The 126,955-nt window shown below is 45.1% G+C and overlaps 2 protein-coding genes across 2 annotated transcripts; both read left to right on the top strand.

The window, feature by feature from the left end:
* Nucleotides 1-6,662: 6,662 nt before the first annotated feature.
* Nucleotides 6,663-69,825, top strand: LOC309970627 (O-acyltransferase like protein-like; the record flags this gene model as incomplete). The annotated part of the gene is given in 22 exon segments (XM_082853065.1): nucleotides 6,663-6,684; nucleotides 6,687-6,713; nucleotides 6,716-6,814; nucleotides 23,003-23,142; nucleotides 24,660-24,738; nucleotides 34,522-34,663; nucleotides 35,957-36,183; nucleotides 40,216-40,326; nucleotides 40,329-40,340; nucleotides 40,343-40,393; nucleotides 41,282-41,384; nucleotides 48,919-48,953; nucleotides 48,956-49,016; nucleotides 54,904-55,069; nucleotides 56,498-56,577; nucleotides 61,002-61,115; nucleotides 64,061-64,112; nucleotides 64,750-64,858; nucleotides 64,861-64,905; nucleotides 69,067-69,327; nucleotides 69,330-69,391; nucleotides 69,700-69,825. Coding segments are annotated over 22 exon segments (2,124 nt in total).
* A 22,527-nt stretch (nucleotides 69,826-92,352) lies between these two features.
* On the top strand, nucleotides 92,353-107,482 carry SEC11C (SEC11 homolog C, signal peptidase complex subunit). Its single transcript, XM_082853627.1, has 6 exons — nucleotides 92,353-92,511; nucleotides 99,594-99,703; nucleotides 101,737-101,886; nucleotides 104,061-104,180; nucleotides 106,154-106,211; nucleotides 107,054-107,482. The coding sequence occupies exons 1-6, from the start codon at nucleotides 92,425-92,427 to the stop codon at nucleotides 107,105-107,107; spliced, it is 579 nt and encodes a 192-aa protein (XP_082709753.1). The 5' UTR covers nucleotides 92,353-92,424; the 3' UTR covers nucleotides 107,108-107,482.
* Nucleotides 107,483-126,955: the final 19,473 nt, after the last annotated feature.

Below are 126,955 nucleotides of genomic sequence, written 5' to 3'. Positions count from 1 at the left end.
CTCAGGGTGGGGGAAGTAATCTTGGAAAGAGGCTGCAGTTGTAGGTAGCCTTTCAGGAGTATCAAGGAAAATTTCATGCTGTGGGATACAGAGAAAGAAGAGAAGCCTGAAAGTTCAAACCTAGGTGATTTTGTGAACAGATTTTTTTTCAACGTTTAGATTACTTAAATAGAAATATGGAAGTCAAAATTAAGAGCTGTTCATGGGACAGATGAACTTTAGATATTCATTCAAGGTTAGTTTTTGTTTGAATGTGTGTGGTTGGGTGATTTTGTTACCAATAATTGAGTAACAGTAATGCATAAAGAAGAATACCATCAAGGTGGTAAGACATGAAATGAAGACAAGGACAGTGCAGGCTTAGCATCCCTGGCATAGACAACTGCTTCCTCCCAAACACATTTTCTGCAAATTCCTGACTCCTACTCCAGTAAGTATTCCAAAGAACAACTGTTCCACCCCAAAGCTCTGATGGGTGCCTCTCTTCACGGTCGGTGGGCTAGTGAGTTCCGTCCCAGGATCTTTGACCAACGGAAGTTTCCTGTTGAAAACTTTGGCCGAGATTAATATATTATTTCATAATATATTCATCATGCCATGAGCACTGTTATTCTTTTTTTTTTTTTTTGATGCCTACTTGGAAGGGGAAAAAAGAAATGTGTTTAAAGAACTTCATAAATAAAATATGACTTAAAGGAACCATTCATCTGTCCCAGAGAATTGTCTGAAAATAGAGGGGAGTGCCAAATGCAGGATGACATTTATGCCATTTAGTTTCTCTCTCTCCCTCCCTTTCTCTCTCTCTCTCTCTGCAAATCAGATGCTGTAAGGATCCCAGATTGTAGCTCTTACTTTTAAGCATACATCTTTTAAATAAAGAACCTGGAGTTCGTTTCCTTAAAAACTTGGCTTCTGCTTTTGCACAATGCAGTCTTTGCTTAAATGGATCCTTGAACCTTCTTGTTTGACTTTCTTTTTGCAGTGAGGAACCTCACATCCCTACAGAGTTAAATCATAAACCTTTGGGATATGACAATGTGAACTTATTTCTCTGCAAAGAGCCTCTTCTCCTGCTGCTAGAAGCCTCTGGACTAGCCAGTTGTAATTTTGTAGTCACCATTACTCCCAAAGCACTGATTCTGAACAGCCCAGTCTCGGTCCACATGTTTTGGGTGTAAGGCCGAATTTGAGACTTGGCTACTGTCAGTCTTCCCTAGCTAGTTTCCAAATTAAATTTATGAGGTTAGTTTTGACTCAGAAAGCAACACTATTTATACTGTTTCACAGTATTTAAAGGAACTGATTATTTAATTTGCTTTGCTTTTTATCATAAGCTGCTATCCTTGAGCTTTTCTTATAAGTGTAAATTACACTACCACGGCAAGTCTGTTTCTAAGCGCACTCCTTTGCAAGATGATATTTTTATCTAGAGGCAGTCTATAATTAGAGTTCACCCTATCACACTTCCAACTCAGTTCCAGAAGGTGTGGGTTTAGCCTAAGAGTAATTGTCTGACCTTCAGGTCGAGTCAAGTTTAATTGGATCGGTTATTTCTGGAGAAGAAACATCATCTATTTTTTGAAAAAAACAAGGAAGGCAGAGATCTACTGACTGGAGAGAATGGTGTGAGGTTGACGTGAGTCAGAAAAAAGCAGAGTCGTATGTGTCATAGGGAATGACCCTGTCTTGGAAAGGGTAGAAGACACATCTCTAAGCAGGGGTGATGGACATTTATCTTGACTTTGTTAGTTCAGTATCTGATCCCTTTCTGGGGTTGGGAATCTACCATTGTATGAATCTCTGAGGGACGGATCTTGCCTCCTACTCCCGAAACCAGAAGGTCACTCTCCCTGACCCCCAGCAGCCTAACCTTAGGCATGGGATGACCAATACTTGGTCCAAATGCTGCTCCTGCTTTGACTCTCGAGCGGGTGATACAACAAAGTAGGGACAGTTTAAATGTACTCATTCTGGTGGCACGGGGGCGATGGTCATGGTGATTGCAGATGGAGAATTACACAGAGCATTGCTTTTGTTGGTCGGTCAGGGCAAAGGAAGAACCAAGATCTGGAAGAAAAGAATGTAGACATTCCTCGGAATCTCTGCCAGTTGGGAACCAGTCTGCCTTCCGGGAACCACTGACCATCTTGGACCCAGGGGTGCCATTGTGGTGGGACATTTTGAAGCTTAATCCTTTCCTTCCCTCTTAATAAGACACCATCCAAGCAACATGACGATATCAATTATTTTATTAATATTTTATTGAAGTATAGTTGATTTACAGTGTTGTGTTAATTTCTGCTGTAGAGCAAAGTGATTCAGTTATACATATATACCTTCTTTTCATATTATTTTCCTTTATGGTTTAGCACAGGATATTGATATTGAGTATAGTTCCCTGTGCTATAGGGACAAGTAGCACCTTGCTGTTTATGCATCCTATGTCTACTAGTTTGCATCTGCTAATCCCAAACTCCCAGTCCTTCCCTCCCCCACCCCCCTCCTCCCATCACAGGACATGGTACTTGCTGATCCCTCTGCCTGGACTGCCTGCCCCTGTGGTTATTCCCACGGGGGCCTTTCCCCTTCCTTCAGCTTGGCTCTGAAGTCACCTGCTCAGAGGGATCTCCGGGTCACCTCCCTCAAAGTGCCCACGCCCACCAACAGCACACACCCACATCGACACTCTCCGTTTCTTTACCCGCGTTATTATTTTTCTTCCCAGCGCTAATCCCTCCTGCCACTGTGTGCTGATTTGTTAACCCTGTGCCATCCTCTGGATGAAACATTCCAAGCTGCTCCGTGAACTCTTGCCTGCTTTCTCGTCCGCGTTCACCATCTCCTCTCATGACAAGAGGCGTTTTTTGAAAATTTTGCAACCTGGGAGCAGCAGATATTAGTTTTCCCATCAGGTTGACCCTTACTCTTGTCAGCAAAGACAAATCCTTGTTTTCTCAAGTCCATTGCCAAATGATGAGAGGCCAAATGCTCTTTCCTTTTCTGTGGAGCTAGTTACTTGAATAAAATGACTGTGGCATCAATAACAGCGTCAGCCAGTGATTGCCACTGCCTCAGGAAATGATAGAGGCTTGCTTTCAGGAAAGGAAGGCGTTACTTATTTTCATGTCCTATTTTTATGCCCAGCTCATTGCCTTGTGGAAAACAGGTGCTTAAAATGTCTTCATAAAACAGCTGAATCTCTTTGAAACTTGATTAGTCATAATTTTATTCCTTAGGTGTTGGGACAAACATTACAAGGATCTTGAAAAGTAGGATTCTCTTTTTCCTTTTTATTTAGGTGGAATTTAAAAAATCATTTAGGTGGTTTTTATTACTAATGATTAAAATGAGGATATGTGTTCCGCTCATTATATTTTGCCCCCAGTTGACAAAAGCCGGAGTACTTCATACTGAATTCTAACAGCAATTTCATATTTTCAATAACTACACAATATCAACAACTGACTTGGAAATCAATCTAGGTTTCAGGGATTTTTCTGTTTAAGCATTCTTAAATATTCAAAGTACCTAAACCTCCGGTACTTTCACCCCTCCCCCTTCTTCACCTTTTTTTAACTTTGAAAGAGAGTTAAGCACAGGAGATACATACGGAATGGAGACCTTAAACACTGACTAATGTTTGTCTATCGCTCTAACGTAATAGTAGGAAACAACTGAGGTAGGCTGATTATGTGTTTTTATGAATTTACAAATGGGGAAAGTGAAAAGCTTAAACCCTGGTTTCTGGGGCCAAATTAGGTCCCTTTTTTAATCCAAGTTGTTGCTTTCTCTGTGTAGTTCCAGATTGGATGTTATGCTTCATTTTTTGCACTGAAATTTCAGCTTCTACTTCAATTTAAGAACAGTCTCCCTGGTGCACAGTAACAACCAATGTATTCATGGCAGAAAATAATTTTGAAGGTAGACTCAGAGGGTTTCAAGGTCAGAGAAGACCTTAAAGGTAATTTTTATAAAGACCCTTTGATGCTGAATCTTGTCTTCAACACTCTCAGCCAGTGCTCAGCCACTATTTGGATACCTCCAAGGTTGGAGACCTCTATACCCCTGGAAAGAGCCCAGTTCATCTTTGGGTAGTTTTGAAGAGAAAGCTCTTTATTGTTTCAAAACTGTCCCTTTGTACCGTGGATCTAATGATCTGTCTTTTTCAAGGAGCTATTCACCAGTAGCACTGTAACTATTTCAGCTTGTGTGCCTGCATCTTTTTCTTTAGGTCAATAGCAATAACAAAGGGTAATAATAAATCGCCAATGTTTGTTACGGGTCTGCTATAGGTCAGACCCTGCAAGGCCCCCTGGTATATACACTATCTGGGTGTCTGGTATATATATTATCATCTGCCATGTGTGTAGTAGGCATTTTGAATATAAGGAGAATAACAGCTAATTGTTTCGAGTATTTATGGTAAGCCAGATACTGGCAGTACTTTAAATATGTTAATTAAATCACACAGCAATTCCAAGAGGTAGAGGCTACTTGTTTTCCTAATTTTCCAGATACAGTAACTGAGGCAGTGAGATTTCCCTGGGTCACACAGGAAGTGTCAGCTTTGGGTCTTAGCTATTATATGAACTGCCTCTCAGAAAAGCACAAAAGGTTAAAAAGGGCACACTGCCTGCCCAGATGGAGCATCTAGGCTGTAGGAGAGAGGGAAACAGAAAACAGATGCCTTCAGTGTGAGGAGATAAAGAGAATATGCCAGGCGAGTGGGGAGTACAGAGAACAGACACCTATTCTGACCCAAGGGGCAGTCCAGGAGGGCTTCCTGGACGAGAGGGCTTAGAAGAATAAGTAGGCTAGTAATGCTCAGGAGGAGGTGAGCTGGGTGAAGAGCACTGGGGCAGAGGGCACAGCAGGAACGAAAGAACAGAGGTGAGAGACAGTGGAGTGTGTACAAGGAAGTGTGCTCTTGTCTGAATATTTGTGTCCCCCTAAAATCCAGATGTTGAAATCCTAACCCCTAAAGATGATAATAGGAGGTGGGGCCTTGGGGAAGTGATTAGGTCTTAAGGGTGGACCCCTCATGAATGGGACGGTGCTCTTTTAAAAGAGATCCCACAGAGCTCCCTCGCCACTTCCATCCTGTGAGTGTTCCAGGAAAATTGGACGCGAGGGGATGGTCACGTCCCAGGTCTTGGGTGAGTCCCTGGGACGGGCCGCCAAGTGAGAGTTCTTGGAAAGAATCCAAGAGAGTGAGCCATAGTAAAGAAAGCAGTTTACTGAGAGAGATACACTCTCATAGGCAGAAGTGGTCTGTCTCAGAAGGAGAGTGGTCCCAGGGTGTCGGGTATCTGGAAAGGGGTGGTCAGTGTTTATGGGCTGGGTAATTCACAGGCTAAGTGGGAGGATTATTCCAACTATTCCAGAGCAGGGTAGGGATTTCCAGGAACTGGGCCACCACCCACATTTTGACCTTTTATGGTCAGCCTCGGAACTGTCATGGCGACTGTGTGTCACTTAGCATATGCAAATATATTACAATGAGCGTATAATGAGGCTCAAGGTCTCCTGGAAGTCGAATCTTCCACCTTCTTGGGCCTAATTGGTTCTAACCAGTTCATGTCCTGTACTCCACGGCTGAAGGTTGTGCCCTGCCCCCTTCCCTGCTGTCGCATGAGGACACAGAAGGTGCTGGCTAAGACAGCAGGAGGAACTTTACCAGAACAGCAACTTCATCTTGACTTCCCAGTCTCCAGAACTGTGAGCCCTAAGTTTCTGTTGTTTATAAGACACCCAGTCTGTGGTATTTTGTGATAGCAGCCCCAATGGACTCAGACAAAGGGTAGGGGTCTGGGAGGCTAGAGGCTGCTGTGAAGCCAGGAAGTACAACTGAGTCACAGTGGATGTTTTCCATCAGTGTAAACAAAATTTGCATCACATTTTAAATGTAATTAGCGAGGTTATTATTTAAGGACAGGCTTTCTGGAAAGAAAATATTTACACCATGAGAAATCCAGATCCACACATTTTGTTTTTTTAAAGTAGATGAACGCAGTTGCCACCGTCTTTTGTCAGCACCATTTGCTTCCCAGGACATGTGTCCTAAGCTCCCACAAGAGGACGGGTGTGTTTATTTGTCCTACTGCAATGCCGTCTCTTTCCATGGGGGAGTTCATCACTCCCACGTGTGGCTTCCAAGTCCGGCAAACACATTAACAGATGAATACCAAGCCCAGGTGATGACGTAGAAGTCCTTCTTTGCTTATCATTTATCTGAATGTTATATAGGTTGGATTCACACTCATTCTCAGATAAAAACCAAATATTGCCACTTAACATCCTCGGTATATTTATTTTTTAAACCCAGAGGTATATACAAGACATCTAACTAGAGAAAATCTAGTTTTATCCATGTTAGCTGGAAACGTTAATCTGCATAACTAAAGGAAGCCAGGTGGTCAGCGGCCCTCACATCCACAGCACGATTTTGCTCAACAATAACAAGTTGTATACGAATCCGTTTCCATGGCTTGTTCATTGCAGCCGCTTTGCAGGTGGCGGAGGAGTCGCAGCTTGTCTCTGCATGTTAGGGGGTGAGAATGTCACATTTCCCCACAACACGTTATAGACTAGTGTTTCATACGCATGAGGCTCTTTGTCCAGGAGGGCAGTTTCATCCTGGCAGGTTAAGATCCTGACCAAAGATGGTCCTGACCTTACTATTTTGCTTCTCTCTTTTCAGTTTCAACTGCCTTTTGTTTTCCTGCAGGAAACATTTCTCTCAAGCGCCTGCAGGACACTGATGAATTCCTTTCTGATCTGAATTCAGTGGAACCCAAAGAATATGCTCAAAGAAGTAAGTAGGTTTCCCCTAACCCGTTGGGTAGGTGGACACAGGGCAGACAGGTTTGGGCTGGGGGCTAGAAAAACTCCTGAGAATTAAAAAACCCAGAACCAAATAGGAAAGAGAAGATTATCCTCAATTTATAAATTGCTCCAGGAATCAAGGAGGGAGGAGGCATTTTTATTGCAGAAGGCAATAGAGGGGGTGGTATTCTAGCCAGAAGGAATCTCGTGAGGACCCATCTCTTAATAAGACGAGGATTACTTGTAAACTGTATGATTTACTATGTCTACTATTCTGAAGTTGATAACATTTCGCTGTCATAGGGGATGGCTTGGTTTATTTCTTTTTCTAGACATTTAGTCTGCTTTTGGTAAAGAATGCTTCATTATTCAGGAAACAGGTCTTGCCCATTATATGTTGGATAGTAGATTCTGAGGAGTATCCTGGTGACGGCATTGGCTCAAGCTGGAAGAAGTTCAATGGTAGCCAGGCCTCTTTGCGCGTGGTATGGGTGGACATCAGGCTGCTGTAATTATTTTTGTTAGTTTCCCAAAATTATTTTCACAAATAAAGGGACATATATTGGTATCTTCCTGAAGGAAAGGGGCAGGCAATCAGATTCATTTTCAGTGGGATAACCTCTCCAGGAGAATGATTCACTGTTGATGCTGATGTAAACCACTAACAAGGAAAAATGTAAAAACTCGCTCTTTCCAAAGCCAGAAACACTATCATAGCAATTTCCATTTCTGTTTTGTACGCATGACTAGTTTATTTTGTATTGGAAAACATTTAGTAGCATAATATATATTATAGAGAGAAAACAAAAGTTTTGATCTAATATTGAGTCATTCAAAATGGCACATGGTTTGAAGCGAGTGCCGTTCTACACTGAATTATATGTGCTGATAGTTAATGAAACGGTGGGAGATATGAATCCAGTGGATTCAATAACCACCTTCAAGTTGTATTTTGGAATTGATTACGTTTTGCTACAGCATCTGGTGTTGTTTGACAGGGAACATTCTGACAAACCCAGGCCAAATAAGCTGGCCAAGAAAATCCAGAAGGGTGCAACGATTTCTGGTGATGCGGTGGTGGTACCTACTGTCATCATTAGTCACAGCCTTGTTGATGTTTTATTTGTCTTATAAGTTACTCTAGTCATGTACCAACGATGTTTCATCTGTAGGCATCTGAAAGTTGAAATTCTTTTTTTTTTTCAGTTAAAAATATTTCCCTGTGTTGAATGGTCCAAGAAAGAATTGAATGATGTACATAAGTGGATAGATGACAATAACTTAATTTAACAGATGAATACTACTGTCTAGTGTTTTAACTGATTTTCTTTCTAACGCACCCCAAAAACACTTGACATCGTTGCTTTGACATTTTGCCTAAGACTTTTGAGCGCAGAACGTAGTTCTGACCTTTGCTCTCAGCATGGTTTTCCTGGCAGTCATGTGGATGCAAAACTATGAGTCGTTATTTAGAGAGTACTTTTACATGGCAGGTACTGCCCCCAGCCCTATGCAAGAGTTGTCTCCCTTAGGCCTAATGCACCCCACCACCATGGGGAGGGTGTTATTATCACCTCTATTTTATAAATGAACCACGAAGTTGTAAAGTATCTTGCCGAAATAAGTGGTGCAGATAGGATTTCAACCCAGATCATCTGATGCCCGAGCCTGCATTTTCAATCACTGCCTAAAGAAGCAGCCACCAGAGAAACAAGACCAAAACAATAGTCATCAGCAAAAAAAGGAACGAAGCAGAGATACATGTATCAATATGGAGGGAATATACTTAAGTAACATCAAGAAAAAAAAGTTGTAGAAGAATATATATAGTATGTAAAGTTTAAAAGATGCAAATTAAGGTGCTCTACTTCTTTGGGAGACGTATGTATGTAGTACAAATGGAAAGAAATTCATGAGAATGATAACCTCCAAATTCAGTTAGAGGTTGCCTTGCAGTGGGCATGGTGAGGGTGCAGATGTAATTGGGGACCCACCAGATCTCAAACGATGGGTCAAGTTGTGTTTTTTTTAAACTGGGTGATTGAAACATAGGTGTTTCTTACTGTTTCTCTTTATGCCTTTTTAAGATATGAAATGTTGCATCATAATGTTTCAAAACTCCATCCCCAATCCAAAACACAGAGATGACAATAGGAGAACCTCTGAATATGGGTGGGGTCTGAGGAATAAAGTGGAGAGAAAGTGTTCTTGAAATTCAGGCTGACATGTTTTTACACAAGGGAATTGGCATCGTTGCAGCTCAGGAGCAGGGAGAGAGCCTGATATTAGAGCCTGAGACAGACACTCAGTCTGGCAGTGGGAGGACGGATTAAGCAGCATAGAGCTTATGAGAAGGAAGAGTATAGTAATACACCTCCAAAGTGAAGTTTCCGTGCATCCTTCCCACCATCCTTCTGCATTCACTGTCACGCCCACCATCTTAACGGGAACAGAATCCATCAAACAGTATTTGTGTGCTTTAATCTTGCCACGCTCTTGGGTCCCTGTCTGATTTTATCCCTTCTTTCATTGCTGAAGTCCTCAGGCCAGTGTTCTGGCCCCTCTGCTTCTTTTTATTTTATTTTTTTGCGGTACGTGGGCCTCTCACTGTTGTGGCCTCTCCCGTTGCGGAGCACAGGCTCCGGACGCGCAGGCTCAGCGGCCATGGCTCACGGGCCCAGCCGCTCCGCGGCATGTGGGATCTTCCCGGACTGGGGCACGAACCAATGTCCCCTGCATCGACAGGCGGACTCTCAACCACTGCGCCACCAGGGAAGCCCTGGCGCCTCTGCTTCTGATTTTGTTTTTGTTTTGTTTTTACACTCCATAATCCACAGAAATCTACACTGAATCCCTTATTACATATAAAAATTGCAGCCTAAAAGATCTCTGTAACCAAGTAGATACAACTTACATTATCAAGAAGAGAAAAATTAGATTGAAAACTATTGAGCGTCTAGAAAATAAAATATTATGAACTAAAAATAATGCCTTTGAAAAATATTTAATGGTATGGAAGATAATCTTAGTATATTATTAAGGAAAACAATCAGGATACAAAACAATATGTATAATATAATACCTTTTTTGGAAAACATATAGAGATAACTCTGTGTATATGTGTGTGTATATATGTAATATATATATTTATACATTAACATATATTTATAGAGACAGAGAGAGAGAGAGGTGCTATGTCTCTTTTGTAGAGAGAGATTGTCTATCTTGTTTTCCTTTGCAAACTCAAAACCTAGCACGGTGCCTGGAACTCAGAGTGTATATTAGGTGTATACCACATCAATCACATATATATAAATGAATGATTAATAAAAGACTATGAAAACATTCAAAAAAAATCTCTGGCATCCTCCCTCCTGATTAATCATTTTTTTCTCTCAATTTTCTTTCTCCTTGACCACTGTGGTATTCACTTCCTTCTTAAAACTCATCTGTTTCTGATGCAGGGATGGTCCTTCCTGATGGGAATCCTTCTCCCTCCTGCCCTTTCTCTCTCTACCTGATTGCCTGCACCTTCCCACCTGTTCCTTTCCTCATTGTACATTTCTTGTAAACAAATCACATTTTAGAGACAAGGTGTTGGCCCACAGGCGTTGTGTGGGGCTGGCAGTCCTGATGCCTGGGCTCTCATCCTGTTGAGGCCGATAGTCAGCTGTGCGGTTGGCTCTACCCAAGCCATGTCACTTTGCTGAACAAGTTTCCTCACCTATGAAGTGGAGAGGCTGTGTTTCCCAAAGTCTGAAAATCTACAGCAGCTTAAAACATGTTCTAATTCCTGCACCCACCAATCTGCTCCAGCCGGGGTTAAATGTTCGATCTGGTTGTCCAACACAGTGACTTTTAAGGGTTAACAATTGAGTAAATTGAGTAAACAATTGAGTAAATTATGTTAAGAGCAAAAGGAATGAATACCCCAAATTCACCACTTCCTAACTGTTGTATGCACTTGACCATCATCTGTACTCTTGAACTGAGTCTGTGTGGTGGAAATGTATTGCTGTGCTACCGCACATCATCCTTTAAGCTCAAGTTCAGGGATCAGGCTGGGAGCTTGAAGTCTGCTGTGGTAGAAGTATATTCACCACACAAGTCAGCAGTCACTGTAGGTCAGGGCTTGATGTTTTGTTGACTGTCTAGGCTTCAGAAGTTGATGGAGAAAATGTTACAAATTAAAATAAAACTTAAACATGTTATGTCTACAGCCTTTGCATTATAAATAACACCCAAAAACTGTTATTCAGCAAAAACATTGCTCACATCATGGACAAATGAGTGAAGTTCTGACATATATCTTTCTGGCTTCACATCCGTATTACTCATTAAGGTGGACAAAAAATATCACCCAACATTTATGTGGGGATGACACTCACTGGTGTCATAGGTAAAATCATAGGTTGGCTACAGATATGAGAGTTTGGCAAAAATTAGTGAACGCATTCTGTGAGAATCAGTTGGCTATATATGGAATTTATAACAAGGAATATTATTGATTTAATTATTATTTGTAATCTGTGCGTGTTATGGGCTGAATTGCATTCCTCCCAAATTCATATGTTGAGGACTTAATCCCAGTACTTCAGAATGTGACTGTACTTGGAGACAGGGTCGTTAAGGAGATAAGTAATGTGAAATGAGGTCATTGGGATGGGCCCTAATCTAATATGACAGGTGCTTTTATAAGAAGAGATTAGGACACAGACATACTCAGAGGGAAGGCCAAGTGAAGGTGCAGAGAAGGTGTCCGTCTATAAGCCAAGGAGAGAGGCCTCAGTAGAAACCAACCCTGCCAACACCTTGATCTTGAACTTTTAGCCTCCATGACTGTGAGGAAATATATTTCTGTTGTTTAAGCCACCCAGTCTGTGGTATTTTGTAACGGTAGCCTGAGCAAAGTAATACACTATGCTATACATTCTTTATATCAGTATAATTTATGGTGTATGTGTGTGTGTATATATGTATATATATATTTTTCCCTCAATTTGGGGAGAGAGCAGATTATTAAACATTTATCTTCACTGCCCGGCTCCACCCCACTGCTAGCAAAACCTATAGGAGCTGGACTTTTTTTTTTTTTGGCTGCATTGGGTCTTCGTTGCTGTGCACGGGCTTCCTCTAGTTGCAGCGAATGGGGGCTACTCTTTGTTGTGGTGCAGGGGCTTCTCATTGTGGTGGCTTCTCTTGTTGCAGAGCACAGGCTCTAGGCATGTGGGCTTCAGTAGTTGTGGCATGTGGGCTCAGTAGTTGCAGTGCGAGGGCTCTAGGGCACATGGGCTTCAGTAGTTGTGGTGCACGGGCTCAGTAGTTGTGGCACGCAGGCTTAGTTGCTCCGTGGCATGTGGGATCTTCCCCGACCAGGGCTCGAACCCATGTCCCCTGCATTGGCAGGCGGATTCTTAAGCACTGCGCCACCAGGGAAGTCCCTAGGAGCTGGACTTAAGAATCTGAATTTTAAGGAAGCTTCTTACCTGATTCTGATCATTGTGATGGTTAGCTGAAAATAGGGATGTCAGTTTTACTGGTAATTACTGGTGAAAACATACGTCAGACAAGATTCCAAAAGTAGACAAAAAACCCAACCCCCTGTATTAATTTGCTAGGGTTGCTATAACAAAGTACCACAGACTGAGGGGCTTAAACAAGGGAAATTTATTTTCTCACAGCTCTGGAGGCTGGAAGTTCAAGATCAGGATGCTGGTAGGGTTGGTTTCCTCTGTGACCTCTCTCCTTGGCTTGCAGATGGCCAATGACCACCTTCTCCCTGGTGTCTCTCTGTGTGTCCAAATATCCTTTTATACAGACACCAGTCAGATTGGATCAGGGCCCACTCTAACAGCCTCATTTTAACCTAAAAACCCCTTTTCGGGACTTCCCTGGTGGTCCAGCGGGTAAGACTCCAAGCTCCCAATGCAGGGGGCCTGGGTTCGATCCCTGGTTGGGGAACTCGATCCCACACGCATGCCGCAGCTAAGAGTCCACATGCCACAACTAAGGAGTCCACATGCCACAACTAAGAAGACTGCATGTCACAACTAAAAAGATCCTGCATGCTGCAACTAAGACCCGGTGCAGCCAAAATAAATAAACAAATAAACAAACAAATAAATAAATATTAACCTAATCACCTCCTTTTAAAGGCCCTATCTCCAAATGTAGTCACATTCTGAGGTACTGGGGGTTAGGGCTTCAACGTATGAATATCGGGATGCGGGGAGGTGGGTGTGGGGAGCTCAGGTCAGCCCATGCACCCTGTAAAAGCCCATTTGGATTTCTAACCTCTAGAACTGTACGATAAATAACATATGTTGTTTTAAGCCACAGAGTTACAACAATCAAAGTTACATTTTTTTACAGCAGCCACAGGAAACCCATAGACTTGCAGGAAGCTCACTTTGACTAGTGTGGCCACACATCCCGGTGACCCCATTTCTTACAGTTTTTCCTACCCTTTTGTTCTATCTCCACTTTTGGTTCTCCACTTCCAACATCTACTTGTTTTCCTTGCTATGTTTTTAATATTGGACTCCAGTATAAAATGGTGAATTTATTTAGTAAATATGTGATCCTTATTAAATATATGTGGAGGTAGGAGTATATCTATATATCCATATATCCTTTTCAGTTATTCTAATCTGGGAACTGACTGCCTTTGGCTTTATCATATGTGTTCTAGGATAATGATTTCACGTCTCTTGTCTGAATATCTTGTCTCGTTCCATCTTTTCTCTGGAGGAAGAGCACCTGGAAACTAAGAAGGGTGTATGCCCTTCTATGTTGGCAGTTGGTATAAATGTATATAATTTAAAAAGCAGATGACCAGACCACACAATAGAAAAACTATTGAAAGGGGGCTCTGAAGCCATGTTGTGTGTCTTTGGTCCCATCAGGCATCCGATCAGTTATTTCTTCAGGTCTTTCCATGGCCTACTGTGTTCTCCAATTTCCACCCTCCTGGCATCCTGTCTCTCCATAAACTTGTCATACCTTCCCCAAGCACATGGCTGCTGCTTCTCTCTAGGCTCGTAGCTTCCCCAGCCACACCTCACAAGCTAGTTAGTAGCATCCTTGGCTTGGATTAGAATCCCCACTCTGAGAGCGTTGCGGGTTGAACTGTGTCCTCCAAAAAGATATGTTGAATCCCGAGCCCCTGGTACCATGGATTTGTGATCCTATTTGGAAATAGGCTCTTTATAGATGTAATCAAGTTAAGATGAGGTCATGCTGGATTTGGAAGAGTCCTAACCCAGTGACTGGTGTCCTTATGAGGGAACTACACACGCAGACACAGAGACACACAGGGAGGACTGATGCGTAATGACTGAGGCAGAGATTGAAGTGATGTGTCTAGAAGCCAAGGAACGCCAAGGACTGCCCGCGACCACCAGGAGCGCGGAGAGAGGAGTGGGCAGACTCTCCTCCAGCGCCTCCAGAAGGAACCAACCCCACTGACCCCTTGATTTCAGACGTCTAGTCTCCAGAACTGTGGGACAAAAATTTCTGTTGTTTCAAGCCACCCAGTTGGTGGAAATTTGTTAAGACAGCCCTAGGAAACAAATGCAGGGAGCTGTGGCCTCTCAAAACCACCATCCAGAAGAAAAAAGCGTGTGTTTATTATCTGAGACAAAAATTAAAAAGCAAAACAAGCAGTCTCAGGTAGGTCCTGGAATCCATTTTCCTTGCGATGCACCAGGCCCACCCATAGTCATTTCATCAAGTCCAAGCATACCCATTTGTAGCACTGTCTGCAGTGGAGGCCTTTCAGAGGGAATCTACTTATATGGAATTAAAACTTTGCTTAGCATATCGAGGGCCTGATGGTTTCACGTGATGTCTGCATTTTCCTGTACTTTGTTCCTGGGAAGGAGGCGGGTGGAGGGAGGCTTCTGGTTCCCAAGCAGCCTGCAGGGTTTTTCATTTCCTGTTTTCTCTAATCTCCTCACAGCCTTGAAATCTTCCCCAAGCAGCTACTTTTGCTATGAAACTTTCTTAACCCTTCAAGTCCCTTCTCCCTGGTGCTCATGCCTCAGCCCACCCTGACGGCTGGGTTGCCGAACTTCCTACTCTGATCACTTACTCCCTTGGTTTCATCGTTTATCTCTTGAGGTGATTATTTCATGTCGCCTATCTGTGTGTCTCATCCTCTCCCCTGGAAGCCAAGGCCTGTGGTTACACTCCTGGCATAGGAGGTAATCCATAGGTGGCACTCACTGGGCGAGCCAATCACTGGCCCCAGCCCTGCCTTTGTTCTGTGGTCATCAGTGGAGGACTGACCATCTACATGAGTTGCGTTCTCAGAATGTCGCCTCTTTTCCCATCTGGCTGCCAGTCTAGAGGGCATTTTACTCAAGCCCAGCCTCTCCATTGGTGCTGGAGCTAGGGGAATCAAAGATGCTGAAACCAAGAAAATCTCAGAATAGAGAAAGGGTGACACAAGGGGCTTCACTGAAATTTCTGGGTTAGCTGGATTTCAAATATCCATGTTGTGGTAGGCTGAAACATGGATCCCCAAAGATATCTCATTCTAATCCCTGGGACCTGTGAATATTACCTTATATGGAAGCAAGAGCTATGCAGATATGTTTAAGTTAAAGATTTTGAGATGAGGAGTTTACCCTGGCTTACCCAGATGGGCCCTAAATGCAATCACATGTATCCTTAGAAGACGGAGGCAGAGGTGGAGGGAGATTTGACATACAGAGGAGAAGGTGACGTGACCACAGAGGCAGAGATCGGAGCGATGCGGCCACAAGCCAAGGGATGCAGGCAGCCACCAGAAGCTGGAAGAGGCAAAGGACGGACTTTCCCCTGAAGCCTCCAGAGGGAGCACAGCCCTGCTCACACCTTGATTTTGACTGACTCAGTGCTACTGATTTTGGACTTCTGGCCTCCAAAACTGTGAGAGAGTAAATTTCTGTGCCACCAAGTTTGTGGTAATTTGTAATAGCAGTCACAGGAAACTAATACACATACTGTTCTCGTTCTTGAAGTCCAAGATTAATAGTTGGTCAGATGCAAGGGGGACTGCCAAGAGGTGTTTGTGAAGAGCCTGCTTCAGGAACCTGGATATCAAATTGACAGCACATTCAGATCTTTTATCCACAAGGAGATCACTGACAACTGATGCTTAGCATTTAATGTGTATCCAACGCAGGGCAAGGACTGTTCAATTCTAGTTTTAAAAAATCTGCAGTGTAACACAGCCATCTGCTAGGTGCTTAATAAATATTTGCTGTCAATGCTGAAGATGATCGCTGCTTGCAGGATTTGTTTGTGGCTCAGCATTCTAGAAGCTTCTGGTGCCTTCACCTTCCTGATGTAAGTGCATCCATATTTTAAAATTTAAGACCATTGACCAAAGCCTCTCTTTCGTTCATTTAAACCCAGAAATTAATCAATTCTGCATTTTAATATCCGCATATCGTTGCCAAGAAAGAAAATGTGTCTGCTAATTAGCTCGGCAGAATTGAAACAAATTGTTTTTAATCTTTTGGAAATGAAAACTGGGAACAACTGCCATGCAATTTGAAGTAACAGGTGGGCTTAATCATTAGCCTATTCTATCCTTCCCTCCCGTGACAATCACAATGTATTTAGATTTGGACAGTGCCCATGGCCTGGCATCTCAGGTTCTTGACAGAAACTAATTAAGGATAAGGCAGGAAAAGAACAACCTGTCCATTCGATTTCATAACCAGAAAGGAAGCAAATGCAACTGAAAGTCTGCACAGCATACAGAATAACCTCAGGTAGAAAACCCTAAATCCAATCCATTTACAAAGCAAAACACCAATTGGAAAGAGAACTAGAGTTTAATCTTCTCAAGTGAAGAATTAGGTGTCTCTCTACATTTGTCCTTCAGGGATTTATCCAAGGGTCAAGAAAGGCTCTTATAGTTCCAGATCCTTAAACTTTAGGCTATCAAGTTTGGAATACTCAGTGATGGAGAAGGGAATTTGGAAATCATGCAGTCTATTTATAATAAATACATCCAGTTTTGTTTCTGACACACAGAGGACCTTACAATACATTTGTGGAGCTGGATTTGGGGCATTTGTACTTAGTTTTTTCAAAATTTAATTCAGTTAACTCAGCAAATGTTTATTGACCTCCTCCTCTGAAATATCCACTGATGAAGACACAGCCCCTCCCTCGCAGGGGAGACAGGCCAACAGCTACAGGCCTTCTAGTCTGATACACTAAGCTGGAGTCTGGGCTGCTTCCTGGGCAGACCATCTTTCAGCCCAGACTCAAAGGATGATTCAGCATTTGCCAGGCAGACAGGAAGGAGGGACATTCCAGGCAGAAAGACAGACAAGTGCGGGCCTGGTGCGTTCTGTATAATGGAGCAGAGGAAATGGGCGTGGGTGTGGGACGATGAAACTACAGGCAGGTCTGGTCACGAAAGGCCTTTTAAACCGAGCTTGGAGTCTGGAATTAATCTGAAAGAGCACAGCAGTCAAGGCTATAGGCACATAGCATCTCCTGGGAACATTTCAAAAACAATTAATGCCCAGGCCTCACCCCTGACCAATTAAGTCATTCTTTGTGAGGGTGGAGCCTGGGCTTTAGTGTTTTTTAAAAATTGCCCCAGGTGATTCTAATGTCTGCCCAGGATTGAAAATCCCCTCTCTAGATAAGAGATCTGCAAAGGTTTCCTCTAAAGAACCAGATAGTAAATATTTTCAGTTTTGTGGGCCGTACAGCCTCTGTTGCAACTACTCAACCTTGCCTGTATTAGTAAAGCAGCATTGACAATATGTAAACAAATGAGATGGCTGTATTCCAATAAAACTACTTACAAAAATAGCAGGGCCGTAGTTTGCCAACTCCTACTCTAGAGGATGGAACGAGTATCTTTGAAGAATTTTTGAAAATAGTGATTTAAAAATTCTGTTCATATTTTATTGTTTATACACTATATTTGTTAAATATGTGATTCTGTTCTCATTGTAAAAGAATGGAAACAGGGCTTCCCTGGTGGCGCAGTGGTTGAGAGTCCGCCTGCCGATGCAGGGGACACGGGTTCGTGCCCCGGTCCGGGAGGATCCCACATGCCGCGGGGCGGCTGGGCCCGTGAGCCATGGCCGCTGAGCCTGCGCATCCACAGCCTGTGCTCCGCAACGGGAGAGGCCACAACAGTGAGAGGCCCGTGTACCGCAAAAAAAAAAAAAAAAAAAAGAATGGAAACAATACAGACAAAGCTCAAGTCTTTCTTGTTCACTCATTCAATTCTTAGTCCCCTTTCTGGATAACAGCTGTTTAGCAATAGGTGTATATCCTTCTAGAACTTTCTCCGTGCATTTTTGTTCATCTGTCTCTACCAGAAAGATATTGTTTTGTTTTGTAAAATTGAAAAATATATTTATTGTTCTTAATCTTTTTTTTTTTCCATGTTACAGTGTCTTGGAGCATTTCCCACAGCAGCAAATATAGATCTATCTCATTTTAGTTGTTGCCTATGAACATTTAACTTTTTCCTGCTGAACGATTTGAAACTACTGACATTAAACTGTTTTTGTCCCATAAAATGGATCTTTCATGTGGTTCAACCTAACAGTTTGTGTCCATTTTTCTGCTTTTACAAGCATTAATGCCACAAGCATCTGGCAGTTCTCTGCTCATATGTGTTTCCCTGGAGCAGATTCTGAGATGGTGAATTGCTGGGCCACTGGGGATACGGTTAGAAAGGAACCTTCGGGTAAACCACAGACAACAACCCTGACAACCTTCAGCAAAAAGGGGAGTTTATCGGCAGACGATGGGCAGCTCACAGAAGGGAGAGTAAGGCCTGCTAGGCTTGAAACCGGTCACTGGACCAGTGAGGTCCAAACAGCCTCCACAGTGGTGCACATTCTACAGCCGCTGAGGAAACCACCTGTGGATGAATGAAGCCCAAGCTTCTCTTCAGGCCTTGACTCACTCCACACTAGTCCTGGGACCTCATGTCACAGGGACAGGAGGGCAGCGCAGGAGTGGCCTCCAGGGCTCCCATCAGCTTCCATAATGAGAGGACACAGCACCTTGATATTTTTTCAAGACTCCATGGAGTTGGAAAGTGACAATTTTCTAAAAGAAAATTTAGTTGCTATTAGGAAGGAGATTAGCTCCCAGGAGGCCGGATTGAGAGAACTATTTCTTCATATTCTTACCAACATTCAATTTTATCAACCTTCTAAATTTTTACCAATCAGATGGCTAGAAAAACTTGGTGTCTAATTGTGGTTTCTTGGTGAGACTGAACAACTTTCTCATATTTATTGGTCACTTGGATTTCCTTCTCCAAGAGTTGCCTGTTCATATCCTTAGCAGGTTTCAAATCAGTTTCTTTGACTTTTTAAAAATTACTGATTCGTGTTTGTTTTGGGTTTTTCTTCTTTTGGCCACACCGCACAGCTTGTGGGATCTTAGTTGCCCGACCAGAGATCGAACCTGGGCCCACAGCAGTAAAAGTGCCAAGTCTTAAACACTGGACCGCTAGAGAAGTCCCCCCAAATTACTGATTTGTAAATCAACCATACTCCAATATAAATGCAAAAAAATAATGAAAAAAAATAAAAATTACTGATTTGTAAGGGCTTTTTATATGATCAGAATACAATTCTTTATCCGAGTTATTAATACAGTAAATATGACCTCTCCCTTAAGAGTTACGTTTTAACTTTGTTCATGGTGCCTTGGAAGTGTTGTAAGGAGAGGAGGGATGTGGTCAGTCTTGTGACTCAGGCAGTTTAGCTTAAAAGTTGAGCGCTGGCTACAAGTCACTGTGGATACCAGCTCTAAGGTTCTGGGTGTGGTCAGAGCCAAGGAGGGTCACATTCACGGGAGGGAAAAGGGGAAAGTAAGTTTCGCTCATCACAGCAATAACCTGGAGTACTTGGAAGCATAAAAATGAGGCCAGTGATAACAGATACCCACTGGATGAGCCCAAGTGCCCAGAGCAGCAGAACTTGCCAGAAGAGGAGAGGGTTCATGGTGAAAGTCAGTTTACCCTGGGCAGCTCAGCAAGGACCATTTGCCCAATTATGGCCAGAAGGTTTCAAAATAACATACTACTTTCTTTTCGTTTTTTTTTTCTTTTTTGCGGTACGCGGGCCTCTCACTGTTGTGGCCTCTCCCGTTGCGGAGCACAGGCTCCGGATGCGCAGGCTCAGCGGCCATGGCTCACGCGCCCAGCTGCTCCGCGGCATGTGGGATCCTCCCGGACTGGGGCACGAACCTGTGTCCCCTGCATCGGCAGGCAGACTCTCAACCACTGCGCCACCAGGGAAGCCCAACATATCACTTTCTTAAAGAGCACTCATGTAAGCAACATGCAGTTCCTTCAACCTGATTTCTACATTACACCTTGGGAACTCAATTATTAGTAAAGACAGAGACAGAAAGGCAAGAGGAGCTGTATAATTTTCCCAGCTGTATTTGGGGTTTCCTCCCCACTCACTCTAAGGAAGATCATTATCTTTAGCTATACATAAGAACCGACATACCAAACTGACAAACAAAAACAGGGTCTTTCTGTATATCTTAGAGGGCAAGAAGTTATGGGTTCAGATTAAAATGGGTTTGAACACACAGCTCTGATCCTTATTAGCTGCTTTGAATACTCAGCTCTGATTCTTGCTAGCAATTAAAAAGAGGTAGATTTGTATTGCTGTGTATATTACTTATCATCTCTGTGCTTCGGTTTTCTTACTTGTTCTATCACTTAACAATGATGTGACCCTGGGCGAGTGACTTGACCTCCGTATGCCTCAGAAATTAACATTGGTACGTGTGTGTGTATAGCTCTATGTCGTTTTAGCACATGTATAGATTTGTGTAACTCATACCACAATCAAGGCCATAACTATCCATCACCACATCCCTCTTGTTCCTGCTTTATAGACGTATGCAGCCCCTTCCCCCCACCATCACTAATCCTTGGCAAACAGTTATAATTACAGTAAATTTGACTATAACTTTGATTCCAAAACTAGAAAAGGAAAAAAAAATAGTGGTCTAAAGATTAGAAAGAAAGAAATAAGAAGGTAGAACTATTAAGAAAGTTCAGCAAATTCTCCAGATACCAGAACAAATTACAAAAATTGATAGCATTTTTCCACACCAGCAACAGTCAGTTGGAAAATAAAATTGAAAATAAAACACTGAGGAAAATAGCCAACTCTACACTACCTAGGAATTGTTTACATAATCTGTCTTAAGATTATCAAGGAAAAATATAAAGTTATAAATAAGGACACAAAAGAAGATTTTAGTAAATTGCATGACATCCAACGACAGCTTGATACAACAATGATGTCAATTTCCCCCATATAACCTAAAAATAAATTTGAAGCGATTTCAATCAGTATTCTAGTTGGATGTTTTGAGGAACTCAATAAATTTTTTCTGAGATTTTCTGCAATTTCTAAAAATTTTCTGAATATGAATTTTCTGAAAGTTTCTGGATATGAATTTTCTGAAATTTGAATGATTAACACTCCACAAATATTAACTAGCTCAACTTTGAAAAGATGACTAAAGGCTGAATACTTAATATACCTCAAATCCGTAATAATAAAAACCATATGGTTCTGGTATTAGAATCAGACTGGCTTCGTAGGCATGTGACCTTTGCAGTCACACTGTGCCCCACACATAAGAGGGCCCCATGCTTCCTTTAGCGTGATTTGGTGTCACCATCTTGAAATGCTTAATTAATTTTTAAACAAGAGGTCCTGCATTTTCATTCTGTATTAGCCCTGCAAATTATGTAGTCAGTCTTGACTAGAACAAAGATTGTTCAAGACTAGAACAAAAATTACAGGCTCAAAAGAACAGATTTCTATCCAATAAGGAAACCAATAGATAAAGAACTGACAGATAACTGACTGAGAGTAAGTGTTTTCGATAACTCAGGTAGAATAGGACCAATATATAGAATGATAAGGAGCTCTTGCAAATCAAGAAAAGAAAATTCATTAAGAAGTGGGCAAAGGATACAAACAGGTACTTTACAAGAAGAGAAAATTTAAATGGCTTAGCTATTTTAAACAAAAATATCCTGACTTATTTGTAATTTGATAGACAAAAATCCAAACAATTGGATATCATTTTATATCCATTAACCACCAAAAATGGGAAAGCTGGACGATGCAAAGAAGAGATAGGAGTCAGCATCCCTGGGGATGTAGATTGGGGCAGTCACTGTGGAGCACAATCCGGTGGGATTTACACAGTATCTGTGTACCTTCTGATCCAGCAAGCCCACTCACAGGTGTGTATATCTGAGCTGAAGCCTCACGTAGGTTTATACAGGGATACGTATGAGGAGTTTGTCCCTGTGTGTTTTTGTGTGTTAGAGGCCATCTATGGGTCCATCACCCGGGGAATAGCTAAGTCTAAGATGATGATGAGTTATTATACAGAAATCAGAAGCTCTGGACTCGATGAGCACAGTAACACCAGCTCTGAGTTACATATGTGGAAACAGGAGATCTGAAGCACAAGCCCATTCCTATAAATTACAAATACATAAAATAAAAACACCTACAAATGAGACGATATCTATCAAACATGGGGGTGGGTGGAATTGGGGGAAGGGAAAGAGAAAGGGAGAGATGAAGAAAGAGGAAAGGAAATGAATTATTTAAAATGAAGGGGAAGAGGACATATGCGAGCACAAACATAAAATAGGAGCTTTACGGGACCAGGGCTAGAGAGGCGTTAACCGTGGAACTTGATGACGGCCCGCTTTTACTCCCAAGATTAAAAAACAAACAAACAATCAAAGACCTCTCTCCAAAATAAGGTCCTGCAAAATTGGATTCAAAAATTTTAAGACACGAGTATTTTCTCCTGGCTGTATGGAGGAGAAAGAAAAGTTACCAAATTTCAGTTACATCTTTTTTACTCCCCCAAAGCATTTATTTTTTAAACGATTTCAAACTCTTCATTTTTTCAGCAACAGGTCATGTGTGAGAACATACATCATGGTTCTCCTCAGTGAAGAGATGGGCTGTGCGTGCAGAATGCGGGCCCAAGAGTGCCATCTGAATACTTGCCTCTTCTTTTTTCGATCATTTAAATTTTAGAGGTTTAGAAGGTGGAGCTGAATGCCAATAAATTCATTTGAAAGCGACACAAGGAAGCTAAATTTGCCCACTTTTGCTTTGAAATTCAGTGTATGACCCTTTCGGGAAGCTGGGAAGCAATATTTTTAATGGAAATGCGGACAGGCTGGGATCTTCCAGTGAGTGTCTCTCCACCCACGCTCCATCGGGGCGTTTCCAAGGGCAGTCCTGCAAGCTTCACGTCCTGCATGTGAGCGTGGGATCTACACACACACTCTTAAAAGACTGGTGAACGTGGGACTCATGATATGAAACCTGATACAACTCCACTGGTTGCTTATCTTCATTGAAAAAACAACAAACTATTAAGATGTTTTGCAAAAAGTTAAATTTTAAACAGTTGGTGGAAACTTGCTTGCATGTCCTGAGTTTGGGACATTACAGGAGGTAGTTGTCCACAAACCAAACAGGTCTTCAGATGTTCCTCCTACCACATTGCATGGGACAAGACCTTTGGATGACCTTTGTGGGGAATCCAAGGTCAAGTTCCAGCCAATATTCCTGAGCATTAACTCCTGACTCACCATCAGTGTTTGGAATACCAAAGGAAATGGACTTCCCATTACCCATAATCCTTTCCCAGAAACAGAGCTCTGAGACGTGAATCTGAGGTTATCCTAGCAGATGGGTTGGAACTTTTACAAATACATCACTAAATAGGTTGACTGAGGTCACAGGGCTCACTGTCTTCAAAGCATGTTAATTCTTTTACTTTTGGGGGGAAAAAGCTAGGAACAGCACAGCCTCCTATTAAATACAAAGATATACTTTATGCCTGGCACACAACACTAAGAGAAAATACATTCCTAGTTGGCTAATAACAGTTGTATAAAATAACAATAAGAAAACCAAGCTCTTTGATGTTAATGCTATAAAATGGTCTTACAATTGTTAACCAATGAAGATAGGGAGATTATCACCCAGCTCCATCTGTCACGCTGAGAATTTGACAATGATTGCTTGAGGGTTCATATCCTATTTTCAAAGCAGACTAATGATTTTGATATCAGAGCAAAAGGTGAAATGTACGCAATCATGTAAATTATATGCTTAGAAGAAGCATCCCAGCAATTTTTATTTATAACTTGATCTTTGCTTTATTGGGACCGACATTCTCATTTTTGGCTTTTTTATTAATAAAATCTTTACTTGGTACGTTGTGTCCTGCTACAAAGAAATGACAGCTTGGCAAATTTGTTGAAAATTGCATGAGTTGTTAACTCTTAATGACCTGTAATATAGGAGAGAGATGAACTGGGGCAGACTACCCCACACTAGAGGCTACTTTTTTTTTTTTCTTTTAATTTTTAAAAATTTTTGGCCACACCGTGGGGCATGAGAGATCTTAGTTCCCCAGCCAGGGATCGAACCTGTGCCCCCTGCATTGGGAGCACAGAGTCTTGACCACTGGACTGCCAGGGAAGTCCCGAGGCTGCTTTCTAAATAAGCAGTTACGTTAACCCTTGGAGCATATTTTTATTTAAATATGGGTGCATGTGATGTTCTGTAAGTTGACTTGAAATACTCTGTAATGGAAAAACCATCTCCAAAGAAGTCAGCAAACTTTTCTTCTTTCAATAACTTCTCTTTTCCTTCTCCCAATCTGCTGGATTCATGGGTAGTACAGCAGCAGCCTTACTTAGGAACGACCGTGCATATATTCTATGAATACTAACATTAAAGAACATTGTGGCATTGTGTTCCCAGGATGGAGCTGACTACAGCGTGGGCGTGTGTGTCCCCAGTCCTTGTGCTGAAGAAGATGTGAGTGAGATGTCTCGGCTGGGTAGGTGCAATAGAATACCCAGTGAACCTGTTGTCTCAGCATCAAGTTTGAAAACCCCCAGCCCCTTGGAGCCTCTTGGCCATTCTCTTGGGATTGAACCAAACTTTCATCCTGCTAAATCCAATAAACCGAGACTAATAGAGTTTGGGGGTCTTGGGAGTGGGTGGAGAGGAGGAGAAAGACATTAACGAGAAGGTAGGAGCTGAATCTTTATGTAATAACTTTTTTTTTTTTTTTTTTTTTACGGTACGCGGGCCTCTCACTGTTGTGGCCTCTCCCGTTGCGGAGCACAGGCTCCGGACGCGCAGGCTCAGCGGCCATGGCTCACGGGCCCAGCCGCTCCGCGGCATGTGGGATCTTCCCGGACCGGGGCACGAACCCGCGTCCCCTGCATCGGCAGGCGGACTCTCAACCGCTGCGCCACCACGGAAGCCCGATGTAATAACATTTTAAACTTAATCTTCCCTTACCGCCTTAATCAGCCTCAGCTGCCTGGTTAGGTCTGACGGAAGGAGCTGGATGGTATCTGGTTTCCATATTGTGAGGGTTCTCTGCTATGGCCCATGTGTGGAAATCAGTCAGGTGCCAAATCCGGAAAGACGTTCTAAACTGGGATCGTGTGAAGCCAATGTGTTGTGGTGGATTAATGCTAAGCGGCCAGCATTTGGTCCTGGTTTGCACCTCCCAGCTGTGTGATCCTGGGAAAATCACTTAATCTCTCCCTGCTCCAGCCTCTTCCTCTGTACAAAGAGGGGTAGACCATGTTGTTCAGTCTGGCCCCAACTCTCTGCAGGCTTACAGTCCCCTTCTGACTTTAGCCAAGTGGAATGAAAACATTTTAGTCCACATGGAAACTGGTTAGATTTCCTCGAAGTCTTTCAAAATTTTCAAAGGAAGAGCTTTAAAGCCTAAAATTTTTACTGCGAGTGTCTTCTGTACTTATTCTTGTCATCCATCCAAATAAGAACTAATGTGACACATTAAAAGGAAGACATTGTTTCTCTACATACAGAAACTTCCAACACCAAATGTGTGGGTTTCCTCCTCATATTATGAAATTGTGACACCAAGTATCTGGAGGTGGTGCTGACCCCACAAATGAAGGGCTCAGTTTCACATCACTGCTCCCCACTTCAGACACCAATTGTGTAAGTATTGGGTCCTGAGGTTACCCACTACTTCTGTCCGACTTGGCTACAAATCAGGGGCTCCCATGACTCTGATCCTGATTCCCAGGATCCTCTCCTCAGGTTTGATAATTTGCTGTAATGGCTCACAGAACTCAGGCAAACACATGACTTACTATTACTGGCTTATTATAACGAATAAAACTCAGGAATAGCCAAGTGGAAGAGGTGCAGAGGGCAAGGTATGATGAAAGGGGCAAGAGATTCCACGCCCTCTCAGTGTGTACCACCCTCCCAACACCCCAGTGTGTTCACCAGCCTGGAAGCTCTCTGAACCCCTTTGTTAAGGGTTTTTATGAAGGGTCCATTATGTAGGCATGATTGATTAAATCACCGCCTATTGGTGAGTAACTCAGTCCCCAGCCCCTCTCTTCTCCCCAGAGGTTGGGGATGGGTCTGAAACTCCCGACCCTCTGATCACATGGTTGGTTCCTCTGACAACTAGCCCCTCTCCTCCAAGAGCCACGTTATTAGCTTAAACTCAAGTGTGGTTGAAAGGGGCTTATAATGAATAGTAACAGATGCTCCTCTCGGCCCTTCACTTGGGAAATCCCAAGGCTTTAGGAGTTCTGTACCAGGAACTGGGGATGAAGACCGATATATATTTCTTATTATATCACAATATCACACACGGTATTAAAAGCCTCTTTTAAGTGTTGATATTGCAGTTAGTTTTCTTTTTCTTTTTTAATACATTTTTATTTATTTATTTTTGGCTGCGTTGGGTCTTTGTTGCTGCGCGCGGGCTTTCTCTAGATGCGGCGAACGGGGGCTACTCTTTGTTGCGGTGCGCAGGCTTCTCATTGCGGTGGCTTCTCTTGTTGCAGAGCACGGGCTCTAGGCGTGTGGTCTTCAGTAGTTGTGGCGTGTGGGCTCAGTAGTTGGGGCACATGGGCTCAGTAGTTGTGGTGCTCGGGCTTAGTTGCTCCACCACATGTGGGATCTTCCTGGCCTAGGGCTCGAACCCATGTCCCCTGCATTGGCAGGCGGATTCTTAACCTCTGCGCCACCAGGGAAGCCTGCAGTTAGTTTTCAAGAACCTTAAATTGTCCTCTGAATTTATGATTATCCCAACAGCTTCAGGTACATTACCTCTCTATCTAAACCAAATATTTCAGGTGGTATTAAAAAGAAAACAAAACAAAACAAAAAAAGAGAAAGCCAGTTGTTATATATCAAACTTAAATTTCAGTTCTTGTTGAATAAGCCATAAATATCCTAGAAACAAAGAAAAACTTGCAGAGTTGTTATTATATTAGCATAGCAAGTGAATAAATGACTCTCTAATGAGTTAACGGTCATTATTATTTAAGAGATTCATCTGTTAGTCTAGTTTTTCTGCCTAATGCTAAGCTTATTAGCTAGAGTTGATATTAGAATAAAATGGAAGGTTGGAAATTATTATCAATACAAAGATATTTTGATGATTTCTCTCTGAGGAATTAGAAAAATAAAGGGCCCTGATTAAGGTGAGCAGAGTTGACTTGGGTGAATGTATTAGTGGAATTTAGTCCTCACTGCCAAGGTGTTTATCCAGCTTCTACACAGAGGCAGCAGATAGCAATGGGAGCATCTGTGCCCAGGGGAAGAGGTCTCCATCTGGAAAGGATTTGTCAGCTAGCCCTTAAAGTTTTTTGATGGGTTGCCAATATTTCCATTACAGATGTGGAGGCAACCAGCTCAGCAGTAGCTGTTTGTGCGGATTTTTTCATCTACATCACGAGGGTAGGAGTCAACATGAGGGGAAGACTGGCAGAGAAGCCAAGAAGAAATGAGCCTGGTGTAGCAGAGAGAAGGACTATTCTGGGCAGGTCAGAACATACTGCTTTTAGGCAAAAAACTGCATAGCGTGGCTGCCATAGGATGTTATAAAATTTCAACCAACAGACTTTGAGTTCCTGATAATGAAAATATGGAGCACCAGAGGGTCTAGATAAGATTTGGGTGTGATGATCCCAAACCTAGTTATAGGCTAGTTCCCTAACAATTCACGTCTGCGCATTTTAGCACCACTTACTGTGTTCTGTTTCCTAGGGTTCTTGTAACAAAGTACCACCAACTGGGTGGCTTACAGGCATCACTCCCATCTGGCCTCCATCATCAGGTAGTGTTCTTCCCTGTGTGTCTCTCTGTGTCCAAATTTCCCTCGTTGTGTAAAGACACCGGTCACACTGGACTTAGGACCTACCCTCACCTAGTAATCAAACCATGGACCTCAGATTGGGACTTGAATACAAGTGCTGGGACTCAAGCCCGGCCAGAACCCAGATTGGGATTTGAACCCATGGTCTTTTAATTTAGATCACACACCTGGTCGCAGGACTTAATGAAGCTCAGGTTCTTGATGTCTCCTCTCAGAAAGAATTCAGTGAGAGACAAAGTGATAGGTAAGAAGTGGGTTTATTTAGAGAGAAACACACTCCACAGACAGAGTGTGGCCCATCGTGGCCCATCTCAGAGGGTGAGAGGCCCCGAAATATGGGATCGTTAGTTTTTATGGGCTGGGTAGTTTCATAGGCTAATGAGTGGGAAGATTTTTCCAAGTATTTTGGGGAAGGGGTGGAGATTTCCAGGAATTGGGCCCCTGCCCACTTTTTGATCTTTGATGGTCGGTTTCGGAACTGTCGTGGCGCTGGTGGGTGTGTCACTTAGATTATGCTAATGTATTACAATATTGTATAATGAGGCTTAAGGTCCACTGGAAGTCAAATCTTCTACCACCTTGGACCTAGTTGGTTCTAACCAGTTTTTGTCATGTCCTATGCCTGTGTCATGTTTTTAAAGGTTGTGCCCTGCCCCCTTCCCTCCTGTTTCATTATGACCTCTTCTTAAGTTGATTACCTCCGCAAAGACCCTATTTCCAAATAAGGTCACATTGGCAGTGTTACCAAACTCAAGAGTTCCCAGGGTGGCAGCGGGGGTGGAGGAGTGTTAGGGTTTGAAATTTTTGGAGTGGATACAATTCAATCCAGAACACTACCTAATACCTAGCTGCTCATTTGGCTCGGTTATCCGAGGTCCTTTAACCATGACAGGGAGTTGGGAAGGTGGTGACTTAGAGACAGATTAACAGGAGAAAATCAAATTTGATTACGGACATTCCGGGGCTCCAGGAGACTATGGGACAAGTTAGGCCATTGAGACTTCTGTGCCCTCTGAGAGGAGGAGAATCAGGGAGGGGTTTGGGGCTTCAAAGGGAAGGAAGGCAATTTACAGGAAGGTGAAAAAGGACAGGTGTTTGGTAAACAAATGCTTGCTAGGCCCTGCAGAGACAACTGACACAGAGAGGAATTTTAACAGACTTTGCTGGGTTTCTTCCTGTCCACACCCCTAGTTCCTATTATACTATAGTTATCTACGGTGATGATCCCTCTCTGGAACATGTCCCCTATCTACATTCTTCTTGGCAGTTAGGACAGAGGTCAAAGGCTCTTCCTGAGACTTTTGCACCTTGATTGTCTTTAGCTTGAAATAATCTGCGTTTTTGGGGTGGCATGTTTCGCTCCTCTGCGCTGTTCTCTTTCCTATGCTCTGTGAGGCCGATTGCATCTCACTTTGTCTACTATAATTAGAATTAGGAGGCCTAGATAGTGGAACAATGGTGTTAGCACTGCAAGGGCTGATTTCTTGCCCCACTGCTATCTCTCATGGATTTCCCTGAGCACTGATTGAGAAAATGGACCTTTTTTATTAAGAATAACTTGAATCACCCCCAGAAGTGCCTTTCCAACTAAGGACTCAAAAGGAATCCAAAACATTTCACAGAATACCATTTTCTGTTCTCAGTTTAATTCCGGAAATATTTATTGAGCACTTTAATATCTGGCCTTTGTGTGAGACATCACGCGTGTGTGCTGGGGGAGGATCAAAAGGATTGGGAGTTACTCATTTTGGGAAACCTACAATTAGTTAGGAAGAAGCGTCTGTGTGCCTGAGCTGTTGGGAAACACTGTCAGGAAAGAGATGCTCAGGTCTCCCATTGAGCGCTGGGGGCAGGCACACTTGGAGAGGAGCTTTGGGGTGAGGGGCAATGGGGGCAGGGAGAGCCATGCTGGGTAGAAAGGAAACATTTATAAGGAGGGCTTGAGCTGGCCTATGGTTTTTTTTTTTTTTTTTTTTGCGGTACGCAGGCCTCTCACTGTTGTGGCCTCCTCTCCCGCTGCGGAGCACAGGCTCCGGATGCGCAGGCTCAGTGGCTGTGGCTCACGGGCCCAGCCGCTCGGCGGCATGTGGGATCTTCCCGGACCGGGACACGAACCCGTGTCCCCTGCATCGGCAGGCGGACTCTCAACCACTGCGCACCAGGGAAGCCTGAGCTGGCCTATGTTAGTGCAGAGGGTGGGGTGTGCTGAAATCTTGGAAACAGATCATTTATTTGGTTTCAAGCAAAGGTTTCATATTCCCCTGTGTAGACCTGGACTCTGGCGCACTTAAGAGTGATTGAATGTGCAGGGGCTGCCACTCGGTTTTATTTACTATGGCAGGACAGAGACTCAGGTATGGGTGCTTCCTCTCAGTGCTCCTGGGACCTGAGGACATTGACTTGGGTCACTTGGTGACATTGGACAAGCCCAGGGAGCCCAACCGTCCATGTGCAGTCCAATTCTGAGAGTCTTGGCCTGGTTCCCAGCCCAAGTGCTGCCCCACTGAGAGTAGCGTTTGGTGAGTCTCTGGGTTAGTTTGCTGGGGCTGCTTTAACAAAGTACCACAGGCTGGGTGGCTTAGACAACAGAAATTTATTTCTCAGATTTTTTGGCAGCTGGAAGTCCTAGATCGAGGTGTCACAGGGCTGGTCTCTCCCGAGGCCTCTCTCCTTGGTGTGCAGACAGCCACCTTCTCGCTGTTTCCTCACGTGGTCTTTCCTCTGCGTGCACACAAGGGTGTGTCCAAATTTCCTCTTCACATAAGGACACCAGTCAGATTGGATTAGGGCCCACGTCAATGGAATATTTAACTTTATCACCCCTCTAAAAGAGTCACATTCGGAGGTACTAGGGGGATAGTGTTTCAACATATGAATTTGGGGTGGGAGATTCAATTCAGTCCATAACAGTTTCTTCTCCAAGTCCCTTTGAACTTGATTTTGGACCTCTAGGGTTCAATTATGTTCTATTCATTGTCCTGCTCTTCTGACCCTTAGGCTCCCTGGAGTCTTGTGATCAACATGAGAGGCACTTTGCAGGAAGGGGGAGCGATGCTTGCAATGCAGCCCTCAGACCTAGCCAAGCAGGGTCCTATCCTGGACTCCATATTTAAGGGACACCACACTTCTCTGGCCTTCCTCTGGCTGTGTCCTCCCCATGGGATGAGATGCTGCAGGGCCAATGGGACATTGCCCCCCTGGAGCCTGCCCCTTGTCTTCCAGTCCGCACTCTTGAGTGTCTAGGACCTGGGAATTGCAGTGGGGGTGGGCCTAGGGGGTGGAGCTTAGGTTGTCCATACTCCTGCCCATAAGGCAGTTGGTGGTATAGGAACAGAGCATCTGAGGGGAAAATGGGTGGGACCAGAGCTGGAGGGGAGGGGGTGGGATCCTGCAGAAGCCCCCATGTACTCCCGACCCAGGACCAAGGTAGAAGGGATGAGCCTGAGTGTCTGGGGGACCTAAGCTGATGACGCCTTCAGTGTAACCATGCTTAACCCTTTCTGTGACCTCCCCCCAACACATGTACACACACACACACACACACACACACACACTTCCAGCACTATTCTGGGTTTTTGGTTGGGTCAGAGCTATTTAGAGGTTTAAAAGTCACTGCCAAACTACAGGGTGGTATGGTGATGGAGTGGGGCAGAGCCAGGAATGTCATTTAGTTAGTACACTGCCTGGAATATCTTTGGGGTTAGGGGGGCAGTGTTCACCCCATGGATGAAGAAGTTATCACCTTCCAGGTTTGCCCGCTTAGCAGTGAGGACCTGGGTCTCCCATGTCCTTCAGAGTCTGGACACTGTTGCCCAACGCTTCAGGTTTCATCCACAGACAAACTGCTGACTGTGCGGACAGGGAATCCTCCGGGATAGCTGAGGTGATGTCTTTTCTCACTTGCTTTCATCGGCTTCGGGGCCAGTGAGGCAGTTCCTCTATGATTTAGACGCAGAAAGAGTATGATTTGGGACAACTGGGGTACATTTTCCAGCTGCTGCGAAACCTGTGCTTCTTGAAAAGGGAGGCTTCAGATCTAACAAAAAACACACTTTTAAAAACAAAGGGAGGTGAAGAAAATGGAATCTCGAAGCCCAGAAGTATAGTTTATCATTTTATTCCTAATTCTGTTGTTTTGGACACTTTGTGGCATAGAGGGCCCTTAATTAAAGTAAAAAAAAAAAGTTTTTTTCAATAGTGTAGATAAACTACAAAGCTTTTACATCTTGATTTGGGATCTTCCCATGACCTCCAATATGTGTTGTGCAGTTAAAGGTGACAAGGAAGGTTATGGTGGCTGTGGCTTTGCAGGATGTCCGCAGAAGGTCACCACAGGCAAGGGCTGGGCTTTGCTTTGCAGGCCAGAGAAGCTGGTTTTCTCAGTTCATCCGGAGTCCGCAGGCTGGGGTCCTGATCAACCAGCCAGAGGCTCTTGAGTGGTTCACTGAAAAAACAAAACTCCAGTTGATTCTTTTAAAATTAGAATAGAACTTCAAAGGGGAACAGACTTGTCAGCTTGTCAGTACACTTTTGTTTCAGGGTGAGAGTTTATTGGGGAAATTAAAATATTGAATACTACCAGGAAGTAGCTCGGGGAGCAATTCAAAGTGATTGGAATTGGATAAAGGAATTCTGCGCTGTGTCCCCCGTAGGGATCCCCTGATGGAGCTCCCTTACTCTTGGCCAGCGCTGAGGACCCCCCAACATCTCCTGCTTCTTGTCTCCACCCTTAACAGGTGACAATAAGACTCACAAGGAATCACACATTGTTAACCTTTTAGTGCCCTATTTGGACATTTCAGAAACCCTCTGGTCACACTCATGGGAACAGTGGGTGCTGGAGGTGGAAGGGACATGAGAATATATTGTGTCCAACCCACCCTTCCTCATTACATACATGAGAAAATGAGACCCAGAGGGCTGAAGTGACTTGCCCAGAGTCACACAGCAAGGTGGCTTGAACCCAAAACTCCTGAATGCGAGTCTAGTGGTGTGGTGAGATGAGGTAGCTTGAGGGGATAAAAAGACCACGTCCTTCAAGTTCATACAGACCTGGGGTGAGCTCTGGCCCTGCGACTCAGCAGCAATCATAATAAAGACAACCAACGTTTACTGAGCTCTCACTCAAGGCCGGGTACTTTCTGAGTGCTTTAGAGTTCTTGTCACATTTCATTTTTATAACAACCCTGTGAAGTAGGCATCTCCATTTTACCAAGGGGGAAACTGAGGCACAGGGCAATTAAACTAACTCACCCATGGTCAGATTGTCAAGGGTGGATGCAGGCTCCCAGACTGCAGATCCTGTATTCTTTTTTTTTTTTTTTTGCGGTACGCGGGCCTCTCACTGTTGTGGCCTCTTCTGTTGTGGAGCACAGGCTCCAGACGTGCAGGCTCAGCGGCCATGGCTCATGGGCCCAGCCACTCCGCGGCATGTGGGATCTTCCCGGACCGGGACACGAACCCGCGTCCCCTGCATCGGCAGGCGGACTCTCAACCACTGCGCCACCAGGGAAGCCCCGATCCTGTATTCTTAACCACTACGTTCAAATTCATAAACTTATCTGAGGAGAATTTTCCTTGTCTGTAAAATAAGGTACACAATAGCTCCTTATAGGGATGTTGACAAAGTAGAAATAATGAACAAGACCTGCCTCATAGCAAGTGGGCATTTAATAAACAGCAGTGTTTTTTGTTATTTATAACCAGTGTTGCTATTTTATTAGGCCACGCTGTGCCCCCCATCCTTTGCTGAGATTTTGGAAGTCCCCTGGTCTGGTAAAGTGTGCACCCCAATTAGCAGCAGAGCACCTGGAAACGTGTTAGAAAGGCAAATTCTCTGGCCCCACCCCAGATCTACCGGCTCAGAGCTTGCGGGGGGGAGGCGGGAAGCGGTCCGTTTACCAGGCCCTTCAAGTAATTCTGAGGCGCGCTAAATCTTGAGGCCTCTGCTGCCTAGTCTCACCACTTGTATCTCTACGAACTATTTCTTGTGGTGACTAATTAACTGTGTCCTAAGTTGGTGCATCTTATCTTCAATATCAGGCAGCACCTTCCCCAGTTTGTGCCTTCCACCCTATTTTTCCATCTCATGTCGCATATATCTCTCTTGTGGAGACCTGCTCACAGAAAGATTTGAGCCAGCAATGAGGCTTTTGTGGATTGCCATTCCCAGTTCTGAGTGCTGGGAAAAGATGCAGAGCCCGGGCAGGTTGAGGATTCAGGAGACCCGTGGTCCACCTCCAGCTGGGCTAAGAGTTCCTAATTCTGTGAGTTTCTGCACCTTTGAGCTCTAATTTCCCCATGTGTAAATCAGATATGTTAAAAGCTAGCTGCCCTTTTTAATGTCAAAGTTTGATTTTGAAATAATAAATATGAAAGCTCTTGGAAAAGCATCAAGTATTTATTGCGAAGTAAAGTGTTGCTAATGCAATCTTTTTTTTTTCTTCTTGGTAGATATTTTAAGATTCAGAAATGCTTCATTTCTGGCTCCTTCTCTCCCTGTCTCTACAATAAATTCTTTCTCCTCATCTGGTGGGGGTGTGGCTAGATGTGCTACTGGATTATTCCCCCTGGACATGTCTGTTGCCATGTGTCTGTGAGTATAGGCATCTCAGGTACCGGGCTGGGATGTGCACGTTGGACTGTTTTATCAACTTTTGCTCACTAGCTACACTTGGCCATTTCATTTTCATTCATTGAATGATGTCTGATCACCATTTACTTTATTATTTTAAAGGTGAATTTTAATTTAATTAATTAATTTATTTATTTTGGTTGAGTTGGGTCTTCATTGCTGTGCATGGGCTTTCTCTAGTTGCGGCCAGCGGGGGCTACTCTTCGTTGCGGTGCGTGGGCTTCTCATTGCAGTGGCTTCTTTTGTTGCAGAGCATGGGCTCTAGGTGCACGGGCTTCAGTAGTTGTGGCTCACGGGCTTAGTTCCTCCACGGCATGTGGGATCATCCCCGAGCAGGGTTCGAACCCGTATCCCCTGCATTGGCAGACAGATGGCGCCTCCAGGGAAGTCCACCATTTACTTTAAACAAGAAAATTCAAACGTGTTCCAGAGGGAGCCAGCCACACCCAAATGTGATGGGCTTTGGGGATCACTGAGAAATGTATTCCATCCCCAGATATTCCTGTTCCTATCATGTGACACTGAAGATGAATTTCTTTTATTTGAGGCATCGCTTCTTCCCCAAACACCTCAGCAAACTTGCCTGTTAAGTCTTAGCTGCATCTGACATTGTTTCTTAGGACAAACTAATGGCAGTAGGCTTGCTGGCCCAGAGGTCGGATCTTTTATAAGGTGGTTTCCTGAAAACCTCATTATTCTGCCCCCAGTAGGAGATGCCCATGTCTGTTTCGTTACCCTGCCACCAGCATCAGAAGCTCCCTTTATGAAAACTGGTGCCAATTTGATAGATTCATAAATCGGTTTACTTTACATTTAAAAAAAATTGGTAATAAGGGTTTTTCTTTCTAAGTCTACCTGCTATTCATACTCTTCACTCCCTTTTCTATGTCTGTGTTAGTTGGGTTCTTACTGATTTTTTAAAGTTCATTCTACAGATGAAGGATGTGACTCAGTCATATCAGCTGCAAATCTCTTCCTCAATGTGTTGGTTGCTTTTTGTTTGTTATGATTTTTTTTTTTACAATTATAATAAGGACTTTAGTGAAATCCATTCATCTTTGACTTTGTAATTTCTTTCATTATCTTTTCTTAGAAAGCCACTCCTAACCCTTAAGCCTCTTAACGTTTGCCTACATTTCAGTAGGGGGCTGGAGAGGGCTTTTTTCCCCTGGGTTCTTTTCTCTGCATCTTACTGTGGTACTGTGGTGCGGGGGTGAGGTCAGGCTTGGTCACATGTGTGTCATCTCCCTGCAGGTTCCTCACCTTGCTGGGCCTCACCCTTCCTCTGGCTGGAACTGTCTACGTGGCAGCTACCGGGTGGAGGTCAGACCGCAAGGCATCACCCACACACGGAGCGCATTCGGCCACTTACGGGAGTCTGCCTTTGAGAGAGCGGGTGAGGAGTGAGCAAAGAAACACAATCCAACGGACTGATTGCCTTGCCCATCCCTCACTGTCAGGAACCCCGAGCAGAGGGAAAAGTAGGTATTTATTATTTCAAGACCGCTCATGAGAGGTGACTTAGATGACGACACTATTAGAAAATAATCCCTGCAGAGCTGGGGTCTAGTGATGCCCGAGAGCTTCTAAAAGCTGGAGTGAAGGTTGGGTCTCTACTCTTCACAGTTCAGTCTTTGTTTAGCATCAGCGTGTTCAGGCGAGGTCGCTGAAAATGCTGCTTTCTTTCTTAGCTACAATTATCCAGTGTGTTTTTGTGCAACTCAGAGTCTAGGTCAGAACAGAGATTGGGTTGCACTATGGTAATCCTCTAAGGGACCATCCCATGAGCACGATGTCTATTTTCAGTGTCACAGCTACACAGATGACTCACAGAACCTTCCTGGCATTCCTGAGGTAAATGATTTACATATAAGCTGAAGCCAGGGGAGTGACTGTGCAAAAAACAGGAGGGGATTACAATGGAAATAGACAACCTGGCACGGCGTAGTGACAGGCTGGGTAGGGACAAGTCACAGCGGGTTGTGATTTAGTTAAAAATCAAGAGCGTTACCTTTATTTCCACCTGTGCATATGGCAAGGCAAATACACACACACATTCTGAAACAACAATAGCCTCACATGCAAGTAATTTTAGAAGATGTGGAATAATTTTTGTCAGAGCCTCTGAGGTCCACGCGATTGTCCTTCCTTTACTCCAACGGGAGGGAAAGAAACAAAACAAAATTTCAGTGACTGGACCAGAAGAATAGGAATATGTGCTCAGGTAGCTGCAGGGAACACATCCAGTGGGGAAGGCACAGTGACGACTTTATCAGATCCTATTTGGATCTTCAGGCAAAAACAAAGACAGCAGCAACATCAACAAAAAACCCCAACAATGAGAAAAACAGCAAAAGCATGTTTGTATAAAGATGATATAATATAAGCGCTGAGAAGGCTTAGAGGTCCCTGTGCAACCTCCTTCCCAAATCGGAAGCCCTCGGAACCCATCGTGATGGGAAGTTTCATCGTCAGGCTTCTGCACGGCGGCAATCCCTGCTGCCCTATAATTTCTACTCTTGGGCCCTGTTTTTTGCCCTCTGGGGGGGTCTCAGAAAATAAATCTACTTACTCTCTTGTTTCTATTACGACCCTGTCAGATGTTGAGGACAGTTTTGATGGGCTCCCCCAAGCCTCAGATCTCTCCATTATTTCTCACCTCACGTGGTTCAAGAACTCTCTATGCTCCCTGGCAGCCATCTAGAAGGTTCCAGGGTGGGCTTGGCAGAAAGAGCATATGCTTAACAAACCCCAGGCAAACCTGCCTTGGTTTCTAACTCTGCCCTTGGTCGGGTTGTTTGACCTCTAGGAACCTCAGTTTCCACATGTGTAAAATGGGGACATTTCATGGGATTTGTTGAAGGAATTCAATAAGATAATGTGTCCTCACCTCCTCCTAATTCGTTCCTCTTTTCCTTGTTCTTCCAGTTAAACCAGGAGAGGGAGGAATGGATAGGGGCTTTAATTGGTCAAGACCTCTTTCTACACTGACCTTGACCTTGACTGCTGAGGTCAACTGGGTTCCGGGGTCCTGCCACATGCTTCTAACTGTCAGCTTGAGGGTGAGCCTACAGTCACCAAAATTCACCATTGCTTATCATCGGGTGAAAGGCTAACCCACAGAGCCTGCATTTTAAGACAAGCTCACAGGCAGACACCTGCTATGGTTCTAGGAATCAGCCCCTGAAACTTTAGGCTCTTCACCCAAAATAAGACTCTCCCTGATCGGGACACTAAGGTTGTGTTAACTTTTTCAGCAGCTACATTTAACTGTGGTCTCAAAATGGGGGGTTTCTGTGTTCCATTGCCGTAACAATTTTTTTTTTGTATTTAATACCATCAGAGTAAAATACCACATTCCTGAATGTTTGGAAATAATCAAGATGGAGAGACCCTTAGGTTCAGCATTTTTTTCTCTCTACTTTTACACTCACCAGGAAGTCAAATCAACATAAGACCACTGTGTCTTCTAGATGTTTAGAGCCAAATAGGGTATTTCAGATTCCTAGTTCTTTATACTCCAAATAATCATTGCATTTGCTTAGAATGGTTTCCTGTTACGTGAGCCTGTTGTTTACTATTTAGATGAGAAAAATACCAGTGAACTTTGAGGGCGTCTTCATGAAGTAAATAGCTATGGATTTCGGCCCCAGGGCTCTTACTCTGTGGTCTGTTGCTTAAAGTGGGCTCACAGTAATAATCACTGAGAAAATTCAGAAATTCGAAGCACTGTCACACCCATGTTTCTCAAACTTAGGTGAACACTAAAATCACCTGGAGGGCTTGTCACCACACAGATTCCCAGGCCCTGTCCCCTAAGACTCTGATTCTGTAGGTCTGGGGTGGAGCCTGGGACTGTGCATTTCTAACAAGTTCCCAGGTGATGCTGAAGCTTCCGGTCCAGACACCCCCACGCAGGTAACCACATGCATGGCTTCACCTGACCCTCCCTGTGCTCCTGTGGTTTGCGATACTTTCCATTTACACATGAGGGAAATGGAACTCAGAAAGGCTGTCTTCTCTATAGGTCGGTTATTTTCAGACGATCTGATAGCTACTGCTAGTTAAGTTCACCCGCAAGTAGAATTTAGATGAAAAAAAAAAAATAATGACAGCAAAATGTATTCAGTTCTTGCTTGCCAAGTTAGGCATTGGGCCAGATATTGGACAAATATTGTTCTTGAATCCTTACAACAGCCCTGCCAAAAATGTGCTCGGTTTAAAAGTGAGGGAAGAGGTTCAGAGAGGTAAAGGAATGGGCAGAACTGGGCAAAGCCAGGCCCCGTGACTCTGCTTTGCACTTTGTGGCTTCTCGGGGAACCGAGGGGAGCCAGCATACGAGGTGTAGGACACTGCCGGTTGTGCTGTGACAATGCCAATTCCTGGGGAGGGAAAATTCTTCTAAATGGAAGGGTGCGCTTCGTGCCTTCAGGCAGACACATCTGAGAGCGACGCCAATGGAAGAACTCATCTTTACAGCTGGAACCTCAAAATGCTAGTTAATTATGCTCTGCCATTTAAGAAACTGATTTAGATTTCCAGAGCTTGGTTATAAGCCAGATCTCGATTGTGAATAAGTTTCAATTCTGCAAGGACGTCTTCTGCCCACAATGTTTAAGGCACCCGGCTACGTCCTGGAGAAGAAATGAGTCTCTTGGAGCCGGCTTGAGTTTTGGAGGCTCCCGTTGCACAATTCCAGATACTTAATTGGCTCTCAGGACGAGCCAACTCAAATTTGTTTTAAATTAAAGGGAATAAATTAAGCAGAAGGGATTCACCCTTCTTAAAGCAATAGGGCTTAAAAGAGTGAGTGGTAGTAGCTGTGACACTATCTTATTTGTTTTTCACAATAATCCCATGATTATAAGATCTACTTTGATTCCCATTTTGCAGATGTGGAAATTTAGGCCAGAGAAGTTAATTCGCTTGCCAGAGGTCACAGAGCTAATACGTGACAGCTAGATTCAGAGCCAGGCGTGTCCAACTAACGATAAGGTCTGCACCCTTACCTTCCGCTCCACCTGCCGCTCTGTTTTCATACCGTGACAGGTAGAGATGTTGTTGGCAAGAGATCCATTCTTGGGAAAGCACTGGGGATGCCATTTCAAGTGACACGCTGGCCTTATGGAGCATGTCATTTCTTAACGATGTCTAAATCTCCCTTGCCTCAACCCTTTGTAAAACAGGACTGGGTCGGGGGGTGGCAGGCGTTGGCATTTTGGGGACCGAGCTCGGGGAGCGTATTCTGTACGGGACACTGGGGTCACCAACCTCAGGTCAAGACTGTTAGGGAAAGTCAAGTTTCGTAGGGGAGGGAGACGAAGTCCAAAGGTCCACAGATAGATCAAGAGGGGACCACGGAGAACTGAGTTGAGCTTTCCAGGGTCGCAGGGAGGGAGCGTCCGTGTGGCGGCCAGGATCACTCGTTTGTGTCTTTTGCCTCTTGTCTGTGGGGCAGCGTGTGGACTGGTCTGGCTTTCAGGGTGGACAGTGACACCTTTGCTCCCGCCCAGGATTTCTAGGAGCCATGGACCGTGCTCTGAAATGCTTTTCTTGGCGGAAGAATGTGCCGGCCCTCTGGACCACAGAGATGCCAGGAAGCACGTGCTCTGCCCTGAACGGCCTCTGATAATTGAGCTTCCTCTGTTGTGTCTGGGCACGCCGGTCAGATGACCGCATGGCTGTCTTTGGGTGTGGAATGCTGAGGAATCTTTACACGAGCCGTCGAGGAAGAGAGGAGCTTTTGTGTAGGGGGATCACGTTGGGCCCTAGGGCGGGAGGCCGCAGCCTTCCACTCGAGCAGCCTTCCTTCTGTTTTAGAGACAGAGCCACGACTTCCCATAAATGAGTTTTCCAGGCCAGTGTCCAGTGGTTGTTTTATCTCCTCTTGGGTGTAAATCAGGCACCTGATTACCAGGTGAATAGTGATCGCTGAGTATTGTATTTTCATCGTCCAAAGAGCTGGGTTCCCTCTCATCATGATGAATAAATCCAGAAACTTTTTTCTTCTCTCCTGGAAAAATGGGCAAATATAAATAAATATTGGGCACTAGTGTGAAATCAGTGTTTTCTCGACTTTCTTTCTGCTGCTATACTCCTGACGCACTCCCATCAACAGAGTGGAACTCTCTAAGTGGGTACCAAACACACACATCAGAATTGAGGGGAGGGGCTGCCCGGCGTGGTTTGAAGATCCTCCCACGAGATCTGAACCATAAGAAACAGGTGATGCTGCTATAGCCCCAGGGGCGCTGCTGGCCCTGTAGAGGCCCAAAGGAGCGCAAAGCCCCGGTTACGATTAGCTACCTCAGACAGCATCTCTCTCTCTTTTCTTTTTAACTTTTTATTTTATATTGGAGTATAGCTGATTGAAGTATTTGTTGTTGTTGTTTGTTTGTTTGTTTTTCACCATCTCTTATTCCCAATCCAAGTTCTCCTCTTAAGTGAATTACGGGGATGCATAAAACCCTCTCAATACAACTGGAAGCTAAAGGTGTTCTTCTTGCTTCTTCTGAAAAGATAAATCACATGATTTTCTTCTGTTAGATAAAAAGATATTGCTTTTTATGTCTGTTACAGATAATGTGCTTGAATGGAAGGCCAGAGTCCTTAAAACTCCATTGTACCTTGATTCTCGGAGTGGCCCATTCTATCTCGGCGTCGACACATTTTTCCTGATCAAGTAAAATGGTGTTTTCTCTGCTGTAGTGCTTGTGGCTGCTTGTTTGGGGATGTGTGGATGTGGAGGTGTGGCTGTTCTCACTTTAGTGAGAAAAATTGAATGGCTCACGTTGACTCACCTTGGCCTTTGCTTCTGTGCATCTCTGGATAGCACTGTTGTCACCGGTTCCTCTCTTTCATATCTTCAGTTTATTAAATGATTTAGGATGGCTCTCTAAAATGGGCCTTTTACAAAAGGTGATTTTATTTATCAAAATTGTTTATTTCAGTGGTTCTCAAATTCTGGCTCACGGTATGATGCAAATTCATGATCAAGTTGTCAGTTCTCACTACGGTGAAATGTGAAGAAATAAGAAAATGATGTGATATTACATAAAGCTATATTTATTTAAATTAACTACTAAGAGGTAGATTTTCTTAAATGTTTGATAAATGTAAGGCACTGTGTTAAGTCCTTTGCAGCATTACCTCATTCAATCCTCATAATGTTCCTATACAGTAGGGACAACTGTTATAATAAAATCCCCAGTTTTTTCACTCTTTTTCTGGTTGAAGTGAAATTCACGTCACATAAAATTAACCACTTAAAAGTGAATGATTCAGTGGCATTTAGTATGTTTACAGTGTTGTACAACCACCACTTCTATCTCTTTTCATCATCCCCAAGGAAACCTTATACCCATTAAGCAGTTTCTCCCCAGTGCCCCCTACCTCCAGTTTTTGGAAATCTGCTGTCTGTGTCTGAGGATTTACCTGTTCTAGATATTTCATATCAATGGATCCCACGATATGTAGCCTTTTGTGCCTGGCTTCTTTCACTTCGCATGATGTTTTTGAAGTTCACCTATGTTGTAGCACAAGTGTAGTACTTCGCTGCTTTTTAATGGGTGAGTCATATTCCTTGTATGGCTAGACCACAAAATCTCCTTTTCTTTTCTTTTCTTTTTTTTTTTTTTTTTGCGGTACGCGGGCCTCTCACTGTTGTGGCCTCTCCCGCTGCGGAGCACAGGCTCCGGACGCGCAGGCTCAGCGGCCATGGCTCACGGACCCAGCCGCTCCGCGGCACGTGGGATCCTCCCGGACCGGGGCACGAACCCGTGTCCCCTGCATCGGCAGGCGGACCCTCAACCACTGCGCCACCGGGGAAGCCCCAAATCTCCATTTTAAAGATAAGAAAATTGAGACTAAAGAGGATAGTCCTGGTGGACCCATCGTCTAAACCCAGGCAGTCCGACTCCAGAGTCTGTGTTCTAGCCACTGTGCTGGCCTGCCTCTACCTCCTTTGGGTTAAATACCCCTTCCTTCGTAGGGAGATGGTGCTGGCAGATGGAAGCTATTTTTATTAAATGCTAAGCATTCATCCATCCAACCGTGCTCTATTGAATGCCTATTTGCCAGGCATTGTTCTAGGTCCTGAGGATACATCAATGGGTAAAACAAACAAGGGCTTCTCACGGGGCCTCCGTTTATGTCTGTGTGTGTGTGTGTGTGTGTGTGTGTGTGTGCGCGTGCACGCGCATGATTGACAATAAACAAATAAATAAACAAGAAACAATCTATAGTAATAAACATCAGGAAAGAAAGAGAACAGGGGGTTGTAGCTGTTTAGACTAGGTCAGACAAGGCTTGTCTGATGAGAGGCTATTTGATCTGAGACCCAAATGGCAAGAAAGAGCCGGCCATGGGAAAATCAGGATGAGACAGTGTCAGGCAGAGGGAGCAACTGGTACCAAAGTCTACGGCAAGAGAGGGAGAGCCTTGTCAAAGGAGCAGCAGGAAGGCTGAAGCATGGTGAAGGTGGAAGGGATGAAGACAGGAGAGACAGGCAGGGCTGGACTGTGTAGGACCTTGCAGCAGCGCTAAGGAGCTTGAACATGGGTCCTGGCGGACTGGGGAGTTGCTGGATTGCTTTAATTTGGAAAGTGATATGATCTGGCGTTTTAAGAACAATCACGCTGGCTCCTGTGTTAATAATAGACCTAAGAAGGTCAAGAACAGAAGCAGGGAGGTCGATCAGGCGACTTTTGTCGTATTTCAGATGAAAAATGATAAGGCTTGGACTGCAGTAGTGGTGGTTAGAATAGAGAGACAAGGTCATGTTCAAGAAATGTCTTAGAAGTGGAAATGTTAGGACCTGCTGATGGATTGGATGTGAAGTGTGAGAAAAAGAGAAGCGTTGAGGACCATTTCTGCTTTCTGCTTTGGTAACTGAGTAGGTGGTGATGGTATTCATTGAGACAGAGAACACTGGAGAAGCAGGGTTTGGAGGGGAAAATGAAGCTTTCTTTTGGACAAGTTAAGATAAAGGGACCTTTTAGACATCCATGTAGAGATGGTAAGTAGGCAGTTCGCTGTGTAAGTCTGGAGATCAGTGGAAATGTCAAGGTTGGAGATGGAAATCTTGGAGTTCTTGGGATCCATGCAGAATTTAAAGCCTTGGTACTGAATCCTAGGACCTCTGGTGTCCCAATCTGTAGAAGCTGGGAAAAAGGGGAGGAGCCCCAGAGGAGTCTGAGAATGAGGGACCTGTGAAATGGGAGGACAAGGAAGACACCTCAGGGACCAGGAAACCAAGAGGAGAGAGCAGTTCAAGAAGGAAGGGTGTGGTCTACGGGGCTCACGCTGGGGGAGATGAATATGCCAAGAAGTGATCTTTGCCTTTGGCAACATGAAGGTCTCCTGGTGACCTTGTCCACAGTGCCTCCGTGGAACGATGGAAGAGGAAGCCTGGCTGGATTGGGGCAAGGATGGAAGGATGTGGAGTTGCTGACTGGGGAGTGGGGCCAGATGGTTAGTGGGGATCAGAGAGGTCATTAAAGAGAGGCGATTCAAGGACATGTCTATGTAGGATGCTGGGAACGGCCGAAAAGGAAGGCACGTACTGATGGGTGCTGGAGAGCTTGGTGTTGGCCAAACAACAGAGCCATCTTCTGATCGTGCCTCATTAAAAAAATTTTTTTACAAGTCCATGACATTAAAAAGTGTATGAGCAGGGCTTCCCTGGTGGCGCAGTGGTTGGGAGTCCGCCTGCCGATGCAGGGGACACGGGTTCGTGCCCCGGTCCTGGAAGATCCCACATGCCGCGGAGCACCTGGGCCCGTGAGCCATGGCCGCTGAGCCTGCGCGTCCGGAGCCTGTGCTCCGCAACGGGAGAGGCCACAGCAGTGAGAGGCCCGTGTACCGCAGGCCTCTCAAAAAAAAAAAAAAAAATGTGTATGAGCCACTGGCTTAGGTAAGAAGTAGCTCCCAAACAGGAATTACAAATAACCGTCCATTTTCTGCAGCACTTACTTTTCTGCTCTCCTGATGTCTTGCTCCCTCTCCTCCTTCAGTTTTTTACTCAGATGTCACCTTCACAGCAGGCCTTCCTTGTCCTCTCTATTTATTTTATTTTATATATATTTTTAATTTTAAAAAATGTTTATAGAATTTTTAAAATAAATTTATTTCTTTATTTAATTTATTTTTGGCTGCGTTGGGTCTTTGTCGTGGTGTGCGGGCTTCTCATCGCGGTGGCTTCTCTTGTTGCAGAGTACGGGCTCTAGGTGCGCAGGTTTCAGTAGTTGTGGCGCACGGGCTTAGTTGCTCCTCAGCATGTGGGATCTTCCCGGACCAGGGCTCGAACCTGTGTACCCTGCATTGGCAGGCGGATTCTTAACCACTGCACCACCAGGGAAGTCCCAAAAACATTTATACAGTTTTTAAAGGTAACTTTCCATTTGCAGTTATTACAAAATATTGGCTATATTCCTCGTGTTGTATAGGACATCCTTGAGCCTGTCTTATACCCAGTAGTTTGTACCACCCTTCCCCACCCCATTTTGCCCCTCCCCTCTCTCCCCACTGGTAACCAATAGTTTGTTTTCTCTATCTGTGAGTCTGCTTCTTTTCTGTTATATTCACCAGTTTGTTGCATTTTTTTAGATTCCACATATAAGACTTCATGTGTCCTGATTTATCGTTTTTCTTTATCTAACAGACTATAGATGCCACTTTATTTATATATTTATATATTTATTTTCTGTCTCTCTCCACTGGACTAGAAGGCAGGATATTTCTCTGCTTTGGGTACTGCTGTTATCAGCGCCTAAAGCAGTGCTAGGCTTTTAGTACTGCTCAATAAGTAGTTGTCGAAATGGCTTCTTAATTGTTTAATGACTGGCGCGGTAGGTTCTTGGGGGTAATGCAGAGGAAGTAGGGCACAGAATGAGCTGAGACCTGACCACTAGGGCAGCAGTTCGTGCTCGGAGGTGGCCAGAGTGACAACAGAGAGTAACCCAGACGGGCAAGGGTCAGAGTCCACCGTCTGCACTGAACAAGGCCATGATATGGGAACCATTGGGCACCAGACATTCCAAGAGGGCATAGCTGGGTCTAACCAGGCAGTTGAAGTTCAAGTGCAGGGTGGGAGGCTCTGGAGAGGGTGGGAAGGTCCGCCCAGGGGACAGCAGTTCAAAGACCAGAGCTCTGTTCCCTGCAAGGAGACTAGTAAGAACAAGAAAAAGACGCCTTAGGCTGGCTAGGACTGGTTGGCAGAGCTCCAAGTCCGCGGAGGGGAGCTGGCGAGGACAGATCAGGATGGCTGGAACCAAAGCAAAACTCAAGCTGGAGACTTGCCACTAGGAGGGAAGAATGAAGGGCACGAAAGGCCACTGGTCATCCCAGGGCCATCAGTGGGAATCAGAGACAACAGAGAGCCATTGGGTCAGCCCTGAGTTATCCACAACACAGGCCAAGGCCACAGAGATTTCAGATATCCAAGAAAACTACAAAAAAGCACCATTTTTATTATAAAGATAACCTACCTGACCCTGGGCTCAGTCTGGGGCCCAGGGAGTGCTTGCTTTTATCAGTGCTCCTCAGAATATGGTCTCTTCCAGCATCATCTGGAAGCTTGTCAGAAATGCAGATTCTTGGGCCCCACCCCAGGTCCACTGAATCAGGCACTCTGACTGTAACAAGCCCTCCAGGTGATGCTGTTGCCCGCTAACATCTGAGAACCACCGTGCCAGCCCTGGCGTGAAAAGCTGAGAGTGGGAGCCAACAGATCCTGACACAGTGCAAGAGACGACATACGTTTCTTTTTTCTTTGTTCCTATTTGCTTGTGTTTCTCATTGTCAGTCTCAGTAACTGCTTTTTCTTTTCCCCTTCCAATTTTCATTTTATTACTTTAGAAAGTGCACATCGTCTTTTAAATAAAACTTTCATTCGAACAATGGAAATATTACTAACAGTGATACGTAGTATTGCCATTGTGCTAAGAGATTAAAGTCTTTTATCTCATACAAATCTCACAATGAACCTATAAAGTTGGAAGCAATATCGGGCCCATTTTTACAGATAAGGAAGTTGATGTTTAGAGATGAAATCACTTGCCCAAGTCCTCCCAACTAGGGAAGTTAGAATCAGAACTGAAACATAATGTTTTTTCATGGCAAATCTATGTCTTAATCACTGTCACTAATATATTTACATAGTAATACTAAACACTTCTGATGATCACTGGTGATGGTGTTGGAATCCTTTTCTATCTCTCAGGCTGACTTCATACATCTGTGTTGCAGGATTTTATTCTTTCCCGGTCTGTTTAGGTCACTGGGTCTTTTTAGCCTCCTGGAACGAGTTCTCTTGTTCAGAGTGTGTTTTCCTGCCAGGCTTTCTCTTTGTTCTGTCTTTGTGAACTTAGGATGGTGCATGCCCGCACACAGAGTGAGACCCTGATTCATTCTTTCCGGAAATTAAGAGGAGGCTGGAATCAGAATTGGCTGTGCTGCTTCCTCAACTCAGCGCTCTCTTTTACATGTCTCTATAAATTTTGTTCCTATTATAGTGAATCCAATTTGCGGCATCTCTAAAGAAACTCTTGCTGGAAGAGAATAAAGGCATTCTCCAACCCTCCCTGATCCCTTCCAAATCCTGCCCAACACATACACAGCCTTATTTTGCAAGAGGAAACACATTTGTTCTTTTTTTTAAAAAAATTATTATTTATTTTTGGCTGTACTGGGTCTTCGTTGCTGCACGTGGGCTTTCTCTAGTTGCGGTGAGCGAGGGCTACTCTTCGTCGTGGTGCACGGGCTTCTCATTGTGGTGGTTTTTCTTGCTGTGGAGCACGGGCTCTAGGCATGCGGGCTTCAGTAGTTGTGGCTCACAGGCTCAGTAGTTGTGGTGCACAGGCTTAGTTGCTCCGCGGCATGTGGGATCTTCCTGGACCAGGGCGCGAACCCGTGTCGCCTGCACTGGCAGGTGGATTCTTAACCACTGCGCCACCAGGGAAGTCCAACACGTTTGTTCTTTAGTGAAACACCCACAACGGTCATCGGTATAAGTGTCAAAAGATTGGGAAACTCAAAAGGTACAAACTCGCAGTGATGAGACCAATAAGTACCAGGGATGTAATGTACAACATGGTAAGCATAATGAGCACGGCTGTGTGTTTTATATGAAAGTTGTTCAGAGAGGAAATCCTAAGAGTTCTCATCGCAAGGAAAACAATTTTTTTCCTATTTCTTTAATTTTGTGTCTCTATGAGATGATGGGTTTGCTGAACTTATTGTGATCATTGCTCCATGACATGTGTAAATCAAATCCTTATGCTGTACACCTTAAATTTATACTGTGCTGTATGTCAATAATAACTCAACAAAACTGGGGAAAAAATGGTTGGGAAGCTCACTCACATACTTGCTTACCATCAAGTTATAACCCAAAGGCATCGCCTCGGTTTCTTTAGCTGAACGTTCTGGGTAATGAATTTGTCATCAGGATACGTTGGTTAAGAAGAATTCTAACTGGGATCTTGGGCAGCCCACGTAGTCTTTGAGTCTCAATTTCCTGACTAGGTAAGCAGGGATGGTAATATTTTCCCTTTTGCCTAGCAGGGCTGTTTATTCATCTATTCAGTCATTCACTCAACAAACATTTACTGCAGAGTTGTTTGGTATGGCTGGAGAAGCAAAACCAACACCATTAGTGAAAGTGCTTTGAAAATGATGTGACACTACAGAAATGGAAAGCCTTGATGTTGTTACTTCAAAAGACCAATGTGGTAGTTATTAGTGTCAATCACCAAGTATTTCTGGCTCTCCTCCCTCCAGGTACTTGGTAACATTCCACCTCCTGGCCCCATGATGGTTGGGTGGGCTCCATCACTAGGTTTGACGCATGAGTAGTACCTGGTCTTACTATTATGCTAACAACTTTAAGCATGTCACGTCTGGGCTAGAACGTTTACTTATTAACTTGAGGCCCTCCAGAACGCTCTTGTCCTATGTCCTCTGCCATGGTCACTGCTGAACTAGCAGTTAGTGGCCGCTCCATCAGCCTGCCTCCCATAGTGAGGAAGTTGCTGAGCCCAAGGTGACTGGCCATGGACGTGTACCATGAACAAGAAAAAAAAATAATGGTTTTAAGACTTGAAGATGTTTTATTACTGCAGCGTAACTTACTGTGTCCTGAGAGAGACAACCAAATTAACCCATGAACTGTATCACTGATAAATCATTCCTGTGGTCTATTCTTCTCTTTCTTTCAGTGGCTGGTTAAGTGCAAGGTCCTTTTTAAAGATGCATTGGAATTCAAAGGAATAACCCCTAAAGCCATACTCAGATACTTTCTCAGTTGCCTTACAAAGTAGGTTATTTATATAACTTCTTAATTCATTATTGCTATGTAATCATTTATTAATTTTTAGTCTTTAACCCTCTTTTGAAAGAATTTTCCAAGAAAAATAAACTGAGAAAAATAATTCTCTTCCTTAAATACGGTTGCTCTTGCTGGTATAATGGCTTTTGCCGGTGGAAGATACCAGTATTCATGGTACATTTTTTTTTTTTAGATTTTATTTTAGTTTATTTTAAATTTATTTATTTTATTGATTTATTTTTGACTGCATTGGGTCTTCATTGCTGCACCTGGGCTTTTCTCCATTTGCGGCGAGTGGGGACTACTCTTCGTTGCGGTGCGCGGGCTTCTCGTTGTGGTGGATTCTCTTGCTGCGGAGCACAGGCTCTAGGCACGCAGGCTTCAGTAGTTGTGGCTCGCGGGCTCAGTAGTTGTGGCTCGTGGGCTCTAGAGTGCAGGCTCAGTAGTTGTGGCGCACGGGCTTAGCTGCTCCGTGGCATGTGGGATCTTCTCAGACCAGGGCTGTGGTGTTCCCTGCATTGGCAGGCAGATTCTTAACCACTGTGCCACCAGGGAAGCCTTATTCATGGTATTTGTCCTAATAGAACTTGAACTATATTAAACCAGCAAAAACACCCTTATTCCTCAGCTGATGGACAGCAGGTTTCAATAAACATACAGTCAGATTCTCATGGAATCTATGTTCGACAGAATTTGTATGGCTCATATAAATTAATAGCAATTGGATCCTGTAAATAAGAGACTAATGGTAATGATAAAAATAGAAGAAGATACAACTGGGAGAGGGGCTGTTTGAAGCTTGGGACGATAGTCATTCCACTGTCAGGCAGAACTAATGTGTGGTTGGTCGGAGCAGAAAGGAATACAATATTGGGACAGAATATGGAACCAGTGGGATAGCAGAGTGGCAGTGATGTAATGAGACAGCAGAAGTTTGAGGAGAAAAGGGAACTTCAACTCATGTAACCCAAACCCTTCATTTATACACTTTCTAAATCATGGTTTGTTGCTGAGCCCAGCTCTCATTACTTAGGGGCCATGGCTCTCTTGTTACACTGCACTGTCACAAAACAGGAAGGGAAGCTTTGAAACAATCTTCTGGGTTCGTCAGATGGACTAGGTAGGGTCTGACTGTGGTCTGCCTGGGCTTGCATTCTGGCTCAGTCATTTACCAGCTGTGTGACCTTGAGTAAGTGTCTCAACCTTTCTGTGCTTGAGTTTTCTCATCTCAAAAATGAAAATAGGGACTTCCCTGGTGGTCTGGTGGTAAAGAATCTGCCTTCCAATGCAGGGGACACGGGCTCGATCCCTGGTCGGGGAACTAAGATCCCACATGCTGAGGGGCAACTAAGCCCGCATGCCACGACTACTGAGCCCGCACGGCTCAATGAGAGAGCCTGAGTGCCACAAACTACAGAGCCCACGCGCTCTGGAGCCCGCACGCCACAACTATAGAGAGAAAAAATTTTAAAAACCTGCATGCCACTACTTGAGAGAACCCGCGCGCCACAACAAAGAGCCCGCATGCCGCGGCAGAAGATCCCACGTGCCCCAAGCTCTATTAAATCTAGTCCTCGTTCTGAACGCTTGACGGAATGCTTACTCTTTCAATATCTTTTGGGCACGTGGCACTGGGTTGAGTAGCCTGTCCTGCCCTGTGATCTTCTGGAGGAGAGGGACTGGCATGCCGGCCAAGGGTTCTTAGTGATAAATGCCAAGATGGGTTGTTAGGGGTTGGGGTGTGGGATCCAATGGCCTGGTGGGTTCTGCTTGGGACTCTTGCTTCAGAAGAAAACTCCTGGAGCTGCGGATTGAAGAGCAAGACGTGTTTTACTAGGCAGATAAAGCAGTCGTGGGGGGCAGAGGGAGCACAGGGTGGGCGGGGGGGTGAGGTGGTGAGGCCTCAGGGAGCAAAGATGGCAGCGAGGATCCCAGCAAGTAACTTGTTGCAGGACGTGCACTGGCGATGGGCAGTGGGAATGGAGAGGTGGCCGATCAAGGACACTCCGATTTTCCAGCTCAAGCGACATGGAGGATGGTAATGAATTCTTGAGATGGGGAGCGCTGGAAGAGTGCCAGATGGGAGCCAGGAAGAGAGTGAGTCCTACCCGGGACGAAACTTTGTCACTGCCGAGGGCCCGGGTTCAATCCCTGGTTGGGAAGCTAAGATCCCACGAGCCAAGTGGTGTGGCTAAAAAAACAAACAAACACACCAAAAATAAAACAAAATGAACACACACACAAAAGAAAAATAAGGGAAGCGTCCCCAACCTTAAAACACCCTCTTTAAGGTAAACCCAGTGAACAAGCAGCCCTGCTCCTAGCTATTCTGATGTTCTCATTCATGATGGCAAGACTCACTGTTCTTACTCAATTATGATTTATTACTTGCCTTTTTAACTCCAACAAGAGTGGAAGTAAGATCATTTGCTCACTCGCTCTTTCTGTATTTATTGAGGGTCCACTATGTACCAGGCACCGTTCTAGGCTCTGAGGATTCAGCAGTTGAGAAGCCATGCAAGTGCCTCTGGCATGGGGGTTACAGTCTAGTGACTAGAGATAGACAATAGATAAATAAACAAATATGCAACACTAAGTTGCAATATGCAAATCCATTTATAATAGGTCGGTGATGATAAGAGCCACCAAGTGATAATTTGGAGAAGGAAGAAAGACAGAGGGTCTTCCTCCGGAAAGGTAGTCAGGGAAGGTGACATTTATCGAGGACCCTGAAGGAATTAAAGGAATGTTCTCAGCAAAAAAAATTCCGTGAGCAAAGAAGGATCCATGGAAGGGAACCAAGAGCAAATGTCCTGAGGTGGGAGCCGTGGTTGATGTGTTTGCAGAATCTCAAAGAGCCCAGAGGTGCCAGAGTGGAGCAAGTGTCTTGGAGAACAGAAGGAATGAGGGCAGAGAGGTGGAGGGGAGGGGAGGGGAGGGGAGCAGATGGCCCAGGTCTGTAGGGCCCGTGGGCTGTCTTTAGGACTTTCCATTTATTCTGAGAGCAGAAGCCTTCGGAGGATTCCTGTAGGGGAGTGGCATGGTCAGATTTACATTTTGCAAGCATCACTCTGGCTGCAGGGCAGAGAATAGACTGGGGAGAGGGCAGAAGAGGGGGGCCCACGTGCGGGCTACTGCCAGTTATAGAAAAGGCAAAAACCCAGTTTCTAGGCGTAAGCCCTTACAGATGTTATCTCACGGGAACGAGGAGAGTAGAGGCTCCCGGCCCTTACAGCTGTGTGATTATTCCAACTAGGAGCCACATGTTAAAAATTAGTTCAGTAGATTGAAAAAATTGTTGATAATAATGTCTAACTAAAACAGAGGTCACGTACTAAAAATAAAGGCACCCCTTCCAGTCTTACCTCCCACAGGACACCTGTGTTAACAGCTTCTTATGAATTCATTCTTGCAGGGATTTCCCACGTATTGTTTACGCGTACTTTCCCCACCCGGTACCCTGTCCCCATGAATAGGATTACACTGAATGCAGCATTAGCTTGCGCATAGCTTTTTTTATTTAATGATTTAGTGCTGGCATATTTGCATGAAAGGGCTCACCTCACTGATCTTAAGGTTGCCTGGGATGACGCCATGTGGGTGGCCCATCCACCACGTATTTAACCGGTCCCCATGAATGGGCATGAAGGTAATTTCCAAGGTTTTTGCAATCTTAGACGATGATGCAAAGTCTATACATTTTTGCGCAGTTGTCTGGGCACGTCTGCAGGGTAAATTCCTACAAGTGGAATCCATGATTTGGTGCACCTAACGTTCTGATGGATATCTTCCAATGGACTTTCCCACCAGCCAGGTACGAGAAGGCCTGCTTCTCACACCCCCATGACACTGGCTGGTGTCACACTTTTTAGTCTTTGAAAACCCACTTTGACTTTAAAACTTCAAGGTCGGACAAAAATGAAGCGCATGTACATTTATATGACGCTTCCCACATTTCAGTTTTCTTATCGATCTCCTTTGATTCTCAGAAAATCTTAGGAGGCAGGAACCATTCTCCTTCTTAGAAGAATTTAAGGAACCATCGGCCCCCTTTTCCACAGAAGAGCAAAGGGAGAAATTATATGATTTTCTCAGTGTGAAAAACTTAGACAAAACTAGAAATCATGTTTCACGTTCATGTTTCACGTTCCTTCCCCTGTACCTCCCCAGGCACAGTCCACCCAGCAACCTCCACCCACCCCCACTGGCCCCAGCTCGGAGGCTGCCTGGGGCTGGACACTGGCCTCTACCCTGCCCTCTCCTGAGGACATCTGACCTGAACTCTGGTTCAGAGGGGAGCAGGGGGCTGACTTCCTCTCCCTGGGGAGATGGAGGGGACAGATGGTGGGAAGGGAGGCCGGGAGGTGAGAGCCCGAGGGCTGTGGGAGCAGCTGCAAAGCAGCGTGGTCAGATGCCTCATCTGGCAGGACCCAGGACCCAGTGAGGACTCTGTGGCTGTCGCCTGAGCTGATCTGGGAAGTTGCATCTTGGCATAGCTGGCGTCCAGAGAGAATCTGAATCAGATCAGCAATTTCAGCTCTGTTCCCCAATACCCACCACTCCCCCGCCCACCTGGCGCTCTCTGTGAAGGATGTCATCACTGTGGGGAGGAGAAGAGTCCCACAGGTCCGGGTCTAGGTGCAGACCAGAGGCAGGGTGCTGACCCCTATCTCTGCGGGGGGTTGCTCCTCCAGCAGCCCTGCCCTGCCCTCCCTGTCTGTCATACCCCAGCCCAGGCCCTGACGCCCCTTCCGAGATGTTCAGAGGTGCTGCTGGGCCACGTGCTCTATCCTTGTTGCACAGACCTGCAGTCTTACATATGTTCTTTAAAAAAAGAGGGCTCTGATGGAGGCCCACCCAGAATCCACGCCAGAATTGCACATGCCTCCCACGGTGTCCAATAGGGGCCACCAGACACGGGTGGACCAGTGAGATGTACTACAAATGTGTAATACACACCGGCTTTTAAAGACTTGGTAAGGGAGTTCCCTGGTGGTCTAGTGGTTAGGACTCTGCACTCTCACTGCCGTGGTCTGGGTTCAGTCCCTGGCCCGGGAACTGAGATCCCGCAAGCCGCATGGTGCGGCTAAACAAAGACTCAGTAAAAGAAAAATAATGTAAAATAGCTCAATATTTTTTTATATCGGTTATCTGTTGAAATGATAATATTTTGAATATATTGGCTAAAAAAGTATGTTATTAAAATGAATTGTACTTTTGACTTTTTAAAATGTGGCCACTAGAAGATGTTAACCAAGTGGCCGACCTGTCTCCAATTATATTCTATTGAACAGCTCCGGTCTAGACATCTAGTGCCTTATTCATCATCATTGTAGCTGCTGCAAATCCTGCTTGGAAGCAGGTAGTGTATGAGGGAGGAAGGAAGAAATAAAGTGAGGAAGGGAGGGAGGAGAAGAGGGAGACTGGAAAGTGATTTTCATCTAGGGAGGCCTCGTGGAAGGAGCACGCCACAATGTCAGATCTCAGTACTGCTACGTGGTTGGACCATCTGGGGCAAGTGACTCAAACTTCTCTGAGCTATAATTTCCCCATTAGTAGAATCGAGGTCATAGTTACCTGACAGGAGTATTTTGAGGTTTAGGAAGCTCCTAGCACAGTGGCTGACACGTACGACTTGCTCCGTGAATAACAGTAGTTTTGCATAAGTAGCACCTGCGCCAGCACATGACGGGTGCTCAAGAAAAGCTTTTGAACCCACAAACGTATGCAGGTTTGGGGGGGGTGTGGGGAGGTGGTCGCCCACGCAGTACAATCTGTTTTCGAACATCTTATCTGTCACCGCTATGTGCCCACCCGGGGGACCGAATGGAACCTCTGTGGAGAGTCACCCTCTCGCCCAGCTTTTTCCTGCCAGGTTGCAGCCTCTTCACCTGTATTCAGCATGCTTTTCGGTTAGATTGTTCTCCCTTGTGCCCTGGACACCCGTCTGGAAAGTGCCCGAGTTCCACCTGGAGAACGGCCAGCAAGCGTGGTGGCCGAATTTGCTGTTGCTATATAACTTCCTGTCGGTCCAGGATGCGGTGAGTTTTAAGTCATTGGCCGTGAAAGGGCAGAGAGGTGCAATCCGGTGTCTCCCTTCACATGGTTTGGTGAACGTTCCCAGAGCCAACCTGAGTGTGATCCGCTTTCTTCTGGCATATTCTCTGGAGTAATAGTGATGCTGTGGGTGGGAAGACTAGCCTCTGGTGATGGGGTGGGAGTTACGGCACCATCCCTGACGGGGCACTTGCTGTGAAAGCGGAGCGGGGGCAGGGGAGTGGGTCTGGGGGGACAGCCATCTCGGTGCCTGCCCCGGACGCAGCCGCCCGCTGCTCAGTCACGGTCCGTGTCGCCCCAGGGGGAAGGACACTTTCTTCACCTCTGCCCAGAGAACCAGCAATGAGATGGAACGCGGCACCACCCCCTCCCCAGAATGAATTCTATCCCATGCCCAGCAGGATCTGACAGAGCAACAACATCTGTATATGTTGGTCATGGCTTCCTTAAAGCCCTAGTTGCCTCCTAATGAGCCTGGAGCAACTGGAAGTGAAATAGCTGTAATTAAACCATGTCACTGCTTTCGCCTTGAAAGCACAGCTGAAAGGAGCATCGCTATAGCGCGGCTGCATAACCGCTGGCCAACCAGACGGCTGCCTCTAGTTCACAAGTGCCCAGCAGCTTCGACGGGGTGTACATCACTGTCTAACTGCCTTCCTGTGGACCCACGTCTGTGACGGGGTCCAGGAGGAGAGGCTGGGCTGTTTTCCCAGAGTCAGACTGGCTTGGGCCATACGTGGGACAAGGAAAGCTGTCACTTGTCTTGGATAAGTCTGGTCTCCCTGGGGCCGAGGGCGTGGGAGGGGAGGCCAAGGCGCCTTTTATCTCTGAAGCCCTGGAGAGAACTGCCCGCAGGAATTGCCTCACATTGAGTTAGAAATACAGGTAACCGCCTGGTGGCTTTGGCCGGCCGATCTCCTGTCAATCATGCGTGGGACCTCTGGGGTTTCCCACAAAAGCTCGCCTGCAGCCAGGCCTCCGTTCTAAATGAACACATTCTCTCCCCCTGGAGTTGCGGGAGGGCAGGAAGGCAAGGAAGAGAGAACAACATCGACCCTCTGACTCCAGCACACCGTAAGGATAATTAATCCTTACATCCGTGAAACGTGATGGAATTTAGTTCCCACCACTGTCCTGGGAGATTAGCCATTGTTGTTGTTTTCAACAAGAGAGAAAAGTTGTCTGAATTTCCAGTTTGTAAAATGGTAATAATATCTACTCCCCCGGGATTGTTATAACGATTAGCTGAGATGAGGTATGTGAAATGTCTGTAACTCAAAGTCCTTTCTATTCCCATGGAAATTTTGCCCACCCGCCTGCTGAGTTCCTCCTCCTGGTCCGGGAAGGTGAACCGATGCGGAGCAGAGCTGGTACATGAAGGAGAGAAGTGACCTTTGCTGGTTTCTTTCCAGTGCAACGGCTGGACGTGGTATCTTGCCAATGACTTTCAGTTCCATCTCGTGACCCCGGTGATCCTCTTCATCCGCGGAAAAGGAGTCTAATTGGAGCAAGTGTTTCTCCCCGTGTGGCCTCTTACATAAAACTGTTCAGAGAGTCTCCAGTTCTGGGCAAAGCAGCTTTTACGATTTAGGAAACGAACTTTCCAGAAGAGCGAGGACACCAAACCCGCCACTGTTTACTTCTTCTGAGTTCTCCTCTAATCTTTGTCCTACACAATCAGTCTGTATTTTTGCAGAGTTATAATCAGTGTGTCTGTCATATCCGGTCTCAGTTTTTTCCATTTCACTGTTCTTAGAAACATTTCCGCATCTGGACATGACCTGCTTACTTGTTAGTTTCAGGATTTATATACCATTTTTTATGGTGGGCACCTAGATTGTTTCCAATTTTTTTTTAATTATTATATATTTATTTATTTATTTTTGGCTGCGTCAGGTCTTCGTTGCTGCACGCGGACTTTCTCTAGTTGCGGGGAGTGGGGGCTACTCTTCGTTGCGGTGCATGGGCTCCCACTGCAGTGGCTTCTCTTGTTGTGGAGCATGGGCTCTAGGTGCGCGGGCTTCAGTAGTTGTGGCTTGCGGGCTCTAGAGCGCAGGCTCAGTAGTTGTGGCGCATGGGCTTAGTTGCTCCGCGGCATGTGGGATCTTCCTGGACCAGGGCTCGAACCCGTGTCCCCTGCATTGGCAGGCGGATTCTTAACCACTGCGCCACCAGGGAAGTCCCTGTTTCCAGTTTTTTATGATTATGAATGGCACCTCAACGAATGTCTTTGAACATATGCTACTTTTTCCTCTTCTGTACTTATTTCCTCGGGGGGTTATTTCCAAGTGGAATTACTAGGTCAAAGGGTAGGAACAATTTTGCGGTGCTTGTTACATATTGTGAGATTACTCTTCAGAAAGGTGGAGTAATTTATAGTGTCCCAAGCAATGCATCAGTGTACCTGCTTCCCCACGTTGGATGTTTATCACCTTAATTTTTGTTAGTTTTAGAAAAACTCTTAAGGCCTCAGTAATTCACGAGAGAATTATAGTTTGTGGACTGCGCATGCCATATTTTAAAAGATTTATTATTCTTTTTGTTAAAATACATGTTCAATTTAAGAAACATTGGAAAATATTAGGATAAAAAAGGAAAAAACAATCACGTTAGACCTGTTTCCTCACTTAAGGAGAGGTGATTTTGCTATCCATATTTTGATGTTTATTCTTCTGATCTTTTATTTTGCACAGTTTTTTATACACGAAAGGATTCTGCATAAATACTTTAGATCTTTCTTCTAATAGTTTTACGATATAAGCATTTTCCCATATTATTTTATTTTTTAAGTTAACATACTTTTAATGTCTGTATAACATTCCATTTCATGCATGAACTATGGTTTACCTATCTCTTCCCCTAGTGTTAAATACTTAGATTATTTCCAATTTTGTAAATAACAGTCTCATAAACATTTTTGTGGTAACCATTTGTCTCCAACGCTGATATTTCTAGAATGCATATCCTTAAGAAGAATTACTGGGTCAAAGGGCATGAGTCTTTTGGGCTTTTGAAGTATGATGACAAATTGCTTTCCTTAAAGGCTGTATCAATATTCAGTCCTCTGGCCATCTAATTACACCATTGCCAATATGGACTATTAATAATTTAAAAAAACCCCAAATGAAAACCTTGTTATTTTAAGATATGTAAGAAAAATTCATTTTTCACATCTAATTTGTAAGTCTTTGATTACTAGCAGTGGAGCTGAATTCCAAATATGTGTTGACCAGCTCTGTTTCACGATTACCTGTTAATGCTCTTTGCAAGGAGACATTTAAATCACAGGCTGACCCATGATGTTGCCCACTCCAGCCACATGCAAGGACTCAAGTATCCTGGGCAAGGAAAATGCATCCAGTTTTTTTTTTTGTTTTGCTTTTTGTTTTTTTTTTTGGTGACGCTGCACGGCATGCGGGATCTTAGTTCCCCAACCAGGGATCAAACCCATGCCCCCTGCACTGGGAGTGTGGAGTCTTAACCACTGGACTGCCAGGGAAGTCCTTCCAAATTTTAATGTATCCTAAGAATTGAATACTTTTTAAAAAGGCAGATCTGTCTATTTACATGCATATCTGAAGCACGTGAAGCTTCCTAACTTCAAATGTAGAAGAGGTTTTGGCTGACCACTTATAAAACATTGTTCCATGCTTCCACTAGGTACAGAGGTAGTTTGCTGGTATAGTGAGCTTGAGTCAGAAGATGTGGTTCAAATCATGACTGATAAATTACCAGCTGGGGGACCCAGTGTAAGTCGCTGGACTCTCATCTTCATTGTTCATGTCTATGAGATGGAGACGATGCACTTCACATCAGGGCCAGAGGAGAAAGCGAGATCATACATATGGGAGCTAGCACAGTGCCCTCTGTGATGGGCTGTGGCTGCTGGAAGGGCTCTGGAGACATGGCGGAGGCCTGCAGGTACAGGTGGGCAGGTGCGTGGCTCGGCCAGCCCTGAAGCCCCAGCCAAGGAGAAAGGGCGAGCCTCTCCTGGCTCCCTCTGAGGTGCACTGGCAGCAGGATGCCCTGACTGCTGGTCAGGTGTTTAGTGGAGAAAGGGTTGGTTTCTTCTGAGGCCTCTCTCCTTGGCTTGTAGATGGCTGTCTTCTCCCTGGGTCATCACACGGTCTTCCCTCTGGGGTATCTGTGTCCGAATCTCCTCTTCTTATAAGGACACCAGTCATATTGGATTAGGGTCCACCCCAATGACCTCATTTCACCTTAATTATCTCTTAAAGACCCCATCTCCAAATAGAGTCACACTCTGAGGTCCCGGGGTTTAGAATGTGGTTGGGTGGGTGCGGGACGGGGGGGACACAATCCAGCCCATAATAGTCTGTATTAGGAAGCTTTTATTAGAGTCTTTGTAGCGGTGGTAGGTAGTGGAGACCTGTCTGACTCCTGAGAAGAGGTACCATGGTTTGGGCTCCAGTCCTTCAGGGAGCTAAACAAATATTTCCTTGGGTGGATGTGGGTTTTTACTGGATGGCCTGACTGAATGGTTTACCACCCACAGAGGACAGTGAGTTCTTAGTATCTCCCCACTCTAGACCTGGTGGGAACCTACTTGAGTGTCCTTATGACTGAGGCATCCTGGCCCCAAGGTCAGCATCTTTCCGAGAGGCTGTCATGGAAGGTAGATTTCAATTCCTCAGCTAAAAACCAGCATTACCCAAACTTGTGACTATGCTACTACATTTAGCCTCTAAATGGAAAGAGGTATAAAAGGTAGGGCTTTTGTTCCTTCAGATAACACACTCTTATAGAATTCTAGTAATTCAAGGAGGACTGAACTGGAGGGTCTGGCAAAAGGCACGGTAAACATACAGCATTGTTACCATACCTTCCCTGCCCACACTCATGGCAGACATTACTAGTCAATCACTGCACCACTGAGCTAGGATTCCTCTTCCATTCCAAGCATTAACACTAAACTAGAATTGCCACTCTAGATAAAAATAATTTGCTCCCTGTATCACTGTGGTGTTAAGCAAATGGTATCTCATCCCTTCCTCGGGAAGAACCATGGCAACTTCGAGCACTGGAATAGGACTGCTAAAGGCAGGATTGTGCTGGTTGGTTTGGCACTTGTGTTTGACAATTCTTCCATAGCACTGCAGAGCCTCCTGGTCCCAACCCTCACAATTCCAAGTAGATACAACCAAACAGTGCCTTGCTCTGAACCTGTGTCCCGAAATCTCATTTCCTGCCCCAGAACTGCCCACATACTACAGCTGGGACTCCTTCAGGAACCCTCTCAGCCTTACACGTGCAGAGTCCCAGACTGTGGAGGAGTTAATTTTTGTGGGGCCACCTTTGACCCAAGGGGGTATAGAAGACAGTAGGAAAATGCTTCTTTCTTTCATCCCCCAGGACAGTTTTGAGTTGGCTCCACAGAACATTCTGGCATTGGCCACCATGATACTGCATCTTTGCATTGGCCTTCCTGCTTCCCTATTCCAACCCCATCCCTTATTCCTACCTCCACATGAAGTACCTGCACCCTGATATCTGTCAGATTCTCCGTTCGGGTGGGTGGAGGGTCCCTGTGTCCCACCTGCGCCTGTCTCCTGAATCAACCACCACGTCTGTCCATACAGTGCTTCATGGGTGGCAAGGGAGATTCCCAAGCATGGTCTCCTTTTGAGCTGCACAGTAAGTTTCAGGGTGAAGATGAAGAAATTCAAGTTCAAGGCCCTGCCCGGGGCCCGGCAGCTAGTAAATGGTCAAGACTAAAGGCTAACTGAGGCTCTCTAACTCCAACCCAGCTCCGGCCCCACTCGGCCACAGCTGCGCCCATGGCAGCCTCTCTCAAAGGCAGGCTGGCAGGAAGCGCCTCTGATTGCCAAGGTTGCAAGTCTTTCGTGTCCACACATTTTGCGGTGAAGGAAAGTGAACGTCCTTTCTTCTTTGCAGAAATCAACACACCCTTGTCCTCCTCAGGGCCACGCTGTTCTTGGCATCTTTCACCGCCTCTGCTCTGCTCACACTGGCTTATAACCTTCCGGTAGCAGCTCCGTCAGAAGCAAGGTAACCGCGGTTCCCAGCCCGCCCTGCTCTATCCCTCGCCTGCCCTCGGACTGTCCAGGACCTCCCAGGCAGGGCTGCTGTATGGATGCCAGGCTCTTTGCACTGTGCACATCGGCTCCTGGAAAAACTCCTGGGTGGGAACTGTTCGGCCTTGACGGGAAAGTTGATTGCGTGTTTGTTTCCAAACTTCTGAACCTTTCAACTTGTGCTGGGGGTCTGCTCTGAAAACACAGGGAACTCACTGTTGCCCATTGAAATACTTCTCGGAGGAAAGGAGCGCCCCCAAGTGGCCTTACTGCGTTTCTCCTCCAGCGGCGAACTGCCGCTTGGAATCTCTATTATGGAATAGATAGACTGAAATTTAAGGAAGCTGGGGTTACCTCTTCAAGGTCACACGCCTAGTAAGTGATACAGTTGTGAGCTGAACCTGGGACCTTACCCACTATGCTATTTTGCCTTTCCAATGGGGGTATATATAACACTTCTTCCTTATAACCACCCTGAGTCTTCTACAGGAAAAACTGATAAGATTTCCTGCTAATCTATTCTCAAGGCCGCAGTCAAAGAGATGAAAATGAAAATCGGATCCTGTCAGTCATCTGCTCAAATTCCTCCATTGGTCTCAAGGCAGAATCCCTGTCTGACCTCATCTATCACTTCCCTGCTTGCTGACTCAAAACCAGCCATGCTGGCCTCCTTCCTTCCACACACCCAACATGCTCCCTCCTCAGGGCCTTTGCACTTGCCATTCCCTCACAGGAGAATATTTTCCTTTAGAACCTAGATCTTGGCAGCGCTAGCTGCCTACAGGTGTCTGTGCATACATCACCTTCTCAGAGCAACCTTCCTTCACTGACCTCCTGATGTAAAATAGCCCAGAACCGTCTCTGGCGCAAAAGTGCTCAAAATGCATTGTGAGTGGAATAGATGAATGAATGAGTGACTGACTACACCCCAGGCCTTTTGACCAGGGAAGCATCATGCCCTTCTCGTCATGACATCAGCCTCTGTGGGCATAGCCAGGTGACCGAGAAGGAGGCTGGCCCCTGTGTAGCCCAGCGGTTCTCAACTCCAGACGCAAATGAGAGTCACCTGGGGAGATTTGAAATCCCACTGATGCTTCCAGCAAGCACCATCCTGGACCAGTGGAGTCAGAATCTCCGGGGGTGTGGCCCAAGCAACCGAATTTTGTAAGTGTTTCCATGAAGAGGTTCACTCCTTTCAGAAGAGGTTCACCTCTGGGAACCACATTTTTGAGCTATCCCAGCATACCAGCCACCAGAAACAACTATTTAAAATTGGGCTTCCCTGGTGGTGCAGTGGTTGAGAGTCCGCCTGCCGATGCAGGGGACACGGGTTCGTGCCCCGGTCCGGGAAGATCCCACATGCCGCGGAGTGGCTGGGCCCGTGAGCTGTGGCCGCTGAGCCTGCGCGTCCGGAGCCTGTGCTCCGCAACGGGAGAGGCCACAGCAGTGAGAGGCCCGTGTACCGCAAAAAAAAAAAAAAAAAAAAAAAAATCCAACCCACCTAACCATGGAGTTCCAGAAGAGGGGTTTGCCATTGCCATCCTACTGGGTGCGTTTCCCCATATCAGTGGTTTCTCTGGCTCTGTACCAAGGCTCTGACGGGTGGGATGCCTCCTCCTCGTTGCCCACTCCTCCCCATGCGATCACCCACCAAGCCCCGCGGGTTGTTTCTCCTGCCATCCTCTCGTAGCCTTTCCAAATGACCTTGCTGAAGCTCATCTCATCTCTTACTTGGATTTCTTCACTAGTTTTATTGCCTCTTGTCTTCTTGATCTCAAATCCACCCACAGGGCAATCCATTTAAAATACTACCTTGGCCTTGAACTGTGCAAAACCTTTTCATATGACTTTTGTTGATCCATAAGACCTTGAGGGCAGAACATGTCTTATTCACCTCTGAATTTCTAGCACCTGGTTCTGAAATCACTCAATAAATGAATGACAGATAATTTGCTTCTCAATGGAAGAAAGGCCAAGAATTCCCTTGCATTATTAGGGGGCAATGCTGACCCCAAATCCCCACTGCTAGGCCCCACCTTGGTTTGCCTAGGTCTTGTGGGTACCTCACCTAAACGTTCTAGAGATGAGGCACTGGTCCTTGGAAAATCTCGTGTTGCTCACAGCAGGAACAGGAGCTAGGGCTTTATTGGAAGGAATGGATACACAGGTGCTACATGTGTATTTTCCTATAGGTTGGAGTTATGATATTCCCCTGAAAATGCACAATTCAGTTGTAGATTAAAACAAAGGACCATTCAAGAGGTGCTTTCGCGTAGTCCAGGTTCATGGTGCCCAGGGAGAAACTGGGTGTGAGCAGAGGGGAAAACCTAAGATGATGACGGGGCATTTGGGAACCACTCAGAGGACCGGGTCAGGACCAGGGAGCATGGAGCTAGAACCCAAGTCAAGCAGAGCTGGAGGAATGACTTCGATGGGATGAGGAGGCCAAGTACCAACTGTAGAAGCCAGAAAATAAGAACGCAGAGTCCCAGCTGGAGGCAGCTGAGGCACGTTCCACGTGGTAGGAATAAGTCAGTGTGCATTCTGAGTAAGAGTGAAGGGACCCTAGGCTAAGAGGAGCTTGTGGAGAGCCCCTGAGGAAGTAACTTCGTTCCCTGTAGCCGGGGCCTAGGGCAGGAACCTGAGACCCAAGGAGGGGAGAGCTCCTCTTTAGAGACAAGATGGTAGAGTGATAAGATGCTAGTTCAGGTTGATGTAGATGTCATCATAGCACCTTGAGAACTGGAACAGGGAAGCAAGAGAGACCCTTGGAAGATAGGTCTGGGCCTAAAAAAGGTCAAGTAAGGTGACATCTAAGATCTTGAACTGAGCCCAGTAATAGGATTTAACTCACGGGGCTATTCTGTGAGCTGGAAACATCTCCATTCTCCCATTCCTTCCGCCATTTTATGTCCCTAGGGACAGGTGCAGCCCAGGTACAGGCTGTGTGCCGGGACCCCTCACATTTGTGGTAGGGGGCAGAAGCAATCACGGAGCCGTATTTGGCTAAGGAACAGAAGGGGAGGTTAGGAGTGGTGGGAGTGGGTTAGAGCATTACTTTTTTCTTTTAACTTTCATCCAAAAATGACTCAAGAGTCACCATAAGTCGCAAAAATACTAGAGGAGATCTTGTGTACCCTTTTGACCTGCGCTTCCCCACCAGGAATGTGTTAAGGTAACTGTGGCACAGGATCACAACCAAGACATTGACATTGACATTGACACAATCCATAGACCTTAGATCCACCAGTTTCATGTGCACTCGTTTGTGTGTGTGTATAGTTCTGTGCAATTTTAGCACGTCTGTAGATTTGTGTAACCATCACCACCACAATCAAGGTACAGAACTCCTCTGCCACCAAAAAGGTCACCCTTGTGCTGCCTCTTCGTGGCCACACCCCCCCCCCCCCCACTGTCCCCTACCCCATCCCGACCCTCACCCCAGTAACTGCTAATCTGAACTTTCTATTCGGTCAGATTTGGTCACTGACTGAGGTTTACAAATAGACCCCTAAAGTCACTAATAACACACAAAAAGTGAGCGTAAAAAGAATTAAATACACAATGGCCCAAACGGGCTGTGAACGGTGGCTTTCCTTTCCCTGTAGGCGCAGGCTCTGCTGCGGTGGATTTGCTCTCTGTCGACCCTGTCCCTAGTGGCTGCCCTGGCATACACGGTGGGTGACGCGTCCGCCGCCTCTTCAGTTGCCGCTGCCGTCACCAGGCCCTCCACCGGCCCCCCGTGGGCTGGGTATTGTTCGCACGTCAGGAAGGCTACAAAGTAGGATGCAGTGACGCAGCACGGGGCTTGCTCCGGGCTCACACACTGGCCTGTTAAAGGCGACGGTGTGAAAACATATGTACCCAGAGAGACTTTTATTTGCTACTGAATGACTGATAGTGACTCAAAAACATCCATCTGTCTATATACTTGGGGAAACCCACTCACATATTCTGGTTTAGATGTTTACACTGGTTTATATACAAATGCAGTTCTGAAAGAAAAATTTGCAGCCTCTCCAATGAAGCTAGTTTAGAAATTGGAAAAGAACAGGTAGGGGGTAATGTCGTGAGAAAAAAAATTACCAGTGCTGGGACAAGAGTACTGACCACACCCAGCCTGGGCCTTGGTCTCCTCATCTGAGCGTAGAGACTGAAGAGTTGGCAACATCCCCTTCAGCCCTTTGATGACTGGGGACACTGTTTCTGTTGAGCCTGGCTTTCAGAGTCGGGCAGAAAAAGAGCTTAAATGGAAAGAAAGGGATCATCTCCAGATTAGAAATGTCTATTCAAGTCACCCGACCTTTTCCCCCATTCCTCTCTATTTGGCATGAGGTGCTTGAGGTGTCAGCAAATGACAGAGAAAGGCTGGTGGGATTCACCCAGCAAAGGTTCTGGCCCTGCACTGCCCAGAAGCCCTGAAATCATGGAATCAGAGCCAGGTGGAGGCAACACAACTTTATACCCCTGGGAGATAATCAGGGTGAGTTTAAACTTTGGCCTGTGAACCCAAACCCGTTAACCTCAGCAAAGGTGGCTGGAGAAACCTGATGAAGTGAACATAACAAAGTCCTGCTTACTGAGCACAAGCTTATGCCAGGCCCCGTGGAGAACTTCACCCCTGTGGTCTCGGGCAATGCTGGCCACGCCGCTACAGGTAGAGCTATAATTAGCTCTGTTTCTCAGTGAGGAAAATGGTGCCTGGAGATGAAGCAGCGTGTGAAGGTCACTCAGCTAGAAAGTGAGCCCAGGCCTGAGGGCACCGCCCACAGACCCTGCTCTTCATTTCTCTACACTAGCCACGCCCACCCCCAAGATGTTTGATTGTTCAAATTGTTCTTGAGTTTTATGAGTATATAATGATGAGGGAGTTGTTCTTTAACTTCAATTTTTAAAAAATATTTTTATTTATTTATTTATTTTTGGCTGCGTTGGGTCTTCGTTGCTGCGCGCAGGCTTTCTCTAGTTGCACTGAGCAGGGGCTACTCTTTCTTGTGGTGCACGGGCTTCTCATTGTGGTGGCTTCTCTTGTTGCGGAGCACGGGCTCTAGGTCCGCGGGCTTCAGTAGTTGCAGCACACGGGCTCAGTAGTTGTGGCTCATGGGCTCTAGAGTGCAGCCTCAGTAGTTGTGGTGCACGGGCTTTGTTGCTCCGTGGCATGTGGGATCTTCCCGGGTCAGGGCTCGAACCCGTGTCCCCTTCATTGGCAGGTGGATTCCCAACCACTGCGCCACCAGGGAAGCCCTAACTTCAATTTAAAAAGCTTTCCCTTCTATGGAGAAATGATGTTAAAGAGGAATTGGGTTGCGTTCTCCTTGACTGATGTATTTGCATTTATGGGCGTCTGTTTGGATCACATGACCTCCACTTGGTGACAGTGACCCTGAGCTGTTGACAGAGCCTCAGAACATAAACAACTGCTCCCCCTGGCCTGGTACAGGCCACCTCTGATGTGGTGACAAACAGCACAGTATTCCTGTCTAATGTGACAGTCCTGCTGGGTCAAACTGGTTAATGTCCATCAGGATTAGAGAGGAGTGACTTAGGTTAAGTTAGAACATGAAACAAATTTGCAGTTTTACCAGTACAGTGGAGCTAGTAAATACTATCAGTCATTAGCCTGAGTGTGTATAATACATACCTCTTTTAATCCAAATGATGAATAAGCCCTCTGGCTCATTCTTGAGCAATTTATCATTCAAAGGTGTATTGTTATTAGCCAACCACAATTATAGGTGTGACTGATGTTCTAGGTTTGTATCTCCAACACTATCTGTAAGATACCAAGACTGATTAGTGGGTCAATGTAGGAGGTGATGGGTTAGATAAATTTTTAAAAAATGTCTCCACCTGATGACCTTTAGAAAAGTATACTTATAAAAGAACATGTTTTTCTTCTTCATAATTTTACTTATTTATTTTATTGAAGTATAGTTGATGTACAACGTTATATAAGGTACAGTTGTACAATACAGTGATTCACAATTTTTAAAGATTATACTCCATTTATAGTTATTATAAAATATTGGCTACATTCCCTGTGTTGTACAATATATCCTTGTAGCTTATTTGATATGTAATAGTTTGTACCTCTTGATCCTCTACCCCTATCTTGCCTCTCCCCGCTTCCTTCTCCCCACAGGTAACCACTAGTTTGTTCTGTATATCTGAGTCTGCTTCTTTTTTGTTATATTCACCAGTTTATTGTGTTTTTTAGATTCCACATATAGATCATATCATACGGTATTTGTCTTTCTCTGTCTGAATTATTTCACTCAGCATAATACCCTCCAAGTCCATCCATGTTATCACAAATGGCAAGATTTGATTCTTTTTTATGGCTGAGTAGTATTCCATTTTACGTATACATCACATCTTCTTTATCCATTCATCTGTTGATGGGCACTTAGGTTGCTTCCATATCTTGGCAATTGTAAATACTACTGCTATGAATACTGGGGTGCATGTATCTTTCCAAATTAGTGTCTTGGGTTTTTTTTGGATATATACCCCGTAGTGGAATTGCTGGGTCATGTGGTCACGTTTGAGGAAGAAGACGTATTCAGTTGAGACTGTCAGGACAAGAAGGGATTTTGATGGTTCAGATCATCTTTTCCATCATCTTCAGTCATGGCCAAGGCAGACCATGCTGGTCTTGTTGAGTTGCAAGAGTCGCCTTCTGACCATGTCACTCCTTCGATTAAAACTTCTCAGTGCTGGGACTTCCCTGGTGGTCCAGCGATTAGGACTCCGTGCTTACACTGCTGAGGATGTGGGTTCGATCCCTGGTCAGGGAACTAAGATCCTGCAAGTCGCACAGTGAGGCCAAAAATTAAAAGAAAAAAAAAAATCAGGGGTGGGAGGGTAACTGGATTAGGGGTTCATTTGCAGATATGTGGTACAAAAGCACTCCAGGCAGAGGGGATGCTAAGGCAGCGATCTTCAGTCTGGAATATGTTTAGTGGGTGAGACGAACAGCAAGAAGACCAGTGAGATAGGGATCAAAGGTCAAGGCAGGAGAGAGATGGGAATGAGGACAGAGAAGAAGGTAGTGGTCAGGTCATGCAGGGCCTTCAAGGCCATGGGGAAGAAGCTGGATTTTATTCGAAATGCCATGTGACGTGATCTGGTTTGTGATTTTAAAAGATTACTCTGGATGTTTTCTTTTCTTTCTTTCTTTTTTTTTTTTTTGTGGCTTGAAACAACAGAAATTGATTCTCTCACAGTTCTTGAGGCTAGAAATTCAAAATCAAGGTGTTGGCAAGGTCCTTCTGGAAGCTCTGAGGGGGAATCTCTTCCATCCTCTCCTGTGTCCTCAGCATGCCTTGACTTGTGGGCGCATCACTCCAATCTCTGTCTCCATCTTCACATGGCCATCTCCCTGTGTCTCTCCTCTGTGTCTCCTTTTCTGTCTGTCACAAGGACACTTTGGATTTAGGGCCCACCCTAATCTAGGATGATCTCACCACCTATTACTTACCTTAATTACATCTGCAAAACCCTTATTTCCAGTTCTGAGGTTCCAGGTGGACAAAGCTTTGGGGAGACCACTATCCAACCCACTGCAGAGAGCCATTGGTCTTATTCAGAGAGGGATTTCTCATTGTTTTAAATTTTCATTCATTTAACTTAAATAGCCATGAGTGGCTTGTAGGTCTCATATGGGACACCCAGCTGTAGAAGATATACCAAGTTACAGAAGGCGAAGGGTCTGAGGCCAGACAATGTTAACAGCCTCGTCCCAAGGCCCAGCAGCTCGTGTTGTGCGCCTTGAATCAGAACCCAGGTTAGCAAAGGGACCTTGCATCTTGTTTTATATGTGGAATGTTTTGTGCTCAGAGGTTGAAACCCACTAAGGATTAAACTGGCCGTAAACTCAATGTTAGTATCCCTTATTATTACTTTCATATTGCTGCAATGGGAAGTTGGGTTTTTTTTGTTTTTGTTTATTTCAGTACGTGCTCTTAAAAATTATAATGAAAAAGACCTTCTCAGTAGAAAGTTCACAGCCTTAGGGGCAGAAGCCAGAGGGAGCAGTGATGACACAGCATCTTCCCAGACCCAGGGAGGGGCTCGAAGCTCCATGAATGGGTGCCTACTCCCTCCAGGTCTGGTGCACCGGCTGCTTTCCTGGGATAGCTGGAGCTTCCTGGCCAGCATGAGCTCCGCTTGCTACTTGGCGCACCCATCTTCATCATCCTCTACAATGGGCTTCAGGAGATGCTTATTCACTACACCGACATCAACATGGTGAGGCAGCCCCAGCTCTCAGCTCGTTGTAGCAACACAATTTGCTCTCCCCGGAACAATGCAAACTATTGGCTTCATTAGAACCTTATTTTCTGTTTGTTTGTTTGTCAAAAGCCTATTGTTCTTTGTTTTATTGAAGGGAGGGCTTCAGCACAGGATAATAGCTTTCTTTTCTTCTCTTTATTTTTAATGTTTAGGGCTGTTTGTCTTACAGATCTGTTTCATATAGCCAGGATGGTACACTTATTCCAAATGCAATAGGAATCTTGTAGTAAGACTGTGTCCACTCTGCCCCTCTTTCTCTCTAGTTCTGTCTCTTCTCTGGACACTGTTTGCCGACCTTCATCACTGGGCTGGCCCTGACGCTGTTCATTGAGAAGCCATGTCAGGAACTGAAGCGGTGCCTGCTGGGATCAGCGCCTGCAGGGCCGTGAGCTTCCTGTAAAACCCGAAAGAGTGGATGGCCCTTTGTGGGTACTGATGAGTAAAGGCAAGTGTGGTCTTGTTAATGTAACGAATGCTTGTGTTCCCAAAAAGGGGTGTGAATCTGACTTTTGTGAATGTTTAAGGTATACAAGTTCTTTAATATATAAAACAGTTCCGAGTGTTTACTATATAAAAGAGCTCTGCGTTAATCTGTTTAGTAGCACAATAATTGCCCTCCAATGTAACTTTTTAGCAAAAAAATCTGTATTTTGGGGGTCTCATACTGCTTGTATTTTCTATATCCGTGCTCATAGGAGAACATCAAATGTAGTGAATTTAATGTACTTCAGGTTTTAATGCTCACTTTTCTTGGTAAAATCACAGTATGCCGTTTGTACATTATAATTGTTTTTGTGTTATTATGATACCTTTGTGGACTCGTAACTTTATCCTGGATGGTATGACCCACTGGTGTGCACAGTTCATGGGTTTGTCATTATAGGTGTTTCAAACCTTGTTCATTTTACAAGGTGGTCTATTTTTGTTTTTTTGTTTGTTTTTGCTTTTGTTTTGTTTTGTTTTTTGGCCACGCTGCACGGCTTAGTTCCCTGACCAGGGATTGAACTCAGGCCACGGCAGTGAAAGCATCGAGTCCTAACTACTGGACTGCTGGGGAATTCCCGAGATGGTCTATGTTATGAGTTGAATTGTGTCCCCTGAAAAAGACATGAAGTCCTAAACCCCTGGAACCTTAGAAAGTGACCTTATTTGGAAATAAGGTAGTCAAGTTAAAATGAGATCATGGAGGTTGGGGAGTGGGTGGCCCTAATCCAGTATGACTGGTGTCCTTATTAAAAGGGGAAATCTGGGCACAGAGACAGACGTGTACAGAGGGAAGATGATGTGAAGACACAGGGAGAAGATGCCCATTGGCAAGCCAAAGAATACCAAGGATTGCCAGCAGACACAGAGCTGGAAGAGGCAAGGAAGGATTCTCCCCTAGAACCCTGAGAGAGAGCATGGCCCTGGTGACACCTTAATTTAGGACTTCCAGCCTCCAGGACAATGAGATGATACATTTCTGTTGTTTTGAACCAGCCAGTTTGTGGTGCTCTGTTACAGGAGCCCTAGCAAATGAACACAGTCCCTCAACACAACCTCTAACAGAGAAGGAAGAGACCCTAGTAAGTGGCTTCTATCCCCTCGGTTTCCAGCAAAGAGGTAGAGAGATGGGAGAGACTTGTAAGGCCAAGTGGAGACCATGGATGTCCCAGTTTTCAGGCTTGTGTTCCTTCCTGGGTGTGTAATTTCTTCTTTTTTGGGGTGTGTGTGTGTGTGTGTGTAATTTCATGTTGACCATCCCTACTTACATATGTCTAACATCACTTATAATAACGCCTTTTGTGTACTTAATAATCAAAGGATTTATTAACAAACCATGGGGTTACCAGGAGCTTATTGGCACAGAATGCTCCCCATCTGTATAGGCTCTCTCTCTCTCTCTTTTTTTTTTTTTTTTTTTTGCCGTACGCGGGCTTCTCACTGCTGTGGCCTCTCCCGTTGCGGAGCACAGGCTCCGGACGCGCTAGGCCCAACGGCCATGGCTCATGGGCCCAGCCGCTCCACGGCATGTGGGATCTTCCCGAACCGGGGCACGAACCCGCGTCCCCTGCGACGGCAGGCGGACTCTCAACCACTGCGCCACCAGGGAAGCCCTGTATAGGCTCTCTTTGCCTTCAAGTGGATTTGCAAGGAAGACCACTGGGGTGAGGAGGGCTGCAAACCCCACATCCTTTGACAGGGCAGTTGACAGCTAATCTTGTCCTTTTCCAGGCGGCCTTGGGGAACGAGCCACATCTCCCCGAGGTCTGATCTGCTCTGCTGGCAGAATCTGACCTGAGTGAGAAGCCAAGTCCCACCCGGGTGTGTTCAGTCTGTAACAAAACGCGCACCAAGTTGGCTTTTTGGGCGACTGTGAAGTTCATTGGGTTCCTCGGGAGCCCCCTGGTGGCCGATTCGGCACCTGCACCCTCTGACTTAATTAATTAGGCCTCAGAGGAGAAGTTGAGGGTGGGTGACATTTACAGAAGGAACACTGCGATCCCGATGGACCCCAGTGGGAAATGACTCGCCTGCCAACATTGCTCGGCAGTCCAATTGCCAAGTGCTTCTAGTTATGAGGCAGGAAACCCGGGGTCCTTGGAAACAGCTTTCCAACAATTACCAACAAAGCCTTTGAACGTTTTTTTAATAAGAAAACAATACTCTCCCCACAATTGCAATTTCACAAAACATAAAGTAGGGATAAAGAAGTCCAATTTTGTTCTGGCTCTGGTTTCAACCCAGAATTCCCTAGAAGTTTAAGATTTATAGAATGTGTGGACCTTATTTGGATTCTATAACAAACTGTAAAAAAGCGTATGACATTTATGGGACCACTGGAAATTTAAGCCCTGCCTGGGTATTTAATGATATTAAGGACTTATTAATCTTTTAATGTGATAGTGGTATTGTGGTTACGTGTTTTTAGAGCGATTATCTGTTAGATGCCTACTGAAATATTTATGGACAAAATGATATAAAATGTAGTATTTATCTCAAAATAATATTGGGAAGAAGTGGGATAGATGAAACAAGATTGGCCATTTAGTGATAGTTTTTGAAGCTGGTGATGGGTACATGGGACCTCATTACACTAGTTTCTTTATTTTTCTGTATGTTTGAAGTGTGTATAATAACAAAGTCAAACAAGTTTATAGAGGCAGCAGGATGGGAGTATAGTGTCAATTGATGGGTGTCTCCTCTAATTCCTCCTGAATTCTGAAATCCGCGTTTCATCCCCACATACCTACCTGTGGATAAAAATAGGTCACAGCAACAGTATAGGATCACCCCCCAGCAGATCTAAAGGAACTCAGCCCTCCTTAAATTCCTCCTGACTGGTTTCGGGAGAGTCCAGGGACATCTTGCTTGTTTTGAGAACACCTGGGCTCTGCTATTTCCTTTTTTAATGAGCAGGCCCTCCTCAGCTGCACCACCCCTCCCCTCCCTGCTATCAGAGCTGCTGCTGAGAGATGCTGGCGGTGGCCAGAGCCTCCTACACCCGCTGATGTCCCCACGCCACCCTCCAAAGCATGCCGCCTCCTCCCATGACTTGTCTGTGCAGGATGTGGGCTGAGTTGCCTCGGTGCTCAGGGCCACCGTGTCCATTCTGAGCACAAACGGTCTCCACAAATGCCACAAGCAGATAAATCCCTGTGCCCCGACTTGAGCCATCTGTGCTTTCTCATTCAGGCTCTGACGCAGGGCTGCTGGGCGCTCATCGTGTTTTTATAGAAACTGCTCTTGCAATTTCCCTCTTTCTAATATACGTCTGTCTCCCTTGGATGCCCTAAGTCTATGGCCACTGGTATGGAGGCGACCTGTGTGGCAATCACTTCCTCTTTACGTTTGTCCTGTTCACCTGTACATCTCTACCTCACCACCATGACTGGCACACAGTTGGTGTTAAAGAAGTGTCAGTTGACACAGTGATGGAATCAACCCTTTCTTGCTTTAGACGAGTTTTTTTGTGTTTTTTTTTTCAGGAGGCTTCTTTTACAGATAGGCAGGCTCTCTCAACAAGGTTTCAGATATGTTCAATTTTATAGGAATCTTCCCCCCAAATGACCCAACCAGACCCCTTCCAGGGAAGCTCAAAGTTGAGAAGCCCCAGGGCATTTGAAGGGGTGAGAAGCCTTTATAACTTTAGTCCCTTGACCCCGAGTGGAATTTAAATCAACGCTGTGCTGATAGAGGCTGAGAGGCAACCACTTTTGATAACCTACCCACATTTGTGTCCCCTCCTCTCTTGCAAAACAAACTCTGAAGTTGTTCTAGTATCAATGTGCCCAGACAGAGGGAAAGTTTCATATTTAGTATAAGACAATTTCATCTTCCTGTGTGCCTTTGCCGATGGTTGGTCCAAGTGTGGTCATGTGACTCAGCTCTGACCAGTGAGGTGTAAGGAGAAGTGTGCTGGAGATTTCTAGGGAAGATTGTCTTCCCTGAGTATGGAGGAGCTTCAAGTAGACAGTCCTTTCTGTCCTCACCTCTATTAATCTTGTGAGAGTACAGTGTTATTTAGAGTTGTTCCTGTCACTATTAGGTACTATTTTTTCATTTTTCTTTTTTTAAAATTAAGATATAATTTGCATAGAGTAAAATTCAAGCATAAAAGTACATGTTTCTGTGAGTTTTGACAAATGCATACAGTTGTGTAATCACCACCAAAAGCAAGATATAGAAGAATTCCATCACCCCTCAAAATTTCTGGAGTTCTTTTATAGTCAACCTCTGTTCCCACCCCCAACCCTTAGCAACTATCCGCTTCTCATTTCTGTAGTTTTGTTTTTTCCAGATGTATTTATTTTTAAATGTTTATTTTTTTAATATAAAATATTCCAAATATTCAAACAAGCTAAAAAATGAAACAATGGGTACCCCACATAGCCATCTTGCCTAATAAACGTAGGTTAACGTTTTGCCACTTTTCCTTTGGATGTGTTTCTTTTTGTTTAAAAAATAAAACATTGTGAGCACAATGATAGATCTCCCTGCATCCCATTTGCTTCTCCCTTCTCATCCAAGTTTCATCCACATTTTTTTTTAGATTTTTTTTTTGATATGGAACATTTTTGAAGTCTTTATTGAATTTTGTTACAATACTGTGTCTGTTTTAAGTTTTGGTTCTTTGGTTGTGAGGCATGTGGGATCTTAGCTCCCCGGCCAGGGATCGAACACACACCCCCTGCATTGGAAGGCAAAGACTTAACCACTGGACCACCAGGGAAGTCCCCACATTTTAATATTTTTACTAATAACATGCATGTGTCTATCAATGGTATATAGTACTTTGTTTTCAAACACTATATAATTTGATCCATACCGTAATATCCTTTTGAAATATGATTTTCCCCTTTAAAAACCTAGCTAGCCCATTCCCTTTGAATGCAAATGGTGTTCTGTTGTGTGCATGTGTGCCTTAAATGTTTATCAGTTCACCAGTTGGTAGGTAGATATCGGTTTGTTTTCAGTTTTTCATTATTGCAAACATGTTTGTAACCAACTCCTTGTATGTGTTTCCTCATGGAGACACATTCGTTTTCCAGGGTATATAGTCAGGAGAGTCATTGCAGAGTTATAGGGTGTATGTATACTCAACCTTACCTAATAATGACACACAGTTTCCTAAAGTGATTTTCCAAATTTACACCTTCACTAGTGGTGATTGGGGATAGACGCTATGACTCAGAGAGCCTCCCCAGCACTTGGTACTATTGACCTGTTAAGTTACTGTTAAATCCCAGATGAGTCTATAGTAGCATCTCATCACTTCACTTTGCATGTCCCTGGCTACCAATGGGCTTGAGCATTTTCCATGTGTGTTTTGGCCAATTAGAGTTTCCCCTTCTCAGGCTGCCTGACTATCTTTTTCCTATTCTGCTATTGGGTGTTTGTCTTTTTTTTTTTTTTGGTACGCGGGCCTCTCACTGCTGTGGCTTCTCCCGTTGTGGAGCACAGGCTCCAGACGCGCAGGCTCAGCGGCCATGGCTCACGGGCCCAGCCGCTCCGCGGCATGTGGGATCTTCCCGGACGGGGGCACAAACCCGTGTCCCCTGCATCGGCAGGCGGACTCTCAACCACTGCGCCACCAGGGAAGCCCGGGTGTTTATCTTTTTATTATTGATTCTGAGATGTCCTTTGTGTATTCTGAAGACTAATCCTTTATCGATTGTGCTGCAAATACGTTCTCCCAGGCTGTGGAAACTTCGTATAGGATATGAATGCTTTACCTTTTAATGCACGCAAAATTATCAATCCTTTCCTTTGGGCTTGCACTTTTCGGATCTTGTTCATGAAATCCATAGAAATGTTCTTTTGTATTTTTTCCATGGGGGGAGAAAAGCTTCCGTGTGAGTTCCTGATCTCATGCTGCTGCGAGTTCTTTGAGCTCTTTGTAAGGTGGATTTGTAAGGTTAGAGCAGTCCTCGATAGGGGAGGGTGGTCGTTTTGTCTCTCCAGGGAAGATTTGGCAATGTCTGCAGACATCTGTGTTGTTTTTTAGTGGGTAGAAGCCACGGATGCTGTTAAACATCCTACAATGCACAGGATAGCCACCTCCCAACCCCAATCGCAGAAATATCCAATAAAAAAATGTCCGTAGTGCCCGGGTTGAGAAACTCTGAGTTAGAGAACAACAGTGATGATGGCTGGGTTCACACAAACCAGGACCCTCACATTCAAAGCTCCTGTGTGGGGAGGACTGAGGTCGTGTCTGGGGCTGTCAGCACTTAGACAAGTAACACTGGGTCATTCTGTGTTGAACTTGGTAAATATGCCCAAGCCAAGTGCGTTAAATCTACACAGGAGGGAACTTGACCGAATCTGCCAAACAACCTAATATTTGCTCTGATCACAGTAGGAGGGGAGGCGGTGCTGCCAGAGCTCTTTAATCAGGCCTTACTGCCATGCTAACGAGCCCTAAAATGTATTATGTGCTGTTTCTGGAAAGGCACAGCATGTATCATATTTTCTGGTCCCAAACAAGTTATCGGTTCACTTCGTTGTTCATTAAAAAAATCGTGCTCTCCACCCTGATGTGGTGTCAGAATGCCTCTGTTTCTTTCTCTGAAAAATGATGGAATTTGACAAGATTCATGGTTCTCAGATGCTGGTCTGTGTAGGCCGCTTGCAGCAGAGTCACCTGAGGTGCTTTTAAAAAATACAGGATAGGGCTTCCCTGGTGGCGCAGTGGTTGAGAGTCCGCCTGCCGATACAGGGGATGCGGGTTCGTGCCCCGGTCCTGGAAGATCCCACATGCCGCAGAGCGGCTGGGCCCGTGAGCCATGGCCGCTAAGCCTGCGCGTCCGGAGCCTGTGCTCCGCAACGGGAGAGGCCACAACAGTGAGCAGGCCCGCGTACCGCAAAAAAAAAAAAATAAATAATAAATAAATAAATAAAATAAAAAATACAGGATAGGGCTTCCCTGGTGGCGCAGTGGTTGAGAGTCCGCCTGCCAATGCAGGGGACGTGGGTTCGTGCCCCGGTCCGGAAAGATCCCACATGCCGCGGAGTGGCTGGGCCCGTGAGCCATGGCCGCTGAGCCTGCGCGTCCGGAGCCTGTGCTCTGCAACGGGAGAGGCCACAGCAGTGAGAGGCCCGCGTACCGCAAAAAAAAAAAAAATACAGGATAAATTCCTGGAGATTGACAGCTTGGGTGGGACTCAGTAATCTGGACTTTCCTCAAAACTTCCTGAAGCTTTCTAATGAGTAATGGTGGTTTGTTTTGTTTTGTTTTGACTTTTGCTTCGCCGTGTGGCATGCGGCATCTTAGCTCCCCGACCAGGGATCGAACCTGCACCCCCTGCAGTGGAAGCGCGGAGTCTTAACCACTAGACCACCAGGGAAATCCTACTAATGGTGGTTTTGAACCACTGGACTCAATAAGTGGTAGGACTGGTTCTACATCATAGAGTCTGGATTTATGACATTCATGAGTGAATAGCAACTTTGCCAAAACATGAACAGTCTTTGATTCAAAGTGAGCTTTCTTGTGCCTGAAGAGGGTCCTTAAAAGGTTTTCCTCCGGAGCCATCCTCAGCCTTTCAAGCCCTGAACATCCTTTGGCCAAAGGTCTCTGCCATTGTGAGTTCATGAAGGGATTTGGGGACGCCGGCTCTGTGCAGCAGACTCCGTTCATTCGTGGACACAGGGGGGCATTCATTCACCCACTCCTCTGTACATTCATCAAGCGTTTATTAGCCCCTGCTCTGAGCCAGGCACTGTGTGAAGCACCAGGGATACACCGCTGACAAGCACAGGTGCAGTTTCTGCTCTCCTTGCTCTTACAGTGTCCTGCGGTGAGGGTGACAATAAACCACGCCCCAGGTACCTAATGACAAGGACCTGAGAGCTCTGAAAGCCTGATCCTAAGTGGGAGGCTGGAGGTAGAATTTCTGGGAAACTAGCCTTAAACTGGGATTTAAAAAACAATAATAAGCAATATTTGTTGAGGGCTCGTGACATGCCAAGTACTGTTCTAAGCACTTGACAGAAAGCAAGGCTGATTTAATACCCACACAGACTCTGAAATAAGCATCACTCTCATCCTCGTTTGCACATGGAGACACTGAGCCATGAAGATACGTCACATACCCGAGGCCACAGCCAGGTGGGGGAACCGGATAGAAGTCCGGGCAGTTTGAGTCCGGAGCCCACACTTGTGGCCACCGTGTTCTGGTGGCTTTCAGATGGGTAGAGTTAACCTCTCAGGCGGTTTATGGAAAATTCTCTCCAGAAGTGTGTCTGCGGCAGCGTGATATGGGCTTTGAAGGTGGGAATGATTTAGCGCGTTTGTAGTCCTTGAGGGTTTTGAGAGGAATTTTGTGTTTTCTCAACACTTGAAGGAGAAAGAGGACCAAGGAAGCTTAAGGGAGGGTCTTATCATGAGACCTGGGAAGCCAGGGCTCCTCTGAATGTGCTGCCTCCTCCATAGCTTTGCTCAGTGTCCCCGCATCCCCCCAGGAGGCCCCTCGCTCCCTCCCGGTTCTGCAGACGTGCTCAGGGTCTTCACGGCTCTGGGTCAGAAAACGCAGAGGACCCTTGAAGAGGTTAGCAACCTGTGGTTTCCAGATCTGCGCTGGGAATGGGATGCACTTGTGACTAGACAGCTGGTAATTCTTCCTCTGGCATCAAATGAGGCTCATGGCCTCAGAAAGCCTTCTCAGATATGGAGGAGCCCCATCCTAGGAAATGTCTTATTTTACAGAGACTGGACCTGAGGCAAATGTGCTTCAGGACACACAGCAAATCGGTGTCTGACATGAGCAATCAACCAAGTCCAGTGAAGGAGTTTCTTTTATTCTAACTAGATCTGCACTGGAAGGGTGATCATACCCCATGATCTCACTTTATAAAATCCTAGGAGGGGGCTTCCCTGGTGGCGCAGTGGTTAAGAATCCTCCTGCCAATGCAGGGGACACGGGTTCGAGCCCTGGAACAGGAGGACCCCACATGCCGTGGAGCAACTAAGCCCGTGCGCCACAACTACTGAGCCTGTGCTTTACAGCCTGCGAGCCACAACTACTGAGGCCACGTGTCATAACTACTGAAGCCCATGCGCCTACAGCCCGTGCTCTGCAACAAGAGAAGCCACGGCAATGAGAAGCCTGCGCACCGCAGAAGAGTAGCCCCCGCTCACCGCAACTAGAGAAAGCCCGCGCAGCAACAAAGACCCAATGCAGCCAAAAATAAATAAATAAAATAAATAAATAAATGAATAAATAAACAAATAAATAAAAATCCTAGGAGGGATTTTATAAGGGTCTGTCTTATAAGGGTCAGGAGCCTGTTAACCGTCTAGATATTCTACCCTTCAGTGCCTGCTGTTGGGAGTGTTAGAAACACACTATTTAGCCAATCATCAAATGTTAAGGGTCCAAAATATTGTGTTCCAGCGTGGTCTGACCTGTAGACACTTGGTTGGAGAAGTAACCATTCCCAGCTCCAGACATTTGATTTGTCAGTTACTATTCGGTACAGAGAAACGAGGCAGGTTGCAATGACCCTGCCGAAGGGGATAACAAGGTTGAGAGTGTCTAGGTTTAAGCAAGTATCATCAGGACTTCATCAAGGAGTAGGTGGGGAGCTGGTGGCAGAGGGACGCAATGGGAATGCGAGTAGCAGTGTCTGCCTGAGTGGCTGCAGACAGCTATACACTGGAGGGAACAGGAGAACGCCTTCTGCACTTTGCAATGGATTTGCAAGGAGAGCTCCTCTCTCCCCAGACTGCGCCGTCCCAGCTGGGAATCTGGGAGTTGTGTCTCCTTTGAGCATGGCCTGAATCTCAGCCCTGTCTCAGAGAGGAGTGGCTGCTTAGCAGAGATCTCCAGCATTTTTTCCCCAGCTGCCTGACTTCCGTGTCATGATGCTGGTTCCTGCGATGGCAAAGAGGGTGCTTTAGGGCTCAACCCACTCTGCTCCTGGATGGGAATATTTCTCACGGGAACATCGAGGCTACGCCAACCTGGCAGATGGTTCTCCTGAAGTGTAAGGCTCCACCTTGCTGCTGGGGGGCTTCTGCCCCTAAGAAGAGATTATTCCTGGGGCCAGTTACTAGGGAAGAGGAAGTCCTAAGACTGGAAAACAGAACTAAGAAGGCAGAATATAGTTAAGAGAGAGGGAGAGAGACCTCAAATGCTTTCCTTTGTTCAAGGCTACATCGTCACAAAGTTTAGTGAAGGTAAGAATTACCTGGGGATTTTGATAAAAATCAGGTTCCTGATTCCTGCTTGTTTGCAGGTGATCATAAAGCACGTGATTCTGATGACCACACTTTAGGAAACGCTGGTATTGACACTAAGGGGCGGGATGTTCCAAAACGTGGTCCTAGGGGTATAGGATGTTAAATCAGCGCCCACCACATGGACAGGGATGAGAAGAAGGAAAGCGCTAGCGTCAGGAGGCTTCCGTCGCCGGCACCTCCCCCTACGGTGCTGTTACCAGAGCAACAGGAGCTGCAAAATCTCGATGCCTCCCTTGCTTCCGCCTCTATCTCCAGAAACTCAGTGCTTGCTCCTGAAAAAGCTCATCAACAAGGTGACCTGGGAGAGAGTGGCTGACATCCAATGTACCAGACATCTTTGCTCTCCTGATTATTAAGGACCTCATATGCAGTGGTGCTCGTTGGTGACAGTCACATGGGATACAATTATTGTCACACGTGGGGCTCATTCTGCGAGGATTTTACACGTAACTTTCCCGCACACGGTGTCGATACTTCCTCTAGTCTTGCTGCTTCCAAGCTTCCAATCGTCCAGCCAGATGGTCAGTTGCTGCCCAGGAATTAGTGAAGAACCCTGTCTCTGACCATCTCTCCTTTAAGGAAGTTGAAGTTCTGCTCATTGCAAGGATTTCTTTGTCCTGCAGGGCTCCCCCTGACTGGGGCTATAATACCACATCAGTCTTCTGCCATGTTTCAGAATCAACCTCTTCTTCTTAGTTATCTGGTCCTGGGAACCACCTATGAAAAGCCATGGCCAGGAAGCTGCCACAGAGAACCAAGCAGGTCCAAGAGGTTTTCCAGCAGAAACTACAGAAGCAGCAGAGTTTTTGTGTTTATCTCACTTCTGCCTTCCAAATCTCTCCTCGAATATTAAATCAGTGCCCAGGACACGTGTGCAAACTGAGATTCGGGAATAACCCCACAGTCCCACGGCTCCTCTACGCCAGTGGTTCTTAAACTTTTGATCTCATGACCTCCTAACACCTTCAGAATTATCTGGCGTCCCATAGAGCCTTTGTTTATTATGAGGGTTATACCTATTGATATTACTGTATTAGAAACTAAAATTGAAAAAATTTAATATTAATTTATTTAAATACAACAATAAATTTATTACATGCTAACATAACATATTTTTATGAAAAAGTACCTATATTTTCAAAACCAAGAATTAGTGAGAAGAATGCCATTGTGTCACAGTTCTGCAAATCTCTGTAATGTCCAGTTTAACGGAAGATATATCTGCTTCTTCTATCGTCTACTACTTTCAGTCTATTGCAATATCACACATCGTGTAGATTCTGGAAAACTCCAGCGTATACTCACGAGTGAATGGGAGGATAAAAAAGGACATAATGTCTTAGTATTATTATGCAAATAGTTTTGACCTTGTGGATCCCCTGGAAGGCTCTCGGGGACTCTGGGTTGTGGGGTGATGGGTGGGTACCAAGATCACATTTTGAGAATCACTGCTCTAAATAATATGCAAATTAAAGCAATAAATGACTCTGGTCATAAATATATCCTGCCTAACAGAGGGTCTCTGTGATAAAGCCCAACACAACAGCTACTGAGCAGGAATTTATAATTTGCAAAAATGAAGGACATGGTAAGATACAGGCAGATACTCATATACATACAACATAGATATATGATATAACAGACGTATATATTCATATACGTAAACATGTTTTCTTTCTTACCTTCCAAATTTTCTCTTAACATAGCCTAGAAAAATCACTATTACCTGCCTCGATGATTTCTCTTACCTCCTCTGCTCGCAAAACACTATGAAACGATGGGGCTTCCCTGGTGGCGCAGTGGTTGAGTCCGCCTGCCGATGCGGGGGGCGCGGGTTCGTGCCCCGGTCTGGGAGGATCCCACGTGCCGCGGAGCGGCTGGGCCCGTGAGCCATGGCCGCTGAGCCTGCGCGTCCGGAGCCTGTGCTCTGCAATGGGAGAGGCCACAACAGTGAGAGGCCCGAGTAATGCAAAAAAAACAAAAACAAAAACAAAAACATTATGAAACGAGCACAACAGTTTCAGACCTGTGGGTCTGTGTCATGGCAGACTTTCACCATCTTTCCTCCCTTTGGTGGGAGAAGTCAATTCCTGGGCTCTGGTTGCTTTGATCTGAAGAAATAGACGTGCAGAATCCAAGAGAAAGCCTTAGTTGCAGGTGTTCAGGTGGCCACGAGAGGGCAGCACCTGAGGGAACAGGGCAGGGCTCCATTGCCTTTTGAAACTCACCAGAAGCTTCCTAGAAAAACTGCAGACTTGAACTGTGAATTAGAAGCATCAGAGGAGTCATGGTTTCCAGCCTACTGGGAAATTTTGATTGTCGTGAGGACCAAAATAAGGTTTCTACTTAATCCTTTTGGAAATATATCTATGATTTCTAACCTAATATATCCGATATTTTCCAACTGAAAACGGCTCATGTCTTTTCAGTGATTTCCACTGCCTTCTTCCTGAGGAAGTTGAAATGAAACTAATGTTTCATTTTTTGTTTTCAATCGTTCATATGAGGACTGCCTGTCTGACTTGACCTCAAAGTTCCTGCATCTTTTAATACCCATTGCATCAGACAAACGCCTGGATGTGCCCTCCCCACCTCCACCCCCACCCGAGCTGAGGGATGATGCTGGCTGGACCTCCATTCTTGGTGACGGAGACGTCGTGGAGGGCACTGGTGCTCCTGGTGAGAGGACGGCTTGGGGAACTGCTCAGCTCCAGGCTGCTCTGGGTGTTCCAGGACCTCTGATCAAAGCCGACCATGGGGGTCAGCTCAGAGATATCACATACCCAGGGAAACATGGAACCCACACCCACTTGAGGAGCGAGGAAAGGTTCAAGTGCCTCTGGGACCACTTGGGACCAGATGCTCAAGACTTGGTGCCCTCCGGTGTTGCCCAGCCCTCAGCCTGATTTCCACAGTCCCCCTTAAAATCTTCATTGGTACACCTTTGGGTCTTGAATGGAGTCCTGCAACATTGACGATGAAGCTGTCCTTGGTATCACAATGATACAAAAGTGCAGAGTGACACTGGCTAAGGCAGAGCTTCGTCTAAGCAAGTACTTCTTTCTAGCCTGGTCCCTGTAGCAGCAGCAGCAGCACACGGGAACATGCTCGAAATGCAAATTCTCAGTTTCCACCCCAGACCACCTGCATCAGAAAGTCTGGGGATGGAGCCCAGCAATCAGTGTTTCCACAGCCCCTCGGGATATTTCTGATGCACACTCAAGTGTAAGAACCAGCAAAGCCATATTTAAATGGTTTGTTCATGGGTGCAAAGCCAGATGAAGCTGGAAGTAAATGACAGAGAAAACGAAAGTGAGAATATAAAAAAAGAATCAAAGCAGAGAAGAGAAACATTTTCAAGCAAGTGTAGAGGAAGAGAGCTCCCTGCCTGGGTGTGTGAGAAACGATAAGTTGCACCTGCTCTAGAACATTGTCAGCAGTTGAATATCTATCCAGAGCTTTCCACCCTGCTATGGCAAATGTATCCGGCTGAAAACAACTCTTGGGTTAGTGACCTTTTACTCAGCTAACATTAGTCCTCTCACGGCCTCCAAAGCACACAGAGAGATTGGAGAACTGATGAAAATCTTTAAAGTCTACTAAACACCAAAGCCTTCCCAAACACTGTGTGCTTTTCAGGGTGAGTTGCTTTTTATTGGGATTTCAGATTATTGAAAGGTTATCTGCCTCCTGTTCCTATAGGGATTTAAATAAAACAAAAGAGAGGAGAACGTGCTGTGATATGTGATGTGTGCTTTCTTCCCTCCGCTGGCCGGGCCTGGCTGACTGTCGCTGTGGACAGTCAGGGGGAAGATTCCGAAGCGCTTCCCGAAAGGAAGCTGCTTCCCGGTCAGCAGCTCCCCGCACCTGGAATGAGAACGTTCACCGGCGTCAAGTGATACCTTCCAGGTCTTTGCAGCTCTCGCTGCCAGAGGGGCGTGTGGCTGCCTTGTGCCTCAGTTTCTTTTTCTGGAAAGTGACCACTTTGGGGTGTTCCTACCCCAGACAGCCACTGTGCCCCTTGTGTTCATCTTTATTCCTTTTCTCTCCTCTCATTACTATCTGGCCCTTTTCTGTGTGACAGCTATCCCTGCTCCTTGAATTTCTCTCTTAGATCCAGCAAATGGAGTTTTTTCTTCCACTTGTAATTTCCCCTTTTCTCCATTCTCATTTCTATCTCACTCTAATTCCTGCCTCATTCTTCTCACTGATCTTGTCACCTTTTCCATCTTTGTGAGTGAAACTGTGCTGTTTTGTTTTGTTTTTTGTTTTGTTTTTTGTGGTACGCGGGCCTCTCACTATTGTGGCCTCTCCGGTTGCGGAGCACAGGCTCCAGACGCACAGGCTCAGCGGCCATGGCTCATGGGCCCAGCCGCTCCATGGCATGTGAGATCTTCCCAGACCGGGGCACAAACCCGTGTCCCCTGCATCGGTAGGTGGACTCTCAACCACTGCGCCACCAGGGAAGCCCTATGTCCTACTTTTTAAATCTGTTCCTTTGTTCCCCAAGGTCTGTCCTTGTCCCATCATAGACAGCCAAAGATGAGTTACCCACTTTGGGGGATAAGAGACTGAGGTGAGTTAGTTTCAAAATCTGAGACTAAGGTGGTGAATTCTTGACTTCTAAGATCAAAGTTACCATTCTGATGTAAAACCAAAAAGTTATGAAGGGGGATGCTATCTAGCGTAATCAGTTTTTCTTTGAATCCCCTTCAGAATTCTAAGTGAGAGAATGGAGAGGAAAGTTTAGAGGAGAATCAGTAGAGATCACAAAGGGCTGTCTTTGCATCTACCCCCTTCCATCTGAGTCCGGAAGGTGGAACAACGTTAGATATATGCTTTTTCTAAGATGGAGAATTCCAGAGCAGAAGTGCATCACCCGGATACCCACTTGGGCGTCAGAAGCACTCAGGAAGTTAGCCAAGAAAGACCAAAGGAGAGAGAACTGTGGACCCAAAGAAGCCTGGGGCTTGAGGTGACGCACGTGCATATGAAGCCCGGAGGCCATGACGGGCACTTCAGTGGGAGCAGTGAGGACAGAAGCCAATGACTCAGCAGTGGAAGAGGTCACATCTAAGGGCTGGATGAGACAGACTACATTTCCAAAGATGCTAGAACAGGTGTGAGACAGACCAAGAGGGAGAAGCAGATGCAAACAACGGCTCCTGAAACTCAGGGTATGCGTCCCTTACCTCAGTTGCCATCTGGGGAAGCAATGAAGTGGGTAGGAGAGAATGTTTCAAAAATCTCAAAGTGACCTAGTTTTAAAACTCAAAGTGACTACATTAAGTTTCTGCAAACCAGGAAGAAACGGGCTTTACTATAACTTTTCTAAGTTATAGGAATGTAGATTTTTATTCCCCGGCAGCCATGACTGTGAGACTTACCACTTGCCATAGAACACTGGAGGTCACAACTTTGTTTCTATAGATGAGGAAACTGTGTCCCAAGGAGAAAGATGGGTGATTCATGGTGACACTGCTATGTGTGGGCACAGCCAGGAAGACAGCCCAGAACTCCTGAGTCTTATTCCAGGGTACCCAGCATCACAGAGGGTTGCTTCCTGTGTCTATCAAACTCTTGCAGAACGTATCAGCCTCACAGATGTAGCAAATGTAAGAAAACATCTCTCTAGCTTTTTTTTAAAAAATAGAACATACAGTTAAGCTTAGAAGCCAAATTTCACTGTCTCATGATGGTCAAGTAACAGGGGACATAAATCAAAATGAGCATTTTTGGCTAATGAATGTCATCTTCCTCCCTCCCTCCCTCCCTCTTTCTCTCCCTCTTGCTCTTTCTCTCTCTCCCTCCCCCTCCCCACCCTCTCTCCTTCCTACTCCTGACACATTTCTTAGCATACAATTCCTCAAGGCTGGTTGTAACAACCTTAAATCACAGGGAGGCGTTCAGAAGACTCAGCTGGGATACAAGAGGGTGGCAGTTTGAGAAGTGGTGTATTTTGACAGGAGCGTTTAGGCATCCGAGGGGGAGAGAGATTGAGGAGGGGGGAGAGGCAGCCCAAATTTCCACCTTCTGATGATGACATACATCCCTGGGTAACAGTGCAGTCCTTCTGAGCCATATCCTTCCACAGATGCAGAATGCAGTGAAGGCAGAGTGCAGCTCAGAAAGCTGGTGTCTGGTACCATGAACCAGGTGCAGCTGACTCAGATCTGAGATGATGAGACTCATTCCTACCCAGCCAGGCTCCAGTGTTCCTGCCGGGGTTGACAAGATTCCAAGTCATCTGTCAGATGTCTTCCTGTTTGTCTTCCATTTGAGTCCCATTTCTCTCCGTGAAGCACAAGTAGAGCCGAGATTCCTCGGTGTTCGTGACGCAGGGCTGACACTGGTTTCCAACACCATTGGTCTGTAGGTGGCAACTTGAACTTACGAACTGAAAGTTGAAACTCCCACCTGGAACTATGTCTGCTCATGCAGTCCTGGGGGGTTTCAAAGGGCAGAAAAGAGCAGAGGACAGGCTGCACCACCCGGAGTACCTGTTTGGATTTGTCAGACCTAGATAATTTAGGAGCTGTTCAATAATGTTTCAATAGAGGCTTGATGGTTGTCCAGTCTTTCGGAGGGGATGCCCCCTGTGGGTTGAAATTTGACCCAGATGGATTCTGAATCTCTTTGAAGTATTAGAGGTTGTGATTCTAAATGGAGCAGTTAGTCAATAGCTGGGTGACCGAGGCTCCAAAACCACCCATGGCTGAAGCACACAGAGTATTTTGTTTGAAACGGAGGACCGTTCCGTGACTGTAGAGTGTCACACCAAGAATTGCCTCAGGGCTCCACTTTACTTTGGGTTGACAAGATGTCAATATCTGACCATTATGTTAAATATAATTCCTTAAAGCCCAGTACAACCATCTAAGTGTTTTGCCCCCTCCAAGTTTAGCTAATAGTGTGACACTGAAAAGTCATCTCTCTCTCTGAGCCTTATGCTCGCCATCGAAGAGGCAAAAAGCTTTCAAGTGTGTGATTTCTATGGTCTCTTCCAAACTGGACAGTCCACGACTGTCTAAAATCTCTATTGTATGGAATTAGAAATCAGCCTTTCTGGAACGAATTCAAAATTTTAAATGTTCATACTTTTTGGCTCAGTAATTCAGTTTCTAGGCATTTTATCTTATAGAACGAGCAAGACACACACATATACATATACACTCACTGCAGCATAAATTAAAAACAAATGAACAAGGGAGAAGAGACTGGGGTTGGAAGACTACACTTCAAGCTCAGGGCAGGAAACTTCTCCCATCTTGTTAGTTTCCATTCCCACTTGAGAATCTATTGCTGCTGCACCTACCTATCCTTGTAGTTCGGGTGGGTCATAAAATACCTAGGACATGATGGAAAATTCGGGCTGCATGGTCGACTGATGTACCCCAGTTGGGCTTTCAGGATCTTCGGAGGACCAATACAGAAGTTGTTTCTCAAGAGGAGAGTAGGTATCTATGGGAGTTCCCTGACTGTCCAGTGGTTAGGACTTGACGCTTTCACTGACGTGGCTGGGCTTCAGTCCCTGGTTGGGGAACGCACAAGCCGAGGGGCATTGCCAAAATAATAATGAGAAGAAGAATAGGTGTCTACAGAGGAGGGCATACGTTAACTCCAAAATCCTAAAAGTCTGCTCTGTGATGCTCTTTTGGTGCGTTCTGGAGTTTTCAAAGAGCATTCTTATTTGCCACAACACTTTGATGTTGTGTTATAACCCTTTATTATTGTATCTGTTGGCTCATACAATCTAAGTGGTAGAGCAGCTTACACTGGAGCTGAATTTGCTGCAAAATCTTCTCTTGTCATGGTTCCCTCTTAAAACTGGCAGCCTTATGGTCACTTTGTAGGTGGGGCAACATAACACACTCAAAGTGGTCTGCGTTGACTCCAAATTCTAAAAATACCCCCCAGTGTTGTTCTCTTTATTCATGGTAATTGTTTAGATGTGCAGCAACTGGTCTTTCACCTTGAAAGGGATATCTCAACACGATCCAGACTATTGAACTTCCAGAAACTTCACTAAGATGGCAAAAGTGAAAAATTTTTTTCTCATTCCCTCTAGGGAGTGAGGCAACATGCAAGGCACCAAAAGTACTTACTACTTCCTTGGAGTTCCCTGGTGGTCCTGTGGTTAGGATTCTGAGCTTTCACTACCATGGCCTGGGGCCTGGGTTCAATCCCTGGTCGGGGAACTGAGATCCCGCAACCTGCATGGTGCAGCCAAAAAAAAAAGGTACTTATACTACATGTTCATCAGCTCCAGCCAGTGTAATTTGATCAATGTAATGGAACAATGTGATGTTTTTCAGAGTGTCATGGTGTGTCAAGAGTGTCAAGATCTCTGGAAACAACATTATGGCAGAGAGCAGGAAAGTTGACATAATTCCAAGGCAAGACTATGAAGGTATACTGATGGCCTTGCCAGGTAAAAGCAAATTGCATATGGTGGTCCTTACAAATTGGCATGGAAAAAAGACTTATTTAGGACAATAGCTGCATACCAAGTGCCAGGGGCTATGTTGATTTGCTCATGGAAAAAGTGTGGGATAGCGGCTACAATTGGAGTCACCACCTGATTAAGTTTACAGTAGTCCATAGCCATTCTCCAAGATCCATGCAACTTCTTTTTGTTTTTTTTCTTTTCTTTTTTCTTTTTTTTTTTTTGAACTTTTTTCTTGTTCTCCATGCAACTTCTGCACAGGCTGAACATGTGAGTTAATGGAGATGTGATGGATATCACCATCCCTGCATCTTTTAATCCTTTAATGGTGGCCTGGATCACTGTAACTCCCCCAGGGATGGGATTTTGCTTCTGGTTTAGTATCTTGGTAGGGAAGGGACATTCTTTTGGCTTTTACTTAGCTCTTCCTACGATAATGGCCCTTACTGGATCAGAGAGAGAACGTGGGGATTCTTAGATTGGGGAAGTATATCTTTTCCAAATACACATCCAAGAACCGAGGAAATGGACCACAGGTGAGTCCATACACGAACAAGTTCCACTGTGAGTCAAATTTGAGGTAAGACTTAGTCTATCACCTGATCACTATAAGCTCCTACTTTGACTTGTGGGCACAGTCACATTTTAGGTCTCTAGGAATATAAAGTCAATTCAGAGACAATGTAGAGTGATCTCCCAAAGACCTGGGTATTTCCTCTTCCTCAGTGTGCAGTCACTCCTGTATATAGCCGTAGGTCCTAGGCAAAGAGTTAAGATATATGCCACCTGATCGTGGAGAAGTTCTCTGAGGTGTGGCACACTGGGGCTGGGAAGGAGGAAGCTGGTACTGAGGAGACTCCCTGGGAAGCTACACCCTGGAGTGCTACTTACACTTGCTAGGGAACCATCCTTTGTGGTGCTGAGGAGACTTGTTGGAGGCTGAGGATCGCTGGGTGTCTCACATGCCACTGGAACAAATGTATAATGGCATGTGTCCATTACACATCAGTATAGCATCAGACAAAGTAGTTTCACTGCCCTCTGTGCTCTGCCTATTCATTGTCCCCACTAACCCCTGGCAACCATCGATCTTTTTCCTGTCTCCATAGTTTTGACTTTTCCAGAATGTCATATAGTGGGAATCATAGCATAGGTAGCCTTTTCAAATTGGCTTCTTTCACTTAGTAGAATGCATTTAAGTTTCCTTCATATCTTTTCATGTCTTGATAGCTCATCTCTTTTTAGCATTGAATAATATTCCACTGTCTGGATGTATCACAGTTTGTTTATCCATTTGACCACTGAAGGGTATCTTGGTTGCTTCTTTGACAATTATGAGTAAAGCTGCTATAAACATTCATGGGCAGGTTTTGTGTGGACATAGGTTTTCAACTCTTTTGGGTAAATACCAAGGAGCATGATTGCCGGATCTTATAGTTAAGACTATGTAAGAAATTAACAAACTGTCTTCCAAAGTGACTGTAACCAATGTAGTTTTCAGTTTATGGATAAGGAAAAGGGTTCATGGAAGTTAATCAACTAGTCCAAGATTGGAAGGTACCTGGGGATTTCCACTCAATGTCGTTCTGCTTTGCTCCTTACCCAGTGCTCAACATATGCAGCAGCATGGAGGCAAAGTCTGAAGGATGTGCCCTAAGGATATTGGATGGGTAAAACCTGGGCGCCACGTTTGTTGGTCACAGCGAATGTGAATTCTCACCCTTCTCCCGCAAACCTGCTCTGCCTATAGCTTTCCTTGCCTCAGTTGAGGGCAACTCTATCCTTCCAGTTCCTCAGGCTAAAAACCTTGGAGTCAGCCTTAACTTCTTTTCTTCTCTCATACTCTGTATCTATTCTTTCAAAAAATCCTGAGGACTCTACCTTCAAAATACATCCAGAATCTGAACACATCTAAATACTTTCATTTCTACCATCTTGGTTCCAGCAGCTGTTAGTGCTGGTTTTAATGATCACCCTATCTTCCTGATTGACTGATGACAATTGTATATTATACATCTGATGTTTGGAAAATTTTTATGCAGATTAGCTTCTGGCTCCATACCTCTCAAACCTTGTTTCTTTTCTATTATCCACGTACTTCCAAGGCCAGGTGCTGTAGGAGACCCTCATATCAGGATACCACCTCTAGTGCAACTTCCTGCCACGATGTCAGGTGAATTGGTACAGCGGGTGGTAGTATTCCTAGAAGCCATTCCTACAAAAGGATGACAGGAAATAGCCATGAACCACAGAAATATATCTACTAAACCCAAACTAAATGTATCTCCAACTCAACCTCTCCTTAGCTGGATCCTCAAAATGTTCCTTGTCCCTCCAGCATGAAGGGAAGTATGATGGAGGGGAAGTTGGAATGCAAAGAAATGGGAATCAACCAATAGCGATTCAAATATCTTGCTTTTTTAATATTTAAAAAAATATTTATTTTTTTATTTGGCTGCACCGGGTCTTGGTTGTGGCACATGGGATCTTCGTTGCCGTGTGGGACCTAGTTCCCAGCATGTGGGACCTAGTTCCCAGATCAGGGATCAAACCCGGGCCCCCTGCACTAGGAGCGTGGAGTCTTAACCACTGGACCACCGGGGAAGTCCCAAATATCTTGCTTTTTAAACTCTTACAAAACCATATGACCATTTTTCTTCAAGGCTTCGGAAGGGGCCTCTGCAAGTGAAGTGTCCCGAAGTGTACGTTTCAGTAGCTTCCTGGTAAGTCAACTTGTGGGTTATTTTAAATTGCCACCTGCTCCCTTCCCGCAGAGCTTCTCCTCTCTCTTATCTGCTTTTCCTACTTCCATAGCACCACCGCTCCTTAGGTACTGTATAACTTACTTATTTATTATGTTTCCCGCTGCTAGATGTTCATTGTTTCTTGTGTCTAGAATAGGGCCAGGTGTATAGTAGATGCTCCAAAAAATTTGCAAATAAATGAATGAAATAAATAATGCATAAATGAGTGAGTGAATAAACTAAATATAATCTAGGATCAGGATTACCATAATCCAGTATTTGGAAATTTAAAAATTTGAGTTCTGTTCCAGACTCTGCCACTTTACCTTGACCATGTCATTTAACCTTTCTGGGCTTCTGTTTCCTCGTGCATAAAATTAATTGGCTATTTTTTCATTCAATTAACATCCGTTGCGACACAGCTATGATCAGAGGATACATCATTGTATTCTCTTGTTTCCTTGCTTTCAAATCCTGTTACTCTTGCAGAGCGCGGAACTCGGAGGCTTCAAAATTCCCGCCTCTTCCAGGCCCCGCCCACCCGCCAAGCCCATGTTTAGACTCCTCCCCTAGTCCGCACAGCCTGCCCCAGTGCAGAAGCCCCGCCTTCCCTAGTCGCAGTCATCCAATGGCCTAGATACACGGCTAGGTGAATACCGAGGGCTTTAGGTGTCCTCCTGGCGCCTGACCAGAGTCTTGGGGAATTCGGTTGCTCTTGAGCAGTCACTTCCCCGAGCTGGCCAAGCCATATGCAGCATCACCAGCTCCCCGAGTTTCCCTCGCAAGGGTCAGACGAGGCTCCCGAGCCCGGTCGCCCCAGTCTCTGGGAGCCCTGGGTCTTCACTGGACGAGGCTCTCGGCGCGCGGAATTCTGGGAGTGGTAGTTTTCTTCCTCCTGGTTCCTTCCAGGTACACTGGTGGCTAAGACTCGCAGGACTACGATTCCCAGACGCCCGAGCGAGTCTCAGGTCACGTGGCCGGCAAGGCCGTTGGGCGGGGGCCTGGCCGGTGCTCCGCAGCTGTCTGTGACACCCGGAGCCCGCGGGCCGCTTCGGCCCCCAGAGAGCCCGGCATGGTACGCGCGGGCGCCGTGGGGTCGCATCTCCCTGCGTCCGGCTTGGACATCTTTGGGGATCTGAGGAAGATGAACAAGCGCCAGGTAACGGAGTCCCGCGTGGGGGGCGCGTCCGGAAGCCGCGACCGGCTGAGACAGCGGGGAGTCGGAGCTCCCCGGATGGGGCTCCCGCAAGGACAGCGCCCCGCGACTGGGGCCGGTGGCGACCCGAGGCTCCCGCCTTGGGCTCTCGGAGGCCCTGGGTTCAAATCCGCACAGACCCACGTGTGGGCACTTTCTTGCACTGACAAAAGCGCAATTAGGGGAGCGTGGCCCAGAAGGGGAAGAGAATAGGAGCCCCGTCCTTTGGAGGTCGTGTGGTTGAGAAAGCGGGGAGAGATGACTCTACCGCGAGTGACAGCCTTCTGCACGTATTTGAAGGGCCATCGCGTGGAAAAGGGAACAGATTTCTCGGGGGGGGTTCTGAGGCCTGAGGTCCTGAAGGAGGCTGCCCGCGGATGGAAGTGACAGAAAAGCAGGCAAAAGGGGAGAACTTCCTAGCGATGGGAGCTGTCCAGTAATGCCTCCCGACGCGGTTTCTTCCCATCCCGGGGAGTGTTTTCCCGGCCAGGCTTTGGGACTAAATAAAACTCCTCGTGCGGGAGAGCTCACTGGTGGTGCTCCATCATTGTGGACTGAATCAGTGTTCCAAAAGGGATTCCAGATGTCTTCTCTAACTTCATTCTTGGATTCCGTGGTCTGGCAGCACCTTGAATATCGGAGGCAGCTAGCGTGGGGTCTTGGGCGACTGGAGTTAATTTCTCACTCCTCTGGGAGAGGGCCTCGGAAGAAGACTTCCTTTATGCCTCTCCTTAGCCAGACCCCGTCCCCCTCTCTCTTTCTTTTTTCCGAGTAGAATTTCAGACTAGTGCAGTAGCGTGGGGGAATTTGGTGACTTGAATCTCATGAACTGTGTTGAGAACCTGGTTGCTTCTAGGTGTGCATGTCAGTTGAGCTCCTGGGAATTTCTGTGATTAAGATGAGTTGTGGCAGAGATTATCACTAGCTGGAAAAACCAATAGCTAATGCCCTGAACATTGATGTGGTTTACAAGAAAATCCTCCAGGAAGTAGAGCTTTACTTAAAAAAATCTAGACTTAATTGGGTAGGTTTTAAAAATGTCTCTAAAATTGGTACCGATTACCGACTGCAGACTATCAGTGAACGCCTTCTGTTGAATCTGTCAATCGCTAAGCCAGTTTGCCTTTTGAAAGCTCTGTATATTCCCACTCTCAGTGATAAGGCCCGTTAGTAGCTGCTTGCATTGTCTGTATTTTGCTAGTCTTCTAATTAAAATTCAGAAGCTCAAATCTGCTGCCTCCTTGTCCTTTTTGTTTTTGTTTTTTTTAAAGCTTTGTCCTTTTGCTTTTTTCTTTTTCCCTCCACAATAGCATCCTGTGACACCTTGTCAGGCATGCTTGCTCCACCAGTCTTGGAAGAGGGACCTCCTTTTTCTGCTGCCCTTGCTTACAGTTAATTAAGGAAAGAGCCACATGCAAAAACAAGGACTCTTTGTTTCTGCAGTGAGAAAGAGAGGAAGAAAAACAGCCACTGGCATTTCTGCTGCTCTGTCAGCCACAATATCTGGTCTGAAACGTTTGTTTAAAACCCGTAGACATTGGCTATTTCATCTTTGCCTGACAAAGACTGTGAGCTTGCTTCTAAACTCTGCTGGGATGATTAAGTGCCAAGCATACAGAGTTGGTAGGCAAAGATGAACAATAAGAAAAGGCACCAGTGAAATGTGGGGTGTATATTTCCAATCAGCTTGTCAGTAGTTCCATCAAAATTACATTTTCTAGATTCCAGGATTTCAGTCCTAGACTTAGATACTAGGTCCCTTAAAGATAGGGTGCTGGAAGGGTGATGTGTGGTTTTGCAGTTAGCTTGATTGTTAGGTTTCTATATAATTGGCTATCTCTTGAGCAAATAAATGTCTTGCTCAGAGAAGTTTTTTTTTTAGGAATTGATTTTATTTCCTCTCAATGAATTTTTCAAGCATAGAAAATCATACTGGAAAATATATTCTCAGTACGTGGTCTTTATTAGATAAGTGGCAATACTGTATAATTTTCTTTTATCAGGGTGGAGCCCGATGGTTTGAAAACGTGTATAAAGATGGCAGTCTCTATAGAAAACCATGCCTTGGGGCTTTCCTAATCAGAGCTGCAGTTCATAATGCAACAACAATTCTTTACTAAATCCTTTAGGTCAAGCAGAGCAGGTGGCGAAGTTTTTGAACGTGAACGCCAGTGAACAACTTCTGCTTCAGGCTGATGTGGCTAGCAAGGCTGATTTTACTTTAAGCAACCGTTTAACATATTATAGCCCAACACTTGAACAATGTCCGTTTAGCACTCCAGTTTCCTTTTTTGCTCTCCTGGGAATTTAATTTAATTTGATAATTTGCTATTGACACTTAAGCCAAGGAGTTAAAAAAATGGTATGTAACTTTAATTTTGAATTACATTTATTATCCTATTTTCATTTATTACATCAAATAAGTTATTTTAATGCACCTTTTGTCCCCACTTTTGTAACCTTCACGATTACCTCAAATTACATACGTGCACACAGTTGTAATTTTAGCAAGAGACAGTTTTGAGCTTTGCTTTTCTTTCCTTCCTATCATATCAGAATGTTTTCATGTTTTGTCACACTCTTCAAAATGATTATTTTAATGGCCTGTATCTTGTCAAATTGCTCTTCCTTTAAATACTTCCCTACCCCCTCCCAGATTTTGAAGTTAATCTATGCTCATCATAGGAATTTTAAAGAATAGAGAGTAGTTTAAAGTAGTTTAAATAAGACAGTCCCATCATTCATAATTCCACCATGCTAAGATAGACTCTTAGCATCTTGGGGGATCTCCTTGTGTTTGCTTTACAAACTGTTAAACACTTTGTGGAGATCCTACTGCAGCCTACATTTTTCACTCAATATGTCTTGAGTGTTTGGTCCTGCCATTAAAGTTCTTTATTCATTGTTTCGAATAGTGCAGTATTTGCCGTTATTTACTCTGTCATTTCTCTGTTGTTGCTCATTTATTTCCCTTTCTCTTTAAAAATAAGACTGTGATAAGTATCTTTGGGCCATAATTCCCTATCTGCCTTTAGGTTTAAACTGGTTTAAACTGAATTCCTAGAAGTAGGGTTACTGGGCCAAGAGCAACCTCTTGATACTAATGCTTGACACTAAATTGCTTTCAGAATGGTTATATCAACTTGCATCCCCACCACTGGAATATATGCTTGCCACGCTCTGAGTATTAGCATTAAAACACACACAAACACACACACACACACACACAAAAATAAACAAAAAACCTTTACATTTACTAGGCCGAAAAGGGGCAAGGGGGAGGCAGGATTTGGTTTAAACACTTTGTGTTTATTCGCCACTTATGTTTCTTCTTTGGAATATTAATAGTTTTAAGCTTGTACTTCTTTTTTGTTGTTGCGATTTTAGTGTTTTTCTTACTACTAGTTTATATGTGCCCACCGTGTATTTCTCACTATTTATTCAACAAACTGAATACTTACTTTTTCCCAGGCCTGTGTTGAACATTGGGGACACAGCTGTGAACAAGGCTGAAATGATCCTTGCCTTTGTGGAACTTACAGTTTAGTGTGAAAGATGCATTAAATAATTATATGCATAATTATCAAGGTGATGGATGGTATAAAGAAATACAGGATGCAGTGAGAATATATAGCAGGAGGACACAGGCTGGTCTATAGCAGAGGTTGGCAAACTCCAGCCCACTGCCCGTTTTTATAAATAAAGTTTTATTGGAATTCGGCCATGTTCATTCTTTTACGTATTGTCTGTAGCTGCCTTCCCACTACAATGGTAGAGTTGAGTCATTTCAACAGAGATGATAAGGCCCATAAACCTAAAATATGTATTACCTGGCCCTTTACAGAAGAAGTTGGCTAACTCCTGGTCTAATAGGTCAGGGAGGGCTTCCCTTGGGAACTGATGTTTAAAGTAGGACTTAAAGGTGAGTGAGTGTTAGGTGTGCTAAGGAGAGCCTCCTGGGCCACGACAGTAGCCGGTGAAGGTCCTGGAGTGGAAAGGAGCGTGTGCTTTCTGAATCACTGACAGAGCCCACCAGAGGAGCTGGAGTGCAGTGAGCTTTACTAGCTGACACTGGAGAGGAGAGGCCATGTATCAGACAGGGACTTAGAGATCATATTCACGCATGGAGTGTGGGATGCAATCAAAGAGCCTTATGCAGGGCATAGAGATGACCCGATGACCAGAGGTGCATTTGAAAACCAGTGCTGAGTGTAGCGTGAGCACGCGTCGGAAGATGCACGCGTGGACATCGGGAGCCTGGTTAGGAGGCTCTCGCAGTGTCCGACGGGCTGTGCTGGTGACTTAGATGAGCGTGGTGGCAATGGGAATAGAAGGAAGTGAACAAATGCCAGACATATTTAGAAGATAGAGAGGATAGAACGAATGGGTGACTGCAGACAGCTGGGTGGATGGGAATGCCATGTATTGAGATGAGATCACGAGCACTGAAGCCTTTTTGCAGAAGCTAAGTTCAGTTTTGACCGTGTTGGGTTGGAGCTGCCTTTACAGACATGCGAGTGAGACTGTCAGGGAGGCAGTTGGAAATCTCAGTATTGGGAGCAGTTAGCATGATGGTGCCAGTGCCGGCATTTGAAGGTCCAGTTAGAGGAGGAGGAACTGGCAGGAAGATTAGAAAGAAAGTGGTCGGAGGGTGGACAGTGTGCTATCCCGGAAGCCAGGGGCGGAGAGCTTGTAGAAGTGATCATCTGTGTTGACAGCTGCCAAAAGGTCAGCAAGGTGAGGACTGACAGTTGTCCGTTGGATTTAGTGAGCATGTGACTGGGTGTGTAGGCTGAGGGGTGACTAGATGGAGAGGAAGGGGAGAAACCTGGGGTAGAAGCTCCTGAGGTTTGGCTGTGAAGAGAGAGTATAGAAGCCTTACGGAGGGTGTGAGGTGGAAGGAGGACTGGAGGTGGGAGAGACTGAAGCCCAGGGGAGGGAGAAGGCGTAGAACAGTGGTCCAGCCTCTGTGCATCAGGACCACCTGCGAGCCGTTTGAGAAACAGGGATGCCAGCACCCCTCCCCTCCCATTGGTTCCATCGGTCTTGGATGGAGACCAGGTATACCGTGTTCGAAAGGCTCTCCAGGTGATTCTAATGTGCGGCCAAGGCTGAGAACCAATGGTAGAGAACAGCGGTTCTCACACTGTGGTCCCTGGACCAGCAGCTTCAGGGTCACCTGGGAACTTGTTTGAAATGCAAATTCTCAGGCCCCACGTGGGGATGCTAGTGCACACTGAAGTTTGAGAACCGCTGCTGTAAAGGCTGGTCTACACTTTAAGAAGTCAGAAGCGTGTAAATCCACCTGCCACATGCCTCCTGGACCTTCCTGAGTGTCTTCAGCCCCCATTTCTCCAGGCCTTGTGCATTTTTAAGACTATTTAAAACTATATTTAAACTGTGCTTAAAACTGCATTTTAAACTGTATTCGATCCTCAAAAAGAGTCTATAACCCTGCATTCTGTCTCAGTTAAAATTATATTTGGATATTTGAGGAAAACAGTACTGTCCGGAGCCATGTGATCTGGGTCCTAGCTGGAAAGCTAGCAGGTAGTTAAGACAGGACCTAACCTACCTAATCTCACTTGCTCTGAAACACCACTAAAACTCTATATAGTAAAGGGATTTTAAAAAGTCATCAGTTACTCCAAGATAGGAAGCCCAGAAAGGGAAACAAGAGCAATCAAATACTAGAAGCTGGAAAACAGAAGAGTGGCAACTGACAGCTGGAACCAGCAGTGGGGGGACGTGGAGGAACAAGTCTCCACTGCTTACGCTGCAGATGCCGCCAAGACTCAGGGCTGGCAGTCCCAGGTGTCTCCAGAATGCGCGGGAGGGGGAAGGGGAGGTGGGGCTCAAATGAATGAGCTGGGCAGAAATGCTGAGACGCAGTTAGAGCCCAAGCTGTCCTCTCCGACTCTACTCAGAGGTTTCCCCTCGCGGATAGAGGTCTGGAAGCTTCTTCTCTGGAGGGGTAGACAGAAGGTCTTGGAGTAAGGCGGCTGCCAGGCCTCATGGGGGCTGCACGCTGCATGCTGAGGGTGGAGAGACGGAAGTGGGTGGTGGAGGCCCCTGGAGGGCCAGAGTCCGGCCGTGTAGGTGAACACACAGGCCAGAAGAGCAGGCTCACGTGCCCGGGGGGAGGGGCTACTTGAGCTAGAGACGTGGTGGGGGATTGAGAAGTTTCAGGGCCAGGTATGCTGCTGAGAGTGGACGGTTCAGGTGGAGGGAGAGGGTCATTGGAGGCGAGGAGGCCCAGGAATTGAGACACCGGAGTGTTGGGTGGGCCATCCACGCTCTTCAGATCACCCAGAGCAAGTGCAGGAGGCAGGCCGAGGCAGGTGCCACAGTCGGAGCCGTCCTGGGGCACAGTGAGGGCGGGCAGCCCTGTGGGCCCTCTGCGGTCTCCGGTGGAGCGAGGGCGGCTTAGAACTAGATAAGGACTCGGGTGGCCTTCCTGCCGTGTTCTTAACCAAATGTTCGATGCTCATCATTTAAAACATTTATGAAAACCCTAACCATCTAGGTGTTTCCAGTTTCTGTTCACTTTTGAATTGTAATTTCCGATGCAGAATATCCTTGTGTAGGACAGAGTGCTGTAGGACTAGGATTCTGCACCCTCATTTGGGACCCTTCTGGCCGTGGGGCTGAGGAGTGTTCTGGGTGAGCTGTGGGCATGTCGGGGCTCTCAGGTTAGACCTCCGCCCTCTGCACTAGAGCGGGAGGCCAAGCCAAAGAACCTGAGTGGTGGGTCCCCTCAGGGTTGAAGGTTCTGGGGGATTCTGGAGAGGTAAGAGTCGTACAGAGGCCTTAACAAAGCAGGTCCCACAGATTACTCTGGTTTTTAATTTTTTTCCTTTTCTCTCATGGAAGGAGAGAAGATACATGGGCATTCCATGGTCAGAAGTTGAAATTCTACCTAATTTTGTAGCTTGTGTGAACTAGTTTCATGTCCTAAAATAACAGCTTTTTTTTTAAAACAAGCTTTGGGTTAGTGAATATTCTGTCACTGGTTCTTACTTTTGGTTTGGCCTTTTTCATTCCAGCTCTATTACCAGGTCTTAAACTTTGCCATGATTGTGTCTTCTGCGCTCATGATCTGGAAAGGCCTGATCGTCCTCACTGGCAGCGAGAGTCCCATCGTGGTGGTGCTGAGGTGGGTCCTGCCAGCCGTCCTACTGCTGCCCAGGACCCAGGAGCAGCGTGGACAACCCAAACTCGGTGTTTTAATTGGATAAAGTTTTAGAGTTTTCTTTCGTGATATCTGTTTTGAGAAGGTTTCTTTTTTTTTTTGGCTTTTGTTGAAAAATCTTTTTCAATAGACAGTTGAGGCCTTTCATCATGTTGATGCTTGTGGTCCAGTGCAATGTGATTCACTTTCATGTTTTAATGTTTTAATCCATGTTAAATGACATTTTAATAAGATAGTAATAATGCATTATTTGTGTACACATTGATTTTTAAACATAACTAATTTAAAGCTCTTACTTGGTTCTCTTTGTCCCGCGTGGGCAGGGAGTCTGTGCCCAGCATGGTGTCTGGTGTTTGCTCAGGTTTCTTCAGCAGCGCTGTGGTAGCTGACTCCTCTCTTCTCAAGACTCTCAAGACTTTTACTCTTAGAAAGCACAGCGTATTCATCTTAGAACAGTTTATACTTTAACTTCCCAGAGCCATGAAGTCATCCAAGGGGAAAAACTTAACAATCAACTTGAAATTAAATAGCGTGTTTGTGAGCCCTTAGGTGCTTGGAGATGCACTGCTCACGGTGCCTTAGATCGCTGAGTCTCCCTGCAGTGGGAGTGGAGCCCTGTTGTTCCACAGGGGGAGCAGCGGGCTGGAGCAGTGACGCGGGCAGGGTCACCGCTGGCCAGAGCGGGAGAACCAGCACGCAGGCTTCTTGGCCCCCAAGCCAGTGCCCTTTCCCTCCTCTGGGCCCCGCTGTCACGTGATGGGGCAACAGCTCTGGCCCGGGCTTCACCAGGCCGCCCTTCTGTGGCTGGCCAAGGGGCCTGCTTCTAGAGATGCAGCATTTTCATAAACTTAGGAGCCTGAGGATGGCATGGTTCACACACAGAGCTGAGGGGGCCCCTAATTCACTGGTGTTTACACTGTGCTCCAGGGGTGCCCTAGGGTCCAGGTGGATGGGTTAGGAGGGAAAAGGTGACCAAGCTCATGGACTATAGACACCTTAGCCTTGCTTCGGTTGTGACAGCTCCACTTTTATGTACTTTATGTGACTATATTTTACCTGGTAAGATTTCATTTGAAGGAGGGATTTTAAGGCTTTTGAAAAAAAGAAAAAGTTAAGCCCCTCAAATTGAGATGGGCCCAACAAATATGGAAGCTGAGATCCAACAAGGCCAAGTCGCCCGCATCTCACAGTTACTTTCGGCAGAGCCAGAACTCGGTCCGAGGTGTTCCAGCCCTTCTCCAATCACACAGACACATTCCGTGCAGAGATTATTGTGAAATTGCAGTACATGGGGACTTTTTTTTTTTTTTAAAGCATCCTTTACAATTCTAAAGCAATTTGGTTTGTCAGTATATAAACTGTTGACATCATGAGGGATGTGTGACCTTGGGGAACACTGACCTTGGGGGAATCCCTGGCCCTTGAGGAAAGCAAGAGTAAGTTGTTATTAGTGAAACATTTCAAAGGACTGCCTTCCTAATGGGGCACGATAATGACTCTTGCTGCCAAACTTCAACGTACTCATCCTGCCTCTGAGACTTGTTCAGGGAGTTTTTTTTTTAAAACTGCTGTCCTTGTTATCACAGACTGAGATGGTTTTCTAGAAACTTCTTCCCACTGCATGTCTTCAGGAATTTTGTCAAAGGAGTAAAGATGAAGCAGTAGGTGAAGAAATTATCCTAAGCATTTTAGCCATCATTGGCTTTTACTTCGAAGAGTCCACATTTTTCTTAGTTCTTTTTCTACCTAATACAAACTGCAGAGCAACCCGCTAGTGCCCTTTTCATACTCAAATCCAAGAAGAAATCGCTCCCTTTCTCACCATTATCACCTTGAGCCATCAGAAGGAAGTTGCTGTGGTTTTTTTAATATCAGAGACCTGCTTGACTGTTGATGAAAGCGGATATTCTAAGTGGTATGTTTGTTGTATTCTTTATGGGTTGAAATATTCACCTGGTGTGAACATAATTCTGATGTGACTTTGTGTTTCTTTCCAGTGGCAGCATGGAGCCAGCCTTTCACAGGGGCGACCTTCTGTTCCTAACAAATTTCCGAGAAGACCCGATTAGAGCTGGTGAAATCGTTGTTTTTAAAGTCGAAGGCCGAGACATTCCAATAGTTCACAGAGTAATCAAAGTTCATGAAAAGTAAAGAGGCTTTACTTCTCTTTGGTTTTGTTTTGTAGACACAACTGTGGACAGTTTGAATGGTTGATTAGAAAGTAGCAGAAACACTGGATTATGTTCCTAGTTTTGCCATTTAGTAATTGGGTGACTTTGAACCTGCTACTTAACTGAGTCTGTAAGATGGGAATAATACTTTACCCACAGTAACTCACAGGGTGATTATGTGAATGAAATGAACTGATGTTTACTAAAGCACTTGAAAAACTTGAATTGATGCACAATATACGCTGGAATGTATTCTTGCAGAATATTAGTTATTTGAAGGAGTCTCAAAGAAAATCAAATCTCATGGTAATTGAGGATAATTTTCGTAAGAGAATTATCTTCTGAAATGCAGAAAGCTACCTGTTTCTCAGTGTCACTTTGGACAAACTGGCGTTCTCAGCAGTAATATTAGCCCTGGATGAATAAAAATTCCTTTCCCCATCTCTTCCCATGATTTGATCATTGCATATCCTGCATTAATTCTCCCCACCACAAATGGCTTTGCCTTTTCCTTAAATGCCAGTGATGACTTATTAAAACACTTCTTGGGAACCAGAAACAATGACTTCTAGCTCAAACGTATTACGTTTCCATGAGAGAGTACAGTCACGTGATTAGCGAAAACGTTACATATGTGGTTATTCATTTACCTTTATGCAGCTTAATATAGCATTTTACCTGCATGAGTTATGGGGTTAAAGTTAGGTATATATATTTGTATTTTTTAAATAATGGAGCATTGCTCATCCTCTGTGTGTGTGTGTGTGTTTGTGTTTGTGTCTGTAACTATTTGTACATTTCTGGTATGAGATTCTCATTCCATTCACTGCTTCCAGGTATTCCCCAAAGATGTTTGATACTAAAAATATTCACTTCATTTTACTCTAAACATTAGAATGATGTTTCAGTTTGTGTTAAAACACTGGTATTGCACTAACATTACCTTGTTAGTAGTACTTGTTAACTTACTGATGAAGAAATACGCTCAGTCATGATGCGACAGAACTCTCATCTGATTTTAAAACAATGTCCAAAGATGGGAAATTGTGCATTTCCTGTAGAGCTGCACTAGCCAATGAGTTTGCCACCAGCAATATATGGTTACTGAGCACTTGAAATGTAACTAGTGTGAAATATACACAAGGTTTCAAAGACTTAGTACCAAAAAAGACAGAGAATATCTCAATAGTAATTTTAGATTGATTATATGTTGAAGGAATACTTTTGATATATTGAGTTAAATAAAATATATTATTAAAATAAAAAAAAACCAAAGATGAGAAATTGTTCAAAGTTAAGGAAATAATGATGCTTTGCTGTAATTTTCGTGAATTGTGAGAGATGGCCCGGGTTTTTCTACTCTTAATTTATTTTATAACCATGGCTGCAAATCCACTCGCTCTTTTGGGCGTGGTTTCAAATCTTTGTGGGCTTTTAATATTTTATCAAATTATTTAGTGCATTTTCTCATTTGTCTTATTGAAAAAAGGCCCTCTTTATAGCTCTATAAGGCTATAATATTGTGTTTCTAGTATCAAGGCTGTGTAAGCACCAGTTTACAATGTTTAAAATGAATCCCCCCTGTCTCTTTAACACAGTGGTTTTATGCCGTTTGTAATTCCTGTTTGTTTGCAAACTGGATTGTAATCCACTTTGCTCAGTGGTGAAGGAAGTAAGGCATTAACACATCCCACATTTGGTAAGGAAAAATAAGCTTGAGGAGAGCTAAGAGCACATTTGTGTTTGAATTACCTCGTGCTCAAATCTGTGTAATCTGGGACCAAGTTCATGTGTCGAGTGAAGAGGAATATAATCTGTGTTAACCAGCTGGTCCGTGGGGATGAAGAATGGATGGAAACAGATGCTGGAGCTAAGCATTGCCTTCCTGGTGCCCTTGTGCTTCACCATGCTTTTTGGTTATCAGGGTAACTTAAGTGTTTTAGAATTTAAGTCTACAAAATTGTCATTAGATTTGTGCTTTAGTTGAATGGTTGTCTGCCAGCAAGCATCTTAGACCAAGAAAGATCAAGTTATCTTTGACTGCTTTTCTCAGTGCCCATATCTGCCTGTGAAGTGTTGGCCAAGCTAATACTTTTCTAACGATGCTGTGCTGAAAATAATTTTTGAAAGGACATTGTTTTGCTTTCCAGAGATAATGGAGACATCAAATTTCTGACTAAAGGAGATAATAATGAAGTTGACGATAGAGGCTTGTACAAAGAAGGCCAGAACTGGCTCGAAAAGAAGGATGTGGTGGGGAGAGCCAGAGGGTGAGTGAGGATTAACTTTTAAGTTATACAGAAGGTTCAGAAACCAGAAAAATATTTAGAAACAAAGAAACCAAGGTTAATAGAATTATACATTACAAAGATTATACGTCAGGAGAGTTGTAAGCAGTTATACTTTGTACTGTAAAGACTAAACAAAATTCAGAACTTCCTAAGGACCTGAAATCTAAAGCTGAATGCAAGTATGCTATCTATATCATGGGTTTAATTCTATGTTTGAAATAAATCCTCACCTAGAGATTATTTATAGATTTTAAATAACAATTATAAGAAATCCTTTCAGAAATAACTACTGTGTAACACTGTGATGAATATTCTAGGTATTCCTTGTACCTATATAGATGTGTGTATGCATATATAATTTTACATAGAAGAGTTTTATTTTTTCACCCAACAGAAAGTTGCAAATAGCTTTCTGTGTCAAATCTACACCTATATCTTTTTTTTTTTTTTTTTTTTTTGCGGTACGCGGGCCTCTCACTGTTGTGGCCTCTCCCGTTGTGGAGCACAGGCTCCAGACGCACAGGCTCAGCGGCCGTGGCTCACACGGGTCCAGCCACTCCGCGGCATGTGGGATCTTCCCGGACTGGGGCACGAACCCGTGTCCCCTGCCTCGGCAGGCGGACTCTCAACCACTGTGCCACCAGGGAAGCCCTACACCTATATCTTTTTAAAAGACTGCATAGTGTTCCTCTGAGGATCATAACTGATTTCACTAGTCCTCTTTTGGTCAACATTTAGATTATCTCCTGGTTTTTACTACTAAGAAAAGTTCTGTGATAAAATTTTTAATACCCACCTTTGCATAATTGTTCCAGCCATGAGTTCTGCTTCTGATTGACACAGCAGAGAGTCTGTCCTGTTATTAAATACCAAAAAAGGAGATTCTCCCCATCTCTTGGTGACCCTTTTTATATTTAACCCTTTCTAGAAATGTCTCCTTTTATTGAAATCCTACCAGCTGTGTAAGGCTGGAGAACACCGGTGACCATTTTCTAAGATGCAGCTTTATTCATCAGCTCGTAGTTTAAGGCCTCTTTCGACCCCTTTCCTCCCTCTGCTCACCTTTTAACCATTTCTCCTCTATTGCAATAATCCCACCTGGATATCTGCAGGGAGATGACAGAGACCTGCAGCTGGTCAGTCCTGTATTTCTAGACACTCTGGTGAGAGGCTGTGTATAAGTGAGAGGTTGATGCTACTGATTTTCAAGCAGACTGGAGGGTACTAAGGGAGTGTTACCTTGTTTCCTATCAGTGACGTGATGGACACTTGGGTCAAACTGATTCCATATTGACATTAATTTTGTCAGCATGATCATTGGCTGGTTTATCCTGGCTTATCCTCTCTGGGATCACACTCATGCTTGGGTATAAATTACGGGATTCACATTTGTGTCCATTGCCCAACCGACTTCTTTGTTACATCTGAAAAGTGCTGTGCAATGAAAATGATGAGGATTCCTTCAGTTACAAACTGTTGGGTTGCCAAAAAGTTTGTTCAGGTTTTCCCGTAAGATCTAAGCCCGAACGAACTTTTTGGCCAATCCAGTAATTATTCATGTGCTTTCAAAGCTCTCTCGCACAGCAGTTTATATATAGGCTATCTGAATCTTACATCTCCACTAAGAAAAATTAAGAACTCGATTTGCCCTTTCTGTTGTACAAGTGGCTCAACTAATTATTTTCATTCTGTTAGGGTGAAATGCAGCGAGTGAAGACAAGTAGCATCTCTAGATCCTAATTTGCCTTCTTAAAAAGTTGTCCTGGCTGTTAGCGCTAATGCTTTTTACTAATAAAACCTTCTGAGACAGGAGTGAGTATTGTTTTATGGCCCCAATCAGTGTTGTTCCTAAGGAAGACGTTTTCCTATGCTGATTTATAGTGTTTTCAAGTATTGCTATCATTATATTACAAACACTTTTTACACTTCTGGCTTTTTATCCCACAATTTAGGTTTTTACCATATGTTGGTATGGTCACCATAATAATGAACGACTATCCAAAATTCAAGGTAGGAATTTATGTGTACGTCTTTATTTTTTAAGAAAATACTGGCGCTTTTATACATGCAACTGTAAAGATGCAGTCTGTTAAGAACGTTTTGCTAGCTAATTCTTCTGCAGAGTATTTGTAGTTAATGACAAATTAATACACTCATTTTAATTATGTTTTAAATTATTGAAATTAATTATTGAAAGTAAGTACTTCCACCTTTTATGTTTATATAGTGTGTTCTAAAATGGCACCTATATAGTTTTTGCTTTTTATTATGGAAATCTTTAAACATACGAAAAAAGTCGTACAATAAGCCCAGTAATGCTTATCTCCCAACTTCAACAAAAATAGTATCCATAAGTATATATATATATATTTTTTGCGGTACGTGGGCCTCTCACAGTTGTGGCCTCTCCCGTTGCGGAGCACAGGCTCCGGACGCGCAGGCTCAGCGGCCATGGCTCACGGGCCCAGCTGCTCCATGGCATGTGGGATCCTCCCGGACCGGGGCATGAACCTGGGTCCCCTGCATTGGCAGGCGGACTCTCAACCGCTGCGCCACCAGGGAAGCCCCCATATATTTTTTTAATCACTTGAAGCACAGTAGGAAACCTACACATGAATGAGTAGTACATTAGCAGTGTTTGTTGGGTGTGTGGTCCTTGGTCCATCAATATATTTGGGGGTTTTAACTGTTATGTGTTATTGAACAGCTCATTTCGAGAACAAAGCATGTGGAAGAGGTCATCTTTTCATCCTGTCCTCAGTCCAGTATTGACCAGACTTTATCTGAATACATTTATAGACCAAATTTATTTGTAGTCCTCACGGTAATTTTCCGCTGTGTTTTCTTTGCAGTACGCTCTTTTGGCTGTAATGGGTGCATATGTGTTACTAAAACGTGAATCCTAAAATGAAGGGCAATTCCTGGGACCAGACAGAAATAAATTCTGTTGAAAAAGAGAAAAGCTAATATATTTGCAATGTTCCACTTTCTGTATAAAAGGAAACAATGTGGAGACGTTTTTGTCTTGTTTGAATAAACGATTCATCAGTGAAGATTGTTTTCTTTTGTGGACTCTGATTTGAATGTGCTCAATCTCTCTGCTTCTCGTGGTAATCATTCTAAACCAAGCTTGAGGGTCTGCAGCACTTCAAGAATCAGGCAGGCCGTCTCTGGGCCTGGCCTGCTAGTGGGATCATGTATAGTCCAAACGTGATATAGTTGTAACACCTGAGTTTCAAAAATAAAATTCTTCTCATAGCATTTCCACGGGAAACAGACAGGCCCTTAAAAGAAGATGATTTCTTATTTATTGAAGTGTAGTCTGATAAACGAATAAAACCTAAAACCTTTTTAGAAGGAAAGGTGTAATCTGCTTTGTTCTTGTGGCCTGGTGTATCTTGAGATGGTTGGATAAATTATTTGAAAAGTGTCTGATAAATTATGACAACAGTGCGTACTCCTTTGACAGACTGCTCGAAGCACAGAAGGGTAGAAGGGCTGTGTCCTTTGTCCCCTCAGTCTCCCTCTCCACTTCCCAGGGATCTCCACTGTTACAGTTTAGTTTCGTTATCTTTGCACTGTACGCAGTCCTGAATATAAAATAGTCCCTCGTTAAACCTCTTTCAGACCCTCGTGTCCCAGCTGCTGCCTTAGGTGCTAGGGATACTGAGTCCCAGCCTGGATGGAGGTTCCAGTGTAGTAGAAGGAACAGGTGATAAACTGACGTGTGATTTCAGGAGGGACAGTTGCTGTGGGAAAGAAGCAGATAGAGGGTGCTTTTCACATGGGTCAGGGAAGACCTCTGAGGAGGGGACGTAGAGCAGAGTTAAAAGAAACGAGAGGAGGGGCCTTTCCTGGTGGTCCAGTGGTTAAGACTCTGTGCTTCCACTACAGGGGGCAAGGGTGGGGCAAGGGTTTGGCAAGGGTTCAATCCCTGGTTGGGGAACTAAGGGCCAAAGAAAAAGGAAAAAAAAAGAAACACTCCCAGGGAACACTGGTGCTGCTGGTGCCTGGACCACACTGCAAAGTGTTAAGGGAATAAAAAGGAGGCCAGTGGTATTTTCAGATACTCTCTTCAGTTTTGCCAAAACGTTCTCTCTTCACCGAACAATACGATGTTGACATCCTTTTCAGTCAGAACTTAGAAATCTACCTCATTCTTTCAGGTTTGTTCAATTCTGATCTAACAATTTAGAATCCTGCCTGGTCGCTTAACCACCCGTGGGCCTTGAGCATAACTTCCCTCAACCTCAACTGGAAGATGCGAACTGCTCTCACCTCCCTGCATGTCCCCAGGAATTAGTAGATGATTCCTTAGCCCAGTGCTGCCTATGTACGCAGTTAGCACTCAGTACATGTCACCCGTGGTTATGTGTGTTTTCCTCTTCGGCATAACCTGTGCCTTCACACACCTGTACAGTCACTTTGTGACTGAGCTGTGATTTGGGGACGACCAGCAGGTGTGATCCGTGGCGGGCAGCCTGCCCTTTAATCCTTAATCTCTGCTAAAATAGGCTATTGCAACAATAATGGACCTCATCCTGTTGAAATCAGTGAAGTGAAAGAAAAATTTACAGGATGCTTTCTAAAAACATTATTCTCTGGTGCCCTTTGATAAACTCTTTTTTAAGAAAAGTAGGTTTTTCGTCCCTGAACTAAAGGTGGAATTTCAAAATGTTGGGTCAAAACTTTATTATTTTATCATCTTTCTGGGGTTCTGTAGTTGGTTAATATAAACTTTAAAAAGCTCCGTAATGTGGCTAAGCTTTTCGGTAATCCTTTGAACATGCCTGGCGCTCTGAAATAAACTTTACAAAGACAGGTAAGAGCCCAGACACAGTTCAGCCAGTGCCATTTGATTGTGGCTCGTTAGAAAGTATGATCTCTTTTGGCCTTTCAGAGGCTACTGGTCTTTATCAAATGGAAATGATGGAAGTTAGTGCTGGGTCGATGTTCTTTTATCTGGAGTCTCAGTTGCAGCCTCGATGTCTGGAACGGGAACCAGGCCTGTATCTGGGCAGACAAAACTAGCACTGCGGTGTGGCAGTGGATTCACTGAGGAGAACCTCTTGTTGGGAGCTTCTGTATGCTTCTGGGACACACATTTCTCACGTGGTTGAGCAACTGCTTTTCCATTTCACGACAGCTTAGAAACCTCAAGGTGAAGGTGTCTGGTGGACACTGGCCAAGCAAGGATACCCACCGAGAAGGGAGAAGACCAAGTATAAAAAACAGTGGAAGGGGCTTCCCTGGTGGCGCAGTGGTTGAGAGTCCGCCTGCCAATGCAGGGGACATGGGTTCGTGCCCCGGTCCGGGAAGATCCCATGTGCCGCAGAGCGGCTGGGCCCATGGGCCATGGCCGCTGAGACTGCGCGTCCGGAGCCTGTGCTCCACAACGGGAGAGGCCACAACAGGGAGAGGCCACAACAGTGAGAGGCCCGCGTACCGCAAAAAAAAACAAAAAACAAAAACAGTGGAAGGATTTCAAGACACCACCTAGTGGAGGGACAGACAGCTCATGTCTCAGCTCACAACGGACTCAGTGATACACAAGGACACTTACACAGAAGCTAAATGGTGTTTGCTATTCTGTATTTTAAGATCGATTTAGGTTTCTATCAGAAACTGGAAATTTTCTACTGTGGAATTAAGCTTCAGTTTTTTAAAAAGGTTAGTGGTGGAACCTCTGATTTCCCAACCCACAGGTCTCAGTCCTGCCTTTTTCCCTTTGACAATGAATGTGTCAGTCCTATGCAGATGCTAGACACACACACACCCTGAAACGACCAGATAGTGGGCTCTAAACTCCTCTATAAAATTTTTGCCACTGTCCCAAGCAAGCACGCCTGGGCAGATGAAACATTCTTGCGAAGTGGAAGAGGTCTGACTTTTAAGTAAGCCAGGTAGAAGAATCTTTAAATAAAGAAGCAAGCCTGGCGTCTGCTCTATTGAAAACTGCCCAGGTGACTCATGCGGCCAGGGTTGAAGACCACTGAGAAACGTCCGCACAGATTAGTCAGGAGCAAATGTGATTAGGATGCTTGATTGTTCACATCTTCCATTTCGTCTTCGTGAAGTCATCTGCAGATTGCATGGTAGGAAAAAGCCAGACATGCACCGTTTCTACGTGCTACCCTCTCCCCTCCCTTCCCCACACCCAGCTGATGCTAGCCATCTTGATTAACGGTCTCCGGGTTTCTGCTTCAGTACCTCGTCTTACTAAGTAGCCTTTGGCCCAGCACACGGGTCGGTCTGTTTAGTCTCAACCTGAAAATCCAGGCGGAGATCCATCCATCCCCACTCTGTGGGTTCAGCAGTTCGCTTAGTTTCCAATGAGAGGCATGGGGACGGGGGGTGCAGTGGAAAGAGGCTCTGGAGTCACCGTGGTTTAAGCCTTGCCTCCACCTACTAGATATGTAGCTTGTAACTGATGAGACTCAGTTTCCTTATGTCCAGAATGAGTGTCCAGGTGGGCGAAGGATTTGTTAGATGCTTGGTTTTCATCAAACAGGGCTTTACGCTTTCTTCCTCAAGGTCACTGGAGTTTGACCACTTAGAATTTGTTTATTTTTAAGCTCCCATGTCCTCGTGAACATTCTTCCCTATCGTTTTTGGCCATGAATTCTACCTACGTTTTCTCTGGATTTTAAATCTGCTTCCCTGCATTGTTGCAGACATATCAATGACAGGGACATTTGCCCCCAGAGCCTTTGCTTTTAGCCACATGAAGCTTCAGGAAGATGTAGGAGAGGGGAAGGCCCTTTGCCACGTGATCTTGGTGGCGAAGCCTTCTGTTGTAGAGTTTTCTCTGGGCTTCTTCCCCTTCAGTCCTCACCCAAACACTATCCACTACATGCCTCCTGTCAGGTGTAATCGTCTCCCTGCAGGTGTTTAGCTTTTGCCATATGGCAGGAATTTGGGGGAACAATTTAGAGCAGTTTTAGGTCCACAGCAAAATTGAATAGAAAGTACCAGACGTTCTCCCTGCCCCACAAACGCACAACCTCCCCTACTATCAAAGCCCCTACTCTCAAAGCCAGCATGGTAGTATATTTGTTACATTTATGAACCTACATTACACGAAGTTATCACCCAAATTCCATAGTTTACATCAGGGCTCACTGTTCTGGGTTTTTTTGAATTTTATTTATTTTTTTATACAGCAGGTTCTTATTAGTTATCCATTTTATACATATTAGTGTATACGTGTCAATCCCAATCTCCCAATTCATCCCACCACCACCTCCCGCCCTCCACTTTCCCCCTTTGGTGTCCATACGTTTGTTCTCCACATCTGTGTCTCTACAGGGCTCACCCTTGGAGTTGTACATCTTATGAGTGTTGACAAATGTGTCATGACATGTATTCACCATTGTGGTGTCATACAGAATAGTTTTACTGGCCTAAAAACCTTCTGCCTATTCATCCATCCCTCCCCCCACCTCTGGCAACAACTGATCTTGGTCCTGTCTCCGTAGTTTTGCCTTTTACAGAATGTAAAACAAGCAATACCGCAAAACAGAAAAGAAAATCCTCTGGACACCCTGTCTACTCCACTCAACGTTCTTTGGTTCTCTCAGGTGCTCTGGGGCCCCAGGTGGCCTCTCTGGGGTCTCATGCCTTGAGGACATAGCTCCTAAACGAACACGCAAACAGTAGTAACTGATAGGGGCTTATTGTCTACCTCTCAGGAGTAGTTACATTTTAGTCATGAATTTGTGAAAAAGCTCAAGGCATTGCATGTGGGGTCATTACGGATGCCGGAGTAGCTGAGATAGAAAAATCAGAGGTTTGGAGGAGTGGGAGTTCCCCAAGTCTCTGGAATCATGCTTTTGCTTTGGTTACATGGCAGGGATTATGTCTGAGCTGATGCAGCCCTTGCACAGCTGCTCATAACCACGACCTGCTGAAAACGGATTTATGCAAAACGCCTGCCACCAACCCACCCTGCTGCCACACACACGCCCACATGTGTGCAGGTAAGTGGCTTTTGATGGATTAGCTAGTTTAAAGTTTCGGTCTGAAATTGGTTAAATAAAAAAAATCAAAATAACGAGTTTGTATCACTCAGGCAAGTGCTACGAACTTACAAAATGGGAATCCCAGCGGGACTGTGAGAGCTAAATGTAAAAGGGAGGCTAAGGGCTTTAAGAGGAAACTTGAAAAACAAATAGCCGAAGACAGAAAGACCCAGGAGAATCGGTGTGGGAGTGGAGCGCCACACAGCTGCCACAGTTCTTCCCTGCCCTAAGCTGGGCGCCCGGGGTCCGCAGGAGCCGCGCCAGGTCCCCTCCAGGGCCCTGCTTGGTTTTCCCATCAGAAAGGCCTCTCACTTGAACCCAGGCCCTGTGGCCACGACAGATGTGGCAGGATGTCTGCCACCAGGAGCTAAGCGCTCGGAGCCTCCGCTGCACTTCGGAGCCACATTCTCCTTCCCTCCGTCACTATTTCCAGTTTTTGCCAAGTGGGGAGCTAGGAAGAGGAGGAGGGAGAGGCCAGCAGTGCAAATGAAGCAGCTAGCGTAGGCCCAGCTTTTGCATTTCTAACTTGAGTTTCTATATTAATTTTTCCGAGTTTGCCTTCCTCAGTGGTTTTCGGTCCTGGCCACCCATTAGAACCACATGGGCACTTTGAAGAATCAGGGTTTCCAGGTCCTGTCCCACACCGTTTGAAAGAGAGCCCTTGCAGGTGGGACCCGATGCTGCCGTTTTAAAGCTCCCAGGCGACTTCAGTGGGCAGCCGGGGCCTCGCTGGCTTGAGAGCAGCCTCCTTACCCTGCGTGGGACAGGGTGTCCACGAAGCCGGTCAAGAGTTCCTCTTGCGGAGGAGACTTCTAGGGCAGGAGATCCCCGCATCCCAGCCCTCTCAGCTGCCAGAACGTCTGGAACCTGATTTACCCACCTGGCCTTTACCATGGGGCGAATGCCTTTCCCGGAGAGCAGCCTTCTTCACCCACCTCCCCCTTGGAGCAATCTCACCAAATTCCTCCCTGCCTACAGCAGTCAACATCTGGGAGGGTACTTGGGGCAGTGAATGGAGAAACTGGGGGCCGGGGTGGGGGGCGGGAGGTGAGGTGGGCACTTTGTTCCCTACCTGTGTAGGTGTCCCTAAGTCAGTGCTTCCCAAACCTTGACTCTGCATAGGAATCGCCTGGGCATCTTGTTAGAATGCAGATTCTGATTCAGGAGGCGGGGGGTAGGGTCTGAAACTCTGCATTTCTAACAAGCTCCTAGGTGGTGCTGATGCTGCCAGTTGGAATAGCAAGGCTCTAGGATGCTACTTCCCTCCACCCCTTTCTTGGAAGTTTTTGGGGTTTGGACCAACTGGGGTAGGTGGCTTCATAAGTTAGGGGACCAGGAATGAGGGGGCCTGGCATCCTTTACTTGGAGGGCATTATGCTAAGTGAAATGTCAGACAGAGAAAGACAAATACTGTATGATATCATTTACATGTGGAATCTAAATACTATTATTTTAAATTAAAAAATAAATTCTTCGGCCATGTCCTATTTTTAGTGTCAAGTATAATACAAAGTTCCCTTGGTGGTTTTAGTGGGACCTTGGGAATTAATAAAGGGTCAGCACTCTATAGGATTCAGTGCTGGTCCCTGCAGTATATGAAAGTGAGACCCCTTTGCGGAATTTAAATATATTTTCACTTGCTGAGGGGTTTATTAAATGACTTGTAGTAAACACCAAAGCTCTTGCTTTCTTGAGAGAAAATGAATATCCTTGTCAAAATGTCTAAATAGGGGCTTCCCTGGTGGCTCAGTGGTTAAGAGCCCACCTGCCAATGCAGGGGACACGGGTTTGAGCCCTGGTCTGGGAAGATCCCACATGCCATGGAGCAACTAAGCCCAAGCGCCACAACTACTGAGCCTGCGCTCTAGAGCCCGCGAGCCACAACTATTGAAGCCTGCGCGCCTAGAGCCTGTGCTCTGCAACAAGAGAAGCCACCGCAATGAGAAGCCCATGCACCGCAGTAAAGAGTAGCCCCTGCTTTGCAACTAGAGAAAGCCGGCGTGCAGCAACGAAGATCCAACGCAGCCAAAACAACAACAACAAAAAGAAAAAAGTCTAAATAGGACATTAATAAATGTACTCCTTTAATTTCCCAGTGTTGAACAAAGGCTAATGTTGTTAGCTCTGACAAGTTTCAGTGGCTAAAATCAAATATAGACATAAAATAAAAAAATAAATACAACAAAATAGCAATGACAACAAAAGCAAATACAACAAAATAGTATTACAATGAAGACATCAGAGATTCTCTGTCTCACTGACCTTGGATTTGGTCCTTAAGAATGGTTTCCACCATCTTGGAACCAGAGACAGCTACAAATATGAAATCACACTTGTGACTCCTCCTTCCCTTACGTATAATTTTTCACAGCTGCCGTGTGAGTGGAATTAGGGAAGTCGAGTTAACTTTTGCATAGAGAAGATCAGGGTTCCAGCAGAGTGATATTGAAGAAGGGCGTATTTTGTTGGCGGGAAGGGAAGACCCGTAATGAAGTACCATTTGGGAACTGCTGATGTGATCTGAGAGCCTGGGGAGAATCTGCCAAAATGGGAAGAGGGTTGGACTTTGGTGGCACTGATTGTTCAGGATTTGAAGACTTTCCCCTCATTACCAAGTCATGCTGGCCTGCTGGGCTCTTGGCCATAAGTAGGCAGTGCTGGTCTGGGGTACAGTTCCCCAGGGACCACAGGGATCGAGAGTGCTATACGGTAGGGAAATGGAAACAGGGTCTCTGCCTAAAAGCAGCGTTTCCCCAGTGTGAAAAACGAAAGGCTGGAAAAAGCTGCCACAACAGGTGACAAGGTTTCTGTTTTCTCATAGCTGATGTCCGGGGAGGAAGGTGGGAAGACATAGACACATCCTTTTAAGAGGACCTGAGCTGAGCTGTGGCCTGATTCTGAAATATCCCTGAGGTCTTTGTAGGACCCGGTTCTGAATTGTTTGCTATGGAGATGTGGGGAGCCAGGAAAGACAGTAGCAGAACTAGGAGAGGCAGAGAGAAACTTCCCACAAAACAGGAGCCAGAAAACGAAATTGGAAACTTGAACTCTAGGCAGAAAAATAAAATTTTATGCAAATTTTATCAGGAAGATCAATTTCATCATTCATTCAATTTGAAATTAAAATAATATAACTAAATAAAAGAATTTTTAAGCTCATTATGTTGAGGATCTTTAAAGGCCCAGGGAGAAAAATCATTCATAGACATTAACAAAATATGACAAAACAATAACGAACCATAAATGAATGAACAGGAGTATATGAAAAATAAGCAATTGGAAATCTGAAAAATAAAAACTACATGGTGATTATAATTGAAAAACTCAATGGATAGGTAAAACCTAGACTAGAAACAGGCAGAGTAAATGAAGATAATACTGTACAACAGAATGAAGGCCAGAGAAACAGAGACTGAGAAAGAAACAGATAGACAGAAGCTAGGTGGGGAGGCTCTAACATGTACCAATAGAAATCCAAGAAAGCATGAAAGAGGAAATTCCAGAGCAGCATTATTTGAAGAACGAATAGGTAAGAAGAATAAAAGAAGAGTATTCTAGAACTGAATAAAGCTGTGGACTTCATATTAAAGGTATTCTCTATGTACTGGGAAAAATAAATAAGATTCAACCCACACATACACACATTTTGGTGAAACTGAAGAACATCAATGATAAACAGAAAATCTTTGGCCTTAAGAAATGACCTATTACCTATAAAGGAACACTTAGGTCGAAAGCCTGCTTCTCCTGAGCAGCAGTTGATTTTAGCAGTTAATGGGCAACATGCTGGGGAAATATCTCTTAGCCTGGAATTCTACTCAGCTTTAGTGTCGTACAAGTGTGGAGACAGATGCCTGACCTTTGTAGACAAAGACTAAGCTCACTACCCATTGAGCCTCACAGAAGAGCCACTTAGCAAGAAGAAATCTAGACAGAAAAACAAATGGAATCAAGAAACAGCAGCAAACACAGAAATAAACAAGCAATTGGTAGAAATCGGCTAACTCAATTAATTACTGATGACCAGAAGAAGAAAAATAAGCAAACTTTTGTGCATTTTATTCTTTTAAAGATGAAGTTCTGGATAATAATAAGAGGAAATAGGCATGAGTATATATCAGTTTCCCACTAGAATATCAACACCCAAGAGACAGGATTTTGCTTTGCCTTCTGCTGTACCTCCAAACATTAGCACAGTGCCTGTCACACAGGAGGTGTTCAGTAAGTGTTTGTTGACTGACTGACTGAATGAATGAATGAGGTAGGGTAGAAGCAGACATTCAATGGGCAAGTATACTCAGGTTTTTGCCTTGTTCTCGAGGGGACAAGAGATACTGATAAAAATAAGGTGAATGCTAAAAGGATAGAGATGCCATCAAGAGTATCAGAAAAAAGAGAAGAAAACAAAGAGAATATAGAAAACTGTATTAGCCCAACAGAAGGTAGAGGAGAAGAAAGAGAAGAAAAGTAAAAGCTGATAAAGAGAAACCAGAAAGTAGAAATAAGTTCAAATGTATTAGCACTAATCACAATAACTATAAATTGAATCAACCTACCTGTTAAAGGACAGAGACCATCAAAATGGATTAAACCAAATGAACAACAAACCAAAGCCAGAAATTTTCTAGAACAGTGAAAGGTTAAGAAGAAGAGTCTGGGAAATGATATTCAAGGCAGATATTAATTGGATGGAGCGTTTACAGTATTAATGACAAATAAAATAGAATTTAATTTTTTAAAAAGTTACTCAGGATAAAGAAAGACATTGCATCATGCCAGAAATCAATCCACAAGGTACAGTAAGCATAATCTTGTATGCACGTAACATAAAACCCTCGCATATTTAAAGTAAAAATTAAAAGAATCAGAAATTAACTAAAGCACAGTCAGCATGGAAGGTTTTTTTTTTTTTTTTTTGCAGTATGTGGGCCTCTCACTGCTGTGGCCTCTCCCGTTGTGGAGCACAGGCTCCGGACGCGCAGGCTCAGCAGCCATAGCTCACGGGCCCAACCGCTCCGCGGCATGTGGGATCTTCCCGGACCGGGGCACGAACCCGTGTCTCCTGCATCGGCAGGCGGACTCTCAACCACTGCGCCACCAGGGAAGCCCAGCATGGAAGATTTTTAACACATCTTTATTAGAAAGTGCCAGATCAAGTAAACAATGATTAGATAGTGTATGGAAGATTTGTTCAACATGATGAAAAAAATTTTGACATAAGAAATACAGATATAGAGGTCTGCTTCCAGTAAAAATAGATAATATGTATCCTTTAAAGAACACATGAAAAATTAAGAAAGGAATCACACATAAGGACCCAGTTTTCAAACAAATTTCAATTTTTAAAAGCAATTAAATGAAAAATCAACTGAAAAATTTAACATACTTGGAAACTAAAGCAGGCACTCTTAAAGAACTCATGGTTTAAAGATAATTCCATGATGGAAGTGGTAGGATAGTTAGAATTGGATCTCAATAATAGAATCATACACTGATGATATAAAAATTAATGAATTTTCAAATTTAAGATTCTTAAAAGACAGCAGAGAAAACCCAAAGAACAGAGAAGAAAATCATAAAATCAAGGGAAAATTAATAAAATAGAAAACGAAGAAATAGTAGTTTTGTTTAAAGGTCTAAGGCAAATATGACACAAGTGAAGATTTGTTAAATCTGTCTGGTATATACATGAAGTATATATTATATTATTCTGTACTTTTCTATGTGATTGAAAGAGTAAAGTAAAATACTGGGCACGAGGGTGCTGGAACGCTTTTGCCTAGATCACAATTTTGCCAGCGTTAAGTTTACTCCAGATTCTCAGGGGCAGAGTCTGATTTTGGCCATTGGCTCCTTACTTGACCTGCCTGGGCTTTAGCTTTTTGGCGAAGACATCAGGTTGCTGTTTTTATTACAGAGAATGTGGCAGAAGAATGTCCCTAAATTACTGCACCCATCCTCCTGTAAGTAGAGCTGAGGGAGTTTCTTTGCTAAAGCCATATGTACACTGAAGTAGCTGTCATAAGCCTCTACGGGATTGCCTTCACGGGTTTTATCTCTGTGCATGAAAACATACGAGGGAATTAAAGGAAAATGATGTTAGGATTTTAAGGTGGAAAGGGACCTCCTGTCTGTCCTCTCTCCCATGGCAGGGAGGCCTTTTACAGTGTCAAGGAGCAGTGTGTTCTGTGGAACAATGGAGAAAGCTCAACGCTTATTGAACAGAAGTCCCTGGGACTCTCACCCACTGCTTTTAGCTTCTAAAGCAACACATCAAAAGTTTACTCACTTCCAAATGACAACCCTTCAAGTGTTGGAAAACAACAATCTGGTCCCTCTTCAGACTTCCCTCCTCCTGGCAACACGTCCTCAGTTCCTTCAGAATGGAAAGAATCGAGCAATTCCTGACTACCTGTTATACATGCCAAGTGCCTCAGATAGAGGGTGTGATCATCTTCAAATTCCCTGTATCTGCATCGCAGATAGGGAAACTGCGGCTCAGGGAATTGAAATAACTTAGCCTAAGATCCTAAGGTTAATAAAGCAAGTTTGACTAAGCCCCTGGGCTTTCTGCTCCTCCATGCTGTTCGCGAGGTGTGTGGTCTTCGGGGGACCCTGCAGCCCACCCTGCCTTATGCCCCCTGCGTGCTCAAACATGCACCCGGGATGTGCTACTGAGAACTGGACATGACATCATGACTTCCAATAGCCCGTTAGAATATTTTACCTTACTCCATCCTCTCTCCAAACCACCGAATGTGTAAGAAAGGCATTAGCGCTCACATATTACAGATCAGGAAACTGAGGCTCAGTACAATGGATGCCCCCCCTCCCTCCAGATCAACCAATCTTTAAGTGGAAGAATTGGGATGCAAACCCAAATCTTCACATTCAGCATGTCTTTCCCGTTGCTCAAGATGCCCACCCACGATCCAGAATCTCACCAGCATTAAGAACTGATCCACCCTAGTTAATCTGGACCTAAGTACCATAATTGTTAATACATGGCCCCAAATGGCCTTAGCTCCTTTAGCAGCCTATAGGACACTACTGCCTTATGCAGATTCTGTTAGGAAGTAGTCCCCCAAATCTCTTGTTTTACAAAAACTGCTGTGACATCACAGCTTCTCTTTGTGCCACTGAGTTTACATTGATCTTTGTGAAACTGCTTCTTTCCTCCATTCCAGTGGACTCTATTCCAAGCTCCTGCCCAGAAGAGTATTTTAGATTACCCCTGTGTCTTCCAATGCGGTAGATCCAATGTAGTCAGAACTGGGTAACCGGCACCCTTGACACGCCTCTGTTTGCTCTCACGGTGGATCTGCTGATGACACTGGGGAAAGCACACCACTGAGGACTGAGCCTGAGGGTGTGAATTCCAAAAGCTCAGGGTCCTGAGGAAACACAGTTGCAGAGAAGGGAAATCAGTGTGTATTCAGATGCCACCACTGCACCATGACTGGGATAACTGTGGGTGTGTGCTGGGGGGAGCAGCCCCCCTGGAGATGTATTCTCTCTCTACAGTAGGGGCAGGTTGATGGATTTGGGGGGAATGAGACACACGTGGAGACATTCCCCCATATCCTCCTGACATAAAATCTTTCCCCTAGATAATTACAGACTGTGCTCAAGGTCACAGTGAAGGTCATTCAATACCAGTGTTTTTCCCCGCCTTTGCCTCATTGGGGGAGTTCAAGTTGCTTGGAAATATCCCGTCGCAGCTGCCTGCCTCTGGAGCTTGCTCCAACTGAAGGAGACCCCCTTTTCCAGCTCCACCCCACACTCAGCTTGCCTCTCTCTAATTGCTTAGCACTCTTTCCTTTTCCTGTCACCACGCTCTCCCAAACAGATGGTGTTTATAGACAGGAAAGAAGCGGAAGTTATTCAGCTGCAAGGCTGGTAATCGATACCCAGAAACCGACCCTCTGAAGATGACAGTCAGAGGAGGGTCCTCATGGACGCAGCCACTAAAACAGCTCAGAGCAGAGACCGATGAGCCTGGCCTGGGCTGTGTCCCGGGGATAGGACAGCCTCTTGTGCTTGTAGCCAGTTAAGTGGGATAAACATATGTGTTTCCTGCTGGCTTTTCCCTACTTCTCCCTGGACTTTATGGCTGTGTGTGTGAAAGTTTTATGTTCGTGAAGCCAGAGGCAGAGACCCGCCTCTTCCTGAGCTGGTGGGCAATCACCCCACTAGGGGGTGTTTGTTGAACTCCTGCGTGATTGTACTCTGCTTCTCACGGGTTGTTGTGGAGACTCAAGAAAAATCCTCAGCTGCTCTTCCGTTGCTGAGAGGAGGCTGTGCTGTCAGGACAGCGGCCCTCTGAGAACTGTCCCAGGCAAAGGTAGAAATAAGACGAGAGGCAGAGAGGGAGTGAGGCGGGCAGTATATTAGTGTTGATATATGGGAACTACGGAATATCGTTACATGTGGAATCTCACACACACACACGTATATTTGATGCCAGGAATCTTGGGTTCAGATGAAAGGGGGGTTTGGGTTTAAGATGAAAGAGGGCACTGATTTTGAACCAGCTGCCAGGAGGGTTGGAATGGAGGGAACCAGCAGTGCTTAGGGAGTGTGGGGTGGCATGGGGGCCCCAGTTGCTGAGGGAGGTCATGGAAAAGGACATAGGTTCCCCTATAACCCCAGGATGGCGGGTTGCTAGGACAGACAGGTTTCCTAGTGGGTCAGGGCCCTGTGTGTAAAAGGGTCTGGCAAAGCATGGGATTCGGGGGCAGCCTCCAAATCTTAGCCAATTCCAATTTCAGGGACCTCTCTGTGTCCCCCTCTGCTTCCCCATAAAAAGGTAATTTCTCTTTTGGTCAGTGCCTACAATGTCTGTAGCGGAGAAATGCTTTTATACGGCAATTTGAGATAAGGCTTAAAACGCAGCAGGGCCCACAAAGGGAGGTGACACCATACAGAGGTGGAAGTACAGGCTTTGGATTCTGTGAGGCCTGGGATCCATCCCAGCTCTGACATTTGCTTCTTAGGTGATTTCTATCACTTTTTGAGCCTCATCTTCTTAATCTTTAAATTGAGGACTACAGTTTACACCTTCCTTGTAGGGATCAAAGGAGCCAATGCATTTTTTGTGCAGTCACGTTCGTAAACCATCAACAAATAGCAACTAGTAAGAGTCCACCCATGCAAATGAGTGTAAAAGATTCATTCAACACATAAATGGCAGAATTTACATAAGAGAACAATAAAAGAGAACTCAGAGGAGATTGAGAAGGAGAGAAGGCAGAGAAGGAGAAAGAGGAAAAGGAAAGGAACACAGCAGCCAAGGCTGGCAAATGAACACACGGGGATGCGCAGGCTCAGGGCTCTGCCCAGAGGCACTCCGGGTCCCATGAGCGGGTCCAGGACGGCGACCAACCTCAGTGAAGGATGATCCTGCTGCCAGTTACGGAAGCAGGTGGCTCAGCTTCCAATCATATCTGTGGATTTTTGTCTTGAGGAAAGGAACCTCATTTCCAGGCCAAATACCAATTAAATAGATTCCAGGTTGAGACTGGTCTCTGCCCTCAAGCCATATACTGTATATGGGGATGGGGAGATTAAGGACCAGCAAACAATGAGAAGATGGTGACAGGTTGAACTGGCAGGTCCTGTGGACTAACGGTGCTTTGGTAGCAGGGACCCCAGGGCTGGGGCAGCCAGAGCAAGCGGAGAGGGCCTTCCTGACAGCAGAACAGCAGGAATAAAACGGGGAGCCTGGATCACTCAGTGGGGGAGACCTGTTCCCCTGAATTAGGTGCTTGTGTGTGGCGTGGGATGAGTCAGTCCCAGCCGAGGCCATACCTTGGGAAGGTCCTCACAGGGTGAAATTCAGTCGGGCTCCCAGGAGTGGTGAAAGACATGTTGATTTCTCAGGGGGTGGGGAAGGAATGAAGGGCATGGAAGGGCAGGAATGTCAAGGCAGCTTGTCCAGGAGGAGGGCGACACCTCAGAAAGGATAAGCAGGACATGCTTGGGTGGGGTCTTGTCAGGTCAAAGCCCACACCCGAGTTAGGAAAACTGGGGTCTCACCAAGTGGATAGGAGTTTTCCTGCTTGGTCATTCCTTGTTTAAAGGGCTAAAGAATTCTACTGCTAATAAAAATATAACTTAACCTAGCTCTCCATAAACATTACAAACTTTTGGGCTTCCCTGGTGGCGCAGTGGTTAAGAATCCTCCTGCCAATGCAACGGACACGGGTTCGAGCCGGGGGCTGGGAAGATCCCACATGCCACGGAGCAATGAAGCCCGTGCACCACAGCTATGGAGCCTCCTGCGTTCTAGAGCCCGTGAGCCACAACTACTGAAGCCTGTGTGCCTAGAGCCCGTGCTCTGCAACGAGAAGCCACCGCAATGAGAAGCCCACACACCACAACACAGAGTAGCCCCAGCTCGCCACAAGTAGAGAAAGCCCAGGCGCAGCAACAAAGACCCAACTCAGCCAAAAATAAATAAATTAAAAAAAAAAAAGGTTACAAACTTTTGAGAAATCAGGTAATAAATCCACATATTAAAAAAAAAAAAAGACTTTGAGCTGGCGTGCCTTCTGACTCCATTTTCTATCTGTTTCCCTTCATGTGTTTCTATCTGTTTCCCAAGCATGTGTGGACAGTCATGTCCTTTGGTGTCAGATCCTAGTTTATTCAGATCTTATCAGCCCTGTCCTTTGGAAGTCACGGTAGCCACCATGTTGAGAGCTGAATGATGACAAATATGTGACAGTTTTCATCTTTCATTTTTTGTCATTTCCATACCTACTACTTTAATGGCAAAGCAATGAGATTACCGGCATTAAGCCACCACCGTCTTCCTATCCCCAAGCTCATTCCTGGATAATTTTGCCTGAGGTTGGAAAAAAAAAAAAAACCCAAACAGTAAAGCATCTGCTTTAAATTAGGAGGATATTCCTTGGTATTCATATTCTTAAGTAAATTAAAATTGGTTCATCCGTCTTCTTTAGAATACACGGGAAACTCAGACGGTCGTGGATTTGGGGCTTGAATTAAAGAATTTCCTCATGGCCAGCTCTGCTGTTAATTCAACCTGTTTTCTTAGGATATTTAAGCCTCAGATCAAAAGTAAAACTCAACGCCAAGGGAGAAATAGAGTCTGAGTTGCAATTAAATTTATGCCACTATTCAGGAGTTATGGAAGGTGATTGGGATCCCCTCTAGGCAAGCTGAAGCCAGGTTTGTAATCCCCACTCCCTTCAGAAGGATTAACTGTTCATTTAAATTCAAAATCAATATAAACAGGCACTCTAGAGAGTCTGCCCGGGTACACTGGGCCTGGCACACCAATTTACTGACAGCAAACCAACTGTTTTACCTGTGAAGTCCCTGGTGAAAGGCCAAATATTTCAGACAAAAGTGAAACAAGTGAGGCCTCATCAGGTCCCAGTGACACAGCACTATTTTAAAGGTGTCCTCTGGGCAATTTGCAAATGATCAGGAAATTCTAAATGTGCGTGTCTTTAGACACAGAAATTCCATTCCTAGGCTCTACCTTAGAGATACAAGTCTGTACAAAGATCACGCACAAGGACGTTTATCACCATGTCATTTGAAATAACAAGAAGCGGGCAGTGACTTCAATAACAATCAATGATAGTACCTTCACACAAAGGGATAATATTTCTTCAGGAGAAGGTTGATTTCTATGTAGTGACAGGAGAACATTCCTGGCATATTTTTTAGTGAATAAAGCAAGCTTCAGACTAGAATGTGATCCCAGTGGAAAATCAGAAAAAAGAAAAGCATCAACGCATGCTGTTGTGTGGAAGAGTATACACCCTGTGGTCAGATTGCCTGGGCTCTAACTCCTGCTCTACTGCGCACCAGCTGGTCGGCATGAGCACGTGGAGGAGGCCTCGGTTTTCTCATCTGTAAACTGGAAACGGTAAGACTACCTGCCTCATAGACACATGATAGGCTTTCAGATAAAGTATCAGACAAACTATTAATAATGATCAACTCTAGGGAGCTAGACTTGGGGGAGAGGAGAACTTTTTTTTTTAACCGCATTCACTTCCAAATTGTTTTTCTTTGCACGAATGTTTAAACTGATTTTTTTTTAAAATGTTCTCTCTGAACTAGAAGGCATCTATCAACAGATGATGACTCTGGTTGCACCCTTGGTTGACTGAGGATTAGTGAAAGGTGAAGATATTTATCAGTTCAATCAGGACCCCAAGACACCCTGAGACTCTCCTCCTAGGAGAGAAAGTTCTTGGTCCACAGGACCCAAAGTTCTTGGTCCACAGGTCCACAGAACCACAAAAATCTTACCACAAATGACTCTGTCCAGCTCCCCACACTAAGTGAGCTGACCAAACTCAAGCATGGTCTTCTATCAGCTCAAGACCACGTGGCTTGGATGACCCCAGCCCCTTAAAATGCCTGTCTAAGAAACAACACTGTCAAAGGGATTTATTGTTTTTTCAGGCTAAAACCTGACTATAGGTTCCTGACAGCTTTTTTCTTAGAGCAGTCACTTTAGAAAACTTACAATTACAAATCCTTTCTCTGCTCCTTTGAGATGTAAACCTTCTACCACCCAGAAATGTCTCCTCAAGGATCTGGGAGCCATCTCTTTGAAATGCAAACATCCAGGGAGAGAAGTACCCATGTCTCCTGGTCTTGTGGGAGGGGAGGGGCCTCACTTGGTGGCTGCCTTGCTCCAATTTGCAAACTACCTCCTGTCATAAAGATGTGAGAAGTCTGTTTCTCCTCTGGATAAGTGCCAATAAGCAAACACAGATGGCCTAATCACATTGACCACCTCCCCCCTTATATATCCTCTAGTACTTTTCTTTTAGCACAATCCAGTGTTTAGAAAGTCTCCCGCCTCTTATTTTAGTGGTGTTGGGCTCAATGTTATACTGAAGTCTCTCCCCTACTGCAGTAGTCTCAATAAAATCTCTCTTGTCACCTTTAATTGCTATACACCTCTGTTTCTCTTTGACACCACTGTTGAGGGAGGACTTCATCAAAGGGAAAGCCATGACCATGGGGAAGGGAGGCCTTGGCATTCACCCTCGTGGTAATTACTTAATCTCTGCCTCCCAGTAAATACCAGAGGGAAAACTGGGTAGTTGTTGTTCACTACGCCAAAGACAGCTGAAATGTGAGTGAGGATTTCTCCCCCATATGAACATAAGCCCTTAAGTGAGTGCTTTACAAAGTACTGAGAAATGTGCTTAACTCTCAATATACAGCAACTCATTAAATCCTTACAGTAACTGTATGAGATAGGTGTTGTTATTTTCTTAAACTCTAAGCATCAGAAAGATTAAGAAATTTGCTCAAGGTCACATAGCTCATAAGTAGCAAAGCCAGGTGTCAAATCCTAGTGTCTGTCTCCATAAGCTTTTGCATGGCCTAGCTAAAAATCATGGTACAGACGTAGAGAATGGACTTGAGGACACGGGGAGGGGGAAGGGGAAGCTGCGACAAAGTAAGAGAGTGGCACGAACATATATACACTACCAAATGTAAAACCGATAGCTAGTGGGAAGCAGCCACATGGCACAGGGAGATCGCCTCGGTGCTTTGTGACCACCTAGAGGGGTGGGATAGGGAGGGTGGGAGGGAGACGCAAGAGGGAGGAGATACGGGGATATACGTATATGTATAGCTGATTCACTTTGTTATAAAGCAGAAACTAACACACCATTGAAAAGCAATTATACGCCAATAAAGATGTTAAAAAAAAATCATGGTAGCTCTGCAGATGAAGTATAGCTTAAATTCATGTTTAGGCTGGAAGGTTTCTTCTCCACGGAAAATGACTATGTCTTAGCGCATGTGATCAAAAAATAGCTGTACTCTAGCAATAACAACAACAGACACCTCTGTAATAAAACACTTAGCCTTTTTCCTCAAAACCGGATAAAATAAAAAGAAGAATGTATATATATGTATAACGGAGTCACTTTGCTGTACAGCAGAAATTAACACAACATTGTAAATCAACTATACTTGAATATAAAAAAAAAAAACTGGCTTTCAGGCCAGTGAAATAGGGTGGTCATGGTACGGATCTCAGAGCCCTGCCCTTTCTTCTTCCTTCTCTTTCTTAATGGTCTTTGAAATGCCTTCTCTTGAGTATTGTCTCACTCCGCAGCTAGAACATCAGCTCACACTGGGTAGGGATTTCAACTGTTTTGTTAACATCTGTATCCACAGTGTCTGTGGAAGTGCATGGCCCATGGCTGGCATCCAATAAGCACTTGTTGAAGGAAGGAAGAAAGGAGGATGGGAAGAAGGGAGGGAGGGAGGGAGAGACCTGAAGTGAGATTTAGAAATATGCTATCTCTAATTCAATCCCCCTCCCAACCAAACTTAACGCGGCCGTCCAGAGAGGTAAGTGACCAGCCAGAGGGAACAGGTCTCTTCACTCTTCAACTAGGTTAACTACTCCATCCTTCTTGGGTGGTGGTGAGGGGGAAGGAGAGGGGCAGATTTGAGAATAGCTTAGATTTTATGAGGTTTCTCAATCTCAGCACTATTGACATTTTGGGCCAGAAAACACTTAGAGCGCACTCTAAGATGATTAACCACATTCCTGGCTTCTACCCCTCAATGTCAGTAGCTCTGCCTCCACCACCCACCTCTGAGTTGTGACAACTGAAAATGTCTCTAGGCATTGCCAGTGTCTGGGGACAGAGGGATGGCGGTGGGGAACAGGGCAAAACTGGCCAAGGTCAAGAACCACTGGATTAGAAG

Source organism: Leucopleurus acutus (genome assembly GCF_964270905.1).
Source record: "Leucopleurus acutus genome assembly, chromosome: 13".
Lineage (NCBI taxonomy): Eukaryota > Metazoa > Chordata > Mammalia > Artiodactyla > Delphinidae > Leucopleurus > Leucopleurus acutus.
This window is presented reverse-complemented; position numbering and strand designations above follow the sequence as displayed.

Excerpts from the sequence above, each read along its gene's own strand:
- SEC11C (XM_082853627.1), top strand. The coding sequence starts at position 92,425 with ATGGTACGCGCGGGCGCCGTGGGGTCGCATCTCCCTGCGTCCGGCTTG. Across the intron at positions 99,704-101,736 it reads CCCATCGTGGTGGTGCTGAG|TGGCAGCATGGAGCCAGCCT; the intron begins GTGGGTCCTGCC and ends GTTTCTTTCCAG. Across the intron at positions 104,181-106,153 it reads GTGGTGGGGAGAGCCAGAGG|GTTTTTACCATATGTTGGTA; the intron begins GTGAGTGAGGAT and ends CCCACAATTTAG.